Genomic DNA, 144,179 nt, shown 5'->3' with positions numbered 1-144,179 from the left:
TCCAGGCAAGAATACTTGAGTGGGTTGCCATTTCCTGCTCCAGTGGATCTTCCCAACCCAGGGATTAAACCTGGGTCTCCTGCATTGCAGGCAGACGCTTTAACCTTTGAGCCACCAGGGAAGCCCGCTACACTAATGTTTATTGCAGGCTTACTGGGTCCCTACATTGTGCTATGCTCCCCTTGTATGTTCACTTATTTAATCTTATCCTCCTAACAGTCCTATGAAGTAGGCACCACTGTTATCCCCAGTTTACAAATGAGGGTCTCATGATTTGGAATAGTTAAATAGCTCATCCAAGGTCACAAAGCTGATCAGTGGTAGGGCTGGGATTTGCATGCATACCACCGGGCTAAAGAGCCCAAGCCCTGAGTAGGCAATAGTATCTTTATTATCATCACTATAAGAGGATGTATTAGCCAAGGTTCTCCAAAGAAACAGAACCAATAACAAAACCAACCAACCAACACACACATATACATATGCATACATAAATCCCTTGATGAAAGATTTATTATAAGGAACTTGGCTCATGCAATTATGGAAAAGGGCAAATCCCACAATCTTCAGGGTGAGTTGGAAAGCTTAGATATGCAAGAGAGCTGATGGTTTAATTCCAGTCTGAATCCAAAGACTTGAGGACCAGGAGAACTGATGGTATAACTTGGGTCTGAAGGCTGGCATGCTCGAGACTCAGGAAGAGCCAGTGTTTCCATTTGATTACAAATCCAGGAAAAAAAAAAAAAAAATCCTAGTTCAGAGACAGGAAAGAAATTTCTCTTCCTTGAGGGAGAGTCAATCTTTTTGCTCTATTCATTCAACTGATTGGATGAGGCCCACCCAGATTAAAAAAGGCAATCTGCTTTACTCAGTCTACCAATTGAAATGTTAATCTCATCCAAAAACACTGCAAAAGAAACACCTAGAATAATGCTTGATCAAATATCTTGACACTGGTACAAATTGCCACATAAAATTAACCATCACAGGCCCATCGTTTGTCATCTTGGTGCCCATAGACATCTCCTTAAACCATTTTTAGTCTCCAAACAAAGCCAGTAATGAGGTCGTAATTCCTCCTAATTGTGTTTGTTGGTTCATTCACCTTTTTCCTTAAAGAAAGATATATGGACCTCTTGTGACATAGCTTTATTTTTACATAATACAATTATTTTTTAATGTGCTCATTTGCCCTACAGTTCTGACTTTCCCTTTACAACAAGGACTAGAGCTTTCTTACCTTTGATTCCTAGCAGTTTACACTGTATGTATATATGCACGCATTAAGTCATGTTTGACTCTTTGGGACCCTTTGGACTGTAGCCAGGCTCCTCTGCCCATTGGATTTTCCCAGCAGGAATACTGGAGTGGGTTGCCATTTCCTTCTGCAGGGTATCTTCCCAATCCAGGGATCAAACTAGGATCTCCTGTGTCTCCTGCATTGCAGGCAGATTATTTACCTATTGAGCCATTGGGGGAGCTCACCTCACACTCTTTAAACACTTGGAAACAGAAATGAAGCCTATTTATATATTGTGCACTACACTCATGATAGAATAAAGTGGTTCTTTTTTCTTGTGAGTATAAAAATTGAGTAGAAATAAGAAGGAGTGAGTCTGTAACTGTGGTGTAATAATAGAGCCATGATGAGGCAGCCCTTTACCCACTGAGGCTGGGATGAAATATGGGATGGGGTGGAATGTGGCATGCAGGGGTAGCTTCCAGAGAAGGGTTTGGATTTGAAAGATGAAAAGAGAGTATTTTCCAGGGACTTCCCTGGTGGTCCAGTGATTAAGACTCTATGCTTCTACTGAAGGGTGCACAAGTTTGATCCCTGGTCAAAGAACAAGATCCTGTGTGTAAAATAATAATAACTTTCCAGGTATAAAATACTTAAAGTCTATGCAAAAAGAGCAGGATGCAGAAGGAAAAATCTAGAATAGTAGCCTGGGAGAGATGGTGAGGGACTTTGAAGTGTAAGTGCTGAAGAATGGGTACTTTCTCCCCTGTAAAGGTCTGCAGAAACATTCCAAGTAGGACAGGGATGTGATCTGATTTGAATTTTTAGAAAGATCTCATTTGCTGCACGGTGGATGATGGATCAGTTGGATGAGGTGAGACAAGAGACTGGCCACTTAGAGGACCCTTACTGTCAAACAGGGCAGTGACACTAAAGTCTGAACAGAGCTTGTCTCGGGGCTTCACTCCTGCAGAGTCTCTGATGAACCCTCTGAGAGCTGGTCCCTCCCCTCAGCCTACTGCTGCAGTGTCCATGTGGCAGCTCCATTTGTAAGAGAGAGGGACAACGTAGTGTTCACAACTGCACATTATGCTTGGATGTTCAACTCCTCCAGCAGGCATTTGATAAAGAAAGAAAATAAAGGAAGGCTGACAGGAGCAAAGACCGAACAAATAGACTAGTGACTACAAGGTGCCTCCTCCCTGTCTCCTGGAGATAAGTTTAATGAAGAAGCCGCTATCAGTCACACTCAGGGAAGGATGTGGGGTGGTGTTACAAAAATGCGAGGCTTCCACTTTCTGGGCTGTTATCTCAGTAAACTCTTGCCTGGAGGATACAAGAAAATGGTTTCTGTGAAAAACTGAAGAAGGAGGATATAACTCTAGTTGAAATGAGACTTTGTTCTGTTCACATTATTTTTATGGCTGTTTGAGCAGGAATAAACTAGTGTAGTGTAATAGAAACAGGCAAAGTTGTCAGGAATTTGCAGTCTAAACAATGGATGTCTTAAAATGACTTGTTCCAGTCATGGGAATGTTCTTATTGTGTTGTCTAGCTGTTAGAAAGTCCCTTTTTGTTGTCTTTACACTGTGAAAATTTTTCTGCAGAGCAGTAAGACATTTTTCTGTGACCTCTGGGTGTGTACAGATGTCCCTACCATCCTGTCCCCAGTCCCTGCATCCCTAGTAAAACTGGAGGGAGACTGATGCTGGGGTAGCAATGTCAGGAGCACCATTTGAGGGTTGCTTCCAGTGCGGAGAGTTACTACTGCAAAGCTCATTCCCAGAATGACTAAGCTATGCTCAAAAACTTGAAAACTGTTATCAGGAAGCCCAGACTGGATGGAGAATTCTGGGCAAAAGTGCTTCCTCCCTCTGATTTTACTGGGTTAGTGAGTGGTACTTCCACCTACTTAGATACCTAGGCTTGGAACCTCAGGTTATCCTTGATTCCTTCCTGTATCAGGATAGGCTAGGCTCTTTAGCAATAACAGGTGGCTCCAGTCTGTGGTTTTCAGCAATCAACATTTATTTTATTTTTGCATTTATGCTGCTGTTTTATGTGTTTAGTTGCTCAGTTGTGTCAGACTGTTTGCAACCCCATGACTGTAGCCCACCAGGCTCCACTGTCCATGGGGATTCTCCAGGCAACAATACTGGAGTAGGTTGCCATGCTCTCCTCCAGGGGATCTTCCAAACCCAGGGCTCGAACCCCAGTCTCCTGCATTGCAGGCAAATTCTTTACCAACTGAGCCACCAGGGAAGCCCAAGATTACTGGAGGGGGTAGCCTATCCCTTCTCCAGGGGATCCTCCCGACCCAGGAATTGAACCTGGGTTTCCTACATTGCAGGCAGATTCTTTACCAGCTGAGCTACCAGGGTTATGCTGCTTGTTGTTTTCAATTGGCTAAGTCTCTGCTCCAGATCATCCTTCTCTGGGATCTGTACTGATGGAACTGCCTTTCTCTAGAACATTGTTGGTTTTATGGCAGAGAGTGTTTTCTTTTCAAACACCGTGATCACACACTGGACCTAAGACTTCTGCAGGGAAGTGACACACATTAATACTGATCATATCTTATTGACCAAATTCTAATTTCAGTGATATGAGGAAGTACAATTCTTCCCCAAAGGAGCAGCAGAGATTTCTGTTTGTAAAGGGGTTATTTCTTATATATATGGAGCCACAGAGAACAGAGTTCAAATCCAAGCTCAACTTTCTAGCTGCGTATTATGTGCTTTTTTTTTCTTTTTCTTGTCTTGGATATTTGGAGTCCTTATGTAACTTTTACACTTAGGACAGTCAGGTGCTTTTTGAAAATACCACTTCGGTTTTCCCTAACCTACAGGGTAAATGCTAAGTTCAATGAATTCAAAATTCAGTACAAGTCAGGTCCTCTCTTGTAACTAAGATTTGGAGGTGGGTGGGTATCAGTTTTGATCTCCCCTCTTGGACACTTTCAAGCCACTTTTACTTCTGCTCCAGTCATTGCTTAGGTTCCATTAAAGCCTGTGTCATCAGACCCAGGACCCTTTCTTTTAGATATCACCTGTGGACACCTGAGTTGTTCCCTCTTATTCACTGAAGAATGTGCCTGGCCTCTCCTTTCTTCCCTTTTATTCTGTCGTCATCATTGGGAGTTTCAGCATCTATGTAGATGATCACAGTCAATACTGGTCCTTTACTTCCTTATCTCTGGTGATTTCTTCTTCTCCCCTTCAGCTGCTTTCCCCTGGTCTCAAATTATACTCTGTAATTGCCAGTAACTGCATCACCTCCAAAATCTTTATCGTAAGATTGGGATTATGAGATCACTTTCTGACATCAATCCTACCTTTCCATCTCACGCTTTGAATATCCCAAGTATAGTAATTCTTTAACCATCAGTCTATTGTCCTTACTACTTTCCCACCATCCGTCTTTCCATATGTCATTACATCCTTACGTATCTAGCCTAGACACCTCCCTGGAGTCAGCCAAATTGTGAAGTTACAAGCCTCATGCTCCAGACTGCCAAGTCTTCCCAAAACTTCTGTCACCAATTTGAAGATTTTTCTTAGAATTGTTGTAACAAAATACCATAGGCTGGGTGGCTTAAACACCGTATGTTTATTGTCTCCCAGTTCTGCAAGGTGGAAGTCCAAGATCGAAGTGTTGGGAACATTGATTCTTTGTATGGGTGGTGAGGGAGAATCTGTACCGTGTCTCTATCCTAGGTTCTAGGGTTTTGCTGGCAATCTTTGACATTCCTGGCTTGCAGAAGCATCACTCCAGTCTTTGCCTTCATCTTCATATGATGTTCTGCCTGTGTTTGTGTCTGTGTCCAAATTTCCCCTCATTATAAGAACACCAGTCATACTGAATTAGAGGCCCACCCTACTCCAGAATGGGCTTCCCAGGTGGCACAGTGGTAAAGAAGCCACCTGCCAATGCAGGTAACGCAAGAGACATGGGTTTGACCCCTGGATCAAGAAGATCCCCTAGAGTGGTAAATGACAACCTACTCCAGTATTCGTGCCTGGAAAATTCCATGGACAGAAGTGTCTGGTAGGCTACAGTCCACAGGGTCACAAAGAGACGGACATGCCTGCGTGATGAGCATGCACACTGCTTCAATATGACTTTACCCTAACTTCACTAATTACGTCTTCAAAGATCCAGTTTCCAAACAGGGTCCCATTCTGAGGTCCTGAGAGCTGGGACTTTGACATACGAATTTGAGGGGACACAATTCAACCCATAACAGAGGTTTCCAAAACCATCCTCAGGTTTGATAATTTGCTAGAAAAACCCACCGAAAGCTCTTATGTTCATAGTTGTGTTTATAATAAGGGCATTATAATTAAAATCAGCTAGAGGAAGAGAATCACTGGGCAGAGTCTGGATAGGTTCCAAACACTGCTTTCATTGTTCTCAGGGCAAATCACCCTCCGGTGTTGATAATGTGACAATACTCAGGAGTATAGCCAGCTCAGGAAGCTCATCCAAACTTTGGAGGTTAGGGTTTTTATTAGAGCTTCATTATATAGAAATGACTGATTGATTACCTGGGTGGTTAAACTCTGCCTCAAGGTCAACTGATCCCTTGTGACCCAAAGTCCCTGCTGTCTAAACACACATTTTGGTGTGTCCGCAGTAGCCAGTCTCCTGTTCAATCCTATCAGATGTGACCATTCCCTCCCTGAGCTATCTACTTTTCATAGCTAGTAGGTGTCTTCTGAGGGGCCCACCAGGAATAACAAATGACATTCCTATCATGGAGGAAATTCCAAGGGCTTGGAGATTACATCCCAGATGTCAAAACAAAGAGTGGACCTCTCTTTTGATGAGGCCAAATTCCTAATTACACACAGCACTCATCCTTCTTTGCCCACTGCCCCGAGTAAACTCATTTGATTAAACCCCAGCCTAGTATCCCAATCTTGTGACCCCATGGACAGTAGCCTGCCAGTCTCCTCTGTCCATGGGATTCTCCAGGAAAGAATACTGGAGTGGGTTGCCATTTCCTTCTCCAGGGGATCTTCCTGACCTAGGGATCAAACCCAGATCTCCTGCATTTCAGTCAGATTCTTTACTGACTGAGCATCAAGCAGCTGAGTACTGGTGGAGAATATCTCCAAACAGGGTAGGCTGATCTCACTTCATTGACACGTGTCTTATGGGCACCAGACTCTGCCAGACAGTGTACCACACTTCCCTGGTGCAGACCCTTTGCTTAATGTATGCTTTTAACATTTGTCTCTACACATACCTCCTGCCCCATTTCTACAAGCCTCTCATTGAAAATAATAGTTGCCGTATTGGTTGCAATAAGAAACAACAGACTGGTTTGAAATTGGGAAAGCAGTATGTCAAGGCTGTGTATTGTCACCCTGCTTATTTAACTTATATGCAGAGTACATCATGCAAAATGCTGGGCTGGATAAAGCACAGGCTGGAATCAAGTTTGCCAGCAAATATAACCATAACCTCAGATATGCAGATGACACCACTCTTATGGTAGAAAGTGAAGAGGAATTAAAGAAACTCTTGATGAAAGTGAAAGAGGAGAGTGAAAAAGCTGGCTTAAAACTCAACATTCAGAAAATGAAGATCATGGCATTTGGTCCCATCACTTCATGGCAAATAGATGGGGAAACAATAGAAAGAGTCACAGACTATTTTCCTGGGCTCCAAAATCACTGTAGACAGTGACTACAGCCATGAAGTTAAAAGACGCTTGCTCCTTGGAAGAAAAGCTATAACAAACCTAGACAGCATATTAAAAAGCAGAGGCATTACTTTGCCAACAAAGGTCTGTATAGTCAAAGCTATGGTTTTTCCAGTAGTCATGTGCAGATCTGAGAGCTGGACAATAAAAAAGGCTGAGTGCTAAAGAACTGATGCCTGCTAACTGAGGTGCTGGAGAAGACTCTTGAGAGTCCCTTGGACAGGGCAACCCTAAAGGAAATCAGCCCTAAATATTCATATTGGAAGTACTGATGCTGAAGCTGAAGCTCCAATACTTTGGCCACCTGATGCAAAGAGCTGATTCATTGGAAAAGACTCTGATGCTGGGAAAGATTGAAGGGAGAAAGAGAAGGGGACAACAGAGAACGAAATGATTGGGTGGCATCACCAACTCAATGGACGTGAGTTTGAGCAAATTCCAGGAGATGATGAAAGACAGGGAGGCCTGGCATGCTGCAGTCCTTGAGGTCACAAAGAGTCAGACATGACCGAGCGACTGAACAACAGCAACATACTTCCTTCCCCAAATCCATCAGCCTCTGACCTTTTTTTTTTTTTTTTTTTTTTTAGCCTCTGACCTTCTTTACCCCACAGACTTTGCCCACTGCCCAATTCTCCCATTCAGTTCCATGGTGTTAAATTAAATCTTTAGCTCTGGATTCCTAAATGTACTGGCTTCTCTCCACAGCTCCCAGTTCACATACTCACATCCCTCCTGGAACCTCAGCTCTTGCATGTCCCTCCACTCTTCACATCTGCCATGGCCAACACGGACTCTGGATGTTTCTACTCCATAGAAATTGCTTCTCTCCTCGAATCTCCCATCTGAGGAAATGACACATCATCTTTCCTTCAAATCCCACATCCAACCTATAGGCAAGTTTTGTCACTGTTCTGAGTTTGACACATCACTATCTCTGCTGCCAAAACCTTCATACAGCGCGTTCCCTGGAACCAGTGCAAACATTTCTTTAGGACTTCTCTTGCTTCCATTCTTTACCCCCTTTTCAATCTATTCTCTATACAGCAGTCAAAGTGTACAGATTTTCCAAATGGAAATCATATGTAGTCAGTACCTTATTGGGGCTTCCCTGGTTGCTCAGATGGTAAAGAATCTGCCTAAAATACTGGAGGCAGGGTTCTGCCCCTGGATTGGGAAGATCCCCTGGAGAAGGGAAAGGCTACCCACTCTAGTATTCTTGCCTGGAGAATTCCATGGGCAGAGGAGCCAGGCAGGCTACTGTCCATGGAATCACAAAGAGTCAGACACGATTAAGTGACTAACACTTTATTGTCAATTAAAAAAAAAAATCCATCTTCCTTCCATGGCTTGTGCAAACACAGCATTGTTGCCATCTTGGGGCCTGTGACAAACTCTAGCTGGTTGTTGACTAAATCATCTCCCTTTTATTCCTGGACACATACATTTCCTTGTCTCCTCTCAGGTAGGTGTCTGAGTTGCAAGCAATAAAATGTGGATTGAAATGGTCCTTTCTGGTTCTGGTCCATAAAACCATCCACATGCAACCTTGTGATGTGTTTCTCCATCTATGACTTGAATGCAGAGGAGGATGAGGCCTTAACAGATGATGCAACCGTACTTGGAAAGGAGTCTGTGCCTCAGTGATCTTGTGGGGCAGGGCCTGTCCTCCCCTTCCCTTGAGGGGCATATTGTACTTTAGTCTTGGAGAGAAATACAGTTTTATAGTGTTACATCACTGAGATTTGGGGGCCATTTGTGTTAGATATAACCACAACTTGACAAGCAAAATCTCTTATACTTGCTATTCCTCTTTTTTAATACTCTTTCTCCAAAGTTGTTGTGTGGCTTCCTCCCTCTCAAGGTTTAGGGCTCAGCCAAATGTCTTCTCCTTCTCAGAAGGGTTTCCTCTGGCCTCTCCTGTGTCTGAAATAGCTTTCCCCTGTTCTTTTATATCCAGTTGTTCTAGCTGTGTTCTTCACAGCACTAACCACTCCCTGAGATTAGAAATGTATTTGTCTGCTGTTCGTGGATCTGTCTTCCCCATAGTGGGCAAGTCCTCTCAGCATGTAAATCTTGTCCAACTTAGCCATCGTTATATTCTTGGCTCCTGGAACAGTATCTGGCATATAGTAGGCACTCAACAATGGCCTCTTTTAAAATTAATCAATATATTCGTAAAAGACCCCAAATAGATTTTAGAACGATTGTATGAATTCCCAATGTGATGTTACTTTTCTGTCTGGAAGAAAGACTTGCTTTTAATGTTTTGCCTTACAAATGAGAAGGGACTGAAATGTACTGGGAAAAGAAGTGTGTGGTAGAAGAAAAAAATCAGTACTTGGTCTTTGTCCCTGGTTCCTGTCATAGAGCTCCCAGAAGCCTTGGAATGTCCTGGATAAGAATGTCTTTTGTAAGTCAACGAGATGATTCAAGTGAAAGGTGAGCTAAAATAGTTCCAGGATGGGGGTTGGTCACCAGAAAAACCAACTATGTGATCAGAAGGTCAGAATCTTCAGCTCCTACTTTCTTCTAAGCCCAGAGAGGGTGAGGGGAGTTTCATTACCATTAACCATGGTTTTAGTCAATTGTACCTACATAATGAAACCTCCATAAAAGCCCCCAAATACCAGAGTTTGGGGTTCCTCAATGTTGGTGAACATATTCACTTATCAGGAGGATGATGCATGCCTACTCTATGGAGATGGAAGCTCCTATGTTTAGGATCCTTCTAGATCTCAGACTATGTACCTCTTCATCTGACTTTCCCTTGTAGCCTTTATAATAAACTGTAATAATAAGGATAGCACCTTATACGTGTTCTAGCAAATTACAAAATGTGAGGATGGAGTGGGGAAGATTCCTGAATTTGTATCCAAGTTGGTCAGAAGTGCAAGTAACCTGGGAATTGGATGTAGTGTCTGGAAAGTAACCTGGGAATCGGATGTAGTGTCTGGAAAGAGGCAAGTCTGGTGGGACTGAACCCTCAACCTGAGGGGGTCTGTGCTAACTCTAGGTAGTTAACTGTCGGGATTGAACTACAGGACACCCAGTTGGAGTCAGAGAACTGTAGAACTCTTTGGTGTTGAAATTATGTATTTGATGTCAGAAAACACCACACAGAATGGGAAGTCAGTGGCTTACTATATTGACTAGCTGGCTTCTTAACACCAGGTTCACTCCGGGAAAAGGACACTTGAGATTCAGTTTTGTCCTTCAAAAGAGATAGGAGATCCCTATCCTCCCGCTGAGTGCATTCTCCCTACTTGGTGGTACTATTATGATGTTAGGAACCTGGTTCCACAAAGTAGATCAATAGAAGGAAGCAAAGAGCAAATGAAGAAACTCCATCTTTATGTTTACCCCAGTACAAGCTACTCCATCACTTCTCCTGGACCACAGCACCAGGCTGCAAATGTTCTACTGCCTTCTAAATGTTAATTTCCTCTACCCCCACATTTCATCCCATCCAACAGCCAGAGTGACCTTTCCAAAGCCCACATGTAGTTACCATAGTCAGTAGCTTCTTTTTGTTCAAGGCTGCCTTTGGCCCACTCAAGTTTACCTCTTCAACTATGTCTTTTATGCTTCCCCAGAATACTGTGCTCCAGCCATCTGTACTTGGGTGATTCTGTGGTTAATATAATTTCTTCTCACTAGAATTCATGAGGTTAGAGATTGTGTTTGTTTTTGCTTATCATTTTATCTCCATTTCCACTCACAGTGCCTAGCAAATGTTCAATAAATAATTGAATGAATGGATGAAAAAATGAAGGGCATTCAGGTCATATCTCACTGATATTAAGGGAAAGGTTAAGGCTCACAGAAACAGGAGAGTCTGAGCAAGTCAATGAACTTCATTGTATAAATGGAATGGAGAGAAGTACCTGTAATCATATCTGCTGTGGCCAGTCTATAGGGGCAGAAGGCAGCAACCTAGATAGTCAGGGCCCTGCTGTAAAGGTGGTCAACCTCTTGCTGGCAAACTGCTTGGAGTCATCAGCTCCCACATGCAGGGTGATTGTCTCAGGGCCAAGGAGATGTACTCATAGGAGATTCCTGGAATCCTTAATGTTCAAGCTTAATCACCTGCATGACAGCCTCTGATCACCATGGTACAGACCAATGGAGTGACCTTGACAGATTAACTTTTAAAACATCTTTTGTATCAGTTTTTCAGGCCACAGCCTCCTGTTTCTCTGGTTTACATCATTACATTTATGTTCTGTAGAACCAGTGGGAAAAACAGAGTGAGAAATTCTTATACTGGGTTTTTGCAAAAGGCATCAACTGACATACATGACGGACAATAGGTTGAAGATGCTGATATATAAGGAGCCCATGCCATTGACAAGTGAAATGCTGAGACTGGATAGCCCAGAACCGAAAACTGGATAGCCCATTCATCAGAGAGGAACTCAAAGTATCTAATAAACACAGAAAACATGGTCAGCCTCTTTAAGTATAATGAATGGTTAAAAAATCATATCAGGAGGACTGCATGCCGTAGACACTTTGATAGAGTGCTTGTGAGAGTGAGTTGCTTAAACTCTTTTTAATGGCAAAGCCTATTGATAATATATAACAGGACCATGGAAAATATTTTATACAATTTGCAAGTCATTTTTCTAAAATCAATCTAAAAGATATTTGACCAGGTGCTATTTATATTAAAAAAACATGAAAACCTATCCTAAACATTTAATAATAGGGGAGTAGTTTTAAAAATGTGATGCAGCTACAAAATATTTATGAAGGATTTTAGTAACAGAGCAAATGCTCAGAAGGATATTTAGTAAACAGAGCATGGTACAAAGCTGTATGAAGTGTTACATGTCAACTGTGAAAGAATGTTCGCATACAGGAAAGAAAAAAAGTATACAAAATTTTTACGTGTAGCTACAAAGAGGAAAATAAAGACCAGCATAATCTCACAATTCTCAGTGCAGGTTTAAGACAACACATATGATTGTTTATGTTGATGGTATTTCCAGAATTTCTACACTAATCATGTCTGTTTAGAATATCATGGGAAAAAATTATTAAAAACACAGACATTGGTTTTGAGATCAGTTGGGCCTGGGTTCTGGTCTTGGTTCTGCTACTTCATATTGTGATAGGTCATCAGTTTTCTCATCTGAACAGTGGATATAAAAGAGCATGTAGGTTTGCTAGTAAGATCAAATGAAATAAAATATGTAAACAAGCTAGTATAGTACATGACATAGAGGAGGTTTCACGAGTATTTGAATCGCAGAGTTTGACGTTTTCAAGTGCTGCAGGATCATCCTGTCTGACCTGTAAGTAACACGGGAGGGTGTCCGATAATGAGAGACGTCGATGGCTCATGCAAGGGGCATGGTCGTCAGCGGCAGAGCCTCTGGATGTTGTGACCCTCTCTGCGTGCTTCTTGCTAAGCCTCCTTGCTTCTCTGGAGAAACAAAGTACGGCATTGCATTGCTCCTACTTTTTGTTTTTTGGTTGGTTTTCATTATTTTAATTTTATTCATCCTTGCCAAGCAGGACAAATTTCCTAGAGTGATTGTTGATGCTAAAGCCAAGTAAACTACATTCTGAGAGAATTTAAATGATAAATACTGCTTAACATCAGTTGAGGATCACTGAGGGAAAAGTGACAGGCCAAGTCAGAGGAAGTTGGATTAAGCTGTGTAAAAAGTTAAGCTTTACCTCAAGGCAGAGCAAAAACGCCTATTTCAGGGCGATGTTACATTCACCCCCACTGGGCAGCTTACTAACTGGTTTCTTTCCCCTGACCTCCCTTCTTTCCCATCCAGCTTTTATGCTATGCTGCTAAGTAGCTTCAGTCATGTCCGACTCTGTGCGACCCCAGAGATAGCAGCCCACCAGGCTCCCCTGTCCCTGGGATTCTCGAGGCAAGAACACTGGAGTGGGTTGCCATTTCCTTCTCCAATGCATGAAACTGAAAAGTGAAAGTGAAGTCGCTCAGTCATGTCTGACTTTTCACAACCCCATGGACTGCAGCCTACCAGGCTCCTCCATCCATGGGATTTGCCAGGTAAGAGTACTGGAATGGGTTGCCGTTAAGTAAGTTCTATCAACCTCTGCTTAAATCTTGGCCTTTTATTACTTGGAAGATAAAGCCTGAGCCCTAAGTGGTCTGCCATCTAATTATCTTTCCTGCTCTGTGCTTCTCCCTAGATTATCATACCTCATCCCATTATTAGTCTAACTGATAAGCTCCTACTGATACTTCAAGACCCAGACCAGAATGTCCCTAAACTGTAAGCTTCTTGACTATACTGTGAGTTCATGATGTCAGTGACAGAGTCTCATTCATCTCTGCCCTGAGTTTGAATTTTTAAGCTACAAGCAACAGCATACTGGCAGAGTGGCTTAAATGATATGGGAATTTATCATCTCGCTTAACTGAAAGTCTGGAAATGGTGGTTCCAGGATTGGATCTGTGACTTGACGATCCTTGTCCTCATCTCTTCTCTCTGCCAACTTCAGAGGACTGGTGATGTTTCCTTTTGTGGTTATATGAGTTGCCGTTGCTATAACCACCAGGTTAGGTTCTGTTAGGAAGGAAAAGATTCATGATGTTATATAGAAAAGACGATATGCTGATGAAGAAAGACAGAAGTGGTAGATCAAGGGCTATTTTCTTTTGAGCTTTCTTCTTTTTTTTTTTTTAAATTAATTAGGTAGAAATTTTCCCAGTGCTCAACACATTTCCTCTTATGGCTTATTGGATAGAAATGGGTCACATGGTTACTCCTAAACCATCACAGGCAAAGGGAATGGGATGACCCTGACTGGTCAGAACAAGTTTGACTCATTCCCTTGGGCTGGTACTTTGGACAGCTGATGTGAAGAGCTGATTGGAAAAGACTCTGATGCTGGGAAATGTAGAAGGCAGGAGGAGAAGGGGACAACAGAGGACGAGATGGTTGGATGGCATCACCAACTTAATGGACATGAGTTTGAGCAAGCTCCAGGAGATGGTGAAGGACAGGGAAGCCTGGCGTGCTGCAGACCATGGGGTCGCAAAGAGTTGGACACGACTGAGCGACTGAACACCACCAACAACAACTTGGCCTAGAACAGTCTTCTCTGAAATCTGCTTGATACCTGAACAGAGGAGGGTTCTGTTAGGAAGGAAAGGTGTAATGTTGTTAGCTGGGTCACCAACTCTTTTCCCATAAGTTCCCAGTATTGCACCTGATTAAATGTTCTCTGTAAAACCCTTCTGTAAAGTTCTATAGCACAGTATCTTCTGTGTATCCACAGCCTATTACTCTTATTATAATTTCTCTGTTTTTAGCCGGTTTCTGTGCCTTAATTGCCCATCTGCCTGTGTGTGTTTCCTACATGGAACTGTGAACTCCGTCAGGACAGGAAACATTTTATTTAGATTTAAATGTCCAGCATTAAATGTACATAAGTTTTCAACAAATGTTTATTGGCGGATTTTTCTGTACAACTATTATCAAATCTAATCCTTCCCCCCTCCCTCTTTTCCTTCCTTCTTCTCTTTTTTTGATATTTTATCTGCACTAAGACAGTTGATGTTGCTAGTGCTTGTTAGTCGCTCTGTTGTGTCTGACTTTTTGTGACCTTGTGGACCGTAGCCTATCAGGCTCCCCAGTCCATGGAATTCTCTAGGCAAGAATACTGGAGTGGGCTGGCATTCTCTTATCCAGGGGATCTTCCCAACCCAGGGATTAAAACCAGGTCTCCCACATTGCAGGCAGATTCTTTACTGTTCGAGCCACCAGGGTGCTTGAATTTCCACATGTTTGGATTTCACACATCTTGGTTCACACCTTGAAATGCAGTTCTGAAGTCTGTAATGAAAGCTGGAGCCCTGCTTAAAATGACAGTAGCTGTATAAATAGAGTTTGACTAAAACATTTATTAATGATTCTTTTTTTTTTGGTAGATAAAAACCAGCATTTAGCTTTATCAAAGACAATATAAATTGAAAATTGAAAAGTTCACATCTTTTGTATGCAAAAAATGGGTTTCATGCCACCTAAAACCAAGCCAGACAGAAAAAGTTAATTCAGCTTTCTTGAAAATGACAGCTTCACTCGTATTGATTTATAGAGTTTCTGACAGGCTTTTGTGGCTTTTTCTCTCTCCTTTCCTCTTCTCCATACCCCTCATTTATATTTGTGCTGGAAAAATATAACTATGTACAGTGGGACTAGTAAGAGCTGTTGCTATCATTCTCTAAATGACCGTATCTCTGAACCTACAAAAGAATTCCGTGACATCATTAGTGCAGCTGGCATCTATGCATGTGAGTGAGAAAGATCTCTGTAACTTAATGTGGCGTGTAATTAGAGTATCTTACATCTTTTTCTTCTGAGAAGCTTTTTCCTGACCTTCCCACCTGATAGGAAACTTTCCTCTTAGTTCTCTTAACACCCTCCTTACTCTGTAATTATCTACTATGCTTAGCACAGTGCACGTGCCAAAAAAATGTTGAGTAGATAAAATTTTTATAATGGAGATGGCTGTGCATTTCTGCATGCACACACTTGTTTATTTAGCAAACACACAGACAGCGCTTACTTTCTGCAAGACATGTTTCTAAATGCTTCATACATATTCATTCAGAAATTTGCAATTTACCAAAGTACTTTGACACATTGGCTCATTGGTCGCTCACTTTACCTTTAGTGAGCAGATGGATAGAAATTATCCCCGTATCACAGGTAGGCTAACATATTCAGCAATTCATCTATTTGCCCATAATTATACGGTTTACAAATAGCAAAGGTGAGATTTTAACCTACTTGTTCTGACCTTTGACACAATATTTTGTGAGATTACCACATCTATGTTAGTGAAGACTAAAGGGAAGCTTTGGCTATTTTCAGAAGAAGTTTAAGGGAACAAAGATTTTTTTTTTTCATATGTTTAAAACCAGTTTTATGTAATAGTAGTGTCACACTGAGCAAATGCTATAATTGCTCCTGAGTAACCACCCCCAAATTCAGTGTCTGAAACAATACTGCCGACTGGGTAGTAGGTGGCTGATCTAGGCTGGGCCTGTCTGAGCAGCTCTGCATCCAGTACTGAACTTGATGGGGCTTCACTCCTTCAAGCTGCCTGGATTCAGGGCTGTTCCACACATGTTCATTTTGGGGTCTGAGCTAATCCCTGGTACATGGTAATGCTGGAAGTATATAAATTCAAGCCAAACTACAAAACCCAGTTCAAGCCTTTGCTTACATCACATCCTCTAACATCACATTGATCAAGGTAATCTACAAAGCCAAACCCAACTCAAGGTAAGAATCACACTCCACCCACCATGAAGTCAAAGCAGATTATGAGGGTAAGACAGATACATTTTGATGGAGGGGTAATTTAAACTCTCACATTGAAGATGAGGCATGAATACCTTTGAACAGGAATCTAATCTGCCAAATTTAGCAAGTACAAATGCAGGGTAACCAGTTAAGTTTGCATTTCAGATAATCAAATATTTTTTAAGTGTAAGTTCCCAGGTGGCATTAGTAGTAAAGAATCCGCCTTCCAGTGCAGGAGATGTAAGAAATGTGGGATTTATCCCTGGGTCAGGAGATCCCCCGGTGAAGGGAACAGCTACCCATTCCAGTATTCTTGTCTAGAGAATCCCATGGACAGAGGAAGCTGGTAGGCTACAGTCCATAGGTTTGCAAAGAGTTGGATAAGGCTGAAACAACTTAGCACACACTTATACCCCAAATAGGATATGGGGCATACTTATACTAAATAAGTATTATACTATTATTATACATTATTATACTAAATAAGTTTTACCTGAGATTAAAATCTAACTGGGTGTGCCATCTTTTGTATGACAACCCTAGTTTTAGATTGAGTTAGTTGCTCAACACAAGGGGAGATTAATAGTGAGAATATGTAATTGACCAGATGATGCAATAAATGTGCTCATGTTGATTTATCCAGTAGCCATCCTTCTACTAGGATTGGCCTGGCTCCCAGAGGAAAGGCACAAGCTTCCCTGAAAATATCACTAAGTACTTTAAGGGACAAGACAAGGGAGGTCCTCAAGGCCAGTTAGCCACTGGCCTTCTTGTTAAGCTGTCAGTGAAAGAGACAGTGCAAGGTGCTAGTGATTTTGTAATTTTAAATAATATCAGGGAGCAAACTTGGGCAGCCCTGTGATTAGTTCCCGCAGTAGGAGTCCAGGCTGGGTAGTTATATATTTTGAGAGTGTTTGTCTTTATCATGGCCTGTGCATCCTCCACACTCACTAAGTTGGAAAAATATGGGTGTCCTCCACACCACATGAAGAATGGGATGCCTGCTAACTAGTCGTAAAGGCCAAAGCAGATTCATTTTCATTTGGAGGCCAATGATGTCATTGACGTGGTCTGAAATTTTTGTTTGGAATGATCCCTGCTTTATCTCTCCAGTGTCTCTTACCCCTCAGATAATTACTTATGGCCCCCTACACACCTCTGCAATGGCTATTAAAAGGAAAGGACAAAATATATAGTTATGATTTGCTCTAGCTAGTTGTTTGAAGGGCTTTGGAGGGAGCAAATTACTTTGTTTGGTGTTTGCTGTTTGCTGTAGTTCCAATAGCTTTTTGAACCAGTACAAAGGGTCTTAAAGTGTGTGTGTGTGTGTGTGTGTGTGTGTGTGTGTGTGTGTGTTTAAAGACTGAGGAGGAGACATGGAGAGAAATAACATGTGAGAAGTTTGGGAGTCTCTTCTCTAAGCCTTGCTTTCATCCAGAAATATTTACATTCCAATGTGAGGCCTGGTTTTTGTAGGTGAATGCCAACCTCATAAACTCAGGATGTTAATTCTCATTTCTGCAGGAATTGGAAATGATTCATGGTTTGCAGGAGTTAGAGACACCTAAGTGTTTTCTATTAGCACCTGGAGCTGACTGCAAAGGTGAAAGGCAGGTCTTATAGAAGGACATCCTCCAGAGAAGAAAAATGTCAGGAGTTTTCTTTGGTAGGGGTTTTCTTTCTTTTGTTTGCGTGTGAAGATGAGAATGTTTTTTCCTCAAGAAATGATTTCTGTACTGTTGCAAAACGTCACTGCAAAAATGTGTTTGAGAAAATAGTGAATCATTCTGTTTATCCTCTTTGCTGTGTTCAGGAAACTATCACCTTAAGCATGTGGTGAAAATTACAGGAAAATGAGCCATTTCACCTGTTTTTGTAAATGATCACATTCTGTATATTCCTCAGTTCCATGAGAGTTATAAAGGGAAATTTCCCTTGGCTAGCTGATTAAATAAACATCTATTTCTAGAAGCAGTCAAGAGAACAGGGGAAAAAAAAGTGGCAAAATAAAAGTCACTTAAGTCTAATCATTTCTCTGGGTAGCAACTGTGGCCTAGCAGCTGGCGGAGCTTTAGGTCAAGAGGGCAGATTTTATTCATATGGGAGCATAGATCTTGCTTTCTTGCTTGCATCTCTTTAGACTGCTAACTCTAAACAATTTTCAAGAAGTCCTGATAATTAGGTGGATAATAATGATAATAATATTAATAGTAATAATGGTATATCTATAGGGTTTCCCAGGTGGCACTATGGTAAAGAATCCGCCTGCCAATGCAGGAGACGCAGGAGACATGGGTTTGACTCCTGGGCTGGGAAGACCTCCTGGAGAAGTAAATGGCCACTCACTTCAGTATTCTTGTCTGGAAAATTCTATAAGCAGAAGAGCCTGGTGGTATATTAATAATAATAATGGTGTATTGATAAGGTAATAATGCTAATATAATTATTGCTGTCATTAACTGGTTGTTAACTATGGAGAAGAAACTATACTAAATGCTTTTTATACTTTTTCCCATTTTTAATCCTCTGATCATGGAAAAAGCAAGAGAGTTCCAGAAAAACATCGATTTCTGCTTTATTGACTATGGCAAAGCCTTTGACTGTGTGGATCACAATAAACTGTGGAAAATTCTGAAAGAGATGGGAATACCAGACCACCTGACCTGCCTCTTGAGAAACCTATATGCAGGTCAGGAAGCAACTGTTAGAACTGGACATGGAACAAGAGACTGGTTCCAAATAGGAAAAGGAGTACGTCAAGGCTGTATATTGTCACCCTGCTTATTTAACTTATATGCAGTGTACATCATGAGAAACGCTGGACTGGAAGAAACACAAGCTGGAATCAAGATTGCTGGGAGAAATATCAATATGCAGATGACACCACCCTTATGGCAGAAAGTGAAGAGGAGCTAAAAAGCCTCTTGATGAAAGTGAAAGAGGAGAGCGAAAAAGTTGGCTTAAAGCTCAACATTCAGAAAACGAAGATCATGGCATCTGGTCCCATCACTTCATGGAAAATAGATGGGGAAACAGTAGAAACAATGTCAGACTTTATTTTTGGGGGGCTCCAAAATCACTGCAGATGGTGACTGCAGCCACGAAATTAAAAGACGCTTACTCCTTGGAAGAAAAGTTATGACCAACCTAGATAGTATATTCAAAAGCAAGAGACATTACTTTGCCAACTAAGGTCTGTCTAGTCAAGGCTATGGTTTTTCCTGTGGTCATGTATGGATGTGAGAGTTGGACTGTGAAGAAGGCTGAGCGCCGAGGAATTGATGTGTTTGAACTGTGGTGTTGGAGAAGACTCTTGAGAGTCCCTTGGACTGTAAGGAGATCCAACCAGTCCATTCTGAAGGATATCAGCCCTGGGATTTCTTTGGAAGGAATGATGCTAAAGCTGAAGCTCCAGTACTTTGGCTACCTCATGCGAAGAGTTGACTCATTGGAAAAGACTCTGATGCTGGGAGAGATTGAGGGCAGGAGGAGAAGGGGACGACCCAGGATGAGATGGCTGGATGGCATCACGGACTTGATGGACGTGAGTCTGAGTGAACTCCAGGAGTTGGTGATGGACAGGGAGGCCTGGCGTGCTGTGATTCATGGGGTTGCACAAAGTTGGACATGACTGAGCGACTGAACTGAACTGAACTGAAGCATCCTAGCATGAAAGTGATTTGGTCATATGTTACAGTTGAGGAGGTAGCAGTGAAAAGGTTAGTAGCTTGCCTAGAGTACTTCTGCACCTGTTATGTAGTAAGTCATCATTTGAACTCATGACTATGGAGCCAAAACTTTTAATTCAGTATTATACCATGACTTTTGGTGTTGGGCTAGTATGAAAGACTCTCAGATTAACCCACTCTTTCCCCTGTTGGATTGTGTCTTTGCTCGATACACTCCTTTTTCTGGGTTCTACTGTGAGCCTTACTTTCCAGGCCTTGGCAAATCACAAGGGATATCAGGTGGGGAGTTTATGATGGGAAAGATTTTCAGAGCTAGGGATTGAGAAGGAGGAAGAGCTAAGGACATTGAAGAGAGGAAGAATATATACTCCCTCCACGAGGGTGTTGAGGGTCACAAGCGTGACAGTCTGAGAGACGAGGAGAAAATGTAGTAGGAAACTTCAGAGCATTTGCTGAGAAGAGCTTCAGTCTCCCTTTTCCGGTGTGTGAGGTGTGTGGGCATTTGGGTCACCTGTTAGAGGTCAGGTGAAGGCAAGATTCAACACATTGACCCTCACAGAGAGCTGGTTTTTAATATTTATTTATTATCTTTTTATGTGCCAATCAATATTTTTATTATACTATATGTTTAATTTTTTCTCTTGTTTTCCTTCAGTCCAAAATGGTTATTTTTTTTTTTTACTGGAGTATAGTTGATTTACAAAATGCTGTGTCCATTACTGCTGCACAACAAAGTGATTCTTTCTATATCCTTTTCCATTATGATTATCATAGGATATTGAATCCAGTTCTCTGTGTTTGTTGTTTATGCTTGCAGAGGATGAGGATTTGACTTCCCTTGTCTCCGCGATCACGACTCTGTGCCTGTGTGTGTACAATGGGAGGTAGAGGAGCATACAAAATGAAAGGTATTTTTCACAGTTAATGGTTGTTTTCAGATCAACAAATAGTTTTCCCTTTGGGAAAGTTTTGGATTAAGGTTTTTTGCACCTCAGTTATATGTCTGTTAACTTCAGATGTGATGCTGATAACATTTTTACTCATTTTTCTGTTACCATGGATTACTTAGACATAGACAAGTTTTGATGGTGGGGAAGTCAGAGCAGAAAATCAGCAAGTCTGCCAGCTTGCTGGGTTGTCATGTGGGGTGTCAGAGCTGGGATGTAAGCCCGCATGAGAGCAATGGGCTCCTCATGGGCCAGCAGCGCATGTTGGTCTCCCTTGACCCATCTCTCCCAGTGCTGCCTTCACCTATCAGGCTTACGGATGGGTCAGAAGTGCGGGGGCACCTCAGCACCCTCAGTGGGAAATCATTCCAGCCTCCAAAAGGTCAGGAGGGAACAGCATCCGGGCTTAGTGGACTTCCACTCTTCAGTCCCTTGTGCTGCAGTAGCTTGCCTTCAGTGTGTCTGCTGTGTCTTTCAGGCATGTTGCGGGTCCATGCGGGCAAGTGGAAAGTTCCATAAAGAGGGTGTGTGGCTCTGCACTGTGGCTGGGCTTGCTTCCTTTTCTGGTAGTGCCCAGTCTTCATTATTCTAACCAGTAAGTGAGAAGGCATCATTCTGTTGCTCAGAGATGTGCCTATTTTACCATGTGGCGCACACACTGAACCAGCTCTGACAGGGGAAGCCCAGAGATCCTGGTTCCAGACACGTGCACCATCAAGAGGGCCTGGATGCCCAGTTGGGTGGAAAGCTTCCAGGAGAAAAAGTCCTGGACAGTTGACTAGCGCACACAGCTTAGAGAGTTTGAGACAGGCCATCCTCCCCACCCTGCCTAATCTTTCATGGCAATAAGAACACTGAGCAACACTGTTCAGTAGAATTATCTGTGATGATGGAAATGTTCTGTATCTGTGCCATAGGACACTATGGTAATCCACAAGCCATGTGTGGCTATTGAGCACTTGTGATGCGGTTAGTACGATTGAGGAATTGAATTTTTGATTCCATTTAATTTTATTTCACATGAATTTCCATAGCAACATGTAGCTAGTGGCCACAGAATTGTATAATGTACCTTGGAATAATTATGGCTTGGAGATGGCTTAGTAAAATAGCACATACATGCACACACTCACACACACTTGACATTCTAGCTACCAAGTGTATGTGTATCCATCACCTCATTATCACATCCATTATTTTATAGCATCATAGGAGAGTGATGCCCTTATTTTTCACATTTTATAGATGAGAAAATTGAGTCACAGAGAAGTTCCATGTTTGATCTAGGATTACTTAGTAAGCCAGCAGTGCAACCAAGGCTCAAACTCAGGCCTGCTTCTAAATTCTGAGGTTGAAGGTGTTGGTCGTGAATCTCTCGAAGACCTGGCCTCACAGTTCTCTCGACACAGGCTACTGACCATGTGACTGGGATGGCCGTAAGGTGGTTTACCTGCAAAGCTGAGTCTGTGACAGTGGCATGGCTCACATAATTTCCTTTGGGAGGTGATCCAGAAGGAACAGAATCCAGAGTCTAGGAAGTGAAATAGGAAAGAAAAAGCCAGTGCCAAGGGCTATTACTGAGGGTGGGCTATTACTGAGGGTTGGCTATTACTGAGGTTCAATCCTGCAGTGACTGTATAGGAACCAGGTGGAACATTCCTTAAAGTTGTCCAGCAGACACACGGGAAAGGGGAGTATTTGTCCAGCAGCTCCTGTCTCCATTGGTCACAGATTGCCTTATATATAGAATGTAATCTCCCTTGCATGCACTGATACTACTGAGTGGTGTAGAGCAACCCTGGGCAGAATGCAAGGGGCACCTACTATAACCAAAGCAAGGACCTGCCAGATTATATTCGTGCTGGCCACTAGCAGCGAGAGCTGAGGCTGAAAATGTGGCTCAGAGGATGTGATGGGAGTGTCAAAGAAGTCCATGGACCAAGGGGAAAGAAACTAAATGGCACAGCTGGGGGAGTAAAAAATGGGGACTAGGAGGGGCTCTGAGGGTGGATTCTTTCAGAAGAATTCAAAACCAGTGGACCTAACCTTTGATGCTGTTAAGGAACTTAAGCAAACTTGGTTGCGAGAACAATGATAGTACTTTCGTGCATCACATGAGATGCTATATTAAAGTCAGTCTTGATTCTTCCCATTGCCTTGTCTCTTCCCAGTTGACTTCTTTATGCTTTCTGTGGAGTGAGTTCCAGAAAGCTGATAACTCAATGTATTCCTAATTAAAATTCCTATTATCTCATTTGCATTCACCTATGGACAGCGAGGCTTGGCGTGCTGCGGTTCATGGGGTCGCAAGGAGTTGGACACGACTGAGCGACTGAACTGAGCTGAACTGATGGACAGCATGGCACAGAGGTTAAGCACGTTGGCTCTGAAGCCAGATTGCTGGGTCCAAGTCCTGGCTTTTCTATAATACATACTAGCTTTGTGATCTCAAGCAAGTTATTAACCCTCATTTCTTTCATCTGGAAATAGGGATTCTAGTACCTATTTTATAGGGTTAAGATGAAATTAGCTGAGTTAACATATATACAGGGCTTAGAACACTGCCTGGCAAGGTAGAAAGCACAGTATGCATGCTTGCTATTGCTTGTTCATTCACTGATTGATATGGAATTATTCAGTGTCTGATTCATATAAGGCACTCTTCTCAGTGTGTATGCTTGGGTCTGACAGTGTCTCTGTTGCTCACTCCAGCCTTTTGAAATTCTTTCTGCTCTGAATTCTCAGACCATCATCCTCTCTTCTTTTTCCTTCTATTTTCATTGATCAGAACTTACTGGTTCTCCTTTCTCTTCAGCCTTTACGTGTTGGAGTGTTTTAGGGTTCACTCAGTCTTTGACCATCTTCTCTTTCTTACCAAACTCCTCTCCAGGTAATCTTGTCTTTTGATTTTAAATCAATCTATATATGCTCAGGACTCCCCGGAATGTCTTCCTAGCTTTGACACCTCCCTGAGCTCCAGGCACAGAAAATAAACTCCCTGTTGACATCTCCACTTTTATATTAGTTTCCCACCTGCAGATTAACATGACCGAAAGAGAACTATGGGTTTTCTTTGATCCCCAACCACATCCCCACCCCTGAACCTCCCCTTCCTCTTCTCTGTTTTGGTAAATTAACTAATCACTCAGGTCCCAACCCAGCAATCATCTTGTCTTTGTATCTTACCCAATCCAATGCTATCTCCAAGATTGCTCCAGTCTCAACAGAATTATTTTCAGTGTAACGATTGGTGGGATCTCCTTGTATAGTTGTGCAGATTATGCACCCCTAAGGAACTTCCCATCATTATAGACATTATAGATTTGCATTTTTTAATAAAAAATTTCATCGGATGACCTAAATATTTCTTCTCAAAAAACCAAAATGTTATTCTAATAAATAAAATTAAAATGCTCTGAGGACTAGGTACCTCTTTTTAACTCTTGTAGTGGTGCTATAAGAACTAGCAGTGACCCTAATCATTGCTACAATTCCCACTTAGGCCATGATCAACTCTTGCTCAGATTATGCCAACAACCTCTGAATCAGCTCCCAGCTTCTTCCTTTGCTTTTTCTGTGGCCCATTATCTGCTCACCAGACAGCTGGACCCTAAGGCATAAATGAGATGGTACATATCATTCTGGTTCTTACTTCTTCCATATTAGTTATTTATTGTGTAACAAATTATTCACAAAATTAGCTGAAACTTATTCAAAACTTACTGCATGCTATGCATGCTGAGTCGCTTCAGCCGTGTCTGACTCTGTGCGACCCCAGAGACAGCAGCCCACCAGGCTCCCCCGTCCCTGGGATTCTCCAGGCAAGAACACTGGAGTGGGTTGCCATTTCCTTCTCCCTTGCATGAAAGTGAAAAGTGAAAGTGAAGTCGCTCAGTCGTGTCTGACCTTCAGCAACCCCATGGATTGCAGCCCACCAGGCTCCTCCATCCATGGGATTTTCCAGGCAAGAGTACTGGAATGGGGTGCCATTGCCTTCTTATTATCTCACAGTTATTATGGGTCTGAAGTTCAGAAAAAGGCTTAGATGAGAGGTTCTGAATCAGAGTCTCTCATGGGACACAGTTAGGATACTGGCCAGGGCTACAGTCATCAGAACACTTGAGTGGGGCTGGGGATCCCATTTCAGGACAGCTCACTCACAGGACTATGGCAGGAGACTTCAGTTCTGGGCCACACGGGCCTCTCTACAGGGCTCTTCAGTGTTGTCCCAGCTTGCCAACTGACTTCCTCAGTGTGAGTATGTGAGAGAGAGAGAACAAGGTAGAAAGTACAATGTCTGTTAAGATCTTCCTTGGTGACTTTCACCCAGGGATGATTTTACTTCTCTGTTCTCCTCCACGGATATTTGGCAATGTCTGGAGACTTTTGGTTGTGACAATTGGTTGGAATGTGCTATCAGCATCTAGTAGGTAGAGGCGAGAGATGGTGCTAAACATCCTGCAGCTGGATGGACAGTCCCCATCCACCTACACACACACACACCCCAAAGAAGTACCTGGTTTAATGATGCCAATAGTGCTGTGGTTGAAAAACACTGATCTAACCTGAAAAGCCACATGTTACTTCTGCCATATGGTGTCGTACACAGATAAATGCTGATACACTATGGAAAGGGATAATCCAAGGTCTGAACGCCAGGAGGTGGGAATCATTAACTGCCATAACTGGCCACCACCACTCTCCAGGGCCTTTGATGTATAATTAATAATAGAAAGCACACCCCTAATCTTGGACTTCTGATTCTGCCTGATTTGTCTTCAGCCTCCCTCTATCACCTCATTTCCTGCCTTGCTTCTCTTCTTCCACCATGATTTCACCACTAGGCTAGTTTTACATCTCTCAAACATGCCAAGCTCGACCCCATTTCAGGCCTTTGTTTCCGCTTCAAATTATCTCCCTCAGTCTAATACCAGTTACTCTCTATTCTGTAGTCTTATTGTGCTCATAGCATTTATCACTATCTTAAATTGCCCTATTTATGTATGTGTTTATGTTTTCTGTCTCCTCCCAATAAAATGAAAGTTGCATGAAGCAAGGGCTTTATTCTGCATTCCCATTGCCCAGAGCTGTGCTTGGAACATAGTAGATGATCAATAAATATTTGATGAATGAAAGAATGAATGTGCTCTCATTTTTAAAGTATTACATACAAGGTTCTGGTGGGTTGTATAGATGAGTTTCTTAAATATATGGGGAAAGAGTGAGACAGAAGTAGAGAAATGACATTCTTTTGAGGTAATGTCAGAGGAGACCTCTGCATATGTTTTGAGTTGTTTATGCTGTTATTTCGGATAAATTTGCTGTTCCAGATTGCCTTCTTTTTCCTTCCTGTATCCACCACCCTTGTGGCCTTGGCATGCATGTGTAGGAAAGTTAAAAGTCACCATCTTTGGATGTGGAATAGGACAAGAAAATTGATCGCCTGACCTTGGCCTCATCAATCTCGTACTACAGCCAGTGTCACCAACTAGCCAAGGACTCCCAACCTCCCTAACTAGCCCAGGCTGTATTAACTGCTTTGTGATTCTTTGAAGAGCTATTTTGATACAGTGGGAGAATGTACCACAAACAAAGAATCAATCTTTTCTGGGAATGATTAAAACCTGGACTCAGTGCACCACACTGCAGAGTTAGTAGAGTCAGTCTGTACAACTCTGCCAGTCCCTTGGGTATTTTGAATTTATAGATACTCTTTATCCTGAGTTTACTTTTGGATGCAGCTGTCTCTGGAACAGTGATTCATGCAACTCTAGTCCAAGAATCACCTTCAGACAGATCACAGCTGAATTCCTAAGCCCTCAAATTTTCACTCAACCCGATAGTCTCAGATAGCTCTGAGAAGAGGAAGATGTCTGCACAGAGTAAGTTGTCCCTCAGGACAGGCTCTGCTAAATATGATGATGAAAGAAGCAATGCCCTCTGTGTAAAGGGGATTCTTAGGCTGAGTCTACTGGTCAACCCTGTCTATAAATTATCCTATGTAGACCCAAATCATTTCCCATGGTGACTTCAAGTTTTCCATTAAGGGCCAGAGTAAATTCCTGCGGAATTCCTATTTATTAGGTAAGAACTCCCAGAACAAGACTGTCCCATGGGAGGACTTGGGAGAGAAATCAGTCCTGGCATTTGAAACTAGAGTCTGAAAGTTCTTAGTTGCTGGGCGTTAGTGTGTCACTGAGATGACCCCCATGCCGTGTGCTGTGGAGCAGATGAGCTCTGCTGGAAATAACATAATTACAGCACTTGGCAAAAAGTAGAGGACAACAGAAATGAAGTTCAAGCACCTCAGCCAGACAGGAAGGCAGAAAATCGCCATCTAGATGTCCTGTGGGGGGAATGAGGTGGTGGAGTCTGAAGTGCACACAGGCAGTTGTGCTAAAAATGGCAGCTGCCTCAAGCAGAAATTCTCCTTACAGGAGGAAGAAAGGGATTCAGTGGCACGTTCAAGGTGAATGAGTCAATAACGTTCCTTCCAGATTCCTGGGTCACAGGCTCCAGAAAGGCTTTGAAGATGAAAAGGCACCCCAGGTGTCTCTGAATTGATATTCCGGGGGTTTGAAAGGTAGGTGATTTGAAAGGAGACGTCTGATTTGGGTTTGGTTCTGTCTCTGCCACTACCTAGGACCTGTCTCTGCTACTAGGGAGTAATGTTGATGGATCACTTAGCCCTTCACGATCTGTGGTGACCATTAAGTTTCTCCAGTAGAAAAGCCTCCTGGCCTGGGATTCTCTGGGTCTTTCCCACAAAACTGCAGATACCTTCCTTGTTTTGTTGTCCTCTGGGTTGTTGCCCAAGAGCAAGGAGAAGACCAGGACATAAGCAAGTTTGGTGTGATATATAGCCAAAGCTGCTGCTGTCAGGACAGTACAAAGCCACCAAGTTTGGGTCACATGGACTTCATCTCTACAGGCTTCAGTTTTCTTCTCAGCAAATCAATAGGAAGAAACTAGATTACTTTTATGGTTCCTTATAGTTTTTATTTATGAGAATATCCCAGAGTAAGTGAAAGATGAAATCACTACCTCATTTATTCAAAATGTTTATCAAGCTCCAACTAGGAGCCAAGAGCTATAGCAAGATCTAGGGACTTAGAGATAAACATATATGGTCTCTCTGTCAAAAAGATTACCTTCACTCAGACATGATCCGGCAAAAACCCCATTATGTACAGTATAGTGATTGCCATAACAGAGAAATCACAGTGGAATGCGCTCCGTTCTAAGACACAGGTTGAATAAGGGGTTTTGTTTATTTAGTTGCTGATAGTGTTCATTTCGGAGAAGGCAATGGCAACCCACTCCAGTACTCTTACCTGGCAAATCCCATGGATGGAGGAGCCTGGTAGGCTGCAGTCCATGGGGTTGCAAGGAGTTGGACACAACTGAGCCACTTCACTTTCACTTTTCAGTTTCATGCATTGGAGAAGGAAATGGCAACCCACTCCAGTGTTCTTGCCTGGAGAATCCCAGGGACAGGGGAGCCTGGTGGGCTGCCGTCTCTGGGGTCGCACAGAGTCAGACATGACTGAAGCAACTTAGCAGCAGCAGCAGCAGCAGCAGAGTTCATTTAGTTGCTACCAGACCATATTTCTAATAGTGAAAAATCAAAACTTTAAAATGTTAACATTTAAGCAACTAGTCCTGTTCCAGGTGATCCTGTTTAAGTCATCTAAGGATTATGATCCAGTGAGAATATGGCCACGTGGGCAGAAAGGTCACTAAACAAAGGCAGACACTTTGCGCCAGCCAGAGGAAGGAAACTCTGCCTTTAGCATGCAGTGTGGAGAAACTGAGCAGGAGGAAGGGCTGCTGGAGGACTGGCTTCTTAATTAGACTCCCTAATGGTTTGTGAACTCATAGAGCCCTGGGTGCCATGCAAATTCATGGGTTGCAATGCTTTCCAAAGCCTCATAGAAACAGTCCTTAACTTAGCATCATTTTGGAGTCTGCATATTTAGCCCTGCCCTTTGTCTGAACATATAGATGGGAACTGAGCATCCTGAAATCTCTGCTTGCATGGTACCATAAAGCAAACCAAAAGAGCACTTTGAATGAAATCAGCTTCCTTTAGGAAACCAAGACTTCTCTATTTCCCATTTATTTTGTCTGTATCCTATCCATTAGGGTAGCCATGATTACTGCTTCTCAACAATGCCCTTTCAGTATTTTTCCTCCCTCATTTGGAGCTCAGTGAGCCCGACTTGACTCGCTCTGTTGCTGGTGTTGCCACAGTGAATGATGGCATCTCTATGAATTCTTTGCTGAGAAGTAACTCCCATCCTTCAAGATTCATCTGTGTATTTCTGCCCATCTCTGACTGGAATGACAGGAATCAGTCACATGGGCCCGAGTCCAGAGGAGAAAGCTGATAAACACCGCTGATGTAGCCTTCAGGCTAATACTGATGAAAAGTATCATTAAAAATATTTCTGGCAAAGAAAATTTCTAAAAGAAAAAAAAATCAGTTAATTTTCTGCTTGTGTAAGTGGAGGAGGGCCGTGGTGCAGAGAATCCAAATGTCAGTTGTATCTGGTTTTACTCAGCCTGCCGTATGTTCTGGCTGACTGAGGCAGCATGGGAATAGTATGTAGAGGGGTCTGCTGGGGGGTGCCTAGAGACCTAAAGGTTTCACCTGACAGGCGTGATTTATGATTTTTTAATTTAATTTTAATTGGAGGATAATTGCTTTCCAGTGCTGTGTTGGTTTCTGCTGTACAACAACATGCATCGGCTATAAGCATACATCTATCCCCTTCTTCTTCAGCCTCCCTCCCACCCACTCTCATCCCAGCCCACTAGGTCATCACAGGGCACCGAGCTGAGTCCCCTGTGGCAGGCATTTGTGATGTCTGCGTTCTCTTCTTTAGAAGGTGGAATCATGTTTCAGTTCGCAGTGTGCATTTAGTTTAGTTCGGCACACATTTATTAAGACGCTATCATATGCCAGGCCATGTATCAGGTAATGAGGTTTGGGGTGATTAAGGTACTATGAAGGTACACTGCTGTATATAAAATGGGCAACCAACAAGGACCTCCTGTATAGCACAGGGAATTATGCTCAATATTACATAACACCCTAATTGGGAAAACAATTTGAAAAAGAATAGATACATGTATGTATATTAACGAATCACTTTGCTATACACCTGAAACTAACAAAACATTGTAAAACAACTACACTCTAATATAAAAAGTTAAAAAGAAAAAATAGGTATGGCGAGAGTGATGTGGGTGCTGAGTGACGAGGTAGGGGCAGGGACACACACATCAGTGTGTCTACGTAGTTCACTCCTGCAGTTGATCAGTGGGGTTGGCTGCTGTCAGTGCCCTCTGGGCTCTGCTGGGCATGCTCTCAGGGCATGGAAGAGCATCTTGGACTTGTTTTTCCCTGAATTGGGGGGATTTCTGAACTTTTCTCCTACCTCTGTGGCTATCCCTTTTGCTTTTCTTGGCAAGAATATTTTCCTCCACCCAGCCATTAAGAGTAGAGTTGGTTAATCCTAAATCCTCTCCTTATTTTGACCCTGGGTATTTTCCTTACTTAATCTCAGTTGTGCCCATGGCCTCAATATTTTTTTTTAGGTATATAACTCATGCGTATCCTTAGCCAAGAGTTATCCTCTAGCTTCAAGCTGGTGTATTCAGCTGCTTACTGGACATTACATCTAGGTAGTCCTGAGGTACTTACTCCCTATTCAGCATGTCCAAAATCCAACCCACAGTCATCTTCCCCAGGTTTGGTCCTCTGCCATGACTCATTCTGTTGATGAATGGCACCATCATTCATCCCTCGAGAAATATGTCAACCTAGATCACTCCCACTCCTCCAAACACCATATCTCATTCATCACCAGGCCCCATTGGTTTTACCTCATGAATGTTTTCTGCAGTGCACTAAGTCATCTTCATTTCCACCACCACACCATGTCCAAGTTAACCTCCTCTATTGCCCGCACCAACAGATTTACCCACGTCTACTTTGTATCTTGTCAAATTCTTTCTTTATAATGCAGCCAAGTGATTATTTTACTCCCTGGAGAATTCCATGGACTGTTTGGTCCATGGGGTCGCAAAGAGTTGCATACAACTTAGCAACTTTCACTTTCAAAACAGCTGAAAAAAAAATGTCCTTGTTTGGAGATGTATATGGAAGCATTTGTAAATGAGGTGGTGTGATGTTTGAGATTTACTTTAAAATATTCCAGAAAAAGTAATGGTCAGGAGAAAGATCAGACAAGACGCAGCATGTTGATTACCACTGAAGCTGGGTTATGGGCACAGAGGGAATCCATTTTACTATTCTTTCTAATTTGGGGTATGTTTGGAATTTTCAATAATAAAAAGTCAACACATGCACACACGACACAAATGTGGTCATGCTGCGTCTTGACTTAAAGGCTACCACTTACTGCTTCCAATACTTATAGAGTCAGTAGCTCAGTCGTGTCCAGCTCTTTGGACTGCAGCCAGGCTCCTCTATCCACGGAATTCTCCAGGCAAGAACACTGGAGTGGGTTGCCATTCCTTAATGAGAAAGCACATTCCTTTGTAGCCTCGTCTTTATTGATCTTCCCAGACTCCGCTTGCACCAGGCACTCTGCTCTCAGCATTTGACCTCTGCTGTTGTTGTTTTCAGTCACTAAGTTGTGTCTGACTCTTCGTGAGACCATGGGCCGCAGCACACCAGGCTTCCCTGTCCTACGCCATCTCCCAGAGCTTGCTCAAACTCATGTCCACTGAGTCAGTGATACCATCCAACCATCTCATTTTCTGTTGTCCCCTTCTCTTCCTGCCTTCAATCTTTCCCAGCATCAGGGTCTTTTCCAATAAGTCAGCTCTTCACATCAGGTGGCCAAAGTATTGGAACTTCAGCGTCAGTTCCTCCAATGAATATTCAGGGTTGATTTACTTTAGGATTGTCTGGTTTGATTTCCTTGTCTCTCTCTTTCATATATTCTTCCCTTGTACATGCTCTATCACCTCCCAGCTTCAACCCCAGTGTCCTGTCTCTCCCTTTCCTCAGCTAGGTCAAATAACTCTAAAACAGACTCTCAAAATACTGAGTACTTCTCTTTACTAACACCTATCACTGCTGTATGATTATGAGAGTCATTCAGTTAATATCTTCTCACTCTACTAGACTTTGAAATGCAGGAGTCACCATTTAATCCCAAGCATAGTATCTGGCATATTATCTTGATCAATAATTATGTGTTGGCTGAATGAATGAATGAATGAAAAGAGATGGAGAATATTCGGGAGTGGCATTCAGTTTGCAGCTTGACTATAGAAGCTCCAGAATCTAGTGGAAATGAGTTATAATGAGCCTCCTAGGAGCACTGGTTTGTCCTCCCACAACTCCTGTGGGGCAGTGAGATGCCAGCTTTTGACCCTGACTTGTCCTTGAGGCAGCAAATAGCAGAGCCCACTCAGAATAGACTCTCAGATCCAGGATCCAGCAGCTGACTATTGTTCCTAAGTCTCCTTTCTTCAACTGGCCCAGGGACTCAGTGCTCCTAAGAGTGAGCCTCTCCCCATCGTCCAGTGGCTGAGGTCTGTGATTTAACCTTGGTCTCTTTGATGGTTCATTTCTAAGGGTTCTGACCAGTTACTTGGTCTAATGCTCCAGGTTTCTCTAGGCAGACCTGGTCTAAATTCCCTCACAGTGGAGCCTGGGAATAGGCATTGTACATTCAAGCCTGGCCAGCCAGGTGCCTCAGCCTGGTGACAGAGACCATCCTGGGGGATGGATCACTTAGCTAATGACTATCTGCCAGCCAGTCTGTGACCTGATTTTCTCATCACCATCCTCTGTCCACTCCCTTGGGTCTTCAGTAGCAATTTATAGAGTTATGTCTGAGGCTGTGGGGTCTCCCGTGGCCCTCTGCCTCAGGCAGCACTCCTGAGTCTCAGGGCTGCTGACACTTTGCCTATAGAACTCTGCTGCTCAAGTCAGCCTCATAGATAGGCAGGTTCCCCAGACAATGTAGTGAAAAAGCTCTGAACCCGCTCTGTGTCATGTTTTCCTTGCTGTGCAAGTCTCAAGTTAAGACACCATTAGGATGAAATTGAAAACACCCAGGGTCAGCAGCCATGAGACAGCTTCAGTCTCAGATATCTTAGATAGGCCTCTTCACCTCTGTTGGTCTCTGCTTTCTCATTAAGGGAGGGAAGGAAGGAAGGAATTAGAAGGAAGGAAAGAAAAGACTTTTTGCTCAGTCCACGTTTCCCAAATGGTTGCACCAGCAAGCGTGTGTTGGCTAAATAAGTTTGGAGAACATCTAGGTGAAATAAACTAACAGCTTTCTATAGAGCAGGACTTCTCAAAGCCATCAATGTGCTAATATGCATCGTGTCTCTCCGTGAAACTTGGGTTGAATAAAAGGTGTGCCTAGCTTACTTCAATACTTGTAGAAATCATTTTGGGAAATGCAGATTAGATTATTTCTTTAAAATTTTGACTTCCTTATCCATATTTGAAGTGTGATGTCTCAGCGTGATATGGTCTGAATCTTTGAAGAGAGATGATGATACTCCAGTGAAAGGATGTGCCATTGAAAGAGGTGCTAAATTAGTTCAGGTCAGGACTTCTTCATATGGTTCTTAGAAAGAGAACATCCACTTTCCATCCAGTATTTTCTCAATCAAGGCGAATTCCCTTATCACCTGGATAAACCATGGAACATCATTAACCTGAGAAGTCCAAGCACTCATTTCAGAAGGTGAGAATCATGGAGTCTTTAGTGGCCCAGGTCAGGATCTGTTTTGGAGCCTAGCAACTGCTGAAGGCTCCTGACATGATGCCAGCCTATTAGCAGGTTTTCTCCAAGCCTGAGAGTGTTGTACTCCTGTGTCCAAATAGCACAAATTCTGAGATTCAACAGCAGAACAATAAATCCTCCTTCGACCTTGTGTTCCCCTCTTCTGTCAGAGCATGAGCTTGATCTTTTGAGCCAAACTTCAGACAGTTCAATAGAAAAATCCATTATTTCAGTAAAACTGAGGGTCTCTCCTGGCTAATTTGGTCTCAAAAGATCAGTTTTATATACATGGGGTGTTTGACCTGCCAAAACTTTTCAAGGTCTGTCTCTTGGCCAAGACAGGAGCACCACACCTGCTACCCAGAGCTCGTGACCTCAGGCCTGAGCCTTTCAGCTTCACTGAATCCCTGCTAACTGCTGGTGCCTCTGGCCTTTCTCTGTCTTCCCATAAACTCAGAAATTCTGTTGTCTAATTTAGCAATGTACAGCACCCAACCCTTCACCTCATCCTCTGGCTGAGCTTTCTTATCTGTTTTCTTCTTGTTGTTAAAACCCTGCTCCTTCAGTGGCCCTGGAACTATCCATCTATTTGCTGCTGCCTAAGGTACCCTCCCCCACTCAGTCAACCCCCATTAGGTTTTTCCCCATCTTTTCCTACAGTCTCCAACTCCCCAGATTGTACCCAGACTCCACGGTGTAGAACTCCAAAAAGTCATATCTGATAGCATTTTCTTTCTAAATAAAATAAAAAGAGGAGGAGAGAAAAACAGCACTTATTAATGGACCATGACAAACACAGGCTACTTCCTAACAACCCTTGGTATTTGTCGTTATTTTTAGAATGTCCTCCTGCTGTTTTTACTATCACTCTCTATTTGTTTTTGACAAGGTTCATAGAATAGGGGAGAAGGGAAAGAGGCAGGAGGCAGTGTAAAGAAACAGCTCATTAAAAAATGAAGGGGGAAAAAAAAAAAAGACAAGCTGCTACCAGGATCACAACCTCAGCTGATAGGAGCCTGGCAATGCTTGGGTTTTTCCTGTTAGCATCATGAATCACCCGTTATGACCTTGGCTCTTGCCTCCTCTGTGCTGGTCTGCTGAGTCCTAAGTAGGATACACCACTGTCCTCCCATAATCAGTGGCTTCTTGGACTGACAGTTGACACAGAAATCCTGGTGTGGTTAGAATAGGAAAAGGGGACAGTCTTGATATGTATTGAGGTTTTACAAAGGTTTTTGGTGTTTTTTTTTTTTTTTCCTCTCAATAATAAAAGTGATTGAGGCTCATTGGATGATTAGGAAAAACCAAAGGCAGGTCATAAATGAATGCTTGTTGCTTCTCAGAAAGACTTTTCCTGAGTAACAGTCACTGGTGCCCCTGGCTTCTGAATATACACTAAAGGAAACGTTAGAAAATGATGCTATCTGGTGGAAATTACAAAGCTTTGCCCTCCAATGTAGAGAGCAAGCCATGTGATAATACAACGTGATAATACAGAGTTGAAGGAGTCAATATATTTTCCCTCCATGACCACGCTCCCACCCCCTGACTTGAATCTCAAACCACTTCCCACCCCATATGGGCATCCACCACCACCACACACACACACATTTTTAACCCATGAATATCACTCAGCTCTGTGATGCCTTTGGACTTTGGCCCTTTAGAAATGCTCACTCTCAGATCTGTATATCCTGCTCTAACAAGTATAGCTGATTTTTTTTTTTTATAACACCCATGACCCTTTATAGTACATGTTTATCTGTGGGTCCCTTTTCCTTTGGTGGGTTGCCAGGTTCTTGAGGGTGGAGATCTTTCTTATCCAGAAGTCCTGGAACTGCTCTAACTATATGGTGACCTCAGGCAAATAACTTACCTTCTCTAAATCACAGATTCCATATATATATATATATATATATATATATATATATATATATATAAATGAGAAGTTAATGTTGTCCTTATTGTATTACGGGGTTGTTGAGGCTTAAATGAGACAAGAAAGCTAATGCGTGTGGTCCAGTGCCTGGTAAGAAAAAGGACAGGTGAAACATAGAAGAGAACATCTGTATCTCAAAGCCAGTGCAGTCTGGGCTTGCACAGAAAAGATTTTCAATGATGTCCAATGAATGAAGCAAGAATGACTGAAGTAAGTACTTTATTCAAGGGAGATTTCCTATAGATGAATGATTTTTAAAGAACCTGTTCTCAAGCTAAATAGTGACATCTGGGTTTTTTTTTTTTTTTTTCAGTTAAGCATGAATCTATACCTTTTTCTTACTCCTTCTAAGAAAGAAATTAAACTTTTGAAAACTGAATACCAACTCACTAAACAGTTTAGAAGAAATTGCTGAACAGGCAAAGAAAAACATCAGTTCTGGCTGATCTGAAATGTTGGGCAGTGTACCACTGGACAAGGTTCAAAGGTGGTCTGGCCTTGCTCTGAGCCAATTCCAGGCTGAATGGGGCCCCATTCCAGCCCCGCCCCCCACTGTGGCTGCACATGGCAGTCACGCAAGATCACTGGCTCTTATTATTAATATTACTAGTTATCTGACAGCATGTGTGCCCCATTTGAGAGGAAGTGAATTGGGGTCGGGGTCTCCATAGTATACCAAGAAGAAATGGGCAGTAAACTGCCTTTCGGGACCTTACCAATCAATTCTGAATGAATAAGAAATTAGCAAGTAAAGTACAAACGTGAGACAACCAGAAGGAAAATGGAGAGGCAGGTGGCATGTGTTGCTTACTGCCTTTCAGGGCCCCCTCTTCCCTCTTGGCACTCTCTCCTTCCTGCTTGCGGCAGCATCTCTGAGTCTTGTATACCCTTTGTCTGGCCCTGCCATCTCTGGACTTCTTAGTAGGATCAGGGAGGTGCGGTACCTAGAAGAGCAGTCCGAGGAATGTATGACTCCATCTCAACCAAGACGGGCAGGGGAGCTGTATTGGACCCCAGACTTGGTAGGGTCACTGGCTTTCTGCTTGGTCCTTGTGTCCCCTGGTGCATGTGCTATGTTCACTGGGCTGGCCTTCTGTTACAAGCTGTGAGGACAACCACGGCCCCTTCCTGACACCACATGATCAACCACAAGGAGAATATGAGTCTATTGCTATGTCTCACCCCACAGATCAGATCCCCACCGATGTGGACACACCTGTAGTTCAAATCCAAATTCATTATTCCTTTTAGACAGTGCAGAGATACCAAGGGAATATTTCATACAAAGATGGGCTCGATAAAGGACAGAAATGGTATGGACCTAACAGAAGCAGAAGATATTAAGAAGAGGTGGCAAGAATACACAGAAGAACTGTACAAAAAAGATCCTCACAACCCAGATAATCATGATGATGTGATCACTAATCTAGAGCCAGACATCTTGGAATGTGAAGTCAAGTGGGCCTTAGAAAGCATCACTACGAACAAAGCTAGTAGAGGTGATGGAATTCCAGTTGAGCTATTTCAAATCCTGAAAGATGATGCTGTGAAAGTGCTGCACTCAATATGCCAGCAAATTTGGAAAACAGCAGTGGCCACAGGACTGGAAAAGGGCAGTTTTCATTCCAATTCCAAAGAAAGGCAATACAAAAGAATGCTCAAACTACCGCACAGTTGCACTCATATCACATGCTAGTAAAGTAATGCTCAAAATTCTCCAAGCCAGGCTTCAGCAATACATGGACCATGAACTCCCTGATGTTCAAGCTGGTTTCAGAAAAGTCAGAGGAACCAGAGATCAAATTGCCAACATCCTCTGGATCATGGAAAAAGCAAGAGAGTTCCAGAAAACATCGATTTCTGCTTTATTGACTATGACAAAGCCTTTGACTGTGTGGATCACAATCAACTGTGGAAAATTCTGAAAGAGATGGGAATACAGACCACCTGACCTGCCTCTTGAGAAATCTGTATGCAGGTCAGGAAGGAACAGTTAGAACTGGACATGGAACAAGAGACTGGTTCCAAATAGGAAAAGGAGTACATCAGGGCTGTATATTGTCACCCTGTTTATTTAACTTCTATGCAGAGTACATCATGAGAAACGCTGGACTGGAAGAAACACGAGCTGGAATCCAGATTGCCGGGAGAAATATCAATAACTTCAGATATGCAGATGACACTACCCTTATGGCAGAAAGTGAAGAGGAGCTAAAAAGCCTCTTGATGAAAGTGAAAGAGGAGAGTGAAAAAGTTGGATTAAAGCTCAACATTCAGAAAATGAAGATCATGGCATCCAGTCCCATCATGTCATGGGAAATAGATGGGGAAACAGTAGAAACAGTGTCAGACTTTATTCTTGGGGGCTCCCAAATCACTGCAGATGGTGACTGCAGCCATGAAATTAAAAGACGCTTACTACTTGGAAGGAAAGTTATGACCAACTTAGATAGTATATTCAAAAGCAGAGACATTCCTTTGCCGACTAAGGTCCATCTAGTCAAGGCTATGGTTTTTCCTGTGGTCATGTATGGATGTGAGAGTTGGACTGTGAAGAAGGCTGAGTGCTGAAGAACTGATGCTTTTGAACTGTGGTGTTGGAGAAGACTCTTGAGAGTCCCTTGGACTGCAAGGAGATCCAACCAGTCCATTCTGAAGGAGATCAGCCCTGGGATTTCTTTGGAAGGAATGATGCTAAAGCTGAAGCCCCAGTACTTTGGCCACCTCATGCGAAGAGTTGACTCATTAGAAAAGACTGTGAAAAAAAAAAAAAAGAAAAGACTCTGATGCTGGGAGGGACTGGGGGCAGAAGGAGAAGGGGATGACCGAGGATGAGATGGCTGGATGGCATCACGGGCTCGATGGACGTGAGTCTGAGTGAACTCCGGGAGTTGGTGATGGACAGGGAGGCCTGGCGTGCTGTGATTCATGGGGTCGCAAAGAGTCGGACACGACTGAGCGACTGAACTCAACTGAACTGAACTTTAGACAGTGCAGTGAGAACTGCTAACCGTCTCTCCCTCCCAGGGCAGAGAACCACAGGTTGTGTTCTTCTTCCCTATCCAGAGAATGCAGGTTGTAGAACTCCTTTCTTTCTCCATTTCTTACCATTAAAGTTCTAATATGCCTTTAGTGACCAGCTGTTATAGAGTGAATGTTTGTGTCCTCCAAAAATTCATGTGTTGAAGTCCTAAACCTTAACGTGATGAGGGTTAGGGGAGGTTATTAGGGTTAGATGAGGTCATAAGGATTGGACCCTCAAAATGAGATTAGTTGCCCTTAGAAGAAGAGACACCAGAGTGCGCTCTTCCCTCTTGTGTGGGCACAGGGAGAAGGCAGCCATCCGCAAGCCTCAAGAGAGCTCTCAACAGGAACCAAACATTCAGGCACCTTGATCTTGGACTTTTCAGCCTCCAAAACTGGAAAGATGTCTGCTCTGTAAGTCATCCAATCTATAGCATTTTGTTACAGCCACCTGAGCTGACTAATACAGCTACTCATTTCTTGTGGACTTAGCCTAATCTGCTTTCCAACAGAAGATAAGTTGGAAAGGGATAGATAAATTAAGTTTCACAAGCGAGACAAAAAGAGGCTGAATCCAAAGCCATAATGGAATTTTTATCTTCTAATGACTGGTTACTGGGTGGAGTGGCAGGAGGTAATGCCAACCCTCCTGACCATGTAAGTGGTTGGCTACTCTACCGCCAATCAAAACTGACCTGGTGGGGAAAAAAAAAATCTATTTAGTAAATTAACATTTATAACTTCTTTGCTCTGGTTTTCCTCCAACATCACAAGGTTTGTGCTAATTTTAAATGACACCGCCTCTTCACTGGAGATTAACAAGATATGAAGCAATCCCAATATTTTAATCAGTGTTTCGGGATGATTTCTGCTGAATAGCAGGAAATGTGGTTCTTCTGGAAATCTATTTTTCATTTCTTTTCTCATTTACATCCTTAGTTTAAAGAAAATTGACTTTTTAAAAGTGAGTGATAATTAATCTTTGAGGATATTGCAGTTGTTTGACTTTATTGGTGTTTAAAAATACTAGTGTATACCTACGCCGAGTGGAAGTCTGCCATGGGGAGGGGGCTGGGATGGTAGGGTGAGGAGCAGCCGTGGTGTGCAGATGCAATGGCATTAGGCAGAGTGCCATCCAGCTGGAGGAGAGGGGTGGACAGGCATGAGACCAACTTTCTGTGGCCCCCTTAAGTGGTCTGAAAAATATTTGTGCTCCTCAGAAGCACTTCACAGCTTTTTTTTTCCTTGCAAGTGGAGAAAGAACCAGCTCAATTCAGATTAACCACAAGGCCAGACTGATGGATGGTTCAGAAATGTGTTGTAAAATTTAGATTATAAAGGAATAGATTTCATCTCCAGCAATATGATAGTTGGTGAGCAGATAAACCCCTCTAGGTATAGAACAGATAAAAATGCTGGATAAATTACTTCAACATGTATTTGTAAAACAAGGTTGGGCTGTCAGTGAAGTAAGGAGAATAAGCAAAGACTATAAATAAGAACACACTGTCTACAAGGTAAGTCAGAATTAGAGCTGATAGTTTTCCTGAGGGCATGTGATTCTAGAGAGATGTGGTCTAAGACATCTTCATGCAGACCATACCTGGCCATGCATATATTAACTTAGAGCTTGAACTCTGGCATCCTAGAGCCTGGGTTTCCGGGCACTGTGAGCATACATGCTGTATAGGTGACATAGCTTGATGCCTGAGCAGGATGGAGGATTGAACTAGAATTCCTATACAAAGTTTCAATTCACAAAGATCATTTGGTTGGTGAACTAGAATACAATCTGCCTACAGAAGAATTATCTGTCTCTGCCTTGTTTCTATGTAGAGTGAGAAGAGAAAGAAGGCAGTTTCCTCTAAGAATTCCTACCTTGAATTGCCTACTAACCAGGTCTGAGGATAGAATTCATTACAATTCATACAATTCATACAATTCATACAATTACCTGTGTAATTACAATGAAAAAGCACACAAACACATCAGACATAACAGGCCTTTCAAGTTGACAGTGCTCAGACGAGCTTGGCAAATACAAACCCTCAATGGAATCACAGACTTAAAACTCAGATCCCAAGTTTCTGTAGACAAAGATTCAAGAAGCTGAAGATCACAGTCAGTAATCACCATATAGACAGGGAAAAGGCCATAAATTTAACACCAAACTAAGGCACTACAAATAAGGGAAATGTAGGCTAATCTTTGCATTGATCACTGAGGAAGGCTTTCTTATCTCTCCTTGCTATTCTTTGGAACTCTGCATTCAGATGCTTATATCTTTCCTTTTCTCCTTTGCTTTTCGCTTCTTTTCTTTTCACAGCTATTTGTAAGGCCTCCTCAGACAGCCATTCTGATAGTTTGCATTTATTTTCCATGGGGATGGTCTTGATCCCTGTCTTCTGTGCAATGTCACGAACACCTGTCCATAGTTCATCAGGCACTCTATCTATCAGATCTAGTCTCTTAAATCTATTTCTCACTTCCACTGTATAATCATAAGGAATTTGATTTAGGTCATACCTGAATGGTCTAGTGGTTTTCCCTACTTTCTTCAATTTAAGTCTGAATTTGGCAAAAAGGAGTTCATGATCTGAGCCACAGTCAGCTCCTGGTCTTGTTTTTGCTGACTGTATAGAGCTTCTCCATCTTTGGCTGCAAAGAATACAATCAATCTGATTTTGGTGTTGACCATCTGGTGATGTCCATGTGTAGAGTCTTCTCTTGTGTTGTTGAAAGAGGGTGTTTGCTATGACCAGTTTTTCTCTTGGCAAAACTCTATTAGCCTTTGCCCTGCTTCATTCCGCATTCCAAGGCCAAATTTGCCTGTTACCTGTTAGTCGTGGTGTTTCTTGACTTCCTACTTTTGCATTCCAGTCCGCTATAATGAAAAGGACATCTTTTTTGGCTGTTAGTTCTACAAGGTCTTGTAGGTCTTCATAGAACTGTTCAACTTCAGCTTCTTCAGCGTTACTAGTTGGGGCATATTCTTGGGTTACAGTGATATTGAATGGTTTGCCTTGGAAACGAACAGAGTTCATTCTGTCATTTTTGAGATTGCATTCAAGTACTTCATTTCGGATTCTTTTGTTGACCATGATGGCTACTCCATTTCTTCCAAGGGATTCCTGCCCACACTAGTAGATATAATGGTCATCTGAGTTAAATTCACCCATTCCAGTCCATTTTAGTTTCTGATTCCTAGAATGTCGACATTCACGCTTGCCATCTCCTGTTTGACTACATCCAATTTGCCTTGATTCATGGACATAACATTCCAGGTTCCTAAACACAAGCTGGAATCAAAATTGATGGGAGAAATATCAATAACCTCAGACATGCAGATGACACCACCCTATGGCAGAAAGTGAAGAGAACTAAAAGCCTCTTGATGAAAGTACAAGAGGAGAGTGAAAAAGTTGGATTAAAGCTCAACATTCAGAAAACGAAGATCATGGCATCCGGTCCCATCACTTCATGGAGAAATAGATGGGGAAACAGTAGAAACAGTGTCAGACTTTATTTTTTTGGGCTCCAAAATCACTGCAGATGGTGACTGCAGCCATGAAATTAAAAGACGCTTACTCCTTGGAAGAAAAGTTATGACCAACTTAGATAGTATATTCAAAAGCAGAGACATTCCTCTGCTGACTAAGGTCCCTCTAGTCAAGGCTATGGTTTTTCCTGTGGTCATGTATGGATGTGAGAGTTGGACTGTGAAGAAGGCTGAGTGCTGAAGAACTGATGCGTTTGACCTGTGGTGTTGGAGAAGACTCTTGAGGGTCCCTTGGACTGCAAGGAGATCCAACCAGTCTATTCTGAAGGAGATCAGTCCTGGGTGTTCTTTAGAAGGACTGATGCTAAGCTGAAGCTCCAATACTTTGGCCACCTCATGTGAAGAGTTGACTCGTTAGAGAAGACTCTGATGCTGGGAGGGATTGGAGGCAGGAGGAGAAGGACATGATGGAGTATGAGATGGCTGGATGGCATCACTGACTCCATAGACATGAGTCTGAGTAAACTCCAGGAGTTGGTGATGGACAGGGAGGCCTGGCATGCTGTGATTCATGGGGTTGCAAAGAGTCGGAACGACTGAACTAAACTGAACTGTGGCTAATCTTAATTATGTACATATATGCTAAAATCCTCAACGGGCTAAGTTGCTTCAGTAGTGTCTGGCTTTTTATGACCCTATGGAATGTAGCCCTCCAGGATCCTCGGTCCATGGGATTCTCCAGGCAAGAATACTGGAGTGGATTGTGATACCCTGCTCCAGAGAATCTTCCCAACCCAGGGATTGAACTTGTGTCTCTTATATCTCCTGCACTGGCAGGCAGGCTCTTTAGCAAAGAGCTCCAAAATCAATCCAGCAATGTATGAAGATAAGAGTACATTACAACTGGTCTTAGGCCATCTTTTCTTTCTCTCCTAGGTCACTTTATCACAGCCTATGAGATTTAAATATAATATTTATGGTTCAGTTCAGTTCAATTCAGTCACTCAGTCATCTCCGACTCTTTGTGACCCCATGAACCACAGCATGCCAGGCCTCCCTGTCCATCATCAATTCCCAGAGTTCACCTAAACTCATGTGCATTGAGTCGGTGATCCCATCAAACCGTCTCATCCTCTGTCATCCTCTTCTCCTCCTGCCCTCAATCTTTCCCAGCATCAGAGTCTTTTCCAATGAGTCAACTCTTCGCATGAGGTGGCCAAAGTATTGGAGTTTCAGCTTCAGCATCTGTCCTTCCAATGAACACCCAGGACTGATCTCCTTTGCAGTCCAAGGGACTCTTAAGAGTCTTCTCCGACACCACAGTTCAAAAGCATCAGTTGTATGGAGCTCAGCTTTCTTTATAGTCCAACTCTCACATCCATACATGGCTAGTGGAGAAACCGTATCCTTGACTCGACGGACCTTTGTTGACGAAGTAATGTCTATGCTTTTCAATATGCCATCTAGGTTGGTCATAACTTTCCTCCCAAGGAGTAAGCGTCTTTTAATTTCATGGCTGCAGTCACCATCTGCAGTGATTTTAGAGCCCAAAAAATAAAGTCAGTCACTGTTTCCCCATCTATTTGCCATGAAGTGATGGGACCATATGCCATGATCTTTGTTTTCTGAATGTTGAGCTTTAAGCCAACTTTCTCACTCTCCTCTTTCACTTTCATCAAGAAGCTCTTTAGTTCTTCTTCACTTTCTGCCATAAGGATGGTATCATCTGCATATCTGAGGTTATTGATATTTCTTCTGGAAATATTAATTCCAGCTTGTGCTTCTTCCAGCCCAGTGTTTCTCATGATGTACTCTGCATAGAAGTTAAATAAACAGGGTGACAATATACAACCTTGACATACTCCTTTTCCTATTTGGAACCAGTCTGTTCCATGTCCAGTTCTAACTGTTTCTTCCTTACCTGCATACAAGTTTCTCAAGAGGCAGGTCTGGTGGTCTGGTATTCCCATCTCTTTCAGAATTTTCCACAGTTTATTATGATCCACACAGTCAAAGGCTTTGGCATAGTCAATAAAGCAGAAATAGGTGTTTTTCTGAATCTCTCTTGTTTTTTCCATGATCCAGCGGATGTTGGGAATTTGATCTCTGGTTCCTCTGCCTTTTCTAAAACCAGCTTGAACATCTGGAAGTTCACGGTTCACATATTGCTGAAGCCTGACTTGGAGAATTTTGAGCATTACTTTACTAGCATGTGAGATGTCAGCAATTGCGTGGTAGTTTGAGCATTCTTTGGCATTCAATTTCTTTAGAATTGGAATGAAATCTGACCTTTCCAGTCCTGTGGCCACTGCTGAGTTTTCCAAATTTGCTGGCATATTGAGTGTAGCACTTTTCACAGCATCATCTTTCAGGATTTCAAATAGCTCATTTGGAATTCCATCACCTCCCCTAGCTTTGTTCATAGTGATGCTTCCTAAGGCCCACTTGACTTCATATTCCAGAATATCTGGCTCTAGGTGAGTGATCACACCATCGTGATTATCTAGGTCATGAAGCTCTTTTTTGTACAGTTCTTCTGTGTATTCTTGCCACGTCTCCTTGTTATTTTCTGCTTCTGTTAGGTCCATACCATTTCTGTCCTTTATGTCCTTTATCTGCATTCTGTCCTTCTATATTTGTGGTGATGACTTCCTAATGTATATCTTTAGCCCAGAACTCTTTTTTCAATTTAGCCTCAAATATCCAACTCCCTAAGTATCACAGATATCACAGCCCAAAGAAATCCACAGTAGAGCCCTTCATGTCTCCTCCCAAGTCTGTTTCCCTGGTCTTGGTTTGCTTCTGTATCACATCCAGATCTTCTCCTGGGCTGTTCCCACTTACCTGATCTTCTTTTTATATAACCTATTCTTTCTTGTCCTTCATACCTCGAGTTTGTCCACCAAGAACTTTTTCTTCATATGCCTCTTTCCTACCCTCCAAATAAGGGTTAGTTATTGATCCTGTTCCACAGCCTCCTGCAACTTTCAGAGCAGCACTCATCATGTGGTATCACAACGGTTGCATACTTGCCTGTGTCTCTCACTAGAAACTTTTATTTACTTATTTATGGCTATACTGGGTTTTTTGTTACTGCACACAGGCTTTCTCAGTAGTGGTGTGCAGGCTTTTTATTGCCGTGGTTTCTCTTATTGTGGAGCATGGTTCTAGACCATGGGTTTGGTGGTTGTGGCTCACATGTACCACCTGTAAACTGTGGAATATCCTCAGACAAGGGATTGAACTCATGTCCCCTCTATTGGCAGGTGGATTCTTAACCAATGGACCACCATGGAAATCTTAGAATATTCTTGAGAGAAGAACTCTTATTGAAAGAATGTAAACTGTGAGCCCAGTTCTGAACCTTAGTTGTCAGTTACCATTAAATATTATTTAACTTATATGCAGAGTACATCATGAGAAATGCTGGGCTGGAAGAAGCACATGTTGGAATCAAGATTGCCGGGAGAAATATCAATAACCTCAGATATGCAGATGACACCTTATGACAGAAAGTGAAGAAGAACTAAAGAGCCTCTTGATGAAAGTGAAAGAGGAGAGTGAGAAAGTTGGCTTAAAGCTCAACATTCAGAAAACGAAGATCATGGCATATGGTCCCATCACTTCATGGCAGATAGATGGGGAAACAGTGGCAACAGTGGCTGACTTCATTTTGGAGGGCTCCAAAATCACTGTAGATGGTGATTACAGCCATGAAAATAAGACACTTACTACTTGGAAGGAAAGTTATGACCAACCTTGATAACATATTAAAAAGCAGAGACATTACTTTGCCAACAAAGGTCCATCGAGTAAAGGCTATGGTTTTTCCATTAGTCATGTATGGATGTGAGAGGTGGACTATAAAAAAAGCTGAGCGCCGAAGAATTGATGCTTTTGAACTGTGGTGTTGGAGAAGACTCTTGAGAGTCGCTTGGACTGCAAGGAAGTCCAACCAGTCCATCCTAAAGGAGACCAGTCCTGGGTGTTCATTGGAAGGACTGATGTTGAAGTTGAAACTCCAATACTTTGGCCACCTGAGGAGAAGAGCTGACTCATTGGAAAAGACCCTGATGCTGGGAGGGATTGGGGGCAGGAGGAGAAGGGGACATCAGAGGATGAGATGGTTGGATGGCATCACCAACTCAATGCACATGAGCTAGGGTGAACTCTGGAATTGGTGATTGACAGGGAGGCCTGTTGTGCTGCCATCCATGGGGTCGCAAAGAGTCAGACACAACTGAGCGACTGAACTGAACTGATCAGTCAACTTAACAGATTGAAGAGTAAGATAAATGTTATAATAGTTATGTACTGGGGAATAAGTGAGTTCAGGAGCGAGAGACAGAGGAATGGCTCTCACGCCAACCTGAAAGATACAGGCTTGGGAATGACTCTGCTAATGTACGTTGTCTATCTTGAGAGGAAGAACTAGAATGTAGAGAACGTTGGAGATGAAAAGAAAGCCATGAGAAACAGCTCATGTGGGGCAATGTGAGCAAGATAGCTGGAGCACGCAACTGTCTTCAGAGAGGTCGGGTTCTACAACGCTAATAATAGTACATTATGACTGGAGGTCAAATCTCAAATCTGACCATTCTCCTTTTAAGGACTTTTAATGGGAGTTTCATGTGGCCAGATTTATACCTCTGAAAGATCACTCAGGAAGCAGCGAGAGGTGTGGGATTGGACGCAAGAAGACAAGTTGCAGGGCTTGCAGCCATCAGTTGATAAATGACAAGGGCTGGACAAGGACAGTGACAGTTTGTTAGCACAGAGGGGAGCTGCTTGTCCTGAGCAGAATGCTGCGGGAAGGTGCTTGTGGTGAACCTGAGCGTTCTGTTAGTACTGTCATTTGGGGCATCCTCCAGCTGTCAGCACATTTGCTGGCCTGGCTGGAGCTAAGCTGATCGTGTTTGTCTCCCCAGTCCCACTGCTGGAGGTGGCGCGAGGGCCTTTCAGAAACCATCTGGAGAAGGTCAGTTCGATCTGAGGGATTTATTTTCATTTAATAAGTTCCCGAAAGCACAAGTCATTGCCCAGAAAGGGAGAGATTCCATTAACTTTGGTCTTGTCTGTTGTTCACTGTCTTCTGCTGCTTTTAGTATTATTTTGGTGTCAGCCTTGGTTTTGAAGCTGCAAACAAGTAGTGGTGGCTATGTCCAATATCAGTTAAATATGGAAAGATATGCTAATTCTCAGGAATCAAATTCTGATGTTAAAAGAAAGACCCGTACAGACTTTTCTTAGCATTTTGAATGCCTTTTGTGCAAACTGGTAACTAATTGCTAAAGAGAGGTTATGCCTCAGAGGTTGATGACACTACTTGCCTTTTTATAATCTTTCCTTTTTTGAAAAAAATGTTTTAGAAAATATTAATTTATTAAGCAAACACAGTAATCTTCACAGATTGTTATCAAAATATTTCATTTGCATACTGACTCAGGCATCCGATAGGGGAGAATAAATGTGATGCGATTCATTAATATAGATGTTCCAGGTGAACATTTTCCTGGCTGCACTGCGATGTTTTTTCAGCTCAGATTTCTATTAAGCCCATGGCTTTTAATGCCACACATTACCATCTCTGCTGTCTTTAATGGATAATATTGTTGATACCGCTAAGCAAACAGGCACTTGGCCAAGAAGTAGTTGTATGTACCTTCTGGCTCCCAGGAGGAGGCCAAGTGAGTGGCGGGGATTGAGATAAGAGTATCCAGCAGCCTCACCATAGGCTTAGACATGGCTCCCGTGCTTATCTGAATGCAGCCTGCCTGGCAGGGTTATAGCCCCAAGGAATGCTGGAGGACTAGGTCTCAAGATGGACTTCAGAGGAAAATAATTCTGTATCTAAATCAGCGTTAGGGAATTCAGAAGAAAACCAAGACTAAAGCACCATACTAAAGCACGTGTACTAGGTTTTACAGGGAAGCAGTATTGCATAGAGATTAAGGGAATAGACTTTGGACTCCAACTTCCTAGTTTCTTATCTATGCTTTAGTTTACTCATTGGTCAATGGAGAATCTTAGTGTTCTCTCTCTCTCTCTCTCTCTCTGGGTTGTTCTGAAGGTTACGTGGCTGTCAGAGGATAACTAGTGTTTTTCCTTTTACTGTTGGTATCTGGTCCAGAGTCTGGGCAAAATTCAGAGCACTGGCATTCAGTACACACTCACCAAACACCTACTAGGTGTCAGTCGCTGGGCCAGGCACTAGGAACACAGTGATAAATACAACACACTCTCTGCCTTGAAGAATACACAGTCCAGTAGAGGAGATAGATATGCAAATGGTAGGTTTAATTCTGTGTGAAGAATAAGAGATGCAGACATGAAGTTCCAGAGGTAGTAGAGTGAAGGGAGACTGTCCTCTGACTGAAGAATTTATAAGGAAATGGTTTACATAGGTTTTAAATATTCTGCTGGCATTTCAGGTGTACGTAGGAGTTGAATTGTCAAGAGTGTGAGTAATGAGGGAGAATGAAAGGGTTAAAGTGAAACTGTTAGTTGCTCAGTTGTGTCTGACTATTTGCAACCCCTCGGATTGTAGTCTGCCAGGCTCCCCTGTCCGTTGAATTCTCCAGGCAAGAATGCTGGAGTGGGTGGCCATTTCCTGCTCCAGGGGATCTTTCTGACCCAGGGACTGAACCCAGGTCTCCTACAGTGCAGACTCTACAATGTGAGCCACCAGGAAAGCCCCGAACGTGTAAAGAAACAGGTATTGAATGAAGAATAGGGGAGGGAAACATGCTGTTATCTCTCACCCATTTTGTTTGTTCATTCGTTTCTTTGGGTTGGCAGTGCGATTCTTGGTTCCGGAGTACTTCCTGTTTTTAATCTAAATTTGGCAACAGTTCCATGCTTAATGGAAGCATCATACAGGGAGAATTCCCTCCTATTCTGGAACTGGTGGCCCAGCTGCGGTTGAACTGCCACTTACAGACCACCGGCTTCTCTCTGAAGATGGAGTCTAGACTTGGTCCATTATTGTGCTTTTGAGATGACCTTCTGGCCAAACCAAATCAAGAAACTGTTTGCATATCAAATCCAAATTCTTAGCTATTCAGAGTTTCATTCTTTCAGGAGAAACGAGATTTTAAATCTATGAGACAACTTACGAATTTCAAAATAAAACCATCTTTGTGGAGGGAGGCTGAAGGATGGGAGCGGCGATTCTCACAATCACCTCTTCTGGTTCTCCTGCTCTTTGTCACTTGCCTGACTTTCAACAAACAATCATAGGGAGAATAGATAAAAAATCACCTCAGTTTCCAATTCATTAAAATTAAATGTGCCACATCTTACAAGTGAAAATACAATTTTCAGATGAAGAAATGGAAACATTTTTCCCTTGTATTTTGCTATTACTGTCCTTGCAGTCTCACAGTTGACAGTCTTAACTTTAAAAGGCTCAGATTCACACAGAATGTATTTTGGGAGCATTAGCCATTGGGAGGGAAGGGAGTTTACATGGCATTCTTAGGAGAGCCAGCCTGTGGAGGACCTCTGACCTGACTTGAGAACCACACTCCCTGTCTTTATTTTTTAATTGATTTTATTGAAATATAGCTGATTTCGGAGAAGGCGATGGCACCCCACTCCAGTACTCTTGCCTGGAAAATCCCATGGACAGAGGAGCCTGGTAGGCTGCGGTCCATGGGGTTGCGAAGAGTCGGACACGACTGAGCAATTTCCCTTTCACTTTTCACTTTCCTGCATTGGAGAAGGAAATGGCAACCTACTCCAGTGTTCTTGCCTGGAGAATCCTAGGGACGGGGGAGCCTGGTGGGCTGCCGTCTATGGGGTCGCACAGAGTCGGACACGACTGAAGTGACTTAGCAGCAGTAGCATAGCTGATTTATAATGTTGTGTTAGTTTCTGCTGTACAGCAAAGTGATTCAGTTATACACACACATACATTGTTTTATGTTCTTTTCCGTTATGGTCAATTACAGGACATTAAATATAATTCCCTATGCTATATAGTAGGACCTGTTGTTTATCCATTCCATATAGAATGCTTTGCATCGCTAATCCCAAATTCCCAGTCTCTTCCTCTCTGATGCCCACACACCCACCTTGGCAGCCACAAGTCTGCTCTCTCTGTCTGTGGGTCTGCTTCTGTTTCATAGATAGGTTCATTTGTGCCATATTTTAGATTGTACATATAAGTGATATCATATGATATTTGTCTTTCTCTTAATGACATTTCACTTAGTACGATAATCTCTAGTTCAACCAGGTTGCTGCAAATGGCATCATTTTCTTTTTTTATGGCTGAGTAATATCCCATTGTATATATGTACCACATCTTCTTTATCCACTCATCTGTCGATGGGCAATTACATCGCTTGCATGTCTTGACCGCTATAAGTAGTGCTGCAGTGAACACTGAGAACAGCCCCTTTCTGATGGTCCCAGCCTGGCTGAATCCAGCTGGTAACCAAAAGGTTCATAAGTCACTTTCCCAGTGTGGTGAAGTAGAAAATGACACGCATTATTTCTAGGCTGGTCGTTATCTTGTCCCTGCTTGTACCTACTGGCAGAAGGGGAACTCAGAACCACCCATGTTCTTCCCTACATCTTTTCCTCCTCCTAGATTCCCAGTCTTAGTGATGTCACCATCTTCTCTCATGAGAATCTGGGAGTCATCCCACACTTCTCATTGTCTTTAATTTTTTGTCCTAATTGGTGAGTCTTATTTCTATTCCTTTAACTTTCTTTACATCTCTTCCGTTCTTCTCCTTAGTGATTGTATAGCTAGATGGAGGTTTCTAATTGAGAGAAGAAAAATTTTCATATCATATTTCAAAACATCATTCATCTAGATGTCTGTAGTAGCCTATCACTGGGTCTTGCTGCCTTTGATCTCATACTTCCATTACAGAGTTACAAAACTGATCCTGCTATATATTTTAGTGTTTCTAAGACCAATTCTAAACTTCTTAGCACAGAAGGCCTTCTGTCATTCAGCCTGCCTTCCTCACCAACTGTCCTTTTTTCAATTCCCTCACATATATCTTATGCATCAGGCATACTTAACTATAAGCAACTCATCAGATATGCCTTGCAGTTTCTCTTCCTGCCTTTGCCTGTGTTCTTCCTGTTATTTGATTTCCCTTTCTCCTCTAATCTCCCTGTCAAACCCCTTTGACTCATCTCTCTATGAATTCATTCTTGAATCATCTGTGTCAGTCACCTTCTGGTAGGAAATAGCTCATTCAAAGCGGGTGACTTGAGGAGAGTTTAATAAAGAGAATATTTACAAAGATGTGAGCAGGATGTGGGGAAATCACAAAGGAGATGACCCTGAGGCTGAAACAGGGCTCCTGTTTGTCCCCTCCCAGCACAAGGAAGCTGTGTTACCTGAACCCAGAGACAAAGGGGGCTGTTTGAGGCATGTGGGCATCCCACAGCCACCTATCTGCCCTCTTTGCAGGAAGGGAGTTAAGGGAACAAATACCCTAACCTTATTCTTTTCTCTCCCTGCAATCTCCTGCCAGCACTCAGCATTGGCTACAGTCAATAGGACTAGGGCAGGAGAAGCCAGGGAGCCTTTGACATAGACTGTATTAGTCAGCCTTCTGGGGCACAGAGGAGGATGAAGGAGATTGAAGCATGAAGCACAGAAGGTACCTGGCACCCCACCCAAGCTGAAGTGATCAATTTGTGACCCAGAGGGCCTGGTTCACACTTCTCTTACTGCCTTTATAATGACACTTTGCCATGACTTGTTTGTGCATTTATCTCCTCTATGTTATAACCTTTTGGATAGCAAGATACATGTGGCTTTGGGTTTGTATTAATCTTTGTATTCTTGTTGCTTACCATAGTGCCTGCCTTGTAGCAAACACTCCATAAACTTTTACCTAAAAAGAACTGCATTATTCAGAGAACCATGAAAAAAGTGATGGCCCTAGATGGTAAGAGAACTGACGGTTCCCTCCTTGGGTCGTGGAAGGGAGGGGCCATGTCTTGGCCACTGTAGTGCTGCAGTGGACACTGGACACTATTGTGGACACCAGCAGCCCCTCTTGGTGTTCCCTGCCTTCTTGTCTGGCATTTTCCACTTCTATCCTCACTTTCTCCCTCTGGCCCCTTGGTCTGCATCCTCACAGGACACTAATGTCTGGGATCTCTAAATCTCAAATCATTATCTGTCCACCTTAAGGTACTAAAATAGACAAAAGACAAACCACTTCAGAAAAATAATAACTCACTTCTTAGTTTCTCTATGAAGTCTTAGCTTCATTGCTGCTCTGGTTACGTGAGCTGCACCATTTAGAAATTTTGAATTTCCTCCTGTTTGATTCTTCTCACCTAAAATATAGAGTGGAGTCATCCCCTAAGTAGATTCTTAGCTGCTTCCTCTTCTGAGTTCTAGTCTCTATTTGGCCCTCTTAGGCTAAGGATATTGTAGAAAAGATATGCCCAGCCTGAAATATATCACCTGAGAACAAATGAAGAGAACCTCCTCAACTCTTGCAACTCATTCCAACCCTACAGCCAGAAGGCCCATGACCTTTATAACTAATATGGTGGCTCTAGTTGGTTTCCTTTGTGTTCGCAGATGCCTATCTGAACTGTCTCTGTGTTTAGATTGCAGAGAGAGAGGCTGAGGGCTTGGAACAAAACTTTGATAAATGGAGAAAAGATGATCCTGATAGGAAAGAGCAGAACATACGCTGCTGCTGCTGCTAAGTCATGTCAGTCGTGTCTGACTCTGTGCGACCCCATAGACGGCAGCCCACCAGGCTCCCCTGTCCCTGGGATCCTCCAGGCAAGAACACTGGAGTGGGTTGCCATTTCCTTCTCCAATGCATGAAAGTGAAAAGTGAAAGGGAAGTGGCTCAGTCGTATCCGACTCTTTGCGACCCCATGGACTGCAGCCTACCAGGCTCCTCCACCCATGGGATTTTCCAGGCCAGAGTACTGGAGTGGGGTGCCATTGCCTTCTCCGAACATATGCTAGTATAGTTTATTCCAGGTAGAGCTCTCTTCCATGACTCTAAGGTTGAGTTTCCTATTTTTGGTGGAGATTATAGCTCATTGAGGATATCACTGGAATTTTGTACACTTTGGATTCCTCTTTTCTACTCAGTTCTTTCTACTACTACCTTCTTTAAAGTCAACATATATTAATTGGACACTAAGTATTCAGGAACCTTTTTGCTATGTACTCTCTAGCATAGAGAATGCGTACGTTAACAGTATGTTTAGTGATGTTGTTGTTTAGTTGCCAAGTTGAGTCCAGCTGTCTTGCGACCCTATGGACTATAGCCCACCAGTCCCCTCTGTCTATAGGATTTCCCAGGCAAGAATGCTGGAGTGGGTTGCCAGTTCCTTCTCCAGAGGATCTTCCCAACCCAGGGATTGAACCTGGGTCTCCTGCATTGCAGTCAGGTTCTTTACCATTGAGCCACCAGGGAAGCCTGTCTTCAGCGATGAACCTTAGCCTTTTCCCATGGAACAGGAGATGGATGTAGAGTAGAAAGCTGTGATGTACTTGAGGAAAGAGAGAGGAAATTTGCAGTAAATCCCTGGTGTGGATATTCTAGCCTGGGATGGGTGTTCTTGCTATGGACTTCCTCTTCTTTCCCTGTTAGAACCCATAATGTACTTTATTATTACTTCCTTTTCAATATCTGTCTATTCCATTAGACTGTATGCCTGCTGCTGCTGCTACTAAGTCGCTTCAGTCATGTCCGACTCTGTGTGACCCTATTGAGCAGGAATTTTGCCTTATAATCCTGGAATTTAGCACAGGGACCCATAGTAGATACTCAGCAATTACCTGTGTGAAATAATGGATTTGTATTGTTGGAAGAACATCTTTGTGCCAGTATTCACTTTGTTCAATATGTAGGGCCATCTTTAGTGTAGTAGTTGTGTAGTGTGGTCATGGGAAGAAACATGATTTTATTTCTTCTGACTTTCCTGGAGGGATAAGTTTGCAAGTTGTTCTCCTGTAGCTATAAGACCCAGACAGGAGAGATGATTGTGATGTCATCTACTTATTCTGACTTGAAGGCTCTTGAGGTCTCTGAATATCATCCCTTACCACTTGGGCCGCTCACTATCAGCCTGTCGAAATGGATATGGAAATCATGGAGCAGAAGTATTGATGATCATGGACTTGTTAAGTCTGATATCGAATCAACTGGAATGAAATGTGGGCCTGAAACAGAGGATGGCTGTGTTTTAAGGAAGGTGAGGTAAGGAAGAAAGGACTTTTATATATTGGTCCTTAGTGTAGGGTGAGCGTAAAGGAAGGAATCAGTTTATCTGGTCATCTGACTGAGGCAGAGTGGGCTGTCATGACAGAGCAGGTCTGGGTGAAAGACTTTCAGGCCAGGTGTCTGGAGAAACAGAAGGTAGGATAAGGGGAGCAGGAATCTGCAGGTATTTCAAATCTTACCTGGCATTTTGCTGGGAGATTTATAAGATGGGCTAAGACACCTGGGTCTACTTTTGACCTTAGTTGTCCTAAAAGCACACATGTAGACCCTGCACGTACCCAGATGGGAAACTGAAGCTAAAGCAAGGCTTTTGGTCAACACAAATTGAATACAGTTCAAAGTGATCATGTGCACCTATTAAATGTCAATATGTTATGAGCCCCATGAGACACTGTCTCACGTATGTCTCAGGGCATACGTGAGGCGTGGAAGACCTCATCTTTCTGCCAGGAATCTCAGACTATAGTTTTGAAGACTGCATAACAGAATAAGCCAACCACTCTTTGCCTTGTATTTAAAACATATCAATCTTGGCTCAGTCAATAATGTAGGCCATCTGCCTTCCAGACTCTTGTCAGAGAAAATAGCCTGAAATTGTCAGCTCTCTAGCCCCTATCAGAATCCAATCTGAGAGAAGAGGTAGTTAAGGAACATAGTCTTGAAGGAATGATTTTCAAATCTTTTCTTTGGCATCAGGTCTTTTTCTTTCAATGATATCTTACCTGGAAATTCAGTGTGGTAAATAGAGAAAAGTGGGGGTGCTCTGATTGTAGAGGGTGAAAAGTCCTCAGCCTCTCTGTGGCCTCTGCATGTGGCTCCCTTGCCCCTAAGGACTGCAGTGTGGAAGCCACAGGTCTAAGGGAGGTATATTGGGTTGGTCAAAAAGTTCTTTTGGGTTTATCTGTAGAATGTAATGGAAAACCCCCAACAAACGCTTTGGCCAACCTGACAAGCCTTTCCTCCTCTCTGAGTTCATCCTTTGTAAACATGCAGATGAGAGCTACAGCCAGGACTCCTTTAGCTATAGCATGTGCAAAACTGCCACTTATGCCCTTAGCTTACCCTGGGAGCGAACGCAAGAATATGTGTATGCTTTTCTTATTATACATTTTTGAATTGATAGAAAAAATTATACAGAGAGAGTACTACTTTTGTAGTTTTTAAAAAAAAAAACAGAAAGGAAGATGTGTAAAAAGCAGTACCTTTGGAAGATGGATCTGGAGTGCACTTAGAGTAGGTTGAAAGTATTAGAGACTCCAGGCAGAGGAGAGGTTGGAAGCTGGTGTCTTCACCTGAGAGTGATACCACAGACACCGGGACCAAGGTGGCAGCAGATACAGGATGGAGTCATCACTCATGAGACCTGTTCAGCCTGAGAATAGATGGTCAGGGGAATATCAGAGACATTCGGAGAACAGAAGGGTGGAAGGGCCATGACAGAAATGGCAGAAGGTATGTGCGGGGGAATCCTGAGAGAGTTGATCAGTAGAGTTTGCGTAAGGAGGCATGTCCCCTGACCTTCAGAAGTCAGAATAAGAGAGAGCCATAGTTATTGAGAAGAACATGCTCCGTTGTCATGAGGGTCATAGAAGTTGAAGTGAATGTGAGTAGATTATATGCTTGAAGTGATAATATCAAACATTCATTGGGGATTTTGTTAACTAGTAGAAGATGCTCTGGCTGAAACTTCTTCTGGATGAGATGAAGAGAAGTGAAGTTGCTCAGTTGTCTCCGACTCTTTGCAAACCCATGAACTGTAGCCTACCAGGCTCCTCAGTCCATGGAATTTTCCAGGCAAGAATACTGGAGTGGGTTGCCATTTCCTTCTCCAGGGGATCTTCCCAACCCAGGGATCAAACCCTGGTGTTCCACATTGTGGGCAGACATTTTACCGTCTGAGCCACCAGGGAAGCCTTTGTTGCCTACATCCTGAGATCCTTTTCTGAATAGTGCAGTTTGGTCAGATCCTAGTGATTCAGTACAAATATTTACATTTCTGTACATAATGAAGGATACTTCCCCCCCCAAGGCTTTCGTATCTATTCTCTTGTTCTTCAAACACTCTTTGAGGGAAGTAGAGCAAATAGTGTCCTGATTTCTTGGAAAGAGATAGAGGTATAAGGTTAAACAATACCTTTGTAGGTGATCGGAGAGCCAAGCCTGGGACCCAGTATATGGCCTACAACCCTGTACCGTCTTCCCCATCACGTGGGCTCATCCAGTAGGGCTCCACAACCCTGTGTGTCTGTTGGTCAGAATGCGCCAAGTAGCTGAGCCTTTTAAATCATTTGTTTAGCTCTGACTGTGTTGAGTCTTCATCGCTGTACCAGCTTTTCTCCAGTTGCAGCAAGCAGGGGCTATGCTCTAACTGCAGTGTTTGGGCTTCTCTTGTTGCGGAGCCTGGGCTCTAGGGAACGTGGGCTTCAGTAGCTGTGGTACATGGCTCAGTAGCTGTGGCTCCTGGGCTCTAGAGCACAGGCCCAGTAGTGTGGCTCATGGACTTTGTTGCTCAATGGCACGTGGGATCTTCCCGGACCAGTGATCAAACCTATGTCTCCTGCATTGGCAGGTGGATTCCTTACCACTGAGCCACCATGGAAGCCCCCAAGTAACTGACTCTTACAATCACTCCAAGTTTCTTCTCTGTTTGGTAGTCCACTCACCACCTTTCCAAACTTTTCTGAATTGGATATTGAATGTTGGTCACTTGGCTGGAAGGGCTGTGTCTCATTTTTCCAATGTCTCAATTTTATTCATTTAGCTGATATCTGGTGTCTCCTTATCCATATTTTATCCACATTAGCACCAGCTCATGTGTCTGAGCTCTCATTTAATATGCACGACCAGGTGTGGTCTGCATGTTGATGGTGTTGAGAGTGTCTTCCTTGAACCTTCCTGTCCTCCCATTCTGGATAATTTTGCTGGTCTTGTGGCTGGCTTGTCTCTGGTTCTTGTCAGTGTGCATCCTATATATTTTGCGTAAATGTAACCTTTGCAATGTTTCTAAGTTACCTCTCTTACTGATGAGGAGTGATCCTTCATGTTTGTGAAATAGTGTGTAGTTAAGCACTTAAAAATGTACACACACACGTGTGTGTGAGTGTAGTAGTTTGCATATAGTATATATGTGTGTGTGTGTGTGTAGTATGTGTCTATCTGTCTATGTATACATGCACACACATGTACCTTAGGTTCAGGACTAGGCCTTGAAATCTAGGTATGAAAATATCCCTAAGAGTGACCTTGAGTATGAATTATCTCTGGGAGAACATGGTCAGTTTGTCTTGTTCAGCCTCCTGAAAAGATTATTCATACCAAGGAGAACACTTACTTAGAAGCACTAACTTTTGGATATACGAGTATTCTTAAAGGCTGTTACATCCAAACTCTCATTTCATACTTAACAAATATTTTTTTTAAATTATGGAATTAGTTTAACATCATCCACCTCGCTTGGAGAAGGCGATGGCACCCCACTCCAGTACTCTTGCCTGGAAAATCCCATGGATGGAGGAGCCTGGTAGGCCGCAGTCCATGGGGTCACGGAGAGTTGGACACGACTGAGCAACTTCACTTTCACTTTTCACTTTCATGCACTGGAGAAGGAAATGGCAACCCACTCCAGTGTTCTTGCCTGGAGAATCCCAGGGACGGGGGAGCCTGGTGGGCTGCCGTCTATGGGGTCGCACAGAGTTGGACACGACTGAAGTGACTTAGCAGTGACAGCAGCATCCACCTCGCTATGACTCAACTGGGATTGAAGCCTTGGGATTTCCTACCTCCTATTTTAACTCCCACCATGTATCCCTTTCTCTCCTCTCTACATGTAGCTTTTACAAGAGATAACAGATTTTAGGAGAGAAATTGAAATTAGAGTTCAACATTGTGATCCTTTAACATGTTATTGTGGATGCTGCTATGAATCATCATATTTGATCCTGAATTGTTTGGGACCCTGTAGCACCCAAACACCTGGAAGATAGAAGCAGGGAACTGAGAGTCTCATGGGTGAAAAGAAAAGTTTTCAATGTGGTTAATTGGAAACAGGGTCTTGGGGCTACATCTAGTCAGAGGGATCTCTTCCCTGGCCTTCAGGAAGGCAGGCCACACTGTCACCTTTTCCTCTTGCCTTTTTGTCTCATCACCTCCCACATATTGAAACTGTGACGCTGCACTGCTCTGCCTCACAAAGAGGATGTAATTGCCAAAGGGTCTTCTGTTGCCACCCCCTTGAGGCTGTCTTTTTGTAGTCACTCCAGGCCAAGAGGAGATTTTGGCACAGAGTAGTTAATTATGTCTGTCTGATGCTGAAACAACACAATTTATGCCATGTGGTCAAACATCTGGTAAAAATCACTGAATAAAAATCAAATTGGCTGAACCTGGTAGTGCTGAAAAACAACCAGTCATTTGTGTCAGAACCCTCGGTCTGGCAGTTCTGTGCTGATATAATGCATGTGGAACACCAGACCTGGCCCTGCCCTTGTCCAGCTTTGATGAAATAATTAGGAATTTGTAGATAAGCTGGAATAGAAGTTTTGCAGGGGAATTCTTTCTAAATAATTCTTTCTTGTTGGTGGGGATTTTCTACCCTAAAGATATAAGGTTAAGAGGGAAATCTGTGATGGGGTTGGGCCAGCATGGGGTTATGTATATACCTGGCGAGGGGGGAGGCACATAACGGTCAGACAGCTGGTGCTTCCACGTGGCCAGGGGTGATTCAGACCATTTAGGCCATTTAGAGATGTTGACTCTCTGGTCTGGGTACCAGCTTGTAACTGCTTAGTAACTCATCAGTTCAGCTAAATGAGATGGACTGGTGATGTACAGAGGCATAGCCAAGGTGCCCTCTTTGTGATGTTTTATGCATGAAACAGATCTGGACTTTGTTCCTCCTGCCTGTGATCTTGGAATCTAAAACACCTAATTATGAGCGGAATGATATAAATGCATAGTTGTCTCTACAACCAAGCAGCCCTAAGACCACCGCTTTCTTTACTTGTTAATAATATTTTGGTTCAGTTCAGTCTCTCAGTTGTGTTCAACTCTTTGTGACCCCATGAACCGCAACACACCAGGCCTCCCTGTCCATCACCAACTCCCAGAGTTTACCCAAACTCATGTCCATTGAGTTGGTGATGCCATCCAACCATCTCATCCTCTGTTGTCGCCTTCTCCTCCTGCCTTCAGTCTTTCCCAGTGTCAAGGTCTTTTCAAATGAGTCAGTTCTTCACATCAGGTGGCCCTGAGTATTGGAGTTTCAGCTTCAACATCAGTCCTTCCAATGAACACTCAGGACTGATCTCCTTTAGGATGGACTGGTTGGATCTCCTTGCAGTCCAAGGGACTCTCAACAGTCTTCTCCAATACCACAGTACAAAAAAATCAATTCTTCAGTGCTCAGCTTTCTTTATAGTCCAACTCTCACATACACGACTACTGGAAAAACCATAGCCTTGACTAGACAGACCTTTGTTGGCAAAGTAATGTCTCTGCTTTTTAATATGTTATCTAGGTTGGTCATAATTGCTTTATTTATTCATTCATTCTTACCTTTAATTTTTAAAATTTTAAATTTATGGGAGTTATATTTTCTCTTGTTCTCCTTCCTTCAAATATTTCAGTGTGTATTTTTAAAAAATAAGAATGTTTCTAACAATCATAGTTTACCATATAAACATCTTCTTATCAAGCTTTCATCTATTAATTTTAGCATCCATTCATGAGTCTCGCCTTATTCATTTTGAATGACCAATCTAATGAATATCTTCTATGTTTCAGGTATTAGACAGATACATAGATTGACATAACTCAGTCTCTAACCTCAGTTGCGAGGAAAAGCAGACATGAAAACAATCCATTACAGTCAGAGTGGCAAATGTAAGGACCGAGAAAGGGGAGTTCAGAAGAGGTCACAACAGGCTCTGCCTGGAGAAGGCAGGCCAGGGAGAACCTCCCAGAAGAGGTGATTCTGGAGGTGGGGGGTGGGTGTCTCCAATTAGAGTTTAGGACATATTCTGAGCCATATACATTATTATGGGGATATGAAGTCCTAGCTTCTGTAAATGTGAGACATTCCTACTACCTGCATTTTTTACATCTCAATATTTCTCAGTGTTTTCAAACCTTTTGGCTTCTATCCACAGTAATAAATACACATTGTGGCATGGACTCACACACAAACACTCTCACAGAAATACAGAGTCTTACTTTTACTACTTGTGATTCATTCTTAAAATTTCTATTCTTCTCTATTCTGATAATAAATGCAGAACTAGTACATCCAGTATGTTGAGGAAGAGGACCTGGAATCTACATTTCTTAACAAGTTCTCTGTGTCATTCTGATGCTGACCTAGGGTATTAGCTTAGGGAAGGGTGAAAAGTATTCTGAGACATAAGGAGTGGCCCAAGGTGGCTCTGTTCAATAGACAAATGAGTGGATTTCAAAGCTTAGCCATGGAGAAACCCTGCTGTGGTTGATATGTTAGACCTATGTCATCAGAGGGTTCATTTGCTGACTTACAGCTAATAATAAAAAGAAGGGAACCAATGCCTAGATTTCTTGAAAGCTCAGGTCCATATGTATTTGTGGAATGACACAAATTGATGAGAACTCTTCAGAAACGTGGAGGAGTTCTCCCGTGAAAGAGAGGGAAGCTTGCAGTGATGAAGTGATTCATTCCATTTGTTAATGTTTCATCCATTCCCATTACACTATTGGAGATGCTGCTGTGTTGAAATGAATTTTAAACTTGGATAAAAGACTATGCAATTCTTGGACTCTGAAAAGGGATTTTTTGTGCCTATATAAAATGCTTTAAAATGTGAACCTTTGATGAAGTGTTGGCTTACCTCCAAAAGGCAGACACTTTCTCTGTAACACATTTGACCCAGAATAAGGTCTTCCACGTTCCTGTAAGCTAAGTTGGTTGCTCTTTTTTTTTTTTCTTTCAAATTTTTGAGGCTTAAGACCCTAAAGGGCAGGGTTACAGAAAAAAATAAAGGACACTGGAAAGTTACAAACTAACTTGGTATAAAAGGAGAAGGATGGGCTATTCCAGAGAGAACAGAAGACAAGTGATGGGCTACCGCATGGTGCCGGAGTTGCAAATTCTGGAAATTGTGGCAGGAGAAGCTTCTGGAGGTCATGGAGGTACTTCAAGGTCTTGCTAAGAGTACCTTAGACTTTATCTTATAGTGAGAGTCAGTCAGTTGAGGGTGTTAGGTAGGAGACAGATGTGGTCATTCATGACTCTAAAGTGGAAGAGAAGTTGTTCACATTTCCTTCAGAGAGTTAGGTGCAAAGAAGAAAAGATCAGTTAGGAGGTTATTTCAACAGCATCAGCAGGAGATGCCAAAGAGCTGAAAGCCAGGAGTAGCAGTGGGGATGATGGTTCTATCTTCTAAGCGTCTTCCTCCCACTCTAGTGAATATAATGTATGCTCTGTGAAAGAAGGGGCTTGATTTTTCCCTGTTCTCAGTTTTCAGCACATAGACAATTGCCTGGTTTATGGCAAATCATCCCTGAAGACTTAATATCTATAGAATTTTTATTATATCATTCAAACAACCAGTTAATTAAATGGGAAAACATACCATCCAGATTAATTATTTGGCCTAAATCAGAGATTCTCAATCCTGGATGCTTATTAAAATCACTCAAGGAGTTCTCTCAAGATGGAGTAGCCCATTCCTTCCAGGTCCTCTTTGTTACAACTAAAAAGGACAGTAAGTCTCTGAAAGATGGAGGAGAAACAAAGCAGTGAGTTCTCTGAATTTCTTTATTGCCTTCCATATAACTTGAACTGCCAGCAGGTTTGGGCTTAACAAACTCCAAGAAAAGCCAGTTTCCCTGACCAAAGAACTGATAAAAAGGTGGCTTAGCAACAGGAAACTTGTTTGTAATATCACCTGAAGTGAAAGTGAAAGTGTTAGTCACTCAGCAGTGTGCTATAGACACTAGGGATTATAGCCAGCCTGACTCCTTAACACATGGAATTCTCCAGGGAATAATACTGGAGTGGGTTGCCATTCTCTCCCCCAGGGCATCTTCCCAACCCAGGGATTAGACCCAGGTCTCCTGCATTGCAGGCAGATTCTGTACCATCTGAACCACTAGGGAAGCCCCAACTAATCTCAGTGTGACCCAGATAAGACTCCAACCAAACATCAATGTTACAACTGCACCTCTTCACTCCCTCTCCATGACTTCACCTGATCAAGCAAGAAGTTGATTTTCTGTCCCTACCAGTGGAAGCATAGATGCACTGGAAGATATCACTGGGTAGTATCCCCAGGGAACAGAGAAATAATTTCCTTCCTCATCTGGCAGAAATTTGCAGTGCTCTGATGCTCCTGCCAGGAAAGTGTTGGCAAGGTACAGCAGCAGCTTCACCTCTAAGCAAAAAGGAGGCAGAAGGTAGTGGTGAGAATTAGGGTAGCTGACATTTGCTTCACACCCCTTTCTTATGTCAAAGGAAGCTAGTGAGGAGCTGAGTCTCCAGCAGTGGAGTGAGTTTCCAGGCTACTCCATATTTTTTTTTGCTTTTCCCTTCTACCCTACCTCTCCAGTGGCAGCAAGAGGTGTAGAGGAAACAGCAGGTAGTTTAAGTCAGTGCCCTGCTTTTGCAGGAATGGCATCACAGTGGCCTTGTCAGACATAACCAGCTGGCTTTCAAGCTATACCTCAACAAGGAACTATCTGCTAAAAATGATTAAGATGATCCAGAGTCTCATAATAACTAAAATTTCAGGAATACATCTGAAAATCACATGTTATGGGATGAGCCAAGAAAATGACAGCAAGAATGGGAAAAGGCTTCAAGTACCAACACAGAGTTAAGCAGATGTGGGCATTCTCTGACAAGCATTTTAAGCAACCGTCATAAAAATACTTCAGTAAGCAATTGTAATTCTCTTGAAACAAACTGAAAATAAATAGAAATCTCAGAAAAGAAATAGAAATTATAAAAAATAATTAAAAGAAGATTATAGAATTAAAAATGTAATAACTAAAATAAAATCATTGCTTAATGGGCTTAAGAGTAGAGTGGAGATGATGGAATTCATGAACTTGAGAAACGAGAATAGAATTTATCAAACATGAACAACAGAGGAAATATCTTGGAAAAAACCCCTGAAACCCCAATAGTTGTAGGGACCTGTTGGACAATAACAAAAAGAGCTAAAATTTGTATTTTCAGGATTACAGAAGTGGAGGAGAAAGAAGATTGAAAAAGTGCTTGAAAAAATAATGGTGAGACACTTCAATTTTAGTGAGAAACTTCAGATACATACACCTACATATTCAAGAAGTCAAGCAAAGCCCAGGTAGGAAAAACCCAATGAAACCCCTACTGAGATACATCATAATTGAACTTCTGAATATTAAAAAAAATTGATGTAGGCAGAGAGAAGTTATACACTATACTACCATTCATGTCATGAATTCTACATACAGCACAAATATTTTTATGGAATGAAGGGGATAAAGACATTTGTGGAAGGAAAACTAAGAGAATCCCTTGCTAGCACACCTAGCCTTATAAGAATGGCTAAAGGACATTCTCCAATCACAAAAGTAATTATAGCAAAAGAAAACTCAAGAGCATGAGAACAGGTAAAAGAAGAATATACGACTAGGCTGTGAAGAAGGTAAATGTGATAGACTATTTCTCCTAGGCTTATTAAATTACATTTGATTGAAGTGCAGTTTTTAACAATATAAGGTGTGTTGCTCAATATATGTTAAAGGAAATACTTTTGATAATTTGAAAAAGTAGGAAGAAAATAAGATTTCTATACTCAAAATGATAAAACAGTAGACAATGACAAGTTACATATTACATATGTATATTTTAATACCAATAGCAATCAGTAAGAACTCTATAAAGCTAAAAACTAAAAAAAATGCTATAAAATCAAGGCTAAAGCTTTTAAATATTAAACAATATAGAAAGGAAGAAGAGAGAACATAGGAAGAAGAGAGAAACAGAGGAACTAAACCAGAGGAAACAAATAGAAAACAGTTAAATGGCAGAATTAACCCTAACATATCAGAAATTACTTTAAATGTATTGATTGTTGTTTGTTGTTCAGTTGCTAAGTCGGGTCCAACTTTTTGCAACACTATGGACTGCAGCACACCAGGCTCCCCAGTCCTTCACTATCTCCTGGAGTTTGCTCACATTCATGTCCATTGAGTTGATAATGCTATCTAACCATCTCATCCTCTGCCGCCCCCTTCTCCTCTTGCCTTCAATTTTCCCCAGTATCAGGATCTTTTCCAATAAGCTGATTCTTCGCATAATGTACAAAGTACTGGAGCTTTATCATCAGTCCTTCCAATGAATATTCAGAGTTGATATTCTTTAGGTAGGTTTGACTGGTTTGATCTTCCTGAAGTCCAAGGGACTCTCAAGCATCTTTCCAGCATCACAATTCAATTCTTCGGTGCTCAGCCTTCTTTGGGCTTTCCTAGTGGCTCAGGGAAGAATCTGCCTGCAATGTGAGAGACCTGGGTTCTATCCCTGGGTTGGGAAGATTCCCTGGAGGAGGGCATGGCAACCAACTCTAGTATTCTTGCCTGGAGAATCCCCATGGACAGAGGAGCCTGGCAGGCTACATTCCATGGAGTCTCAAAAAGTCAGATACGACTGAGCTAAGCACACAGCACAGCAGCCTACATTATGGTCCAATTCTCATATTCATATATGATCTACAATGACAAGGGGCAAAGTATTGATAAACCCTACAATGTGGATAAATTTCAGGGAAATTATGCAGAATGGAAAAAGCTAATCCCAAGTGTTCACATACTGTATGCTTTCATGTATACAGCATTCTTGCATTGACATAAAAATGGAGAACAGATTAGTGGTTACCTGGGTTTGAGGATGGAGCAGAGGTGGGAAAGAAGTGGATGTGGCTGTGTAAGAGCCATAAGAGGGATCCTTGTAATGGAACTGTTCAGTATCTTGACTGTATCAAGGTCAGTGTCCTGATTGTGACACTGTACTACAGATTTGTAAGATGTTATCAGAGGAAACTGGGTAGAGGTTACATAATATCTGTTTGTATTATATATTACAACTGCATGCCAATCTATAGTTATCTCAAAATTAAAAAATTAACAGTAAAAAACTAAGAAGCTTTAAACACACACACACACACAGTTGTGTGAATTCCCCAAAACATGCAGTCTTCCAGATTTGGATGTAGTTGATTTTGGGGTACCGTATGTTTTAAAGGTTCTTATGAGATTTTAACGTGTAGTGAAGGTTGAGAACTCTGGTCTGAATATGAATTGGTTCAGACAACACAGTTGGGAAGGCAGTCTCCCCTGGCCACAGTAGATGTCTTTTTTCCCTCTAGTTGCGACACTTGACCTTGATAAGCTTTCCACATGCAAGGAATGTGTGAATCACTGGTACAGCTTCTAGGTCTTTCAGGGAGGCACTTACTCTACTGCTACTGAGGGAGATGGTGGTGCTGGCAGTGGTGGGTAGTGTGATGACAATGAGATCATTAATTGTCCTAGTACCTATTCAAGTAAGCTGAAGAAAGCAAATGATACAATTTCCATGACTATTTGCAAATTAGATCTGCAGGGCATCTGAGCTTGGGAAAAAGATAAATAGGCCCACTGCCTTCTCCTCTTGCATAAATCATAGTTTCTGGCTTATGCATTCTGAACATATGTTTAGCAACAATTATGAGTTGAGCATATGTTGTTTTAGGAGATTATTTAAATCTTACTCTAAATCCAAAATAATCTTGTCTGAATATAAAGAGGCCCAAAAAGAACTCTGAGCAACTAGAGGTAGTGTCAGGAATTCTAGCCTATTATCCCCCCCAGGGGCATTGAACCATGTGTAGGCTTTCTGAATGTAATTTTGGTGATTTTTGTTGGTCCAGGGCTCTTATGAGAAGCTCTTTTACTGAAATGGATGGCTATTACTTTTAGTTCATAGTAATTTATTTTTAATTAGGACATTCGTTTCATTATAATTTGTAGCTGCTAGAAATAGAGAAGTACTGTCATAGCAGTATGACTGGGCCCAGGACTCACACAGCAAACATTTGTCATGAGCTAGGGTACTCTGCCAGGTAAATGGTTTCAAAGATAAATAGTTAACAGACTCCTGGGATGCTATGAAAATTCGAATAATTTGGGAAACAAGTATATTTTATAAAAACTAACATCATCTCTAGTCATGCTGCATATTTTCTGCATGTTGGGTTGATTGGTTTTCCCTTCTCCTTTAAAGTTATAACTCTTTCATTTTCTTTTCCTTTACCCATTCACTGCCCCTGCCGTAAGTACTGTATGCTGGCTCCACCTTCAAAGCTTCTACCACTGTTTGCCATACATGCATCAGACCCCTCCCCAAAACTCCTCCCTCCCACCTCCAAACATCATCTCCCTGTACTTTCTTCCCATCACGAGCTATGGAAGAAGCCATCTTACCTCCTGTCTATAGTTTATTCCATTATGTAAACTTACTCCACCCTATTCTGTATTCTCTGTGATTTTGCTTCATCAGTGTTTGCCTCTCTTCCTATAACTTCAACCTTTCTGGACCTTCTGCAAGAAAACCTGCTCAGTGCTCTCCTTTTCTAAAGGATATTTTGGGTCCTCTTTGAGCTTTTAGCTGTTGACCCATTTCTCTGCTTGTTTCCTTTGTGTCAACATTTCTTGAAAGTCGTGTGTTAAATTCATGGTCCTTATTTCCTAATCTCCCCTTCACTTCTCAACGCACAGCAGTCTTTCTGAATCTGCTGCAGCTGCCTCTGTCTACGTTGTTTCTGCCTATTGTGTGACTTCCTTGCAGGCCTCCACTGTGAAGCTTTCTCTCAGTCTTCCAGCTGGGTTGGGTACCCCTTCTCTGACCTCCTTGGGTATACCTCTCTTAGGGAGCTTACTACTCTTTTGTCCTTTCATGAAACTCTGAGACTCTTGAAACGCATGTTTGTATGTCTAACTGCTGGCCAAAATCACTGTAGATGGTGACTGCAGCCATGAAATTAAGACACTTACTCCCTGGAAGGAAAGTTATGACCATCCTAGACAGCATATTAGAAAGCAGAGACATTACTTTGTCAACAAAGGTCTGTCTAGTCAAGGTTATGGTTTTTCCAGTGGTCATGTATGGATGTGAGAGTTGGACTGTGAAGAAAGCTGAACGCTGAAGAATTGATGCTTTTGAACTGTGGTGTTGGAGAAGATTCTTGAGAGTCCCTTGGACTGCAAGGAGGTCCAACCAGTCCATCCTAAAGGAGATCAGTCCTGGGTGTTCATTGGAAGGACTGATGTTGAAGTTGAAACTCCAATACTTTGGCCACCTGATGCAAAGAGCTGATTCATTTGAAAAGACCCTGAGGCTGGGAAGGATTGAAGGCAGGAGGAGAAGGCGACAACAGAGGATGAGATGGTTGGATGGCATCACTGACTCAATGAACATGGGTTTGTGTAGACCCTGGCAGTTGGGGATGGACAGGGAGGCCTGGCGTGCTGCAGTTCACGGAGTCGCAAAGAGTCAGACATGACTGAGTGACTTAACTGAACTGAACCCCTAGTCTAGTGTCTAATAATGTAGACACTCAGTAAATATTTGTTGAATGTGTGAATGAATGAATTAATGAATGCAAACTCCCAAATCTGTATCCATAACCTGGTTTTTACAACATGTTCCTGAAACATACAGGGAACCATGTCCTGAACATCTAAGTTTATTATCAGATTGTCACCCTCAGAATATCCAATACTATGCTTAAACGTTCTCCTGAAAACTGATAAGTTCTGGATCTTAGTGAATAATGTGATCGTCAGTTTATTAAACAAGAAAAAAAAAATCAGTCTTTCTAGACTCTTCCTTTTACCCCAGCTACTTACTTGAATCAATCACTAAGACTCACCAGTTTGGGAATTCCCAAGCAGTCCAATGGTTAGGACTCAATGCTTTCACTGCTAGGCCCTAATCAGTGAACTAAGATCCTGCAAGCCACATGGCATGACCAAAAAAAAAAAAAAAAGACACACCAATTTATCCTTGTAAATATATTTCAAAATTATACCCTCTCCCCAATTCTCACTGCTGTTGCCTTAGCTTAAAAATGCATCATCTCATACCTCAACAGTTTTAATACTCTCTAACAGCAGCCGTTATCATCCCTTCCAATTAATTATCTGTACTTCCTTGGCACTGTTCATTTTAGAACTCAGATCTGATTCATTTACTCAATAAATACTTATTGAATACCTATTAAATACCAGATGCTATTTAAGGCACACAGGATACAGTAGTGAACAAAAGAGACAAACACTTTGCCCTTATGGAGGTAACACCCTACTGATGTTATATATAAATTATCATATTGCTTCCTTTTCAACTGTAATGACCTTTTATCAGTTTTCAAATGTCTCTGTGATAAAATAAAGAAATCTTACAATTATACACAAGATCTCTTCACCATCCTGCCAAGTATTTCTCAACCTGTTGTGGATGTTCAAATCACCTGAGTTCTTATTTAACATGTGTGTTTGTGGGCATCTTAAGATACTATGATTCTATTGATCTGGGGTGGAGCCCCCAAAATGGCATTTTTAATTAGACTTCCAAGTGATTTGAATATAGGTAGTTGATGGGCCACTCTTTGAGGAGCACTTACCTGTTCTTTGTCCACCTCTCCAGCTTTACCATCACTTCTCCATGTTCACCTTATATTTTAACAGTATAAACTATTTTAGTTCCTTAACCACATGTAGTGTTTCTTACCTCTGTGCATTAGGGTGTGCTGGTCATATTAATTGGGCTAGTTAATACCAGCAACAACAACACAATCATAGTGAGTTAATACAATGAAGTTTATTTCTCTTGTCTTCAAAGTCCAATACAGCTATTCCTGAATAGAGAGCTTTTCTCAGTGGCCCTCTTTTACGTGGGTACTCAGACTCTTTCTAGTGGATCTCGGCTCCTTCTGTCCCGAGGTGCTGTCTCAGGTGCCCATATACAGGGAAAAGAATATGGGGAGTTAAGACATCTTGAATACTTAAAGGACACAGACTCCAAGGTACGGACATCATTTCTGTTCCTAGCTCATTGGCCAAAAGTAGTCACATGGGCCCACTTAGCTGCAAAGGGGGGCTGGGAAATGTAGTCTTCACTGGGAAGCTGCTTTGGAGTCAGAGCACTCACTTTTAGTCATCAGAAAGATGCCCCTTCTGTCCTCTGGTCACTAAATAAAAATATCCATGTGCCCCCTTGTTTCCACACATTTTCACTTCCCTTCCCACAAGGGCTGATCCAGAGTCCCATCTGGTCTTGATAACCAGCTTACAGCCTGTGATTTCTGAATGATGTGCAGTTGTCCCCAACCAGTTCAGATGTGGCTCCTCTTGACTCAGCAACCTGTGAACTAAAAGGACGAGTTATACTTCCTACCCCCACACTACATAGCCTATATTCAACAGAGGAGCATGGCTAGGGTAACCTCAGGGCAGACCCTTATTTGGGAAAAGGAAGCATGCAAGACACAGCTACTGGGCCTTAGCAGTTATGGAGCCACAAGCATTTGAAGGACTCCTACTTTGATGATGGGGGATATTCTTGTGTGGACCCTGATACTACTTTCTGGGGACAGTTGCCTTTCCATTGTTCTCCTTTGCCTCAGGGTCTGTCTTTGGGCCGCGTTTTTTTTTTTTTCTTTTGCATATCTTCCTTGACTATAGCTGAAGGAGGTGTTGGAAGCATGCCCTCCTTGGGGACTGTCTAGGTTTTACACCCTTCTTCCTCTTGTGCCAACCAGAGCACCTGGAAGTTATTGTGCCACTGAAATAGTCAAAAGACTTTTCTTTGGCAACAATGTTTCTTCAAAATGTGGCCTTCTTCTGATCTATTTGCTTCTAGTCAATTCCAGGTGCCTTTGAGCACCTCAAGGATTACTAGATATAATAATTATGTTGATTTAGTTCATTGCTTCCTTTCATACCCCTATTTCTACCTAACTATGGCCACCTGATATTTATGTGTCTCTTCGTGTGAGACAGATAAAATCTTAATATGATATTTACATTAAACCACTTTAACCAATCATAAGAAGTTTTAAATGTTTGTGATTCAGGACTGTTTGTATTTTTTAATTCTCATTTCTTAGGGTTTGGAGTCTTGATGCAGTCAGTTTTTCAACCATACAAAGCCTGGCATACTTGCTCTTTATCCTTGTTCATTTCTGCTTGCATATCAGCCAATTCTTTCCAAAGTAACAGTTGCTACTAGAACTTTGTTTTTCAGCCTCTTAGAGCTGTAGACTGAGTAGACCTGCCTGCCTCCTTACTTACCATATAAAAAAAAGTTTGACAGGTGTTTTGCCTCTATATAATATGACTGCCATCCTTTCAACCTCTGATAAGCATTTTCTTGCCACCTGAGAGCAAGCCAATGTCACATTTCTCTATTTCACTCTTCAATAAATACATAACTCCAATTGCTTCAGACCTCTCCAGCCTGCGGGTACCAATGGCATCCCATTAATAATATTCTAATGCCATTGGATCATGTTCACAGTGTTAAAAAGAATTTGCAAAAAAAAAAAAAAAAAAAAAAGAATTTGCGGAGCCCTGGAAAGTCTTCTGGGAATCACAATCAGTTTCCAAACAGATTGGCTTGCATTAGATGGTTTCTATTCTTCTGCCAGTATCCTCTGGGCACGGTATTTTGGTTCAGCTTCCATTATTTCCTGCTGGGCACCTGCTGGGCATTTCCATGTCCACTGGGCATCTGCCATCTCCTGCTGAGCATCTCAGTCTCTGCTAACCTGCCCTTCCGTAATGAACTAAATTTCTCAATGCCAAGGAAGTGCTGTTTCACACTGATTTGTCCTCTATGCTTAGTGTCACTTTTTGATGTCATTCATAGTAGCCCTGCACCATTTCAGAATTTCTTTATGTATTAATATTTTTGCTTCTGTAGCCTATTTCTGCTGCACTGTCTATTCATAGAGCTCATACGCCATCAGGAGAGTCCTGAATCCAGAAGGTGACTCTTACGCTTACTGACTCTCTCATCTCTCTCCCCAGGCACAGTCATAAAATTTTCTCCTTGTTGGTCTTCTTTTCCTAGATAAATCAGTTCATTTAAGGGTCCCCTGAGGATCCTTGTGTGGATACCCTTAGGCATTTATAAATGTAAAACGATACTTTCCTATGCTCCCTCCCACAAATACATTGTGTTGTGTGAATGGATAAATGTTCTCTCTTCCTAGATTATCCCCTTTATTTTGTTTAGCCAGAGAACTTCTATTCAGTCTTTAAAACCCTAGTTCAAAGATGGCCTTCTTGGTGAACCATCCCAATTGTCTCTACCCCCACCTGCTCTGTGCTAACTCAGTTTGTAGCTTATTAGACATGTTTGTCTCCTCTCTAGTAAAATTCTTAAATAAATTCTGCATCTTCCGTATAGGGGGTATTTGGTCAATTTTAATTGAGTTTAATTTCCCTAAATTCCTTTTGTTAAAACTCATCTCATCTTCACACATGGTCAAGGCTTTTCCAATCTGGTCTCCCCTTATCCAGCCAGCTTTTAGAGCGTTGACAAGTGAATAAGGCACTATGTGATTTTGAGATTCCCATAGCAGGTAAAGACGTGCCCACCCCCACTCCCATCCCTGTTATCTGAGTAGTTGACTACCCTTGATGTGTCAAGGTTTTATCTGCTCCTGGTATTTCAAGAGTTCTGAGCTGCATGTGGCAGGAAACAGCATTTTGTCTTACAACACTATTCGGGTTGTGACACAAGGCACCTTGACCTAATTCATGAAAACATGATACCATTTTGATCTGAAGTCTGCTATAGAAAGTAATTGTCCTCTGAAACACAGCTCAGACAATGTGGATACCAACTTAATTTTTCTCCTTCACTACTGTTATTTATGAGGCAGAGGCAAGGAGAAGAGAAATGTTTTAAGATGAAAGGTGAAATGTTCTATTGTGGAATATGTTTTATGAGGAGGAGAAAGAAATATATAATTTCTGACTCTGAGTTTGCATAGGCTCCAGATATCTTTTAAGTTACTATCTCAACACATTATTTAAGGCTCTGTTCTCTGGGATCTTGAAATCCTAGTTTATTTTTTGATATAAAGCCATATTATTCACAGGGTAAACTCTCCCCTAACAATCACCAAGCCAAGGACATATTTTTTCCCTGTGCCTCCTCAAGGTTAAAGTGTTCAGTTTACTCAGAATGTGTCTAATGAATGTATCTTATAAAGTATTACTTTAATGATTTTTGCATTTATAGTATGTTATTTTCCACTGGTTTCTTTAGCAGTGGAGCCGTTCTCGGCTATGGCTTAGGCTCTAGACTAAGGACCATGAGTAGAATGGGGGATTTAACAATAAATGTGAGGACTTACATGGGGGAAGCACTTTCAGGAAATTCTTCCAATAAACCTGGTTCCAGCAGTGAATGGTCATGGACACTGGCCCCAAATTCTGCCCCAAGCCCCCAGATTGCTTAGGCAAGGTAACTATTACAGGTATGGTGGTAAATATAAGCAGAGTTGTTAAGAATTTGAGACATTCTCTGGCTGAGAAAGTTCCCTTTCTTTCTTTCTTTTCCTAAATGAGGGGAGTCCTGAACTGACCCTGAAAAGAACGGAGGGTTTAGACTGGCACATTTCAGAAGACAAAGGCCTTGGAGGGGCCAGAGAGAGTTTTAAACAGGCCAGTGAGCACAGAATGGGAAAAAGGTGGGAGGTGGAGGAAGGCAAAGGGGGGAATATGGAGTGGCAGAAATGACAGAAGAGGGCTTTAAGTTGCAAGGCCACATAAGTAAGAGATACTGCCAGACCCCATGCTCAAGGCTGCACCTTAAAAATACAGGCATGGATTATACTTAAAGCCTCCTTTTACCTGTAATACTCATTCCTCACACCAAAAGTTGGCATCACCTGAAGCTGAAAGAAGCCAGTGGTTCTTTCGATATCCAGAGCACCAAGCGAAGGGGCATTTGGGGCTGCTTTCTTCCTCTTCAGCTGGGGTTCCTCAGCTCAGCAGCCTTGATGTCTGGGGCTGAGGAATTCTTTGTTGCGAAGAGGATTGTCCTATGCATTGTTGGTCTCTGCCTACCAGATGACACTTACCAACACCCTCAGCTGTGACAACCAAAAAGGCTCCAGATATTTACAAATATTCTCTGAGCGGCAGAGTGCCCACTGGTGGAGGCCAGTATGGAGACAAAAATCACACAGCCCCAAGCTCTTGTTTCACTCAGAATATTCTAGAATGTGATTCTAGATCTCACTCTTGGTCTCTCTGAACAACATACCTTAAACCTGAATAATGATTCTCATACAACGTGAGGCTGTTATTGCTTTCTGAGTCCACCACTTGGACTCCCATTTATAGATTTTAAATTTCTCTGTAAATGGAAAATTCTTTGAGAATTATGCATACAGCAGGAAGGTGTTGGACATTTGAGAAGAGTTCATATAAGGATTTCCAACAGACCTGATTTTAAATTCTCTTTCTGCCGTGTAGTAGCTGGGTGAACTTGAACAACTTACTTTGTCTCTTTGAGCCTCCTTTCTTATTGATGAATCATAGTTTAAAAAAATAACACTCATTTCAATGAGGCATTTGAGGAGAATTAATGCATATTCAGTGATTTCCACATAGCAGGTTCTCAAAGAATAAACAGCAACAATTATCATCATATTGCTGAGCAAGATGGTGTGTTTGGGTTGGCAAAAAAAGTTCATTCAGATTTTCCATAACGGCATTTGGAAAACGCTGGCCAAATTAACTTTTTGGCCAACCCAGTATTTGGGATAGTACTTAAGGTTGATATGAACATGGACAGACTTCATACCTGAGCTAGAGAAGAGGGATCGAAGCTGTCTCACTGGTTTGATTTCTTATTAAAACATATTAAAGTAGACCCAATGTCTTATCAGCAATAGGTACAAGGGCAAAACACAAAGAAACACAAGCCCAGTCCACGCTCTCCAGGAGGGTCACAGAGCCACGGGTCTCTGCCAAGTGAACAGGGCGGGTATTAGGCATCTTAGGTCTCAGAGGAGGCCAGGATGAGTTACACCTTTGAGCCTTCCAGGTAAGCAAGGAAGAGTAAAGGACAGTACTTCAGGTGCGAGAAGGAAAGTGTCAGGTATCTTTGGGGAAGGCAGGAGAGGTGAGCAGCTTTGTTTGACTGGGCCAGAGGAAAAGCAGTGAGGGATGTCTGGGGCCTGCCTGCGGTCCAGTGGACTTGTGATGGACTGTAGTTCTTAGCCCTTGCTGATTGAGACTCAGTGAGGGTCATAAGCTCAGGCCCAGAGAAAGCCCAGAAACTGAGGAGCCAGTTGGAGGCATAACGTCAGTGCAATGCCAATGCATATATAATCACCATTCAAATTACAGAGGTTTAAAAACTCACTTTTATCTTATGACTGAATATTAATAAGGTACTGGAGTTTGAATTCCTACAACATTACTGGATTTCAGCTTGCCCTTTCCTCATTTCATCTTAGCTAATATTTTCTTCTGTGATATTCATTTTCTTTTTATTCGCAGTGTAGGATTATTGAGAACATACCGTCTTTAGCACTTTTCATTTTATAGCATAGAAAATGCAACTCCATTTCTTTCATAATATATTTTTAAAGAGCAATAATGAATCTTTTGGAATTTTTAACTGGCTGTTTAATGGTAGAGTTACCTTGAGCTCTAAACTCTTCTAGACAATCAATAATTGTTCTATAAAAATGCAAGAATATTCATTATTGCTGATACTAACTCTCATCCTCCTAGCTGCATGATCCAATTTGTTTAAAACATTCCTCATCTTACACATGAGGCTGGGAATAAATAGGACAAGGAAGTGCTAAATTAATGATCACCTCATTTCAGAACCGTCAGAGTCTTCTATTTTCCTGAATGTATTTTTAAGATTGGATAAGAGCACTGATTCCTATGTGACTAGAGACACAAGAGAGGCTTTGGGAGATCAAAGGAAAGCTTGCCCTGCAGGGTCAGGAGAGGCTCTGTGTGTGTGTGTGTGTGTGTGTGTGTGTGTGTGTATGAGGTGGATCTACCAGGGAATGAGAACGACCAGGGGCTAGAAGCCAGATTGGGATCAGAAGGCAAGCTAAGAAACAATCATTGTTATTGACAGAGAAACAGAAAGGTCCTTTCTCAGGTCCAGTAAAGATCAAGGTTGTATCTTGGTCACTTGAATCAACCTCAGGGAATCAGATTTTTAAGAATACTTTTTAAAAGTATTGTATTTATTACATACCAGATACTAGCCTAGGTACTGAGGTTATGATGGTAAACAAACCAGATGAGGTTCTGTCTTCTTGAAGCTTATATTCAAATTAAGGACAGATTTTAAACACCCATAAATACATATACAAGATGATGCTAGAGTGTAATAAGTGTGGTAATAAAGGAGAAAATGAAATAAAGTAGTATGATAAACAGTGGATGGGTTTCAGATTCTCAGGGTAAGCAGTGGAGAAAAAAATCCCTTCCTGTTTCTGGCAGGGAGAAGAGAAAAGTAACCATTTTGAAATACAACCAGAATGTTCTATTCTCCTTAACAAAGGTCCTCTCTTAAAGAAAGCTACCAGAGTCTAATCAAAGTGGGTTTTGCCAGAGCCTGAGTCACACGGGATAAGGGGAACATGCAACACCATCCTCCTCCAGTCTTCCTGTCTTACCTGGGGACTGGGGGCCAAGAACTGCTTGCGAGGGTGACAGCCAGGGGCACAGGTCCACAGAAAGCCTGAGACTTAACCATAGGATTATAAGATGCTCGCCTTCACCACGCCTTTCCACAACATCAGCAGGGCCCTTGTGTTACAACAGGGAGTTACAATGGGAAAAACTGCAAAGCTCAGACTCTATTTAAGATTTCTCTAGGGAAAACCAAAGCTAACAGAGGAGACAAAAACAGGGCACTGCAGAAAAATTTAGCCTCTGACACCTGCAGCTACGGCAAGGAGTAAACACACAGTCCCACTTCCTGGCCAGGTAAATGTAAAACTCCACACTAAAGGCCTTGTTACCACAGTACATTTCCTCAATTACGTTTGGTTTTTAACAGAAAAATCACAAAGTGTGTGTGATACTGTCATATGATAAGAAATACATATTAGGTCTTTGTTTCTCGTTTCTGGCATAGAGCTGCTAAAACCCTTGGGATCTCTGGAGTGATAGTCTTTTGTATGCTAGTGAGATAACAAGTGGCTGGTGGCTTCTGGTCACCAGAAAGGCCAAGGGATGGTTAGAGAGGTGGAACTTTCAGTCCCAGTCTCCAGCCTCTGGGGAGGGAGAGAAGCTGGTGAATGGGTTAATCACCAATAGCCAATGATTTAATTCATCGTATCTGCGTAGTGAAGCCTTTATGAAAATCCCAAACACCAGGGTTCAGAGCATTTCTGGTTGGTGAACACATTGAGGTGTTGCCGGGGTGGTATGTCTGGAGAGAATTTGGAAGCTCTACCCCAGCCCACTCCCCCGCACATACACATCTCATTGTGTGCACCTTCTCCACTTGGCTGTTCCTTTATAATAAACCCCCAAGTGTAAGTAACACGCTTTCCTGAATTCTGCGAGCCATTCTAACAGATTATGGAACTGAGGCGGGGGAGGACTTGGGAACCCCTGATTTATAGCCAGTCATTCAGAAGTATGGGAGACTCAGGACTTGCAATTGGCATCAGGAGTTGGGAGGCAGTCTTATGGGACTGAGCCCGTAACCTGCAGGGTCTGTGATAACTCTGGGTAGTTGGTGTCAGAACTGAATTGAACTATGGTGGCTCAGATTGTAAAGAATCTGCCTGCAATGCAGGAGACCCAGGTTTGAGCCCTGGGTTGGGAAGATTCCCTGGAGAAGGAAATGGATATGTGCTCAAGTATTCTTGCCTGGAGAATTCCACGGACAGAGGAGCCTGGTGGGCTATGGCCCACAGGGTAGCAAAGAGTCGGACATGACTTAGCAACTAAACACACACACACACACACACACACACGACACCCAGTTGCTATCTGGAAAGTTGGAAAATTAGTTGTGGGGAAAGAAAACCCACACATTTGGTGACAGAAGTGTCATCAGAGAGAATAGGCAATAGGGCTTCAGTAGATGAGGTGGCCCTAGAGGATTTCTCTAAAGAAGGTGTCCTTGAGTGAAGGCTTGTAAGATAAGACAGCCATTCACAATTAGAGGGGAAAGTAATCCAGACACCAACAAGGAAAGGCAAGTTTCTGAGGTAGGACTGAACTTTGCTCAAATTAGATGCAAGGCAGTGGCGGGTGGAAGGTGAGCAAAGCGGGAATCGGCATGAGATGAGGATGGAGAGGTGGGCAGGAGCCGTGTCATGTGGGATCTGGTAGATTGTGGTTTGAAGGTTGTGTTTTATTTGCTTTTAATCCAGATGTCACCAACCCTTCCTTTTCCGTGAGTGAATTGACATGAGCTCTCAGGAGAGACAGGGAGCCCCCTAGGTGAGGCGGCTACTGCCCAGCAGGACCAGACTCTCTGCCCTTTCCTTCTACTGTTTTCCACAGGAAGCCTCCTTTAGGGCAGGTGCGTTCTCCCTGTGGGAAGAGCTTCCAAGTAAAGCCCTGGTCAGCCACAAGACAGGCAGCCATTGGCAGGAAATCTCCATTGGTCTTGCTTCCCTGGCAGCCTGCTGTACCTTTAACATCCTGTGCCCTGCCTGTGGCCTTCAAGCAGCCACAACTTGTTCCCTTGTCGGTGACCATGCCAGTCAGGATCTTCTTTCCCCACTAAACCTTGCCTCCCCTACAGTCAGGTAAAACACCTGGAGACTACCCGCAGGTACAGCTGTGACAGATGGCAGAGAGATGAACAGATAAACAGATGAAATAAAATAATCAGTGGGCTGCTGTCATTTCTGGACTCTCCATTTTATTGATTGATTTCCATAGAATAGGGCTGCTCTTTAATGTAGTGCATTTATCTGAATATCCCAGTTGACAGATAATCATGGGCCCTATAAACCAAGAGGAGGAACATTTATGCTCATAAGGAAAGCAGATATTTAGCTATTTGTTCTGGATTGCATTTATTCTTTATGAGCTGCGCTTTCCTTTTGTGGTAAGTTAGAGATCACTCTTAAATATTTATTAGAGTCTCCCCCATCTTCCATAGCTATTGTTTTTAATAATAAAATAATATTTCATTTTCTAGGATCATAACAACCACCATTCATTTCATTTCTTCTATATGCCAGTGTAATAACATGCGACCCCTCATGCTCACCCAACCCTGTTGCACACACACACACACACACACACACACACACACACACAAATTCTTACAGCAAGGCTATAATACAGAGATTTTCATTCCCATTTTTCAGATTAGGAAACTGATGCTCCTAGATGTTAGGCAATTTGCTCAAAGTTGCCCATCAAGAAAGTAGCAGAATGCAAACTTGTGGCCTCTCATTAAAGCACCCCTGTTTTCTCTGGTGTTATCAGGCTACAGCTCCTCTGCAGGGGTTCATGCAGCTGCGAGTGTTGTCATTGTTTCATCATGCCAGTGACTGCAACCTTTCAGTCATAAAAACCTTTAAGTGTCCACAGGATGGAAAAATGGATTTATTTTGCAGCAAAGAAACATACAGGTGGGTTTAACTAGCTACATGAGAATGTGTCACGGCCTACTCTTGCCCCATATACCACCCATCATGTTGTATTTTATTTTCCGTATTCCAATTCTGAATCTTCTGGTGGTCTGGGAGCTTTTCAGGGACATTCAGCATCCCTCACCCATCCCTGGTGAGAATGGTCCTTGGTGCAGAGGCAGCAGTCCATGGAAACAATGCCTTTTCTGCCCTCTTGTTCAGAGGTTATTCCCTCCATAGATATCAACCCTGGATCCACCCTTTGCTCAGTCCCCAGCCAGCTTAGACCAACTCCTCCCTCATCTTCATAGTTACTTCTGAGTCAGCTGACTTCATTTCATTTTTAAAAATTCTGTTAAATAATAATTATTTTTTAATGGGTAATCACATGCACATAGTATAAGATTCAGAAGTTTCCAAGGGTATATGGTTCCTCAAGTCTAACTGTTCCTCATGTGTTCTTGCAGAAATAGTCTATGAATACAGAAGCAAGTGTGTGTGTGTGTGTGTGTGTTTAGCTGTATAGTATAAATTCTGAGAGAGAAATGGCAGCCCACTCCAGTATTCTTGCCTGGAGAATGCCATGAACAGAGGGGCCTGGCAGGCTCCAGTCCATGGGGTTGCAAAGAGGTGGACATGACTTAGCGACTAAAGAAACTATGTAGTGGAAATTACCCCTTCTGAGAATTGCATGTGCGCTATGCTATTGTATGTTAAAAATGTTTCATTTTGACTGTTTCTAATGTCAAAACAAGGTCCGTCTAGTCAAGGCTATGGCTTTTCCTGTGGTCATGTATGGATGTGAGAGTTGGACTATAAAGAAAGCTGAGCGCCGAAGAATTGATGCTTTTGAACTGTGGTGTTGGAGAAGACTCTTGAGTGTCTCTTGGACTGCAAGGAGATCCAGCCTGTCCATTCTAAAGGAGATCAGTCCTGGGTGTTCATTGGAAGGACTGATGCTAAAGCTGAAACTCCAATACTTTGGCCACCTCATGCGAAGAGTTGACTCGTTAGAGAAGACTCTGATGCTGGGAGGGATTGGGGGCAGGAGGAGAAGGGGACGACCCAGGATGAGATGGCTGGATGGCATCACCGACTCGATGGACATGAGTTTGAGTGAACTCCGGGAGTTGGTGATGGACAGGGAAGCCTGGCATGCTGCAATTCTTGGGGTTGCAAAGAGTCGGACACGACTGAGCGAATGAACTGAACTGAACTGAACTGAATGTCAAAACTGCTCCCTTTATTAAAAATTACACTGCATTATATGATACAGAACCATAAAACTACCATTTAATCCCTACTTTACTTGGACTGGATACGAAGGATTGCTGCTGCTGCTGCTGCTAAGTCACTGCAGTCGTGTCCAACTCTGTGCGACCCCATAGACGGCAGCCCACCAGGCTCCTCTGTCCCTGGGATTCTCCAGGCAAGAACACTGGAGTGGGTTGCCATTTCCTTCTCGAATGCATGCATGCATGCTTAGTCACTTCAGTTGTGTCCAACTCTGTGTGACCCTATGGACAGCAGCCCACCAGGCTTCTCCGTCCATGGGATTCTCTAGGCAAGAATACTGGAGTGGGTTGCCACCTTCTCCATACAAAGGCTTATGTGATAGAATTACAGAGTGGCTTCCTGGTGGTCCCAATGGACTGAGGCAGGTTCCAGATGTGCCTTCACTTCCAGCTGAGTCCAAACAAGACTATTCTATGTTGCTGTTCACACAAAGAAATCAAGTGACCTCCGGCAGCCCCTGATCCCTGATAATAATTCTGACTTTCCTAATGCCCTTGCTATCCAAAGACCTACTGAACCCGTTTGCAAGACACAGAAAAGCAGCAACAGAATGGTCACCTTCTCTAGCAGGTGTCACACTTGCTGAAGGGTTTAACTTTCAAGAATGGGAAATATATATATGGAGAGTTTTATTTGAAGTCCTTTAAAATTTCCTTAAAAAAAAAAAAAAGAAACTCATGTTTCTCATGTTTTATCTTGGCCTAAAGTGATGCCCAAAAGTATGAAAATGTTTTTCAGTCAGTTTCAGTTCAGTCGCTCAATCATGTCCGATTCTTTGTGACCCCATGGACTGCAGCACGCCAGGCTTCCCTGTCCATCACCAACTCCCGGAGCTTGCTCAAACTCATGTCCATCGAGTTGGTGATGCCATCCAACCATCTCATCCTCTGTCATCCCCTTCTCTTCCTGCCTTCAATCTTTATCAGCCATCAGGGTCTTTTCCAATGAGTAAGTTTTTTGCATCAGGTGGCCAAAGTATTGGAGCTTCAGCATCAGTCCTTCCAATGAATATTCAGGACTGATTTCCTTTAGGATGGACTAGTTTGATCTCCTTGCAGTCCAAGGGACTCTCAAGAGTCTTCTCCAACACCACAGTTCAAAAGCATCAATTCTTTGGCTCTCATCTTTCTTTATGGTCCAATTCTCACATTGATACATGACTACAGAAAAAAAAACATAGCTTTAACTGGATGGACCTTTGTCAGCAAAGTAATGTCTCTGCTTTTTAATATGCAGTCTAGGTTGGTCATAGCTTTTCTTCTAAGGAGTAAGCGTCTTTTAATTTCATGGCTGTGGTCAACATCTGCAGTGATTTTGGAGCCCAAGAAAATAAAGTCTGTCACTGTTTCCATTGTTTTCCCATTGTTTAGAAAATGATTCTAAACTTGTTTCTAAATATTTTAAACGTTGTTTAGAAAATGTTTCTTAAGTGATATAATTTGTTATATGATGGTGAGTCTAAGATGATTTGCTATTACAGTCCTGGGACCAGGTTCATTAAGAGAGTCAAATAAAGGGAAACTCAGCCCAGAAAAAGAGGGAACAAAGTTCAACTTTATTTTCTTTTTGTCAGACTCTCAGACTTAAGGGATCTCTCTAAACACTCTCCTGAAACTGTCTGCTTTTGGTGAAAGGGTGGTGCCAAGCTCAGCCTCTGATCCAGATTCTTGCAGCCCACCTCCCCCAAAGCCCTCTGGAGAATGCTGGGTCTATCTCCATGGAGAGGTGAAGTGCTATATTTTGTGCATATTGCATCTGTATTACCTATATGGTTTGATCCCTCCCCCCCTCCCCCCGCTTTGTATACAAAAGTTGAATCATTTTTATCTGTAGTCTCCCATTCTACTGTATTTTTAGACTGCAAGGAGATCAAAGCAGTCAATCCTAAAGGAAACCAGTCCTGAATATGCATTGGAAGAACTGATGCTGAAGCTGAGGCTCCAATATTTTGGCCACCTGATGCAAAGAACTGACTCTTTGGAAAAGACCCTGATGCTGGGAAAGACTGAGGGCGGTAGGAGAAGGGGACAACAGAGGATGTGATAGTTGGATGGCATCACTGACTCAGTGGACATGAATTTGGGCAAACTCCGGGAGACAGTGAAGGACAGGGAAGCCTGGCATGCTGTAGTGCATGAGGTCCCACAGAGTTAGAGACTGAACAACAACAAATTCTTCTACAGGAGAACTTATCTTTCAGTGTTAGACAAGAAAAGCACTCTAGTTCATCAGTCTTTGAGTTGCTTTGTTACCTGGAGCAAATTGCAAAGCACAGCCCTCTCTACAAGGGCTATTTCCATTCTCTCTGGTTTCTCCTCTAGGGTAGGTAGAGATTTCAATGGAAACCATCTTGCTGAACCCGAGAGCCTTTGCTTTTCTCTTTTTCCACATTAAGCAAAGGAAATTTGATACTTGATGTTAGTGAGAGCTAGAGAAGGCAGGTGACTTTTGGTCAGAGAAAAAGGAAGGTGGTAATCCAATATAATGGGAGCCAGGTTAGTTTAAACCAGATTGGACTAGGACGGAATATTCTTGGCTGATGACCTCCAGCGGTTGTTTATAGCAACTTTGTTTAGATTATAAGTTTCTTTCTGAATTTTTCTTTTCTTTTCTTTTTTTCTAGAGAGGAAGGACTGGAGATACAAGAGGTACTCAATAAATATCAGTTTTCTTCCTTGCCTTTTCCTACATCTCAACTTTCTTCTCACGTGTGTGTATACTCAGTCGTGTCCTACTTTTTGCAACCCCATGACCAGGTTTTTCTGCCCATGGAATTTTCCAGGCAACAGTACAGGAGTGGGTTGCTGTGCCCTCCTCCAGGGGATCTTCCTGATCCAGGAATTCAACCTGAGTCTCTTGTGTCTCCTGCATTGACAGGCCAGTTCTTTAACCCTATACCTCCTGCTGTGCCCCCTCTTGGCAATAGTTGCAAATAAATTCAGAGGCATAGATAATCCCCCCCCCAACCAAATACCAGTTCAGTTCTGGGAGGAAGCTGAGCATGTGGAGCTGTGTCTGAAGAAGGAGTCCCTGGAGGGGATTGATTGCCCTCTGAGAAAGAGGACACAGAAAGAAACTGGAGAAAGTGCTTCCATATGGCAAGTGATCTAAGCTTGGTGCCCAGAGACAGAGTGACCTAGGCCCAGAGCAGGGCATCCTCCTCATGTCTGCACAGACTGTAGAATGGCCCTGGCCCAGGGGTGACTGCGAGGATTCTGATTCCTGTGGCACCTTGCGAGTCAGACCTTCCAGAGTATGGAAGAGAATTTCTCTTGGCACAAAATGTCACCCTCTTGGCTGGACATTAGCTGTGGTAAAGCTCTGAGCTTTGTACACTGATGAGGGGTTGAGAGGCAGAGTACTTTTCAAGAATCTGTTTGAGACTGCCCTGGGGATGCTAGAGGTACAGACAATGAGTATTTTGCAACTGACTGTATTAAAGATGTGGTACTGAGAACCAGAGTAAATAGGGATTTTTGCCTTCAGTGTGACCCTGCATATTAATACATGTCCTGCTGTGTGAGTTGTGGTGAGATCAGTACAGGTCCTCCCAAGAAAATCCTTCAGCTTGTTGTTCCATATCTAAGCACCATTGCATAATGACATAAAATTAAATATCAGTGGGATATTCTGATATACAGAGAGCAGGCCCATTGAAAGGAAGCAGGAAATAAACATGAACCCTCTATTCTTGCTCTGATATCTGACATTAATGGAACATGCATACTGTAATGCCATACTGTAAGCATTTCACAGAAATTATCTCACTAAATCCTCCCAACAATCCAGTGAGGTAGTACCACAACCCTTAGTTTACAGATGAGGAAATTGAGATTTACAGATGTTGAGTAACTTGCCCAGAGCAATATTAATCAAATTAATTCTGACCTTCTGGTAAATAAGAGTTAATTAGTGAGTCCACTTCTTCAGTTTTCTTGGATTTCTAAGTTTTCCTCTAATGACTATAAAGCAATATAAATGCTAGACCCTGGGCTCTCAGGGAATTTAGGAATGCTTGAGATATTGATTTATGACTACTTATTTCTATAGATTATATAATTGTAATCATATTTTATGTACATTATTTACTACATATGTATATTATACATTGCATATTATGATAATTTAATTCTGTAACTCTATAAACTAGTGAAGGAAAATAAGAGCACGGGATCAGGTACTAAACTGCATGAAGCAGACTAAACATGTCAATAAATTTCACAGATGGAAAAGAACCATAGAGTCCAGAGTAAATGAGAAGACTCTTAGAGGAGGAAGGGCTTGAACTTGACTTTTGCTGGGTAGGTCATTGGTTAGGCTCTGGCAGACTTTGCATCAGAGCCATCCTTGCACCAACACCACTGGAAAAGATGGGTTTAAAACTGTTGTTTAAAGTCACTGCAGGGCTTCCCTGGTGTCTCAGTCAGTAAAGGAATCTACCTGCAAAGCAGGAGACTGGGGTTCAGTCTCTGGGTTGGGAATATCTCCTGCAGAAGGAAATGACAACCCACTCTAGTATTCTTGCCTGGAAATTCCATGCACGGAGGAGCCTGGCGGGCTGCGGCCCGTGGGGTCACAAGAGTCGGACACGACTTAGTGACCAAACCACCACCACCACTAAAATCACTGAGAAGCTTCTAAGGCAGCAAGGACTTCTGAAGGTTTTGGAGAAAAGGAAAATTCAGAGATGCAGATATAACATTTGACACTTTCTTATCTGCCAGGATATTTGCAAATTTTATAGTAGTGTCTTAGAGGCATTTTGATGGTCTCATGGGGCTGAAGGAACAATGAAAGTAAGCATCTGCCAATGGAGAAAAGCCCTCATAAGCACTTGATGCATTCAGCGGGAACCCTTAAAGGGCTACATTCTAGGAGTAAGGACCAACTGGAAATAGACCAAGCATCAGAAATGAAGGAAACTCACCAGTCCTCAGAGAAACTGAAACTCCATCCAAATTACCTCAATCCCAGATTAGATGAAGATTCACTTCTACTCTCACTGCCTGCCACAAACAAAAGTAAAACCTTTCTTGGAGGAAATATAACACTTGTCAGAGCTTTAAAGTGATAATTGTTACTAAAAACAAAACTCAAACAGAAACCAAAAAACCCCAAAAGCTGGGTATGCAAAGTTAGGAAAACTAGCCAAGAAATCAAGAGGACTGTAGAAATTCAGACATAGGAAACGTACATATCTCCATTAGTAAATTCATATAACTGTTGTCACTGTTTTCAAGAAATTAATAAAATGAACAATTTCACTGGAGAATTGAAAATTAAAGATATTATCAAGTGGAAATTCTGAAGTTGAAAAATATTATAACTGAACTTAAGAACTTAATATATGGGCTTCCTGGCAGATTAAATATAACTTAAAAGGAAAAAAGAATCAGACTAAACCATGGGAAGAAAAATTATCAAGAAAAGAGCATAAACGGTATATGGAAGGTGGTAAAAAGCCAAATATATTTATATCATTGGAGTCCAAAAAGTTAGGATAAAGAGAATGGGTGAGAAGCAATATTTGGAGAGTTATTGCTAAGATTTTCCTAAAATTTACAAGACTCCAAGCCAAAAGATTTGCTTCAAACCTCAAGTGAGATAAGTACAAGACACCCATTCCTAAGCACATCATAGTAAAACTGTTAAAAATTAAACCCCAAAAGATTTTAAAAGCAGCCAATATATAGGAAAAAATATATATTACCTTTAAAGAAACAAGTATATCATTCAGAAACAATGGAAGCCAGAAAACTATGACTGACAGCTTCAACATCCTGGGAGTGGGGAGTGGGGGGGGGGATATCCTGCTAATTTAGAATCCTATATCCAGTAAAAAGACTCTGAAAAAGAAAGCAAAGTAAAAATCGTTTCAGACTAATAAAAAGCAGAGAAATTATTACCAGTAGACCCACAAGGAAAAAAACAATAAAGGCTCTTCTTCAAGTATAAGAAAAAGGATCCCATATGGAAGCATGTAAATACAGGAAAAAATAAAGAACAATGGAAACAATATACGAGTAAATCTAAATATCCTCTGCATAAAACAAACAATACATTATTGGGTTTCAAGTATACTTAAAACATGACAATAAAAGCTCAAAAGGAAGAAGGAGTGGATGGAGTTAAAATGTCTGAAAGCCTTTGAATTGTCTGAGATGTACGTATCTTAATTTATATTAAACTTTCATAAGTTAAAGATTAATTCTATAATCTCTAGGAAACCACTTACCTTTGTAAAGAGTAGTGAATAGAGCAGAAAAGCAGTGTTTTACTTTGGGTTTACCCAGAAGTAGTTCCTGTGATAAGAATTTATTAAATGTAAGTAGTTTATTTGGGAGGTGACTCCAGGAAAAGTAGGGGAGTGAGTGAGCCAGATGGGCATGGAAAGGAAGCCAGTAAAACATGCATTATTAAGAAACCTATCTGTGGGAGTGTCTGAAGCTTTACACTGGGAAACACTGGAAGCCAGGATGAAACTCTAGTTAATCTCACCCTTGGGTGATCCAATTATTGTTTTTCCCGGGGTTAAAAATTCTCTGGTACTTCTACTTAGTGTGTAGGCAGAGAGGACTTTGGTGGCCAGAGAGACCCTTCAATGTGTGGTTGTGGTGTAGACAGCTAAAAGTTGGGCCAGAGTACCAAGAAATGATAAACTCCAGATGATGGGGATGAATTAACAATAGATAAAGTGCATACATGTATGTATCTAAGACACGTGGAAGACTATGCATTATCGTTATGGCCCCAAACTAGTTTCCCGAGAGCACAGTGAATAAACGCTAATGGATTTATACAATGGCATCTTATACAACAATGAAAGTAAACCACAGCCATAGACAAGAGCGTGGCTGTGTTTCACAACCAGAATAGTGGAAGAAGCCAGATGCTACAGAGTATTTACTGAAAATTTCACTGATACAAAGTTTGAAAATCCGCAAAAGCAATCTGTCGTGTGGAGTAATGGATAACTTTGGTTGTGAAAGTGAAATTGCTCAGTCGTGTCCGACTCTTTGCAACCCTGTGGACTGTAGCCCACCAGGCTCCTCCGTCCGTGGGATTCTCCAGGCAAGAATACTGGAGTGGGTTGCCATTTGATACCTTTGGTTAGGCAGGGCTTTTTAACTGGACAGGGGATAAGAGAGGGGCCCCCTTGGGGTGCTGATGATGTTGTATCTCTTGATCTCAGAGGGCTTACACAAGCTTGCTCTCTTTGTGAAAATACATAGACCTGTACATTTATGATATGTGTACTCTACTGTATGTATGTTAAACTTTGACCTTAAATGTTAATTAACATGAGGGAGAAATTACCTGTGTGAATGGGCAAAATGAAGTGTGACTGGCCATGCCAGTGGCTCTCTACGTGAAGCATCTCTCTGGGTCATGAAAGGAGTAAAAACAGGTCAATGACAGGAAGGTGGGAATGAACAAGATGTGCGGGGAACAGGGAAGAGGCTGGTCAATGGGAACTGGAAAATGTCATGTTAGATACTGTTGGGAATATCAGGTTCAGTTAATTAAGACCAGTTGTGGAAAACTGAGGAATTCATCTCTCAGTTCAGTTCAGTTCAGTCACTCAGTTGTGTTTGACTCTTTGCGACCTCATGAACCACAGCACGCCAGGCCTCCCTGTCCATCACCAACTGCCAGAGTCTACCCAAACCCATGTCCATTGAGTCAGTGATGCCATCAAACCATCTCATCCTCTGTTGTCCCCTTCTCCTCCTGCCCTCAATCTTTCCCAGCATCAGGGTCTTTTCAAATGAGTCAGCTCTTTGCATCAAGTGGCCAAAGTATTAGAGTTTCAGCTTTAGCATCAGTCCTTCCAGTGAACCCCCAGGACTGATCTTCAGGATGGACTGGTTGGATCTCCTTGCAGTCCAAGGGACTCTCAAGAATCTTCTCCAACACCGCTGTTCAAAAGCATCAATTCTTTGGCACTCAGCTTTCTTCACAGTCCAACTCTCACATCCATACATGACCACTGGAAAAACCATAGCCTTGACTAGATGGACCTTTGTTGGCAAAGTAATATCTCTGCTTTTTAATATGCTGTCTAGGTTGGTCATAACTTTCCTTCCAAGTAGTAAGAATCTTTTAATTTCATGGCTGCAATCACCATCTGCAGTAATTCTGGAGCCCAAAAAATAAAGTTAGCCACTGTTTCCCCACCTATTTGCCATGAAGTGATGGGACCAGATGCCATGATCTTAGTTTTCTGAATGTTGAGCTTTAAGCCAGCTTTTTCACTCTCCTCTTTCACTTTCATCAAGAGGCTCTTTAGTTCTTCTTCACTTTCTGCCATAAGGGTGGTGTCATCTGCATATCTGAGGTGATTGATATTTCTCCTGGCAGTCTTGATTCCAGTTTGTGCTTCTTCCAGCCCAGTGTTTCTCATGATGTACTCTGCATATAAGTTAAATAAGCAGGGTCACAGTATACAGCCTTGGCATACTCCTTTCCCTATTTGGAACCAGTCTGTTATTCCATGTCCAGTTCTAACTGTTGCTTCGTGACCTGCATACAGATTTCTCAAGAGGCAGGTCAGGTGGTCTGGTATTCCCATCTCTTTCAGAATTTTCCACAGTTTATTGTGATCCACACAGTCAAAGGCTTTGCCATAGTCAATAAAGCAGAAATAGATGTTTTCTGGAACTCTCTTGCTTTTTCAATGATCCAGTGGATGTTGGCAATTTGATCTCTGGTTCCTCTGCCTTTTCTAAAACCAGCTTGAACATCTGGAAGTTCATGGTTCACGTATTGCTGAAGCCTGGCTTGGAGAATTTTGAGCATTGTTTTACTAGCATGTGAGATGAGTGCAATTGTGTGGTAGTTTGAGCATTCTTTGGCATTGCCTTTCTTTGGAATTGAAATGAAATCTGACCTTTTCCAGTCTTGTGGCCACTGCTGAGTTTTCCAAATTTGTTGACATATTGAGTGCAGCACTTTCACAGTATTATCTTTACAGGAATGGATTACAGGGAATAAAAATTAAGTGTTGCATGTGAAACTTCAGGCTCTGTTCCTATAGCCATCTCTGACTGTTCACAAATAACACCGTACTTGAGGCAGTAGGAATCACTGCTACTTTCTTAACTCAGGAAAATTCACACACATTTAGGAACTTAATGGACAGTGATGAAATTAAAACTAGCAATGATCGGGAACTTTAGTTTACTTAAAGCAGAATGTGGACCATATTTCCTACCTCATCTGGTGGTTATGAAAGTGTTCATTTGGAAATTTCAACCTTCCATCTTGAATGAGATACCAGGAGCACAGTGATGAATTCAGCTGTATGAACCTGTCTGAACCATATTATGAGTGGAATGAATTCCACCATGAGTTTGAGTATAAGAGAGTGAGTTGCGAGGCAAGTTCAAAGTAACAGTCTAATTTATGGAGGGAACTATTTTGAATACAAATGTGACCAGATTTAATGACAGATGTTTGGGGGCCATGACAACATATATTTAAGGAGATGCCATTCTTATAACAGACAGAACTTTTTGATGAAAAGAGTATATTCTAAATCTATCTACTACATTATCTTTTTTTTTTCTTCCAACACAAAAGGCAAGTGAAAATTAAAATGGAAACTTCTGGAGTATTCTAATTATTAAAGATTTCTTCCAAGTTTTCAAATAGCACATGAAGTTGAAGTTGTCTCTCTTCAAATTCCATTAAGAGCAGAGGAGTTATGGCTGAAAATGTTATGGTGGGGTTTGGTGACAAACCTTCCCTGTCAGCAGCCCCTGCCCAAGGAAGGGAGAAAGTGAGGTTCCTCCGGGTGGATTGCGACTCGTCTTTGGAAATTAACTTTCTTACTGTTTAGGTGATGTAGTGGATGCCCCCATAGCAATGAACATTTGCCTACCAGCTGAAGATCTGAAGGCTATTGTCTTTAATGGAAGGCAGGACAGATGATGAAATTCTTGCATGCATTCTGGATCTGGGGCAATGAGAGCTTTCTCCACTTTCCAAAGGACATAGAGAGGGCAGTACAGTGGAAGAATTATCATTACTTTCATAATAAAAGAAGTCTATATGAATTTAGCTCGGAGAAGGCAATGGCACCCCACTTCAGTACTCTTGCCTGGAAAATCCCATGGACAGAGGAGCCTGGTAGGCTGCTGTCCATGGGGTCACTGGGAGTCGGACACGACTGAGTGACTTCACTTTCACTTTTCACTTTCATGCATTGGAGAAGGAAATGGCAACCCACTCCAGTGTTCTTGCCTGGAGAATCCCAGGGATGGGGGAGCCTGGTGGGCTGCCGTCTATGGGGTCGCACAGAGTCAGACATGACTGAAGCAACTTAGCAGCAGCAGCAGCATATGAATTTAGCAGTTTATTGACTATTATTTACTATTATTTATTGACTATTATATTGACTATTATTTATTGTTTACTGACTATTCTTATTGCAAGAACAGTTTACCTTCTTCTGAACAAAATACTGCTTTCAAATTCCAATCACTTCAGCTAACACCATGAGCAGACAGGACTAGACTTGAACTGATTTGCACAGCTAGCTCCGTGTTTTAGAATGTTGCTCAGAACCCAAGGTCAGGTCTGCACAGCATCTGTTTTTGCAAAAGCCTGTGCCTACAGGTGGTCATAGTCAGCAGCCGGAGGGGAGAAGGCTGTGTCTTCCCACTGGATGACTTCCTGGCTCCCTCATCCTCCTAGATGGATTCCACAGTCAGCCCTCAGGGCTTCTGACAATGTCTGTACTGACATAGACAAGCTCTGTCAGGGAGCACAATGCAAACACATGGGCAGCATGGGGAGGCTGCCTGCTAATGTGATAGAGGCGCCCTCAACACAGCGCTGGCATATGGGAAGCAGGCATGAACTTACCCTGTACTCAGGCCTCAGAAACATACAGGCATTTCCTGTTGAACTCAAAACCCTGGGGGGTTACAAGCGCCTCTGCTCCAGCTGTGAAAAGGTTTGTCTGACAAACATTACTAATGTAGAGCAAAAATTTCTATTCCAGTTTTCCTTCTTACTCTTCTTTTTTGGCTTTGGCCGTTAAGTTGCAGCTTTCTTTCTGGGTTTCTAGGCAAAATGTGTATGGGGTATGTGTATGTGTGTCTACAAAAATAAATGAATATATTAAAAAAAAATCTCCACAAACTTCCCTGTACTGGTGAATTGCTTAGCTCTGCCTGAGCGATTTCTTCTTGTGTGATCCTGCCACGTAATACTATTTTTCCAGGAAGAAACCCTAATCCAAGAAAATGGACTTCAACTTTAGATAATCTTGAGGATCTTCTGTGCTTTAAGGAAATTCAGCAGAGGACTCTATGCCCAGACACCAGTCTTCACAGGATGTGGGAATCAATAGCCACCCCTCACCCTCAGGGACCCTGGAGGGCATAGACATTGAGAAAACTCACAAAGAGGTCAAAGGAAGCAATGGTTGAGTGGAGGGTGAGTGGAAAAGTTCCTGTGTGTGTAGAGGGTGGTAGTTGATATAAGCAAAAATCTAGTATTCTTTAATCCTGATTTATAAATCACCAGTAGGGTCAAATTGAAACATTTTTCTGAATGTTTAATGTCATAATCAAGAGTTCTGCCCCCAGCAGGCAGAAATGGCAATTGACAGTCCCACTTAAATATTTCATAAATAATTGGTGGGATAGTTTCTGGCTGGATCACTTTTACAGCACCTGTTAACCACCTGTTCATACAGAAGTCAAGAAGGCAAGTTAACTCATACTTCCTCCTTTTGCAACGTGTCTCCTAAGTGCTCAAGCCAAAGGCCACTGAGTATTTGGTGAAGAAGAATAGCTTGTCCTTTGAAAGCTTTTTCTCTTGAATCATCTCATTAGTTCCAGAAAGGGAAAAAATGTAGTGTCATGGGCAAGTCTGTGCTGACTTTTCAGGAGCAGGATATGGGGGCAGGTTAAATGCAGTGTGTGAGTGCTGGTACCTTGAATGATGTTCAGAGCTACTGACAACTGCTGGAAGGCCCTCCCTCTCCCTCGTGGCTATGCTTACTCTTGTGAAACAGACAAGACATGATGGGAAATGAACTCTTCTTTGTCAGCCTCTTTTGAGCATTTTTCCTCTGGTAGTTACAGGGCTCAGAATGAGCCACTAAAGGCGGAGTCAGCACTTCCAGATCTTTGGTTTCCAGATTTTTACAACTCAGTTAACAAGCACTCACAGGGAGAAATAAAACACAGGATATCTAGCAGGAGGAGATGTTCTTCCTTTTGAGTTGTCTTTCTGAAGGAAAAAGAGAGTTGTGTTAATCCCTGGTGTCCTACGAGCTATTCTAATAATAATGATGATGATGATATGATGAACCCTTTTCTACCTAAAATTTTAGGTAGAAAATTCTTGCTTTCTTGAATTTACAATTTAATATAAATAACATAATTTAAATATTTGGATATTCTTTTGTCTTCCAATTTGTGGCCCAGGTGAGATGAAAACCCAACAGACATTCAACAGATTGAAATTTTAAAATCTGCTCTTATATCTCTTACCCAGTCATCTGCCCACCTACCAAACATTTATTCAGGTGATACAATCTGAAACATGCCCAGTGGGTCCAATAGATTTAACCTGTCGTAGTATTCTAAGTCTCAACATCCCCTTCTCCTAAATCTAGTTTATTTCTGCCAAAAATACTAGTAATAGGGAAACAGGAAGCCGAATGCACACAGATGCGTTAACTATTGTTTCGTATGCTTCACGCTCAGTGGCTTGCCTGGAGGCTCAATCTTCCCACAAAGCTGCAGTTATAGCTGGTGTGTGTACGCATGTCTCTGCACAGTTCACCACCACATAAGGGTTTGCTGTGTTCTAAGAAGGTGGGGCAACAGTTCCAGGTAACCAGGTGAAGAATGTCCTATTTATTTATAGGCTGCAGGTAAGTTCATTTTATGGATATAGTTTCCCTGGTGGCTCAGTGGTAAATAGTCTGCCTACAGTTCTGGAGACTTAGCTTTGACCCCTAGGTCGGGAAGATCCCCTGGAGAAGAGAATGGCTGTCCACTCCAGTATTCTTGCCTGGAGAATTCCATGGACAGAGGAGCCTGGTAGGCTATAGTCCATGGTGTCTCAAAAGAGTAGAACATGACTTAAGCAACTAAGCAATAACAATACAAAAATTACATCGAGTTTCTATGATTCAGGATCATCACTATTGTACTCACAGAATTGCTGTGGTAGGTGGGAATATCTAATCCTATCCTGGAGTACTCCAGGTTATTGCTACTTAAAAATAGCCAAGCTGGCTTTCTTGTATTAAATTGCAGTTTTTTGAATCCCTTCGTTAGAAAGGTGGGAGCTGTCCAAGGTCTGTGTCTAACAGCTTCCAGTGTTCTCCTGACTTGAGGCTCCGCAAATGTGGTGAGCGCGAAAGAGACTTGCGCAAGTTATCTTTTAAGGGGCTGTTGCTTCATTCTGGAAGGTTCTGACTCCTCTCTTTGGTTTTGCTTGTTACTTGTGGGCTTTTTTTCTGGTTTTATTGAGATATATTTGGCATATACGATTGTATGAATATGTGTGCAATATAATGATACATGTATGTGTGTAATGTTATGTGTGTGTGTGTGTATAAACAGTAAACTAAGGTAATAATCCAATTATAACCTCACAACTATAATTTTTTATTGTGATGAGAGCTTTTAAGATTTACTCTCTTGCCAACTTTCAAATATGCTGTACCATATTGTGAGCTAATATAGTCACCATGCTGAATATTACATCTTAAGAACTTACTTATAACTGTAAGTTTGTATCTTTTGGCCACCTTTACCCAATTCCCATCCCACCCCCTAACATGACTGGCAACCACTAACCTTTTGTCTTTTTCTATGAATTTGGGTTTTTTGGATTCTACTTATGAGATACAATATTTGTCTTTCTCATTATGACTTATTTTAAAAAATAACTTTATTCTTTTGGCGGCATTGGGTCTTCATTTCTACGTGGACTTTTCTCTTGTGGAGCAAGTGGGAGCTATTTTTTGTGGTGGTGAGCAGGCTTCTACTGCAGTGGCCTCTCTGACAGGAGTGACCTGAAAAAAAATGCACTTCCCTAAGTGAGAGACAATGTGCTCACATATGCAGTGCTTGGGATATCTTTCTGTGTTCATTCTTTTTGAGAATATGCGGTTGAGATGGCTCATTTGTATCAACATATGCCCATCCCACATTGCCGCTTCACATGATTTCCATGGCAGACACTGATAATTCATCAGAGATTGATTACTGTGCTCCAATACTGTCTCAGAATTCTTGTCCACAGAACACTCATGGTAGCAACTAGTGATTAATCAGGCAACATATGAGATAAAAGCTATTTTCCGGCTGTGGCCTACTGCATTCTAGTGCTGCATTAGAACTATAGGTATTATGAAAAAGCAAGTACATGTGTTTCCCAGGTTGTTATAAATAAACTAAATAAATAGAACATATCTGAGTAATTGAGAAGCAGTAGTCAAGTGTATCTTCTCTTCTGGGGATGGAGAATCACTACCACTGTATCTGGTTCTTTACTCTGATGGTCAAATATTGAGGTAGATGCCGCTGAAAGGCTCTTGTAACCTTGGGAGTTAATGTTGTATCAGAGACAGAGCAGCCCCTAACACAACGGCTACCAACACTGATGTGTGTAAGGATCATATGAAGAATAATGTAAAATTCAGATTTCCTGAGTCCTACCCCAAGATTCCCATTCAGTAAGCATGGACTCAAGCCCGGGAATCCAATTTTTTTATAAGAACTTTGTTAATTCTGATCTAAATGGTTTGAGGGCTCCACTTTTGAGAAATACTCTGCTAGCGGAGTGGTCTCCAATGCAGGGTCTGTACATCTCTGTCCCAAAGGAAGAGTCCTTTGTGGTGCAGGAACACAAATTTAGAACTTCTACCCATGTTTATCTTAAGAAAAGACAGTCCCTAAGCTTTCTGCAGATTTTCGCCACTGTTCTGGTTGAATCTGTATGATAGTCTTCAAGTCATGTCCTGGACAAAGTGTTTAGAATCATGATAAATTGACTGAGGGTAGAAGTTTACTTGGGTTTTGCTTACTCTGATATAGAGAGATTTATGTTGCCTGGGGTAAATGGATTTAAGGGTCAATGATCTTGTTTAATTAAACTACCCCTCACAGCATAAACAAGTGGCTTAAACAAGTATTCCACAAAGAACCTGTGAATTGATGATAATGCCAAAGGAGCATTATCACAAGGGAGCATAAGCCACAAGGGAGCACAAGGAAATGGCCATGCTGACAATTGTCCTGTTCATTCAAAGCTCCTGTTTAGCTGCACCAAGGTGTGAAAGAAATAATGGCAATCTAGTCAGATACAATTGCCAAGAAGATGATTTCTAATATGAATTAATAGTGATGTCATTAATGATGAGCCTCTCCCAAAATGCCTTATGTGTCCTGAGAGATTAACTAATGTCAATCTGAGCAACAGGGAAGAATAACTATTAGAGAAGCATTCGAAAAATGAGAGTATAGTGCAGAGGTTAGGACTCAGATGCTAGAGTCAGACTACTGGGTTTGAATTGAAGTTTTGGTTCTTACAAGCTGTGCGACCTTGGATGAATTACTTACATGCCTCATGACTCAGTTTCCCCATCTGTAAAATGGGGGTTGAGAATAGTACCTATCTTAAAGGGTTATTATGAAGATTAAATGGGTTAATGTGTATAACATGCTTAAACAAGTGCCCAACATATGGTGTATGCAATACAAATGTTAGTTTAAACATACAGTTTGTCCCATTTTATGTCTTTTGTAGATTTCTATTTATGAAATTTTATATGGGTGTGTTATAACATTTGTAAATAAATATGCTGACATTGGAGGTCCATGCTCAAACACTGTGGCTGATAGGAGTGAGTGAGTAAAACACCTACAGTCCACTTTCCAGTAGATACTGGAGCTCCTGAAAGTGTGCTAGGTCTCAGGAGTATGAACAGTTAGATTACTGGTATAACCCTTCACTGGGTCTGGAGTCAGGGCCTCTGCTGTTTGATGAGCATTGGGTATAAAAGCAAAAACATAACAACTTTTGACAATTTTCTCTGTACATTTCTTCTGTATATTAAATGTTCTGACTTGTCAGTTAATCCACTTCCTTTCATACCTTTTCATTCAAGTCCTCCTGTCATGCCAACATAATTCCTTAAAACAACAACAACAACAACAACAACAACAGTGTTTGGGAATGGGTTAGTTTGCATGAATGAATTTCTGAGGACTTACTTGCTCCCTGATCCTTTTTTTCCTTCTAACTGTCACCCAGCCCTGTGCCCCAAGGGCTTCTATTTGTGGGCACAAATGCTCCCCTGAACGGGACATACCCAGGCCAGGTGGAGAAGCAGATACATGTATACACTGTTCTTTCCTTTCCACTCAGTACAGCTAAGTGAAGCAGAATTCTTTTTCAAAAACATTACTGGGGTAGCTAAACAGTAATGGGAGAGGCTCAAGTAAACAAGAATATATATGTATGTAGCATATATGTATATACATATGCTTATATACCAATGTTTATATGTATATACTAGTCCATATACATATACCAAATCTCAATATAGCAATATGTATTTTAAAATAATTCTGGAAGAATAAATTATTAACTAATGAAATAAGTGTGAGGATGTTTTATATGAAATAGATCTTTTAATTGCATGCATGCTTCCAAATCAGAGGAGGCAATGGCACCCCACTCCAGTACTCTTGCCTGGGAAATCCCATGGACGGAGGAGCCTGGTAGGCTGCAGTCCATGGGGTCGCTAAGAGTCGGACACGACTGAGAGATTTCACTTTTACTTTTCACTTTCATGCATTGGAGAAGGAAATGGCAACCCACTCCAGTGTTCTTGCCTGGAGAATCCCAGGGATGGAGGAGCTTGGTCGGCTGCCATCTATGGGGTCGCACAGAGTCGGACACGACTGAAGCGACTTAACAGCAGCAGCAGCAGCAGCAGCAGCAGCAGCAGCATGCCTCCAAATGGAGACTTTCTAAAACATTATGAATTCAATAATATGAAAAATAAAAATAAAAAGGAATAAACAAAGGCAACATCAAACCATTGAAGTAGAGATGAATGTCCAGTCTTTCTTCCCTGTTAATTTTTACTGAACATATAGCTCTTCTTAACCTCCTCTAGCAAACTCCCACCCAAGGTGGGTTCACATGGGATATCCTGCTCCCCAGTGCCTACTTTCCAGTTGTCTGGAGGTTAGAGTTTGGACTCTGAAAACTGTCAGTTTCCTCTGTGTTCTGATTTTACCTAATGGGTTTATGCACAGGATTACTCTAGAAGACCCCAAATGTCCTGCCCCTCCCCCACCCCTGCAACTATCTCTCCCTCTCTCTCCCAGTAGATACTTCTCCAAGATTGTTTTACTAGTTTCCAAACACATCAACCTTGTTTGCTCATGGCCTTCTTGAATCTTCTCCCAATACTCTCAGCTGATTCAAATCCTATCTGGCTTCCTAGGACCTCTCAAATCCTTCCTTTTCTGCAGGACTCTCATAGAACAGGGAGAGAGACAACCTTTGGTGCAACTCAGATCACACCCCAGAGCTGTCTGTCAACTTTGTCTGTAGGACTGCATCTCATGTCTCTAAGCAAGATGGCTTGATCTGGAGCAGAGCCATCAGGAGACATCGCTCAGGGGCCTTTTTTCTAGTATAGCTCAGCAATATCCAGAAGCATCCTAATGATGAATATACGTATCATTGAAATGATGCATCTCAGATTTGGAAAAGAATCTATCTCCTACCGCTACCTAATGTGTGAGTCCCCTCTGAGCATCCCAGGGCCCCACATGGTGGTTGCCTCACTGCCTGTCTAGGCATCTCATTCTCCAAAGCAAAATATCTTCCATTTGTTTTAGAACTGCTGTCATAAAACACAGTAGTAGTAGTGCATGTGTGTTTAGTCGTTCTGACTCTGTTGTGACTCCTTGGACTGTAGTCCACCGGGCTTCTCTGTCCATGGAATTTTCCAGGGAAGAATACTAGAATGGGTTGCCTTTTTCTTCTCCAGGAGGTCTTCCCGACTCGGGGATTGAACCCACATTTCTTGCATCTCCTGCATTAGCTGGCAGATTCTTTTCCACTGTGCCACCTGGGAAGCCCCCAAGGCAACACAGCAAAAAGTCAAAACAGAGCTTAAGATTGAACTAGTGATGAATTTGGAATAGAATGAGTAGTTGGGTTCTCAGGAAACATATTGAATATCACCAGATGATTGAGATTTAATATTTGCTTAATATGCACGCTTGGCTAAGTCTCCTCAAAGTGAATACTGAAAAGGCAATACCGTTTGAGACAGATGGGCTTTTCTTGGGAAACACGGGGTGTTCTAAAATGGTGAATGGCCAGAGAGGGCTGAAAGCTCTGGTTCTTTTCTGAAATCTAAGCTTTTCCAGGCACTGACCAGCTTAGTCAGCTTAAGCTGTTACAATTTATTGGTGCAGTATTGACAATAGGCTTGTTGCTGTGCAAATACATGCATGAGCTTTGCCTTTGGGACGTACATGGTAGATAGGGAATGCTTGTTGACAGTGTTGATTAGCTCATTTTAAACACATGGATATTTGTGATTGCACTTGACTAGTTTTCAGTGCTTTGATATTATTTTCAACTTTATAGCTTGTCTTAGTCTCAGGGCAATCCTGTTACTCAGAGGATACTTCAAAGGCCTGAATCTGCCTTGTTCTTCAGCCTTCATTTGTCCTAGATTCTCACATTGAGTTTCCATGGTTGGTCTCCTCTGCCAGCACTGACTCCTTCACTGGTTTATCTTTCTCTGTAGTGGTTGGAGATATTGAGAGCACATTCAAGGCCTTAACCGACATCTTGGAGATGAAAGAAACATTTTATTAAATGCTTTCAATGAGCTAAAAATGAAAGACAAAAGTAGATGGGGCTCTGTTATATTTTGCTGTTGAATTGCCTTTCATTGTTCAAGTAGTAATAATGGCATGTGGGACAAATTGTCAAATTCCTTTGGGATAGGTAGAATAACACCCCTTTCCACCCTCCTCAAAATGCCCCTGTCCTAACCCCCTAAAGCTTCGAATATATTAATTTAGATTGATGATGTAGTTAAAGTTATAGACCTTGAGATAGGGAGATTACCTCAGATTTCTCAGATGGGCCCAGTCTTATCACATGAGTATATAAAATGAAAACCCTTTCTCAGCTGTGGTCAGAGGGCCATGTTATTATCTTATGAAATAAGAGTCAGACAGATTCAACCTACTGACTTGGAAGATGGAGAAAGGGGACCACAAGTCAAGGAATCTGAATGGCCTCTTGAAGTTGGACAAGGTGAGGAAACATATTCTCCCCTAGAATTTCCAGATGGAAATGCAGTGTTGCTGATACCTTGGTTATAGCCTAGTGAGATAGGTGTTTGACTTCTGATCTACTATAAAACAATGAATTGGCATTGTTTAAGCCACTGACTTTTTGGTAATTTGTTATAACAACCATAGAGAGCTGACACACTGCATTTCAAGAGAAACACAATGAAAGCAAATACATTTATGACAGTAAAGGTATTTTTCATTTTTATTGGAAATATGACACTGCATTCTGTACCCAGAAGGACTTGCTGCACAGTGAGTTACTGCCCATCGACATAATGCTAAGGGTCTCAGGAAGGTACGAATGTGCACATGCCCTGATGGCTGTTTGCACTGGAATCGTGGAGAGTGGGAGTGACTGACATCTCTTCTATGAAGTCTTAGAACTCTTTGGCAGTCCGGCAGTAAAATATTTTGAGGGCATCTACACATGACCTTTTGAAAATGCTAGCTGGATGACACTCCTCATTTTAAGTTCTTTAGTTGCTCATTGCCTTCAATAAAAGCCAGGCTTCTTAGCATGCTCTTTGAGGCTCTTCAAGATAGCTTCTGCCTGTTCCTCCAGCCTTCCATTTTACATCTCCTCTCTTCCAGCCATACCACTGCTGGCCCCTCTTTTTTAAAAAATTTATTTATTTTAAAAATGATTTATTTGGCTGCATTCGTTCTTAGTTATGGTGTCAGTGCAGGATCTTCCATCGTAATGCATTGACTCTCTAGTTGCAGCTCTTGGGTTTAGTTGCTCCGCAGCATGTGGAATCTTAGTTCTCCTCCAGGGATGGAACCTGTGTCCCCTGCATTGCAAAGTGAATTCTTAACCACCAGACCACCAGGGAAATCCCTGCTTGCCCTCCTGAAAGCATCCTATTTTTTCTCACCTCCATGTCATTGCACATGTTCCCACCACCATCTTCTCCCCACAGCTTGCTCCTACTTACTGATGACTCAACCTAGGTATTAGGACTTCACTGGTAGCTCAAACAGTAAAGAGCCTGCTCGCAATGCGGGAGACCCAGATTTGATCCCTGAGTCCAGAAGATCCCCTGGAGAAGGAGATGGCAACCCATTCCAGTATTCTGGCCTGGAGAATTCCATGGACAGAAGAGCTTTGTGGGCTACAATCGATGGGGTTGCAAAGAGTCAGACACGACTGAGTGACTAACACGCACACAACCTAGGCATTAGCTTCCTATGGAGACCTCCTTGGTCTTCTCCAGCCATTACCCACCTCCTCCCAATCCTCACCCCCATAACACACCCATCTTAACATCCATGTTAGCATCATACTGTATTATGACGCAGTACTTGTCTTTTTTTTTTGGCTACACTGCACATCATGTTAGAGAAGGCAATGGCACCCCGCTCCAGTACTCTTGCCTGGAAAATCACATGGATAGAGGACCCTGAAAGGCTGCAGTCCATGGGGTTGCTGAGTGTCAGACACGACTGAGTGACTTCACTTTCACTTTTCACTTTCATGCATTGGAGAAGGAAATGGCACCCCACTCCAGTGTTCTTGCCTGGAGAATCCCAGGGACAGGGGAGCCTGGTGGGCTGCCGTCTCTGGGGTCTCACAGAGTCAGACATGACTGAAGCGACTTAGCAGCAGCAGCAGCAGCACATCACATGGAATCATAGTTCCCCAAGCAGGGATGGAACCCATACCCCTTGCAGCGGCAGCTCAGAATTCTAACCACTGGACTGCCAGGGAAGTCCCCTTGTCTGTATTTTTAAAATGAGCTCCTTATAGACCTTTTCATCTCTAACCTTAGTGACTACTCCTGCACCTGGCTGGTGTAAGAGATGCTCAAGAAGTACTTGCTGACTGAAAGACTGTGTCCTATTCACATTGTACGTGAAAGTTCCACATCCTAGAGTGGGAGTCAAAACTTCGGCTTGGGTAATTGGAAGGTTAAATGCTTTCTTTTAAGAGCTTAGAGCTGGTCCAGAGGTTTCTGATTCTTGTTATTTTCTCTTTTTTTTTTTTATTAACCACAGTGTGAGATACTTGCCCTAGGCTAATCAATGCAAGAAGGTACAGGGAAAAAAAAAGTTTGGTGTGAGAATGTTTAACCTGGAGCAGAAGGATCCCCTAGAAATTGTATGAATGGGTTTCATGGGGCCTTGCAGACCACTTAACTGTAGATACATGACTTATTTTGGCGTATGTTTCTGGGAGAAACTCAGAGCTTTTCTTATATTCTCAAAAGTGGCCCAGGAATTCTATTGGAAGAGATGGTGCAGCTGTGGAGAAGTAGATTCTAGGAAGCCTGCCTTGACTTCAGGCTGTTCTAGTTCAGTTTTAAGCTTTCCCCTTGTAGACACTTTTGTCACCACATTTGACCCAACAAAAGAAATTATTTGTATTCTTGCTTAATAGGTAGTTTGAGGAAGAAACCTCCCTGGAAGGATGGGTCAGGCTGATACTTCTTTCTTGTTGGGAGTGAGGGCAGTGATTCTGACATTCCTTTAGTAAACATAGAGGGCATAATGATTAGCGGGGCTCAAACACAACAGTTTACATGGGATTTCACATTCTCTTAGGACTGACAGGGGACTTTGAAGTATTGCTTAGTGCCACCACCTGCTTTAAAAAACATTTCAGATAAACCATTTGAGTTGAACTAAACTTCATCCCATTCCTAAGTGTGTTTCCTTCACTCCTGAGGTGTTCATGTAGTCCTACCAAGGGCACTCTACACTTAAAGTGAAAAATCATAGATCTGTTGCTTGGAAAATATTTTGTGTCTTGCCTTTTCCATCAAGCATAAAGCAGTGGAGAGAGACAAAATGTATCCAAGGATTTAGATCCTTTGGTTAAACAGTGTGCAGTCTTCCAGAGCTGGGCACACAACGTGCTCTCTAAACGGCAACACGCCTATGCACAGAAGCTCTTCTGCAAATAAGCCACAAAGTCACAGACTTGGGCATAGTATTTGAATAAAAGCAAGTAGAGGAAAAAAAAAAAAATCCCTCCCTCAAGGTCAACATCTATGTCTCTGTGAATTCATCTGGAGGCCCTGAAGAAACTATCTCAGTAATTGGGGAATTTTTCCTTGGAGAAGGACAGTTTTCTGACTGCTACAACCAATGCTCATCTAACATTGTCAAAACTGTGAGACCCAGGTGGGGAGAAGCTAGCCATTTTGCCTCAGGAAATGATCTGTCTGCATTGGATGCTACATTAGTGGTTTGGAGATATAAGTGAACCAGATGAAAGATTCAATATAGCAGTTTGAATGCATGCATGCATTAAAATGACAGTTATTTAGAGCATCTACTGCAAGGCTTCCCAGGTGGCAATAGTGGTAAAGAAACTGCCTGCCAATGCAAGAGACGTAAGAGACTTGGGTTTGATCCCTGATTCAGGAAAATCCCCTGGACGAGGAAATGGCAACCCAGTCCAGTATTCTTGCCTGGTGATTCCCATGGACAGAAGAGCCTGTTAGACTAGAGTCGATAGGGTTGAAAAGAGTTGGATACGATTGAAATAACTTAGCTCACACTGTGAGGCAGGGATTATGGTAGGCTCTGAGATTGTCCTAGAGATATTTGGTTACAAGGGGCCCAGTTATTTCAGTAGAACAAATGGATGATGGCCTCTTAGCTTTGTTTATTATTCTGAATATTAATTAATCTGCCTGCATTTATTAGACTCCTATTAATCCTCTTTGGACTTCCCAGATGATGCTAGTGATAAACAATCTGCCTGCCAATGCAGGAGACGTAACAGACTGACCCCTGGGTTGGGAAAATCCCCTCAAGGAGAAAATGGCCACCCATTCCAGTATTCTTGCATAGAGAATCCTGTGGACAAAGAAGCCTGGCGGGCTACAATCCTTGGGGTCACAAAGAGTCGGACATGACTGACTGAGCACAATCGCCTTCTACTATGTGCAGAGCTATGAGAGTAGTGTTGGCAAAGAGATGGAGATGGAGATGATGGAGTGCTCATCCTTAGCAATTTCCTGTCTATTATTGAGTTTTCCCTAAGCCCTCTTTTAGAAGCAGCAAGTTATACCCTATAAATAAAAGTGCTTCCTTTCCCCTACACCCCCTGTCCTTCTGAAGGTGGAGCTGTAGTATGAGTTGCTATAGTTCTTGAGTTTGCCTAAGTGGCAAGGCAAACTCAGTTTGGCAGTAAGGGAGAGCAACAACTAGGGCTAATTTTCCATAAATTCAGCTCACTAAAAGTCTCCAGTCCTCATGAAATCATGGAATCAGCGTACAGAAAATAATTTTAGGGCGTTATTTTCCCTCTTCTCTACAGAGAAGGCTATCTCAGCTGGTCCTTGCAACAGAATTTAGTCCATTATTTTTACTTAAATTCTCCATACTTTGAATTAGAATGTGTTTCTGGAGCCCACTTTGCTTCTACTTTCCAGCATCTTTTACCCTTTGATCTAGGGATTCACACTGACTTTTTTATATTTTCTAGAATTGAGAATTTTCCCTTTCCTTGAATTACAGTGAAGCCTACCAAATTTTGGTGCTTCTTCTATTGACAATCCCATACAATATCTTTTCCCCTGCCATTGATGAATACTGGCTGTAACTTGAAATCAAGCTAACTTTGATGTGACTGGTAACTACTTGCTATCCAACACTGTAGTTAACACAACATAGGCATGATTTTGGAGAAGGCAATGGCACCCCACTCCAGCACTCTTGCCTGGAAAATCCCATGAATGGAGGAGCCTGGTAGGCTGCAGTCCATGGGGTCGCGAAGAGTTAGGCACGACTGAGCGACTTCCCTTTCACTTTTCACTTTCATGCATTGGAGAAGGAAATGGCAACCCATTCCAGTGTTCTTGCCTGGAGAATCCCAGGGACGGGGGAGTCTGATGGGCTGCCATCTATGGGGTTGCACAGAGTTGGACACGACTGAAGTGACTTAGCAGCAGCAGCAGCAGCAGCAGCAGCAGCAGCAGCAGGCATGATTTTGTACATGCAGAGTTATCACCTTTCAGGTTCTTCCCTTTCCCTCATTTTGTGCTACCTCTTTCCTCAACTCCTTTGAGGCTAAAAACAAATTAGAAAAATTTTCAGAGAATATTTATTTAGCTTCAGAGGATCTCTGGACCTAAAGATCATTGAGCTGGGCATTTTGTACTTAACTAGAAAATAAAGGATTTTAAGAGGTGGTAAATAGTGCTTTTGATGTTGAGTTTCAGGGAGTTTCCCTAGTAAAGAGAGGTCTAATATAAAATTGCTTATAAATTACACCTTCATTAATAAGTTGAGAAAATAAAGGAAGAATCTCTTTCATGGTTTCTGTGCCATTTTTTAATGCTCACATGCTGTGTGTTTAGGAGAGAATATCTACTGATTGGTTGGATCATTTCCACTTATAATAGAGGAAAAAGATTAATTAGAGGGATAAAGTCTAAATAATCCCTGCTAATACCGTTCAGTGGCAGAAGTATGATAGTTCTAACTCCAGATAACGAATAAGGTGACCCTTTTCTAGGCTGGTCTAGCAACTGGTACTTAAGATTTATTACAACCTGTATCACACTGCATTACAATTATTAGTGTTCTTGTTTGCTTAGCTATTATCATGCTGATTTCTTTACTTTCTGCCATTGCTTTACTGGTTGGAATATCTTTTGGCTGGAAAAGAAAGGAACTAAACTTAAACCCCCTAAGCATAAAAGGAGGTTCATTGGCTCAAATACTGATAAGTTTTAGACTTCAGCCAGACCTGGGTTCAGAGAGTCAAATAATTTTTTATTAATATCAGTATTCACTCTTTTGCTTGCTGCCTATATTTTCTCTCATAGAATAAGGCTCCCACCATGCAGTCAGAGAAGATGGCTTTATGCAGCCACTACATACTTGGAATATATAGCTATGTTTACATTGGAATATATAGCTTGTGATGGGAAAGTTAGTATTTTTTCATTTCTCTGAAAAGATACTTTTGAGAGGACTCTGATCAGTTCATCTCAGGTCCCATGCTTATCCCACTGGGGCCGAGAGAATGGAGGACTTAACTGCACATGTTTGAATCATGTGTCTACTCCTGAGGCAGGTGGACACGGTCAGTCCCACTCAGTCCACAGGAAATGGGATACAGATGATTCCCAAATGAATGGCATATTGGCAAAACTGCCTTCTTGCTAATTAAGATAGCTGTTAGCATCCAAAAGATAATCCATAATTGCTGAATAAAGAGATAAAAGAACACCTGTTCACTCCATTTTGGCTATTGAAACTTGTCTCCCTCCAATGTCTGGCTTGAATCCCTTTTCCTAGATATCTTCTCAGTTCATTGCAAGCATGACCTGGTTTTATACCTTTGGATTTATATTTTACCTTTTTGTCATTAATTTGAGAGTGGGGCATTGTTCTGAAGCTTTTCTATATTGTCTTTCCTTGATATATGATTCCAATATTACTGTTTAATTTTTGCTGCACCTATGAGACTGTCACTGCATACTTATTGATTTGACTTGTTAGAAAGGACTCTGTGATATGGTAACTTGGCATGCTGTCCTCCTTCAATCTCAACATTTAGGATTGGGGGATGAATATACTCTATATATGTGTAGGCTCTCTTTTCCATGATGTTAGAAGTACTGGGGAATGGTAGTATGAATTAAGCTTGTAGATCTCCTTCTTACTCGGTAGTAAGAAAATGATTTATCTTTTTCACTTAATGTTTCTCCATATATAAAATGTGGATAGCAAAATCTTCTATTCCAGGCTTTTGTGATAATAAATTACATCTCATTTTATTTAATTGCAATCATTATCTTCACTGTGTTTTGTTAATAATGAAAAGTGGCTGATGTCCAGAGGACTGAACAAAGCCCTGTTATTATGGGAATGGGGAGTGTGGATCTAGAATGGGGCTAGGGAATCTTAATTTCTAACAGGATCCTTAGGCATTCTGATACAAAATGAAATAGAATAGAAGAAAAAAATTTATATATATATATATATATATATATAATAAGTGATCTTCAAATCTTATTTGCCTCATACTTCAATTAATTTATCATTTAATATTTCACTCACTCATTTAGTCAACAAATAATTATTTGTTGCTGAGAACAAGTAAGACAAGATCCCTGGTATACTGCTCTACATGAGTGGCTTGAGGATCATGGACAATGGTTAGGAAAGGTCTGTTTGTATAAGATTCACATGGCATGTGTGTGTGCTGTCTCTTCAGTTATGTCCAGCTTTTTTCAACCCTATGGACTGTAGCCCACCAGTCTCCTCTGTCCATGGGGTTCTCCAGACATGAGTACTAGAGTAGGGTGCTATGCCCTCCTCCAGCAGATCCTCTCGACCCAGGGATCGAATCCATGTTTCTTACGTCTCCTGCATTGGCAGGCAGGTTCTTACCACTAGTGCCACCTGGGAAGCCCAAAATTCACGTGCTGAACTCACTAATAAGAATGCAAATTACAGGATCCCATTCCTGGAAAGGGCTTCCCATGTAGCTCAGTTGGTAAAGCATCTGCCTACAATGTGGGAGACCTGGGTTCAATTCCCGGGTTGGGAAGTTCCCCTGGAGAAGGAAATGGCAACCCACTCCAGTATTCTTGCCTGGAGAATCCCATGGACAGAGGAGCCTGGCAGCTACAGTTCATGGGATCTCAAAAGTTGGATGATGACTTAGTGCTATCTTTCTTTCTTTTCTGTTCCTGCAAAGTCTAACTAACCTCAATAAGGCTGTTGAGAGATCCCCCAACCTCCAATTACTCAGACCCCAGGTGGCCTTTCAAAACCAATGACATAATATATGTGAAAGTTCTCTGAAGTGCAATCACTATTCTGAAGAGGTGATGAGGCTGTTCTGTTTGAGTTCACTATAGCCATGGATTAGCAGACTTGGGGAAGAAACTTGCCACTCAACAATACTTAAATCACTCCATTATGGCTTAGAAAATGCCCATATATGCCATGGAGGAACCCCATGCCCTTGCATGCTCCCAGACCAAAGTTGAAAGACTGGGCTAATATCAGCAGTCACTGCCAAGTGATATAATCAAGAATCATTGAGTCATTTCTATTGAGTCTCCTAACGTAGTATTCGGCCTTGTGAAGCTAGCTGATGAGCTGAACCTTCATCTCTGTAATCACTGGGAAAGCAAAGGTCTAACATGAGATTTTTCTGGCTCTACATACTGATTTTCTTTCTTTCTTTCTTTTTCTTTCTTTTTCTTTTTTTTTTTTTTTTTGCTGCATTGCACACCATGCTAGACCTTAGTTTCTAGACCAGGGATTGAACCTGTGCCCACTTCAGGGGAAGCGTGGAGTCTTAACCACTGGGGCACTGGGGAAGTCCTTAGATATTGATTCTAGCAATACCCTTCTTGGTTATCAGCTGAAGTTTGAGGGGCCTTTAATTGATGTCTTGTTCTCCAGTGTTCCTACAGGTTATCTCTAAGATCGAGCAGTCTTACAAACTCTATTTTTTGAAAAGAGTGGCTCTTAAAGTTAGCCTAAATTTTAAATAGCAAATGTAAACCACACCAACCATTTTCCCAGCTCAGCAGGCCTCTCTGCAGGCTCTGCATTTTGAGTGTCCCAGCTGATGGCTGCTTGACTTCTCAGCCCTAAATGACTGCACAGTATTCTTCCTTCTGTTAGGAAACAGAACAAGTCTTGATCATTTTTCCAGGGTTTCTTCCATTCTTGATATACTTGCCTAAACAAAACAAAAATTAGAATGGCATTTTTCTTTTTGTAGGGCAGAGACAATCAAGTTGCATTTCATTTGTGGAGATAATTGAGTAATAAATATTTTGGGAAGAAGAATCCCAAACCCTATAGAAGCATATTTCTCCCAAACAGCATTTTCTATTAAAGAATCTGCATATATTTGATTGCTTAAACCCACCAAACTCAGTAGTTTATAGGATTCTGTGGCTATTTAAATTTTTAACAACTTGTATGGTTTATTTAGGTATCTACGTCATCTTTTAGCATACCAGCAAGTAATACAAAAGCATATAAGCTGTGAATTAGACTGCAGTCCCAAATGAAATATGATTTATCACCTTTATAGACAGTAAAAAAAAAAATTCAGGCAATCCCAGGGTCCAATATCATAATAGCCATCAATTAAACAAACCAACATTTTCATTGGAATATTGCCTAAAGAAATCCCATTTAATACCTTATCTGTTACTGAAGACAACTAAATAATGGACACTATTTTTTTAAATTAAAAGATATGTTATGGAATAGGTTTTTCTTTTTTTAGAACCTGAACACAGACGCTTTGAAATGCATGAATTTGTTTTGAAGGATCTGAGACCCGGGGAAAACTTTGATTTCTAATTTCTCTCTAAATCAGATCATGGCTTCTTCTCTCAGGGTTCAGCCAGGGTCTGTCCCTCACATCTCTTTCCTTTGTGTAAGTAACAATCACCCCAATAAGTACAGAGGTTACTTACTCAGAACTTGCTGAAGTAGGTGGTCAGCTCCCCTCACTTTGTGTCTGGCAGAGACTCAAAGGCAGGCAGAATGGTAGGAAAGCTTTATAGTGCAGAAGGAAGATGGCTTCAGTTATGCTCTGACTAGAAGTTGTTTGGGAAGCCAGAAGCAGTCTAACCCAAAGTGGAGTATCTTATGCGATTGATTTTGAGGAATGTATTTGGTTTTCTCCAATTGGAAGAAGGGGCAAAAAATATGGAAGCTGGAAATCAGTGACCAAGTCCTGACTACTCTGAGTCAATTGCTGCAGAGGTTATGGTTTGACTTCCTGGCCTGGCTACTGTAGAGGCTGGTTTGGATTCCTGTGCTGTTACAAAAGTTGCAAGTCAGAGTTCTGTGGGCATATGTTTGTATAATGTGTTCAGTCTCTTGTTCTTGCTTTCAGTCATTCTTATGATTGTGAGAGGTTGAGTAATTCACAGAACCCTAGAGATTCAGATATTCCCCTCCTGCAGTTTGTCTAGTTGTCTCCATAGTCACTATTATCATGAGGTTTTCTAGACCTTTTGTTATGTCATCATGGCAATCATCTCATGAGAGACCAGCTGCACAGAAGCATTTAAGGCTCTGAATAGAAGGTAGTGGTCCAGCATCATGATCACTATGATGGGAACAAGAGCAGTAATCCCTATGAGATTCTTTAAAATTTGGAACTCTGTTCCAAATAAAAATACTGTTTCAAGAGACAAAGAAAGACAATACCTAATGAGGGAAAAACTATAAAGCTGGAACACAACCAGAAACCAAAACCTCACGGAGCTTTGGAACGCTTTCAGATGGATTGCACTCAGCTTCCGTTCTCCATGAGCTTTGAATGTATTTCAGTTATCATATGTCTGCATTCAGTATGGGTTGAGATATTTCCTTGCCAAAAACCTGCAGCCTAACAGTTGCTCAAATGCTGTGTGATTTTGTGTTTCCAACCTGGAGCAGACCAACTTTTATATCAAATGACTGAGGATCACATTTTATGAGAACAATTATCAAAGAAGGTATTATCTTCAGTAAGGTATTACCCTTCACTCAAGAACAATACTATCCTGCACTGTAGATCAACTATGTTGTTCAGTCGTTCAGTCGTGTCTGACTGTTTGTGACCGCATGGACTGCAGCACACCTGGCTTCCCCTGTCCTTCACTATCACCCAAAGTTTGCTCAAACTCATGTCCATTGAGTCAGTGATGCCATCCAACCATCTCGTCCTCTGTTGGCCCCTTCTCCTCCTGCCTTCACTCTTTCCCAGCATTGGGGTCTTTTCCAATGTGTTGGCTCTTCACATCTGGTGGCCACATTATTGGAGCTTCAGCATCAGTCTTTCTAACGAATATTCAGGGTTGATTTTTTTTTTTTTTAGGACTGACTGGTTTGATCTCCTTGCTGTCCAGGAGACTCTGGTACCTGGGTCTCTGGTACCTCTGCCTTTTCTAAATGCCGCCTGAACATCTGGAAGTTCTCAGTTCACACACTGGGAAACCTAACTTGAATGATTTTAAACACTACCTTGTTAGCATACGAAATGAGCACAGTTGTGTGGTAGTTTGAACATTCTTTGGCACTGCCCTTCTTTGGGATTGGAATGAAAACTGACATTTTCTAGTGCCATGGCACTTATGAATTTTCCAAATTTGCTGACATATTGAGTGCAACACTTTCACAGCATCACCTTTTAGGATTTGAAATAGCTCAGCTGGAATTATATCACCTCCACTAACTTTGCTCATAGTGATGCTTCCTAAGTCTCACTTGACTTTGCCCTCCAGGATGACTGGCTCTAGGTGAGTGATCACACCACTGTGGTTATCCGGGCCATTAAGATCTTTTTTTGTAAAGTTCTTCTGTGTATTTTTGCCACCTCTTCTTAATATCTTTTTCTTCTGTTAGGCTTATACCATTTTTGTCCTTTATTATGCACATCTTTGCATGAAATGTTCCCTTGTTATCTCTAATTTTCTTGAGTTCTCTAGTCTTTCCCTTTCTATTGTTTTCCTCTATTTCTTTACATTGTTCACTTAAAAAGGCTTTCTCATCTCTCCTTGCTACTCTCTGGAAGTCTGCATTCACATGAGTGTATCTTTCCTTTTCTCCTTTGCCTTTTGCTGCTCTTCTGTTCTCAGCTATTTGTAAGGCCTACTCATACAATCATTTTGCCTTTTCGCATTTCTTTTTCTTGGGGATGGTTTTGATCACCACCTCTTGTACAGTGTTATGAACTCTGTCCATAGTTCTTCAGACACTCTATCAGATCTAATCCCTTTAATCTATTTGTCATTTCACTGTATAATCATAAGGGATTTGATTTAGGTTATACCTGAATGGTCTAGTGGTTTTCCCTACTTTCTTCACGTTAAGTCTGAATTTTGCAATAAGAAGGTCATGATCTGAATCTCCATCAGCTCCCTGTCTTGTTTTCGCTGACTGTATAGAGCTTCTGCATTTTCAGCTACAAAGAGTATAATCAACTATACTCCAATACAAAGTTTTAAAAATCCAATATTGTGCTTATCACCACAATCTTCTGGACATGTTGAAAGAATTGATATAATCTTTAAATTAAAATTATAAAAATCTTCAGAAACACTTGGCCAAAGATTCTAGCTCTTATAGCCATATAGAGTCCGGTCCCTTGAGAACACATCTGTTACCACCGTATGGATTTGAAGCTGAAAGTTCATGTGTTTTAGGATTTTATTTCTGAAACTAGACTTGCCCTGCTTCATGCAGTTATGGCAAATATTGCAAAGGAGTCAAATGGCTTAGGTAGTCCTATTACCAACAATGTAAAACTGCCTTCCTACAACATCTTCTTAAACGTACGTAACATGATCTTGGACCAGAAGATTTTGTGTTTTGGAAGAAACATCAGAGAAAAACTGCTGTTTAATTTCAGTGAAAGGGACCTTAGGAAGCATTACTAATAACAAATGCAGAAATGAGACTTCAGAAAGTCTATCCTTGGGTTCATATTTCACAACTAAAGAAGCAATTCCAAATTTGACCCAATTGAAAGGATACTCCAACTCAAGACAAGAGCTTCAAAATGAAGCTCATTCTTGATTATTTAGGCATTTTTGCCAGCTGTTCACATAGCTCATTTATGTGAAAAATTAAAGCATTGATCCCACTGGTGGAAATGATACAACTAGAAAGGACTGTAATGAAATTTACTAGCCCTGGCCACAGCCATTAGCAGTACTATCTCTGCCCTAGATGCAATAGAGAGCAAGAGAAATTCATTGTCATGAGTATCAATGGGCAATTGCACTGCTCTTGATTTCTTGTTGGCTAACTATGGTAGAGTCTGTACCATTGCTAATACTTCTGTCTCTAGGTCAAGGAAATAAGCAAGATAGAACAACCTATCTTGGCCTATGGGATTTGTTCTTTTGCTCTGGGTTGACAGCATTCCAATTTTTTTTTTTTTTTAAGAGTAGATCCTTGTTTGCTATCTATTTTAAATATAGCAGTAGTTACACGTCAATCCCAAACTCTCAATCTGTCCCTCCTCCCTACCCATCTCTCCTGGTAACTATAAATTCATTCTCTAAGACTGTGAGTCTGTTTCTGTTTTGTAAATAAATTCATTTGTATCATTTTTTAAGATTAGGCATATAAGGTATTTGTCTTTCTCTGTCCAACTTATTTCACTTAGTAAGATAATCTCCAGGTTCATCCATATTGCTGCAAGTGGCATTATTTCATTCTTTTAATGGCTGAGTAATATTCCATTCCATTCCAGATGAGATGGCTGGATGGCATCACCGACTTGATGCACATGACTTTGGGTGAACTCTTGGAGTTGGTGATGGACAGGGAGGCCTGGTGTGCTGTGATTCATGGGGTCGCAAAGAGTCGGACACTACTGAGCAACTGAACTGAACTGAATGGTAATATTCCATTCCATATATGAAATACATATTCTTTATCCATTCATCTGCTGATGGACATTTAGGTTGTTTCTATATCCTGGCTGTTGTAAATAGTGCTATAATGAACAGTGGGGTGCATATATCTTATTGAATCACAGTTTTGTTTGGATATATGCCTAGGAGTGGGGTTGCTAGGATCATGTGGTAGCTCTATTTTTAGTTTTTTGAGAAAACTCCATGCTATTATCCATAGTAGCTCTGCCAACTTATGTTCCCACCAACAGTGTGGGAGGGTCTCCTTTTTTCCATGCCCTCCTCAGCATTTGTTATTTGTAGACTTTTTGATGATGGTCATTCTGACTAGTGTGAGGTGGTACCTCATTGTAGTTTTTATTTGCATTAATGATTAACAGTGTTTAGCATTTTCTCTTGTGCCTATTGGCCGTCTGGATGCATTTAAAAGTTCCTTATCCATTTTTGATGATGGTTCCAGTAGAAGTAAGAAATACTCTTTGTTTCCAAGGCATCTCAAAGTCATGTATTACTCCAAGAGCATACCTGCTATCTGCATATTTGTTTACTCCCTGATCTTTGGCTAATTAATAAGCTCTGATATGTGTGTGCTCAGTCACTTCAGTCATGTCTGATTCTGTGCAACCCCCAGACTGTAGCCTGCCAGGCTCCTCTGTCCATGGGGTTTTCCAGGCAAGAATGCTGGAATGGGTTGCCATGTCCTTCTTCAGGGGATCTTCCCAACCCAGGGATTGAACCCATGTCTCTTACATCTTCTGCATTGGCAGGTGGGCTATTTACCACTAGTACTACCTAGGAAGCCCAATTAACCTCTAGTAAGGAGTAGTGAAGAGTACTCCAGTACTCTTGCCTGGAAAATCCCATGGACAGGAGAGCCTGGTAGGCTGCAGTCCATGGGGTCGCTAAGAGTCGGACATTACTGAGCGACTTCACTTTCACTTTTCACTTTCATGCATTGGAGAAGGAAATGGCAACCCCCTCCAGTGTTCTTGCCTGGAGAATCTCAGGGACGGCGGAGCCTGGTGGGCTGCCGTCTATGGGGTCACACAGAGTCAGACACGACTGAAGCGACTTAGCAGCAGCAGCAGCAGCAGCAGCAGCAGCAGCAGCAGCAGCAGCAGCAGCAGCAGCAGCAGCAGCAGCGAGTACAATAAATTTTGCCATCTGGGATGATTTTATCTCATGTAAGGGATGATATTCTAAAGTAGAGCTTGAATTAGTGACATCATATCCTGCTCGATAATCTTTGGTTTCAGTTTTCCATCAGCAAGAAAATGTGCAGTCAGGATTCTTGACTGGAGTCTGTAACAAAGCTGTGTGAGATATAGGAAAGATCTATGAGTCAAGGCATTCAGGAGATCCCCCTCTATCTGGTGGGGGAAAGTGAGTGGCAAAACTCATGGTATGGCTTCAGTGAATAGTAACATGAAGATAGAAAAACAGTCTCATAAGAGCTTAATTGTCTGGCTGTTGTGTGTTCTCAATCAGTACTTAACATCTGTCCTGCATGAGGAACTATGAGGTTCCATTGCCCTAGGACAGATGTAAACTTTTGCAATAGGGTCAAGGATGAGGTTATAATAAGTGATGGGTTTTTGATGGTTCCCAAGAAGTTGAATTAAAATCCCAAGGGCTTGTCTAAATCTCATGTATAAGCAAAAAAAAAAAAAGCCTTTTTGTTGTTAGGGGTGTCTAGGGAAAGAGGTTGTGGAAGAGAAGAGCCTTATCCAAGTTACAGAGGTCTGTTCATGTTTGGGTTTCCAGAAAAGAGGATCTCTTACTGAAGAGTTGGTCAACTCACACTGAGATGTCACAATCTCAGAGAGATTCAGCACTCATTGTCTGCAATATCCATTGAAACCTAGAAATCATGGTTGCTATTCTTTAAGGGATCTAGGATACATTAAGATACTTTTTAATATATCAGGGGAGAGAATTTTTCCTCCCTTAGATCATAAAAAATGAACTGTTGGGCAAAGAAAAAATTGTATGTCCTTCTTTTGCTAAGGATGTGAGCAAGAAAATGGAATCCTCTTGACAGTCTTTATTGTTTTCTGAACAAAGGTTAACAGAGGCCATCTACATATTGTATTAGAACTGGATCATGTGGAAACTGAGAGCATTTAAATCCGACTAAGGAACAGGGAGAAATAGAACGGGGCTTCAGTGACCTTCTGGGCATGCCTGCCAGCTATGTTGGTGTCCTTTCCAGATGAAGATAGGAACATAGGAATTGGTCTGGTCCAGAAACACAGTGAAGAAGGTGGATATGCTCTACAGTAGAGCCAATCATCCTTCTATTAAAAAGTAGGGGTGGTGTCACAATACCTGTAAAGGCCCAAAGTGTTACAGTCAAGGCCTGGAACACGGAGAAATAGATGGGTTACTTGAAATACCTACCACCTGGATAATATGTTCTCCAGAGAGGAAGCTGGGACAGGATGGCAGAGCTTAAAGTGTAAAGAGTCACCCTCTCATCACCAGAAATTGATGAAGTAACCATCAGTACTTACAGTTGATTAACCTTCAGTGTTTGAGGTTTCAAACACTGGTGGCTCAGTTGGTAAAGAATCTGCCTGCTATGTGAGAGACCTCAGGGTCTTATCCCTGAGTCATGAAGATCCCCTGGAGAAGGGAATGGCTACCCATTCCAGTATTCTTCTCTGGAGAATTCCATGGACAGAGGAGCCTGGCAGGCTATATAGTCCATGGAGTCGCAAAGAGTCGGACAGGACTGAGCAGCTACCTCAAGTTAGTAATCAAGTTAACCTTCAGTGTTTAAGGGTAGGGTGCAATACTGGGCAATTTTTCTTTAGAACATGCTCACTGATGTGAATTTTCTGGGATTTCGTTCTGGCTTCCATTTTGCAAGCTAGGTCAATCTTCTTTGCAGTATCCTTTCTGTTTAGAGCATGTACAAATGTCTTTGTTATGAGGTTGGAGAGGGGGCCCGCAATTGTCCCATCTGTATGGCCATACGTTTATTTTGGGTCCTGTATGGTTTCTGTTCTTAAGGTCTTTCAAAATGTTCTGCCAGGAGCTGTAATTCAGGTAAAGGAGCTTTCTCATTCTAATTTCTGTTGTTTAAGTAGGTATCTAATATTAGTTTAAGTTTTGATGAAAAGTGAGATGAAAGAACTGCTATTACTTCAGCACCTTCTTTATCTCCTGAGTGTTGTTTGAAGGTGTTTCCTAGTGTAGCTTGAAATTATCTTATAGTTTTTTCTTTTGTTTATATGATTGATTTATCATCTGACCGAATTTTATTAGAGTGTTCAAGTGTAGTTTTTAGGGAACTTTGACATATGTTTTGACCTTTAAACTTTGTTTTTTTAATTTTGGACACTTAGGGTTATTGTGAAAGCAAATATCTTATAGGTCCCTTTCTGGGTCAGTCCAATCAGGTTTTGCCATTTAAGATTCAGCCTCTGTGAAGGTTGAATCCAACCTTCTAACATGTTCTGTCCAACATATGCATTTTAATATGGATCAGATAACCCTCAGCCTTATGTACTCAAAAGAATTGTAAGTTTTTCTTTGGATAGTTGGTGGTCCTCTCAGAGTTTAGGAAAATCCTTAATTATAGCTCTTAGTTCAGCTTCAGTCTAAAGGTTAAGTTCTACAGTTTCCTGCAGCCTTGTTCATAGGAAGATGGACCTTTAGAAGCAACTTGACTTTTGGAGTCCTAGGAAAATCACTGGGAAAAATCAAAGAGTCTTGACAAGGGGGAGGACAGAGGAGATGATAGCAATGAGGGAGAGGGAACAGGACAAGGGGGAAGAGTGGGCTGGATGTAGGTAAGCAATTGGAAGGCCAGGAAAAGGTGGATTTACTGGGGAAATGAGTCTAATTTATTATTGTTTAGGTTTGTCAAATTGTTCATTAGCCTTGGACAAAGAATCTTTTAGTGAAGCAATTTTTGATTCTGAGTTCATTTGGTAGCCTCTGCATACTAACACAAAAATTCTAGCAATTTGGACTAAGTAATCTTATCCTCTCTTTTCTATGATGTCTCTCAAATGAACAATTTTGTCCACGTCAAATGTTTCCCAGAGCCATTGAAAGCCCAAATCATCCTTGGCAAGATGATGCCATTTAGAAAGATAGTTGTAAAAATAAGGATGATAATAAGAGTATGTTGGAGAAACAGGAGTTTCTACTGGAAGAGAAGATTTAGACTTACTGACCCTATGAGAGATGGTAACAGTTGTCTACTTCATGTCCTGGGTACCCACCCCAGATGTTTGTCTTCTGGATGCAGAGCCAACAATGTACACCCTCAGCAAGCAGAAAACCAGGAAGAGCACAGTCTCTCTATCAAAGTAAGGCTCTCAGGACAAACAAAATTAAGACAGAAGAAAAACCTCATCAAATTTTATTGATGACTCAAAGCCAAGTTTGGGCTTCTCTTGCAGCTCAGCTGGTAAAGAATCTGCCTGCAATGTGGGAGACCTGAGTTTGATACTTGGTTGGAAAGATCCCCTGCCGAAGGGAAAGGTTACCCACTCCACTATTCTGGCCTGGAGAATTCCATGGACTGTATAGTCCATGGGGTCACAGAGACTCAGACACGACTGAGCGAATTTCTCTGCTGCTAAGTTGCTTCAGTCATGTCCAACTCTGTGCAACCCCATAGACAGCAGCCAACCAGGCTCTGCCATCCCTGGGATCATCCAGGCAAGAACACTGGAGTGGGTTGCCATTTCCTTCTCTAAAGACTTTCTCTATACCACTATAAAGCCAAATTTGTCCAAACTGACACCAATCTGGTGAGAATCCTACCAGTCTGTGAGGCCAGCTCGAACAACAGCCTTATACAGCCTATGCCTGTATTTTACCCTGTGATTCTCTTTTTTATGAAAAGCAACATTTTGAGATATCACAATACAAAATGAAAGCACAGAAGGTAGCAAACGGAATGGAAAGGAATACCTTGATTCCATCAAAGATACCGAACAGATAGAAACCAATAATAAAACCCAGGTACACAAATGAGAATAAATAACCAATACTTGAGAGGCAATTGTTGGTAGAGAGGAAAGTTTGCTTTAATTCAAAGGCTGGCAACCTGGGGAGAAGGCAGACTCATTTCCTCAAAACCAACTCTCAAGATTCTGCTCAGCCATGACAGTTGTTAAAGGGGAAAGAATGTCAGTGAATCATCAAGGAAGGAAATCAAGCTCTGTGTCATTCTCCATTAAAGAATGGCTGACTCCTTGTTTTCGCTCTTCAGATGTTATCTCACCCACATGGTCTGCCTGCAGGATTGCTAAGCAGGCCACTGGAGGTAGAGGGCTAGTCATTCTTTAACTACTTAATTATTCACTTTTCTTTTAATCTAGCAAAATAGTCAACAATTTCAGCAAGGTGTGATGTGCATTCAGGAGAGCTTGTCAGGGGTTAAATTGCCTCCTGATCTCATTTCTATAATTAAGGTTTAAAGGGAACAGAAAAAAGCAAGCAGAAAAAGGGCAAAAGAGCTTCTTAAATCCTCATTTGTCAGATATCATTCCATTTCTATGGGAGTAGGGGCAAAGGTACAGCTTCTATAACTTCATGCTGACATAGGGCATAGTATTCTTGGAGTGGAAGATGTCAGCTAATTTGTCTATCTGTTTCCCACAAGTGGAATGTAAACTCCGTGAAGGCAATGGCTTTGTTTCCTGCTTTCTTTCTATGCTCAGAGCAGTCCCTGGCAAAGACTAAGTATTTGACAATATTTGTTGAATGCGTGAAGGAATAAAGTTCAGTTCAGTCCCTCAGTTGTGCCTGACTCTTTGCGACCCCATGGACTGCAGTACACCAGCCTTCCCTGTCCATCACCACCTCCCAGAGCTTACTCGAACTCATGTCCATTGAGCCAGTGATGTTGTCCAACCATCTCATCCTCTGTTGTCCCCTTCTCCTCCTGCCCTCAATCCTTCCCAGCATCAGGGTCTTTTCAAATGAGTCAGCTGTTTGCATCAGGTGACCAAAGTATTGGAGTTTCAGCTTCAGCATCAGTCCTTCCAATGAATATTCAGGACTGATTTCCTTGAGGATGGACTGGTTGGATTTCTTTGCAGTCCAACGGACTCTCAAGAGTCTTCTCCAAGACCACAATTCGAAAGCATCAATTCTTCGGCACTCATCTTTCTTTATGGTCCAACTCTCACATCCATTCATGACTACTGGAAAAACCATAGCTTTGACTAGACAGACCTTTGTTGGCAAAATAATGCCTGCTTTTTAGTATGCTGTCTAGGTTGATCATAACTCTTCTTCCAAGGAGCAAGTGTCTTTTAATTTCATGGCTGCAGTCACCATCTGCAGTGATTTTGGAGCTCCCCAAATTAAAGTCTGTCACTGTTTCCTCATCTATTTGCCATGAAGTGATGGGACTAGATGCCATGATCTTAGTTTTCTGAATGTTGAGTTTTAAGCCAGCTTTTTCACTCTCCTCTTACACTTTCATCAAGAGGCTTAGTTCTTCTTCACTTTCTGCCATAAGGGTGGTGTCATCTGCATATCTGAGATTATTGATATTTCTCCTGGCAATCTTGATTCCAGCTTGTGTTTCTTCCAGCCCAGCGTTTCTCATGATGTACTCTGCATATAAGTTAAATAAGCAGGGTCACAATATACAGCCTTGACGTACTCCTTTTCCTATTTAGAACCAGTTTCTTGTTCCATGGCCAGTTCTAACTGTTGCTTCCTGACCTTCATACAGATTTCTTGGGAGGCAGGTCAGGTGGTCTAGTATTCCCATCTCTTTAAAACCATTATCTAAATAAAAATATTTAATACCTGCCCGTCATGTGACTGTTACTCTGCCAAATACTCTGGCAGATCCAAATGTTTTAGAAGACAGTAAAACATAGAGACAAGCTTGCCCCCTTCTCCCAAAAAACATGGCTAAGAAATTACTGAGTGCTGGTTTGACTATAAATGCCACAAAAGTTCAGAGGAAGCAAAGATCTTAAGGCTTAGACAAGGAGGACTTTATGGAGAGTGGGGGAAATGGCCTAATGTATCTTGACGTTGAGGTAGAGGTACCCAGCAGACAAAAAAAGATATTAGTCATGCTCCCTCTCTACTTCACATTGTGAAAGTGGTTAAAGCCCAAAATTGAATAGGCAGGGAGTCAACCTAGACATGAAGTCACATTTCTTAACACTCAAAAGTTCTGGTTTAGAGTTATCGGGCTAAATTTTAATGGCTTCTTCCATAATGGGTCATTCTTAGTTCATGCATTCATTCACTTTTTATAACTTCTTCAATTATTTATTGAACATTTATTTTTTATTCAGTATTGTTCTAGAGGTGAAAGTGATAAAAAAAAATATGTGATATGATCTCTGAAAGGTTTTAAAAGCCGATTGAAGAGAGAAAAAAAATCATACAGAGCAGCAAAGTAGAAGCAAAATTTAGCATATAATTGCATGCCTAATGACTGGCAGAGTCAATGTATATCTGTTTTTGGTATAAGTGTCTTATAGTTCAGTATTCCAAAGTTAACATTGTTTGCATCACAGTTCGTCTGTACTTTACATGATACATCATGCAAGTACTTCATATACTGTAGAGCTCTATCCAAACATTTATTATCACTGTCTGGGAGCAGGGTAGGTGACTTTGCAAAACTGATCTCTGCTTCCAGTGAGAAATTCTAAGACTTTAGAATCATGGATATGAATACCTTTAAGTTAGCTGACCAACTTAAAACTGTGGGAGACAAATACAGAATAAAAATTCTCAGGGCAATGAACTGAACTTTTCCAAACACAAATAAGAACATTTCCAGCTCAGGAGCCAGGGAGGGTCTACCCTTTTCTCGATTTGGGGGAAATACATAATTTAAAGACCTTTCATGAAATCAAAGTCAATAGGTTCCATCATTTGAAAAAGGCTATTAAGCAAAAGTGCAGCGCTTCTAAGTCATTTTGTTTCTTCTAGAATAGAAGGGAGTTTAGTTGCTACAGTGTTAGCCTGGCCAAACTCGTGTTCCCCCTGTGCTGCTTGCTACCTCTCAGATGGCATCCTCAGCCAACACGCAAGAATTTGTAAGAATTATGCCTCAGGAGATTCTCCTTACCAGTTAGAGTAAACTATGGGAACCCATATTCTCTCCTTTATCAACAAAGTTGGATTGAACATTTCAGATTTTTTTTCTTGTTACTTTCAAGAATTGATGAAATAGGAAGGAAAACGCACTTAGATTCTAGAAGCAAGAAATTGAAGAAAACTTTTTTCAGCTTGAAAAAGTTCAGAGTGGTAAAGGGGTAGGGATGCTTTGACACAGACTCTTAAAATATTGATTTTTTTTTCTAAATTGATCTGAATCCATGACACATGTTTACTCTGATACCCCATACAGTATTACAAAACCCAAATGTCAAGGCGAAAATTCGATGGGCTGCAACCTTACTGGAAAGAAGGATAAAATGTCTTTTGTGACCCAGGGTTCCTGAAAATGCCTTATTTTTCCTCTGTGCTATTTTAGTTTTTCTACTTTTTATTTATTCACCTCAATTGCACTCATCTATATTTCTATTACTGATGTTGCCAAAAAAACTTTGTTACTCTCAAATGAAAGGATTTTTTTTTTTTACTCTTTGGTTAAGTAGGAATGAACTTGTTAATACTGTGTCTTACTTACTCTTTCAATCATAGATGTTCAGTCATCAGTTGTCTACTTAGAGGTAATGAATCAGCACTCTATGGAAACAAAAGGCAGTCATGCCTTGCTCAAGTTTTCCTTGCACACCTCAGAAAGGTTCTTTGTGCCTCAGAGTGTATTGATTTCATTAGATGCGCTACTTTAGCAATTCTCTGGCTTGAAGACCATAATTACAACCCAATCCACAAACCTTTGTATATAGGCTTGTTGCAAGAAGAAAAAACTTTTGCTGTCAATTTATTAATAGCAAATGTATACATTTTTTCCCCTAGTAAATGCTAGTTATAAATCTCCCTTATAGACCCACAAGGCTTTGTTATTAGAGTCTTTTATTAATAAACTGAACCATTTCATATAGTGTTAATGAGTCCATGCTTATCTCTTGCTCTTTTTCATAGTTAAAATGTGTTGAAGGACTGGATAATTTATCTAAGCATGTGGGTGACTAAGGTACATGACAGTTTTAATAATTAGATTCCATCTATCTCTATTTTCACTGATGAAAAAAATGTTACACTTGATTTTCTCATTTTCATAGCTATATCAGAGTTCAGAGAAAACAAACACAGTAATATGATAATAGAGCTGAGTTATGGAGCATTTTCACCATAAGTGGATTTTTACTGCATTCTATGTACACCATGTTTTTGAAACAATTACTAAGACATGAGGAATAAATTAGGTCGTTCTTTGTTATCTTTTAGAATACTAATTTTATTTAAGGCACGTTTGCCTGTTTGTAAATGTGTTCTCTCTTGCTACTCTATGTCTGTCTTTTTCCTTAAGAGTCAGTTGCATACCTACAATGTTCTGGGTACTGCACAAAGAACTTCTATTTTGTTCTGTCTACTTAGCTACTTTAATTGGGGGTGCCGGGGTGCTAGTGGAGGTGTGTGTATGTGTGTGTGCTGCCCTCTACTGGACTAATTTCTAAGTAAGCTTTTGGGAGGTTTTTTTGTTTTGTTTCAGAAAAAAAGAAAGAAAAATTAGGGAGGACTATTTCTTATGGAGCATCCCAGGTGGCTCAGTGGTAAAGAATCTGCCTGCCAGTGTAAGAGATGTGAGTTCAATTCCTGTGTTAAGAAGATGCCCTGGAAAAAGAAATGGCAACCCAGTTCAGTATTCTTGTCTGGAAAATCTCATGCAAAGAGGAGCCTGGTAGGCTACAGTCCTTGGGGTTGCAAAAGAGTTGGACACGACTAAGCAACTAAATGATATTTTCTAAGGTTACCTAAAGATTCTTTGGGAGTAGGAGCTACATTTTATATAATTCAGGAGTCTCATAGTCTAGCACAGCATCTTGTACACAGCAGATGCTCAATGTTAAGTAAATGAAGAGCTTACCAGAATTTCTTTTTTCCTTAATTGATGAAGTCTGTAAGAATTTAACCAAAGAACATAACCTCCACTTCGGAATCAATACATTCAGGAAAAAGAAAAAGTCATGAAACTTGTTAGAAACAGAGTATGTCTACACAAGGTCCCTCATGGAGTGACCAACTTTGCCAATTTCAATAATAATTTGATATCATATAATTACGGATCAAGAACCAGAAAGAAGAATAGCCATTTAGATATTCACTCAATATTTTACCCAGGTGGACAAGAACTTCAGACAATGAATTTGGCTGTCAGTAAAGCAAGTATATTAAGGAGAGGTGACCTTTTCATTAAATGTCTTGTACTTTAACCATAGCTTGGAGAAGGAAATGGCAACTCACTGCAGTGTTCTTACCTGGGAAATCCCATGGACAGAGGAGCCTGGTGGGCTGCAGTTCATGGTTTCACAAAGAGTCGGACACAACTTTAGCAACTTTAGCAACTAAACACACATACACACAAACACTTCAACCATAGACCAAATTTCACCTCTCTGAAACCCTCACCTCTCAAAAAACAACCAGCAAGAGTAAAAGCCTTTTAAGGGTGTGCCTTAGAACAATATGAGAGAATGAAAGAAAGTGTGAGAGAGATGGCTGATTGTGAAGTGAAATTTGTTTGCATTATATACATAATAGACTTTTAGCTGGAGAGTGGTTACCTAGCCAGGGGTTGAATTGTCCAACCCTATTTGAATCTAAATATGGTCCTCTGGCTAGCCTAGGCACACCCTGATTCTCACCAGTGGAATGAGAATGAAAATTATGAGGGGTATTCCTGCTTCAGACTTATACCAAATTGACCCCTTGTAGTCAAGGCTATGGTTTTTCCTGTGGTCATGTATGGATGTGAGAGTTGGACTGTGAAGAAGGCTGAGCACCGGAGAATTGATGCTTTTGAACTGTGGCGTTGGAGAAGACTCTTGAGAGTCCCTTGGACTGCAAGGAGATCCAACCAATCCATCCTGAAGGAGATCAGTCCTGGGATTTCTTTGGAAGAAATGATGCTGAAGCTGAAACTCCAGTACTTTGGCCACCTCATGCGAAGAGTTGACTCATTGGAAAAGACTCTGATGCTGGGAGGGATTGGGGGCAGGAGGAGAAGGGGACGACAGAGGATGAGATGGCTGGATGGCATCACTGACTCAATGGACGTGAGTCTGAGTGAACTCTGGGAGTTGGTGATGGACAGGGAGGCCTGGCGTGCTGCAATTCGTGGGGTCACAGAGTCGGACACGACTGAGCGACTGAACTGAACTGAACTAACTGAACCTTCTCTTTATCTTTCCACTGTCTGGCGATGACAGCAGCATGGCACACAAACAGAATTACTTTCTTGTTTACCTAAAATTAGTACAACATTATAAATCAGCTATACTTCATTAAAAAAATTAAAATAGACACATGGCATGTACGGTCCTGGGTACAGCAGCGCCTTTCTCTGAGTAACACTGAGTGTGTGTGTGTGCGCGCTCAGTCATGTCTGAGTTTTTGCAACCCCTATGGACTGTAGCCTACCAGGCTCCTTTGTCCATGGGATTTTCCAGGCAAAAATACTGGAGTGGGTTGCCATTCCCTTTTCCAAGAAAATCATCCTGAAGCAGGAATCAAACCAGCATTTCCATTTCCTGTGGCTCCTATATTGGCAGGTGGTTTACCACTGAGCCTGAATAACACTGAGGCAGGATGTAAAGTGTTCATGGGGCCCAGGCATGAAGGGAAATGGGGAAACTCACACTCTATTCTTGTGTGATTTCATCATGGCAAAGCCGCTTTCCACTCCCACTATGTAGCTGACTCTGCAGAATATCAGCATCTTTATCCTCAATGGACAACATCGCACTGGTTTTTAAGACATCTTTCCTAAATTAATAAATTAACTGATTAATTAAATTCATTTGCTAATCTTCATTTGTTTATAGTGAATGAAGATATTCAACTCTGTTTCAATAAACCTGTTACTGTGAGAAAACCCGATAGTGTGTTTGCTAAGTGTAGTTCAGATGTCTCTAGGGGGATGTCCTGTGACCCATGCTGAATGCAGAAAACATTTAATAACAAGTGAGATTATAATGGACTTCTGATGCCTGTACTTTAAGCCCCATTGTTATCATCCTATTTTCATAAATGATCTTTGCATTTGTAATGGAAAAATGTGTACATAAAACTTTACTTGTTGGGTTAGAAGGTGCTCAAAGATATTATGCTTCTCTTCCTGTTCTTGTTCACATTTTAGCGTACATTTGCCTCCGGGTTCTTGAACAAGACCCTATTTATTAATCCAATAAAGAGTACATGTAATGATGATCATTTACTCCTGACCTATAGGAAACAGGTATTTATTTTATTGGTGTAATGAAGTTTTATAGTTACAGAATTTCTTTGCTCTTTAATGTCTCCCAGAGTTCAGGATTTGCAGTTTCAAAATAATAAAAAGAACATGATGATGCAAATCCATGCTCCCAGAGCCTTTGGCCTTTGTGGAGCTTTTTGAAATTCTGCTCCTGTTGATTTTTCACTCTCTAGCCCACTAAAACGTTTCTTGTTGGAATTTGGCCTTATCAAACACTGCTTGAAATAAACTGGCCAATTGTTGGATCAGAGGGATCTTTTTATCATTTGGAGATTGGCATTATCATGGGTTATAATAAGATTTGAACTGGATACACAGGCAGAGATGTGTTCATGATAGCTTTGTTGTAGTTCTGCCTGGAGGCAAGGTTATAAACTAGACAACCTCCTGAGGTTTCCTATAACTCCATAACTCCACGATACTAATCTCCTTGAGTGAATCTAACATTTCTATTCCCCCTTTGAAGGAACTAGTAACCCAGGCTTTGAAAATATGTTTCTCTTTGTTCTTAAGGCATCAGAACATGTTATCAGAGAACAAAGTGGAGATTTTCAGGAAATTTGTGAGCATGAGGTTCACTTCATTTCTCTGAAAGGAAGTGGGGACACAGAAAAGATCTGTATTTTCTAAATTCTATTTCAACTCACTTTAATCCAATAAGCAAGCACCAAGTGTCTATTTAGCCAGTACTATGGGACAAAAAGATGAGGAAATAGGTCTGGATTATTTCACTGCTTGTCATATAGATAAAATGAGATCACAAAAATGCACAGAACTGGGCACATGGGAAGCTGTCAATAAATAGGAGTTATTGTTGTTAGTATTAGGAATTACCTGGACAGCTTGAAACTCTTGGTAATGTTATATTTGGTTGATGCCAAATTCTCAATGTCTAAGGAGTGTTGTCCTTAACAGTACCACATGAAAGGCAATGCTGAAAGTCATTGAGTCTTCAGCACATGTGGGTTTGAATCCTACTTACATTCACCTGCAGTGAGGGAGATCTGGCTTCCATCCCTGGATTGGGAAGATCCCCTAGAGGAGGACATGGCAACCCACTCCAGTATGCTTGCCTGGAGAATCCCCATGGACCGAGGAACCTGGCAGGCTATAGTCCGTGAAGTTGCAAAGAGTTGGACATGACTGAGCAACTTTCACTTTCACTTTGCATTCTCACTACATCAGTCAGCACCAATGATCTTATTTAGGACCATCAGCTTTCTGAGTCTGGAAAACAGTTTACGGGAGGCTTGGTCAAAGGTAACCACAGTTATGATTACAATGTCCTAGGTATCGTAGGCTAGGCCTTTCTCAAAGTGGAACCTGAATCAGAGCCTTGGGTGTAGGTGCATGATTTGGGAAATTAAGTCCAGGGTGTAGGAGGGAGGGGCTGGGATTGTGAACTACAGAGGGAGAGAAACCCCTATGAAGTGATTGCATCAGTCACTGCTACAGGTGACATATTCCCTCTTGTGGTAAAGAACTCCAATGCAGGAGATGAAGAGACAGCTTTCAATCTAGGAAGATCATCTGGAGAAGGGCATGGCGACCCACTCCAGTATTCTGGCCTGGAGAATCCCATGGACAGAGGAGCTTGGTGGGCTATAGTCCATGGGGTCCCTACGAGCTGGACATGACTGAAGTTACTTAGTGCTTTAATTCTTGTCAGGACTTTCTGAAGAGTCTTACAAAAGATGTCTTAAAATTGTCTAAAAAGAGAAATGTATTAGGGTTCCCTGGAGAAGTAGAGGGGCTTCCCAGAGAGCACTGCTGCTGCTGCTGCTAAGTCGCTTCAGTCGTGTCTGACTCTGTGCGACCCCATAGACGGCAGCCCACCAGGCTCCCCTGTCTCTGGGATTCTCCAGGCAAGAACACTGGAGTGGGTTGCCATTTCCTTCTCCAATGCATGAAAGTGAAAAGTGAAAGTGAAGTCGCTCAGTCGTGTCTGACTCTGAGCGACCCCATGGACTGCAGCCCACCAGGCTCCTCCGTCCATGGGATTTTCCAGGCAAGAGTACTAGAGTGGGTTGCCATTGCCTTCTCCCCCAGATAGCACTAGTGGTAAAGAATCCACCTAACAATGCAGGCGATGTAAGACATGAGTTCGATCTCTGGGTTGGGAAGATCCCCTGGAGAGGCATATGTCAACCCACTCCATTCTTGCCTGGAGAATCCCAGGGACAGAGGATCCTGGTGGGCAATAGTCCATAGGGTCGCAAAGAGTTGGACATGACTGAAGTGACTTAGCAGGCAGGCAGAGAAGTAAGACCAGTAGAATACAGAGGAGATTTAATCTGATGATGCAGGTTGAGAAATCTCAAGATCTCCCATCTGTAAGCTGGACATCCAGGAAAGTCAGTGATGTAATTCCAGTCAGAGTTCCAGGACCTGACAGCCAGGGGAACTGATTATTTTAAGTCCTACTTGAAGGGTGGAGAAGACAAAATGTCCCAGCTCAAAAGCAAGGCAGGAAAAGAAAAGGAGTAATTCCCTCCTTCCTTCACCTTTTGCAGTATTCAGGACAATGGATTGGATGATGCCCACCCACATTGGAAAGGACAATCTACATTGAATCCACTGATTTAAATGATAATCTCATCAGGAAACATCCTCATAGACACACCCAGAAATAATGTTTCACCCTTTGGCCAGTTGAGTTGACACACAGAATTAACCCCCACAAGAAACATTTATTCCATGGCTGTCTGGCAGTGGTGGGGAGGCAGGGAGGTGTGTGGGTGAAGGCTTAGATTTGGAGTGTTGGTGCATTGTCAGATTGAAGCTGATTGCTCAGAAAACAAGTTGTTACCATGTCTCAGTGAAGGAGGGGTTTGAGAGTATATGCACTGGTGCACGGAGACATCTGATAGGCTGGAGGTTGTTCAGGAGAAACGGGTGAGCAAGTCACACTACTTGCTGATCTGGGAAGAGACGCATCTGTGAAGTATAAAATGCATTTATGGGAATTAGTAAATTTCAAGAGAGGTTTTAAGGATCTATCGGTCATACCGGACATGTTTTATTTCTTACTGCACATCCTTTGAACTCTGTTCTCAGATCACTTCAGCTGTTAAGGTTCGGGAAATAAGAACAACACAGAAGATTCTCAAACTTGAAATGCAATAAAGACCGCTGGAGTAGATCATTTTGCTGTCTCTTCCCACTTTCTAATATTGTGTAAACTGTTCTCTGAAAGCAGCACTCTAAGAACAGAACTTCTGGGATTTAGGTGGGTCAGCACATCTTTAACTAGAAGGGGAAAATGAAATATAGATATAGTGAATTGTAGCTCTATTTAGAAAAGCATCCTCTTTATAATATTTTTGAACCAAAAGATTGTTTAATCTTTACTGACTAGTGGAAAATGATTTTCAAAAGAGAGAGAGAGAGATGCCTTCTATTCACCTACTTCCATAGCTATTAGAATTCACATTTATAGCAACTTTTTGTCCTCCCCAGAGGAAAACCTTTATTCACCTGTAAGAATAGTCAGTATAATACTAGCCTTCGCAGATGTCGCGGTAGGTTGCTTTAAAGAACATCTGTATTTCTATAAAGTCAGCTGATAGCAGCTTTGGAGATCTGAAGTGACACACAGAGGGAGGGAAAATTTGAGATCTTCACTCAGCAGCCACTAGGCTTTGCCTTGAGGGTTATATATAAAGAATAGATTCACTCTAATAAAATAACGCTCCCCATTTAGAAAACAATTGATTCAAGCATAATTATATGTCTCCGAGTAATCAGCATATGTAACCTAAACAATGTCATGGCTTTATATTACTTAGTGAAAAATTTTAAAAAGTCATAAACCTTTTATTACTGAGTCAGAACTTAGGAGCTAAGGATTGGCTGAAAATAGTGAAAACATTCATCTCTTGTTTTTCATTTCTGTGTCAAATTTTAAATTGTTTTATTGTTATAAATAATGTAAAATTGTAATTTTAGGATTTCTAATTCTTGGATTATTTTGTGCCTATCATTGATTTAGAATTACACTTCCATCAAATATCATAGGAGTATATGTATCAGAGATAAAATGCCTTACATTTGTTTTTAAAAAAAGGTTGCATTCTTTATTTATAACATGCCTTATTATGGTAATAAATAGTCAAGCATTTATTTATGCTTGACTAAAAATTAAGATTTTTACATACAGTTTTAATCAAAATGTCTATCAGTGCTATCTCAGTATATTGATTATTAAATTAATTTTCTTTTTAAAAACTGATTTTATTTCAAGTTTCTAACTTCCCCTAAATTATAGTTTTTTAAAAAATCTGCCATAATAAAACTATTTAATATTTTGGGCATTGTCCTCCAAAAATAAATGCAAAATTTGATTCATCTACCCAAAAAGATGGTTTTAAATTAACTCTTAATTAGGAAGAAAAATTAAAGTTCCATGGCTGTACAAAAGACAAGCTGGTGGAACCTGTTTGACTACAGCAATTGGGATGGTTCATTTTCCTCTATTCCCACACCTCTTTCATCTTCCTCCTAATTACTAGGATGCCTGTGTAAACTTTAGAAATGCAATGGAAAGGTAAAATACTGAAAAAAGTTCCTTTTCATTGTCATTTCTCTTGACTTGAGAAGGAGAAACAGTTTTCTGATTCTCTCAGTAATGAGTCAGAGTCCTTCTTTTAAGAAGCTGAAGTGAAATATTTGAGAGAACGCTGAGTGAATTGATGCCATTTAGAGAGTTAATCAGCAGTGCCTGTGTCTGCTCAGAAGTATTAGTTCATCTCTTTTAACTGAAATAATTGGTCACTTTCAACAACAGATTTAAAAGATCTTTAAGGCTAACCTGAAAAAAAGACATTGTTTACAGGCATTACGTGACCTTTGGGACTGAATGTTCCACTGTATTGACTAAATGACCTAATTAAGAGCTGGGTTTAACATTCTGCCGACATAGGGTGACCATCCAAGTGTAGCCTGCACACAGAGTGGAAGGACGTTGCCCCCAAAACATTTATTTTTGTGTGAGGACAGGGCTTTATTTTCCTTGAAAGCAGCTTCTTTCCTTTTAATGTTGCTAATTGTGTCTAAGCTGGTGGTCTTTTATTTCAGAAACATTGCTGCTTTTTATATGTCCGTAGACACCTGGGAAATGACATTTCTAAGAATAAAAATGATACTCCCTCGGGAGTTAAAGATTGGTTCAAAACACTTTCATCTCTTACAGGTTTAGAGTTCAGCCTGAGTAAGCTGTTGGCCTCATTTCAAGGGTAGCATCTCTACCAGTTGATCACGTGAGGGTGGCAAATGAAATATTTAAGTGGTGTTTTTGAAGACTTCCACTTATTTGAATTTTTTTTTTATCTCCTCTTTCAGACAAAACACCTGAACAAATGAATGCAGATGCTCCCTTAAATTAGGCAGATTTGAAAGCTGAGCCACATACTTTCAAAGTGAACTGGTACATTAAAAGAAGTTCAGTGTTATGCTTTCCTCTGGCACTGCTTGTAGAGGTTTCATCTCCCTTCAGACCCATGTGTACGTGTCAGGAATTTGTTATCGGTTTATTCTCTTGGAAGGATTCATTAATTTTATAACATAACATCTCTTTACAATGAATAGTTCCACAAATGGGGAGCTTCATTATTTTATTCATCTTGAACCTGCTTAGCATGCTGCAGGATTCTTCCGGAATAGAGTTTTGTAGGATGAGACTACTCCCATTTTAAATAACCCACACATCTGTTCATGCGCCTCACCAGTAAAGCAAATAATAAACCACTCTCAAAACCTATAAAAGGCTTTCCTCCTGATTCGAGCTGGAGCATAATCCTCCAAAAGACCAACTCTTACACAGGTCACCCCAAACACAGTGTGAGTAAATTATCATGGTTGTTAACAAGTCAAGCCATGGAAAGAGGGTGGAAGAAGATGCCTGAGCTATGCATTCGGCAGATCTGAGTTCAAATCCTATATTTTGGACATGTTATCCAATATCTATGAACTTTAGTTTTCATGTCACAATAGGGACAACAGGGGCTTCCCCATAGAACTGACATGAGATAAATACACATAAAGGGTGGATTCATTGTGTGCTCAGTTGCACCTGACACTTTGCAACTCCGGGGAACTGTAGCCCACAAGCCTTGTCTATCCGTGGGATTTTCCAGGCAGGAATACTGGAGTGGATTGCCATGCCAAGGTCGGATTTCCTGCATCTCCTGCATTGCAGGTAGATTTTTACCACCAAGGCACTGGCAAAGCCCAATGGGTGAATGTTCCCTCTCAATTATTGGCTGATACTTTAGTTAGCAGTTCTATCAATTAGAATAATTTGTGTTTCAAGTAATGAACATCCAACATTAATGGCTTAATAAGATGACTGTTAATAAGACCTTTGGAAGTAAAGCAAGTCCAAGGTTGGTAATGCCTATAAAGATCTAGATCCTTCTAACTTTCTACTAGACCATTCTGAATATTCTCCGTGGGCTAGCTCTCTTCACAAGATGGTTTCTTTAGTTTAGGGATCACATGTTCATCTGGAAACATCCGGGAGTCATAAAACGGGGCTTTTACCATTGTGTCCATTTGGAATTGTTTAGATACTTTTCCCTTATCAGTAATTGTGCCCCATGCCCATATTCCATGCTCTCCAGTCACAGGGAAGAGAACAGGGACCATGGGATCACCATGATCAGCATAAACCAACTGTGACTTGTTCCTTGAGCTTGAGGCTAGAAATGAGGCTTGAACCCCATGAATCTTGGGGCATTTGAACATGCCTCTCTGTTTGAAGCCTAGGTACTCTTAGCAATAGGTGAGGAATAGCTGTTGGACCAGTAACCAAAAGTGTCTGCTACCCAAGTACTGTCTTAAATTCCACCTTAAATTTCTGATGGAACCAAATTCTGAGAAAACACAAAAGTTGTTCCCTAGAAGGTAGAAGAATTGGGTTGGAGGAGACAAGAGATTCAAAGCAAACTCTGATGAAGTCTCACCTGGCACAAAGCGTGGTTTCTCAAACTTGAATGTATATGTGAATCACTTGGGAATCTTACTAAAATGTGGATTCTGATTCAGCTGGCCCAGAGTGGAGCCATCATTTGGCATTTCTAGCAAGCTTCTGGATGGTGCTGATACTGCTGGTGTTTAGCTCACACCAAACTAAATCACTAAAGTAGCAAGGGCATTGACCATATTTGTTGCTGTAAGAAGAATAGAAACCAAAGTGCTTCTCAGAGGTGGCAGAATACCATGTGGGCTCTAAAGTTTGTAGGATTTTGATAGATGGAAGAGACAAAATATGCTTTGGGATCTTTTATGAGGGTATATTCGTTAACTTGATAATAGCAAAGGAAATAATGTGGCTGTTAAGATATCAAAAATGAGCATACTTTTTCTGGACTTAACAGCAAGCGTATCTGGACTTAACAGAAAGGCCATGGCTCTTAGCATTATTTGATCTTTTTTTCTTGAATTTTAATGCCTGAAAAAGAAATAGATATAGTGACAGTACACTTGTATCCCAGAGCAGAACTGCAAGCTAAGTGAACTCGGGCAGAATTTGGATAATGTCAAATGAGAAAAAACATACAACCTAAAACTTGTGAGTTATGTTTTATTCTTACTGAGAACTAGAGCTTGGGAGACAGAGGCTTGCGAGGTAGCTTCTCAGAGAGCTCTGAGGAGCTGTGCCAGAGAGGTAAGGGAGGAGCCAATATATGTACATATACATACATACATACATATATATATGGGTTTCTGCTGAAGAGAAAAATACCTACAGTCAAACATGGAAATATTATTGCTAATCACAAAAAAACAGACATCTCAAGTTAATGATTTTAGTGCTTTTTTATGTATGGAAAGATAGAAGACTCTGGGCTCACTGAAATTATTCCTTCTATATGCATTTTAATTGTTTAGGACCAGTATCCCATTTTTCTTCATCTCGAATTCCCCTCAGGGTACACTGTGGCTACAGTGGCTGACGGCTTGATGGCAGGCAACACTTGCTGCTTACTGAAATGGCAGGCAACATTTTTCGTCCGCAGATATATTTTCACAAACCAAAGTGAGGCTCTGCCTAAAAAGAAGTAATTAACCTTTTTTTGCGGGGGGGAGGGGGGAGGGGGGAGGTATTTCTTACCCTTTAAAAACTCACACAATACCATTATCTTAATGATGCGGGTTTTTTTCTTATTGTTATTTGTTTTGTGAATGAGTTGGATGAGTCACTGAGAAAATCAAGACCACGATGAGAGAAATTAAAGACAGTGGATGTGTTCCTTACATTGACTTTCTCTTAAAAAGTATGTGTATAGAGGTAAAAAGGCAATATAATAGTTGAAGTTGGCCAACCAATAGGGCCACAGAGGCAATACCCCGATGTTCCTGGGTTATAATAATGTGGTTCTTCTTTTGGAAATATAGTCAGAAATTCCCAGAAAGCTCAAGAGCAATGAAGCTTTAAAAGACTAAAAGGAAAAAAATTATAAGTATGGGAAGTCATGGATTACACAGCTAATTTTCAGACTGTTCATTGAAAAGCTTTCCTATCCTCCTCTGGGAAGGCCAGGACGCTGGTGTTTTGGAATATCCAGGAAGCTGCTTAATTTTTACATGGATTAAAATGAGCAGGAGTAGAAAGTGGAAATAACAGAAGAGACCCTCGTTCGGAATCCTGGATTCTTCTGTACTCAGTGAAGAATGTGAAGAATGCTTCACATTCTTGAGTATTATCTTTTGCTTTTATGCAGTACTATTGATCAAATGGAAAAAAAAAAAAAGATAGGCTTAGGTCATCAAAATAAACTAAGCTGGAGGTTAGGATGCTAGCTCTGGTATTACGATAAATGAACTGTCCAAGTCTCAGTTCCTGACTTGTAAGAACTGGGAGAACTGAATTTGATGGTGTTCCCAGAACCTGCTGAGCATCATAGGAGTCTCAGGAATTTGTTAAAAACACAGCTTCCTTGGGCCCCACTTGACACGTGTTGGAATGGAATTCCTGAGGATAGGATCCAAGGAGTATACATTTTTTAAAGTCTCTTGACTTTTTCTCAGTAGCTGCCTCTCCCCACATCAGAGGACCCACATTTGGAAACGACTGTACTAGAAAATCTTTTAAGATCCAGTTCATCCCCAAATGCTATGATTTTCCTGCAACAGTTAGAGTGGTGATTTAGGAATGGAGACTGATGGAAGGGGAAATTATTTGGATAACCACAACTAAAGTCTTCTTAAATTATTAGTCTACTGTGAAATGGTTTTCACAGTGGTTGGGCTCCAAGGACTTTGCCTCAGTCTTGCCTTCCCTTTGGGAATGCCCACCCATCAGTGCAGAGCTGATTTGAAGGCAGAGACGAGGAGAGAAACCACTTTATTTGCACTCACAGATCCTGGTCTGCATTTATTCAAGCACAATTAAAAACAGTAGGGTTTCCCAGTTAACATTTGCTAAAGCTCACAAAAGATTGTCATTTTGCTTATTGCTTTGAAAAGCCTGTCGGGGAGGAAATGTGTTTTGACAAAAGTATTATCTTGAATCTCCCAATGTGTAATTTGTGATGGCGTCCACATCAGGGTCTATTGGTTCTGCAGCACTTTGAGGTCCCCTCTGAGGGCCACTTGAGGGTAGGAACTCTTTCTGTGTCTCGTGAGCCACTGTGCTTATGTGTCTTAAAAGGATGGGCTTCTTGTTTTGAAGAATGACGAAGGATTGTTAGAGATTTTGTATTTTGGTAGTGCTTTTGCTTTATTAACTGTTAAAAAAGGTGTAGGAAAACTACATTTTGCAAACATGCAGATAAATCTCATCAGGTGGGTGGGCCTTCTCTGTACTTGTGCCTTTAAACCAGACCAATCCCTGGTCCACACCACTGGTACCCAGATGCAAGGAGCTTTGCTATCCTGTCTGTCTTGTATGTTTGTGATGATTACCTTCCCCTAGCCCCAGTCCTCCACATACCAGTTGTGTTAGCTCTTTTTGCTTCTACTCCATACCTGTGTTTACCTGGCTTCCAGCCATCTGTGTAGTCATTAGTCCAAAGGACAAAGTTGGGTTTGAATGTTGTGTTAGTTTCTCTTTGCTAGCCCCAGGTTGTGTGCCTTCTGACTGGATCCACTGCTTTAGGTAACCTGAAGACAATTTCAGCCCCTAACATTCCATCCTTGGTGGGTCTGTCCATCCTCCTCCTACCCCACCCCTATCCACTTCCTAACATTTCCTCTCTGCACCTGTGTAAGGAGACTCTACCATTGTGTGGGACAAATGGTCTGTGGGTCTTATTCAAGACCTATCACAGCATTTGTGTGTGTGTGTGTGTGTGTGTGTGTGTGTGTGTGTGTGTGTGTTAGTCGCTCAGTCATATCTGACTCTTTGCAACCCCATGGACTGTAGCCCACCAGGCTCCTTTGTCTATGGGATTCTCCAGGCAAGAATACTGGAGTGGTTGCCATTTCCTTCTCCATCACAGCATGATGGAGTTAATAGTATAACACACTACCCCTCAAACTTCCATGTGCAGATGAATCACCTGGGGATCTTATTGAAATACAGATTCTAATTAAGTAGATCTGGGGTGGGGTTTTTCTAACAAGTTCCTAGGTGATGCAGTGCTGCTGGTTGGCAGACCACATTTTTCATAGCAAGGGTATAACTAATCCCAGAGGCAGTATGATACAGAACAGGATTATTCAGCCTCCACTCTTGATAGTTTGTGCTGGAGAATTCTCTGTTTGGTGGTAATGGGAGGCTGGCCATTCAGTGCACTATAGGATGTTTAGCCACATCCGTGGCTTCTGCCCACTAGATGCCAGTAGCGTTCTCCCCTTTCATTCATGACAATCAAAACTGTCTTCAGAAATTGCCTAATATCCCCTGGGGGTAAAATCACCCCCGGTTGAGGATCACTGGTATAGAGGTTAATATTAAGGGCTCTGGATTAGAATGCTTGCACTGAAATTCTGGCTCACCAACTTACTGGGTAAGTGGCTGTGGGTCCTCAACTTTTCTGTGCCTCTGATTTGTCCTCTATAAAATGGAGATAATAGTACCTATGTTAGGTATTCACAGAGTTGCTGGGAAGATTAAATGGTTAAATATTCATGAAGTGCAGAGAGCTATACGCATGTGTAGAATGGAAAATTAATTTTATCATCAGATAATATTAATACTTAGATACTAGTACGTCCATTTTATAGAGGGCAAGTTGAGGCACAGAAAAGTTGAGTACCTGTGGCCAAATACCTAGTAAGGTTGTGAGTCAGAATTTCAGTGCAAGCATTCTAATTCAAAGCCCTTAATAATAACCTGTATACCTACCAGTGATTCTCAGCTGGGGATGATTTTAAATATTTGTAGTATTCAAAGAAATCTATAGATTCATCAAATCCCTTTCAAAATACCAAAGACATTTCCCACATCCTGGAACATATATCCTGAAACTGACATGGAACTACAAAAGACTGAGTAGCCGAAGCAGTCTTGGAACAAGACTAGAGGTATTATGCTCCCTGATTCTAAACTACCCTACAACGTTACAGCGTCAAAACAATGCAGGGGCTCGTCTTCCCAGTGTAGGGCCCTGGACTGAGGGGCCTGGTGGTGGCCTGATGGTGGGCTTTTGCTTCCTACTCCCTACGTTCAGACTATATTGAAGCTGCAGTAATCAAGACAGTATGGTACTGGCAGAAAAACAGACACATAGATCAATGGAACAGAATAGAGAGCCCAGAAATTAGCACACACTTAAATAGTTAATTAATTTACAACAAAGGAGGTAGGAATATACAATGGAGAAAAGACAGTCTCTTCAATAAATGGTGTTGGGAAATCTGGACAGTTACAGGCAAAATAATGAAGCTATGGCATTTTCTTACATTGTATGTGTTAGCCACTCAGTCTTGTCCAACTCTTTGCAACCCCGTGGACTATAGCCTGCCAGACTCTTCTGTCCACGAGGATTCTCCAGGAAAGAATACTAGAGTGGGTTGCCATTTCCTCCTCCAGGGTATCTTCCTGACCCAGGGATCGAACCTGGATTTCTTGCATTGTAGGCAGATCCTTTACTGTCTGAGCCACCAGGAAGTCCACACCATATAAACAGGTAAACTCAAAATGGGTTAAAGACTAAATATAAGACCTGAAGCAATAAAACTAGAAGAAAACATAGGCACTACATTCTTTGACATCAGTCTTAGCAATAATTTTGGGGGTGTGTCTCCTCAGGCATGGGATACAAAAGCAAAAATAAACAAATGGGAGGACATCAGCCTAAAAAGCTTTTGCTTAACAAAGGAAGTGAAGTGAAAGTCGCTCAGTCATGTCTGACTCTTTGTGACCCCATAACTATACAGTCTATGGAATTCTCCAGGCCTGAATACTGGGGTAGGTAGCCTTTCCCTTCTCCAGGGGGTCTTCCCAGTCCAGGGATCGAACCCAGGTCTCCCACATTGCAGGTAGATTCTTTATCAGCTGAGCCACAAGGGAAGCCCAGGAATATTAGAGTGGGTAGCCTATCCCTTTTCCAGGTGATTTTCCTGACCCAGGAATCGAGCTGGGGTCTCCTGCATTGCAGGTGGATTCTTTACCAACTGAGCTATCAGGAGAGCTAAGATATGGAAGAAATCTAAGTGTCTATAGCTAGACAAATGGATAAAGACATGGGATATATATACAGTGGCACGTTAGCCTTAAAAACGAAGGAAATGTTGCCATTTGTGACAACATAGATGAACCCAGAGGGTATGAGGCTTAATGAAATAACTCAGAGGAAGACAAATACCATGTGACTTTACTTATATGTAGGATATAAAAAACAAAACAGAAACAGACTCATAAATACAGAGAACTGGTGATTGCCAGAGGAGAGACAGTGTGGGGAGGTAGGGAAAAATAGCCAAAAAGGACTGAAGTGGTACAAGCTTCAAGTTATAAAACAAATAAGTCACAGGGGTTTAACGTATAGCATAGGGAATATATTCAATAATATCGCAATAACTTCCTTTGGAGATAGACGGTTACTATACTTTTGCGCATGTGCTGTGCGTGTGTGCTCAGTTGCATCTGACTCTTTGCGACTCTATGATCTGAAGCCCTCCAGGCTCCTCTGTCCACGGAGTTTTCAAGCAAGAATACTGGCATGTGTTGCTGTTCCCTTCTCCAGCGGAACTTCCTGTCCCAGGGACTGAACCCACATCTGTTATGTCTGTTGCATTAGCAGACAAGTTTTTTACCACTGAGTCACCTGGGAAGCTACTATACTTATTTTGGTGATCAATTTGTAATGTGTATAAATGTCAAATCTCTGTCATATACCTAAATCTTATATAATATTATGTGTCAACTATATTTCATTAAAACATTTTAAGAACTGTATGGCTGTGCATATCTAAAAATTAATTAATGTTAGCAAATATCCAGAGAAGGCAATGGTACCCCACTCCAGTACTCTTGCCTGGAAAATCCCATGGATGGAGGAGCCTGGTAGGCTGCAGTCCATGGGGTCGCTCAGAGTCGGACATTACTGAGCGACTTCACTTTCACTTTTCACTGTCATGCATTGGAGAAGGAAATGGCAACCCACTCCAGTGTTCTTGCCTGGAGAATCCCAGGGACAGGGGAGCCTGGTGGGCTGCCGTCTATGTGGTCGCACAGAGTTGGACACGACTGAAGTGACTTAGCACCAGCAGCAGCAGCAGCAAATATTATCATCAACATTTTCTATGCACTGGCCTTTTCATTAGAGGATGCTAATTTATTGTGAACCATGTTGATCAATCAAAGGAAAATAAGTTTGACATATTCATGTGTTAAGACAATGTAGTTTATTTACTTACCTAGATTAATACTGAAAAAAACGGCTTATTAAACATATATCTTGGCATTTTGTATTGACTTACTTTAGTTAATCATGATGCTGTATTCACTGACTAATTAATGTTCTTGTACACAGTGTAGCAAGGAGGGGTGGGATGTAGCATGCCTCTGTATCTGACTCCCAACAGAATGGTAGCTAAGCTAATTACTATTCAATCCACAGAATTCTGAGACTTGGATAACTGTCCTGCAGTTCCCAATTTCTCTCAGTTTGCTGCCTACATCTCTTCTGCTTTTTTTGTTTTGTTTGGCCTGCACTGAATCTTCATTGCAGCTCACAGGCCTCTCTAGTTGCAGTGGGCAGACTCTCTAGGTGTGGTGCATGGGCTCAGTAATTGCCATGTGTAGGCCTAGTTGCCCCATGGCATGTGGGATCTTAGTTGCCTGACCAGGGATCGAACCTTCATGTCCTACATTATGAGGCAGATTTTTAACCACTGGACCATGAGGAAAGTCCCCATCTCTTATGCTTGTAATAAATATAATATTATTTTCCAGGTTGGCAGTGATATGACTGGATTTAGTTATTCATATATTTAGCCCCTAATTTAAGCCACCTGTTTTGCTTGGTGGGTGTTTTCTTTAGGAAGAGTCTTTCCTTTCAGTTTCAACACTTTTGCTGCTGCTGCTGCTGCTGCTGCTGCTGCTGCTAAGTTGCTTCAGTCGCGTCCGACTCTGTGCGACTCCATAGACAGCAGCCCACCAGGCTCCCCCGTCCCTGGGATTCTCTAGGCAAGAACACTGGAGTGGGTTGCCATTTTCTTCTCCAATGTGTGAAAGTGAAAAGTGAAAGTGAAGTCGCTCAGTTGTGTTCTGACTTGTAGCAACCCCATGGATTGCAGCCTACCAGGCTCCTCCGTCCATGGGATTTTCCAGGCAAGAGTACTGGAGTGGGGTGCCAATGCCTTCTCCATCAGCACTTTTGCCAGGATGGCAAATAGTTAACTTTGAAGAGTACTCTCAATCACAGTATTAAATTGTTTTTTTCTTAATCTTTTGCTGCTCCCTGACCTTGCATGAAAGTTTGCTACTCTCTTCTTTAGCATTTACAGATCTCTATGAAGCAGCTAAGTTTGTGAAGTTAGAAAAAAGAGTGTATCAAAGAAAATATTCACTTAGTGAATTTCTTCAGGATGATAGAGTAGCTGGTCATTTTGGTAGGAAAAAGCCTACTGGTATTTGATTTCTATTGATTGAAAACAAAAGGATGAAGAGATAAATTTAAAACTGTTGACTGAATTTTTCACTTGATGTCACTGCATTAGATCTCTAAACAAAAATGAAATGAGATTCATACTAGTTTTGTTATCCAACCCCAGTGATGTGTGGCCAACAGTTGTTGAGTATGTACTGTGTGCTAGGCTCAGTGTTTGGCATATGGTGTGAATTATCTTGACTTGGTCCTCTTCCTGAAATAATTTATGTTCTTATTTCCTCTTCTTCATTTTAGAGTTGAGTGAATGGAGATCTTGAGAGATTAAGTCAAGGTCACAGGGCTAGTTAAGTAATGGGCCAACACTGGGACTAAGGTATTTTTTAGACCTAAGAGCATCTTATAATGCTACATTATTTTAAAAAAATTCATCAGTTTTCACACTCTAGATGACAGTAACAACACTCTGAATGTGTTAAATGGAAATTCCTTGGTACTTTTGGGTGAGGAATCATTTAACTCACATAAGAAACAAATAAATATACTCTCCTTCGGTATTGTTGGCTCACTGCCCAATCTTATTATCTGTTGACATTTTGGAAACATCTCTAACAATGTCTTGACTTCTTGGGAGTACTTATATTACTTTAATAGACTGTGTTTGCTATCTGTTTTCATTTTCATAGCAAAAGAAGACCAATTTGCTGCTCTATCAACTACCCTCTTTTACTTATTAAAATGACTATAAATTCAGAGCTGTTGAAAAGTGTTAGATTGATAGTACTGCTCTAGGAAGCCACAGAAAGGAAGTGTAAAACCTTTACCTAACTTCCTGCCAATGATCTCTGACCAAAGCAAGGATGGCACATTTTTAGAAAGGACAGACTAATTGGTGGTCTGAAACAGCCACTCTAAAATTTCCTTGAAAGCCCCAATTAGGAAGCAATATTCACTAAAGTAAAGAGGAGTTTAATCCTTTTGAGTTGTAATGATTAAAAGAGAAAACACCTTTGGAAAAAGAGACTTTTTTAAAAGGTGATTTATTAATCACCTTTAAACTGTTAGGAAGGATGAGTTCTTATTTATCTTAAAGTTTTATGATAAAGTCATGGTTAGTTTCTTCAGGTCCATGGGAGTTAACAGGATGGATAGCCATTCTCAAAATGATATGATTTTGAAATTGATAGTAAAAAGTGGGACTATTTGCATTAACGAAGAGAATAATGAAGGGCCTATTATAATTGTCCTAAGATACTTAAAGAGCTGTTATGTTAGTAACAATTATATTAATAATATATGCACTGTATTGATAGTTTTGTTGTTAGGCACATTATACACATCTCATGTAATTCTCATGATGATGTTGATTATCTCCATTTAACAGATAAAGGTATAGATCATAATGATGGTTCATGGTAGACTCAGAGTTTCATCCAGTTCCATCTGATTTTGTAACCTTTTCTGTCAACCACAATACATAATCTTCTCTGTGAATGACAGCTTAAGCTGATTCTTATCACATTCAGCTCTTGAAAACAGATCCATTACTAGTAGATAAAAGTTTCAGGATGGAATATTAAGGATGAGTATCTAGGTTTAAGAAAGTGAATTTAAAGTCATCTACTTTTTCATGTTAAAGAATTTGAAATTTATCTTTTAGGCACTTGGGAACCATACAACGGGTTTTATTTTTAGCAAAAGCATGTTGGATTTGTGGAAGGTAAGGAAGATAAAATAATTATTTTATCTGAAGTTCCCTGTAACAGTCTAGACAAAAGATGGAGTCTGGACTTCAGGAAGATGTTAGAGGGGATAGAGTATAGGAGACAGATTCCAGGGATGCCTAAGGGGTAGACAGGAGAGACTGATAATGAACTGAATGTGGTGGATGATGTAGAAAGAAGAGTCAGGGATGTTTCTGAGGGTTCAGCTTAGGCTACTGAATGCCTAGTGCCAACATTAACCTAGTCAGGTTAGACAGGTTGTAAAAGAGACGGATTTGGGGTCACAGTGTAGGAAGTCATGGATTTTGTTTTAGACTTGCTGAGCTTAAGGTGCCTGCTCACATTAAGGTAGAGATACACCTCAGGCAGTTAGAAATGAATCTAGAGTTCAAGGGAAAGAGCTGTATATTGAGTTGTGTGGCATCTCTAGTTGAAGCTGTGGGTGTGAATGGAAACTCCCAGGGAGAGCATGGTGACTGAGAAGACCAGAGTGTCAAGGACCATAAGCAGAGTTGTCATGTCTGTTCCGGCAATTTGGTTGCTGTTGGAGGGGCACCACAAAGAGAAAGTTAGATAATGAAGTCTCAAATCACAAGAGAAAATGTTGTCTTTTTTTTAAGATTGTCTGCTAAATAAAGCAATCTGTGTGCAGCTGAATATTTCTAGTTTTCTCTTAAAAAGACTCCCAATATGGTAGAAGCAGGAGAAACTGGTTCCAGGGACTATGGTTCAGATTGGTTTTCTTAAGACCTCTCCTTCCACTCCTCCCCATGTCCTTTCACCACAATAATCTGGGAATTAACCCCTCTTTCCAAAATTATGCTCTGCCAACGTTCTTATGTTCTAAAGGGTTTCTCTGTGTTAATAATGTTTCATCCTTGAAGCTGGATAAAATACATTGGCATGGCATCAGGGGTTTTTTTAAGAGCTGAAATCCATTTCTCTTCCATTTTATCTTTCTAAAAGCTTGTCTTCAACTACTGGTAGACTGGAAAAAAGGCCATCTCACATGTGTTCTTTGCTTCTGTTTCTTGACAAGCTGTATGACCTTGTACAGGACACCTCAGCTATCTGGGTTTCAACTTATCCTTATCTCTTAAATACAGGAATTAAACTATATTTTCTCTGAGGCATCTTTCAACTAAAAATTTTGTGATTCCATAATTCAAGCTCTTGCACATAAGTGCCTTTTAAATGTCATTGGTTAGATCACCAAAAGGCTAATAATTGTATAATCAAGGATAGATCAAATACAGAATTAAGGTTCCTTAAAGACTGAAAAATTTCTCTTTATAGGAATGAAATAGGAAGCATTTTTTTGTCAGGTCAAAATCTCCATTTTGGTATGAGCTCTAATTAAATTAAATCTCGAGAAATTTAGGCCAGATATAGAGAAGAACTCTCCATCCAGTCTGACTCTAAAGATTGCAAGTTAACATATTTTGGGGGAAATGTTCAGACATTTAAGAGATTTGAATATTGTCTTAGCTTAAGCTGCTGTAACAAAATGCAATAGTCTGGGTGGCTTAACCAGTCCACATTTGTTTCTCAAAGTTCTGGAGACTGGAAGTCTGAGGTGAGGATGTCAGCATGATCAGGTTCTGGTGAAGGTCCAGTTCCTGGCTTGTAGACAGCCACCTTTTGCTGTGTCCTCACATGTCAGGGAGAGACAGAAGGGGAATGCAGAGATGCAGTGGCTGGAGCGGAGACGGTGTGGTGGGGGGTGGAGAGTGAGCATGCAAACAAGAGCGAGAGCAAGTGAACTCTTTGGTTTCTCCTTCTAAGGGCTCTTTGCGACTGTTTGCGACCCCATGGCAAAGAGTTGGACACGACTGAGTGACTTCACTCTCACTCTCTCTCTAAGGGCACTAATCCCACCAAGGGGGACCCACTTTTATGATGTAATTTAAACTTAATTACCTCCCATAAGCTCCACCTCTAGATATCACCACATTGGCATTTGAGGTTTCAACCTATAAATGTTATGGGGAGACAAACTTTCTATCCATGACAA

General features: G+C 41.6%; 1 non-coding gene across 1 annotated transcript; it reads left to right on the top strand.

The window, feature by feature from the left end:
• Positions 1-107,140: 107,140 nt before the first annotated feature.
• TRNAC-ACA (transfer RNA cysteine (anticodon ACA)) lies at positions 107,141-107,212 on the top strand. Its single transcript has one exon. It is a non-coding gene; the product is annotated as a tRNA-Cys (tRNA).
• Positions 107,213-144,179: the final 36,967 nt, after the last annotated feature.

The sequence above is a fragment of the Ovis aries genome, chromosome 2 (assembly GCF_016772045.2).
Source record: "Ovis aries strain OAR_USU_Benz2616 breed Rambouillet chromosome 2, ARS-UI_Ramb_v3.0, whole genome shotgun sequence".
In the NCBI taxonomy this organism is placed as follows: domain Eukaryota; kingdom Metazoa; phylum Chordata; class Mammalia; order Artiodactyla; family Bovidae; genus Ovis; species Ovis aries.
Note: the sequence above shows the minus strand (reverse complement) of the source record. Positions and strands in the feature narration are given on the sequence as shown.